At 30.7% G+C, this 144179-nt stretch overlaps 7 protein-coding genes and 1 long non-coding RNA gene across 16 annotated transcripts in view; 2 read left to right on the forward strand and 6 right to left on the reverse strand.

Annotated features, from left to right (window-relative positions):
* The first annotated feature begins 34067 nt into the window (after positions 1-34067).
* On the forward strand, positions 34068-49250 carry LOC130673200 (uncharacterized protein MAL13P1.304-like). Of its 7 annotated transcripts, XR_008990853.1 has the most exons (10): positions 34070-37128; positions 38188-38435; positions 38535-38712; positions 41224-41495; positions 41575-41990; positions 43155-43266; positions 45360-45542; positions 46587-46829; positions 48770-49008; positions 49092-49250. XR_008990853.1 is itself a non-coding variant. In XM_057478147.1 (9 exons), the coding sequence occupies exons 1-9, from the start codon at positions 34386-34388 to the stop codon at positions 48848-48850; spliced, it is 4476 nt and encodes a 1491-aa protein (XP_057334130.1). In that variant the 5' UTR covers positions 34070-34385; the 3' UTR covers positions 48851-49247. The 7 variants fall into 7 exon arrangements, 6 of the variants coding, with proteins under 6 accessions (XP_057334132.1, XP_057334131.1, XP_057334133.1 ...); XM_057478147.1 differs by having other exon boundaries at positions 48770-49247; XM_057478149.1 differs by lacking the exons at positions 46587-46829; positions 48770-49008; positions 49092-49250 and adding an exon at positions 45616-45910 and having other exon boundaries at positions 34068-37128.
* Positions 49251-52905: 3655 nt separating this feature from the next.
* Positions 52906-106156, forward strand: LOC130673648 (protein qui-1). Its single transcript, XM_057478756.1, has 11 exons — positions 52906-53047; positions 84702-85501; positions 91525-91604; positions 92218-92340; positions 95140-95282; positions 96085-96242; positions 97203-98917; positions 99001-99259; positions 99823-101736; positions 102859-103125; positions 103202-106156. Exons 2-11 carry the CDS (start codon positions 85393-85395, stop codon positions 103213-103215), a joined length of 4782 nt encoding a protein of 1593 aa, XP_057334739.1. The 5' UTR covers positions 52906-53047; positions 84702-85392; the 3' UTR covers positions 103216-106156.
* Positions 106157-106197: 41 nt separating this feature from the next.
* Positions 106198-109341, reverse strand: LOC130673650 (bifunctional 3'-phosphoadenosine 5'-phosphosulfate synthase 2-like). Its single transcript, XM_057478760.1, has 2 exons — positions 109219-109341; positions 106198-107489 (listed from the first exon to the last, which is right to left on the reverse strand). The coding sequence occupies exons 1-2, from the start codon at positions 109249-109251 to the stop codon at positions 106851-106853; spliced, it is 672 nt and encodes a 223-aa protein (XP_057334743.1). The 5' UTR covers positions 109252-109341; the 3' UTR covers positions 106198-106850.
* Positions 109342-109353: 12 nt separating this feature from the next.
* Positions 109354-119069, reverse strand: LOC130673649 (ATP-binding cassette sub-family C member 4-like). 2 transcript variants are annotated; one of them, XM_057478758.1, is made up of 15 exons: positions 118696-119069; positions 118448-118558; positions 116217-116733; positions 114814-115005; positions 114446-114754; positions 113902-114378; positions 113514-113819; positions 113235-113441; positions 112661-113168; positions 111412-111642; positions 111090-111326; positions 110741-111003; positions 110224-110663; positions 110009-110138; positions 109354-109927 (listed from the first exon to the last, which is right to left on the reverse strand). In XM_057478758.1, the coding sequence occupies exons 1-15, from the start codon at positions 118770-118772 to the stop codon at positions 109721-109723; spliced, it is 4212 nt and encodes a 1403-aa protein (XP_057334741.1). In that variant the 5' UTR covers positions 118773-119069; the 3' UTR covers positions 109354-109720. The 2 variants fall into 2 exon arrangements, with proteins under 2 accessions (XP_057334741.1, XP_057334742.1); XM_057478759.1 differs by lacking the exons at positions 116217-116733; positions 118696-119069 and having other exon boundaries at positions 109356-109927; positions 118448-118554.
* Positions 119070-123478: 4409 nt separating this feature from the next.
* On the reverse strand, positions 123479-128853 carry LOC130673316 (ATP-binding cassette sub-family C member 4-like). Its single transcript, XM_057478289.1, has 13 exons — positions 128549-128853; positions 128270-128461; positions 127215-127523; positions 126854-127150; positions 126674-126775; positions 126286-126591; positions 125975-126217; positions 125391-125898; positions 125084-125314; positions 124517-125007; positions 124000-124439; positions 123785-123914; positions 123479-123703 (listed from the first exon to the last, which is right to left on the reverse strand). Exons 1-13 carry the CDS (start codon positions 128825-128827, stop codon positions 123479-123481), a joined length of 3753 nt encoding a protein of 1250 aa, XP_057334272.1. The 5' UTR covers positions 128828-128853.
* A 50-nt stretch (positions 128854-128903) lies between these two features.
* Positions 128904-129403, reverse strand: LOC130673651 (uncharacterized). The gene is made up of 3 exons (XR_008990922.1): positions 129321-129403; positions 129143-129253; positions 128904-129059 (listed from the first exon to the last, which is right to left on the reverse strand). It is a non-coding gene; the product is annotated as an uncharacterized LOC130673651 (long non-coding RNA).
* An 810-nt stretch (positions 129404-130213) lies between these two features.
* LOC130673653 (ATP-binding cassette sub-family C member 4-like) lies at positions 130214-140522 on the reverse strand. Of its 2 annotated transcripts, none has more exons than XM_057478763.1 (15): positions 140325-140522; positions 140139-140249; positions 138462-138972; positions 136909-137100; positions 136542-136850; positions 135993-136469; positions 135605-135910; positions 135317-135526; positions 134743-135250; positions 132804-133034; positions 131764-132000; positions 131414-131676; positions 130897-131336; positions 130681-130810; positions 130214-130599 (listed from the first exon to the last, which is right to left on the reverse strand). In XM_057478763.1, exons 1-15 carry the CDS (start codon positions 140378-140380, stop codon positions 130465-130467), a joined length of 4116 nt encoding a protein of 1371 aa, XP_057334746.1. In that variant the 5' UTR covers positions 140381-140522; the 3' UTR covers positions 130214-130464. The 2 variants fall into 2 exon arrangements, with proteins under 2 accessions (XP_057334746.1, XP_057334745.1); XM_057478762.1 differs by having other exon boundaries at positions 140313-140522.
* A 1192-nt stretch (positions 140523-141714) lies between these two features.
* Positions 141715-144179, reverse strand: part of LOC130673652 (ATP-binding cassette sub-family C member 4-like) — a 6270-nt gene continuing 3805 nt past the window's right edge. The window contains exons 9-15 of the mRNA XM_057478761.1: positions 144030-144179; positions 143722-143952; positions 143405-143641; positions 143074-143336; positions 142557-142996; positions 142341-142470; positions 141715-142259 (exon numbers count right to left, since the gene is read on the reverse strand). The exon at positions 144030-144179 is cut by the window's right edge and continues 358 nt beyond it. Of these exons, the coding sequence (XP_057334744.1) occupies positions 142035-142259; positions 142341-142470; positions 142557-142996; positions 143074-143336; positions 143405-143641; positions 143722-143952; positions 144030-144179 (1676 nt within the window). The 3' untranslated portion in view covers positions 141715-142034. The remainder of the gene's footprint in view (positions 142260-142340; positions 142471-142556; positions 142997-143073; positions 143337-143404; positions 143642-143721; positions 143953-144029) is intronic.

Consider the following 144179-nt stretch of genomic DNA (forward strand, 5'->3'; position numbering starts at 1 on the left):
TAACGAAACTCTCTTCCCAAGAAAATAGACCATTCATAGAAAGTCTGGACCCATTCGTTTAGGGGCCGTTCATAAATACGTCACGCGAGATTTTACCTTTTTAGGGCCCCTTCTTTCCTTCGTCTCGCTGTGTCACTTTTTCCGCGATCCTTCTATCAACATTCCGTCAAAAACAATAGACCCCCCCTCCCATTATGACGGAAATATATACATAAAAATATTTATACATTTACAACTATGAAACAAACAATGACTTTCTATCGTTACAAAAAAATAAAATTTTTAAAAACCGAGAGAAAAATTTGCAAAATTGTTTAATGAGCTGCGAACGTCACGTTTTCTTAGACCCCTCGACCCCCCTTATTATATCTTGTCACAGTAAGCGACGCCCCCTTCTCCCCCATAAGTGCGAACGTATTTTATGAACAGCTCCTATTCTGATCCAAAAAAAATTTCTTTTTGACTCAAATTATATCAATTTCTTCCAAGAAGTATTTCTGATATTCATGGACGATGGAAATGGTCATCCTAGCAGACGATTTCTAGCTGGGGACAGTCCCCCAAAAAAATCGATCGAAAATCCATAGAAACACATAACGCAAAAAAAGGTCAATATGCAGTAGGACTCAGTGCACAGTAAGAAATGCATGGCGTTCAACACCATGCTGGTATGGTCTCAAAACAGATACTAAAATAGTATGTGAAATATTCCAAGACAGTATTGTAACAAGTCCCAGAAGTATGGTGTTATTTACTATACTGTATAGTGCTGGAGCTATTGTATTGCTCACACGTATGCATAGCAGTCATGGCGAAATAGCATGGCCCTGAGACCCATACTACAATGCCGAGGGCACAATGCTACTAGTTTTTCCCGCCATAATTTCTGGCGTGTCAATCAATGTACACTATCGTATTACCACTAAAACTATATAGATGTCGTTAGACTAGGTTTATCAGCCAGAAGCATTGTGGATACGGCAACGCAGTATGGGCCTGACGGCCATACTGACATTGCGGCGTCCGCGGCAACTATTGCCAATGTTACTATTCCCGCAATGGTCGAACCATCTATACATACAATTTTATAACCTATAAAAATCTTCAATACCACACAGTATGGCGTTCACGCCCATACCAGGCGGTGACCACTTCTGCCCCCCACCATGCCCAATTTTGTCAGAGTTAGCCGAGTTTAAATAGTGAATTTGACAACGAATTTTCCTAAAATTGATTCCGCTGATTTGGTAACTTTGTGGATATCAACGATTAGTATAAATAACTATAAAAACTCTAAAAATTGTAAGACAGCGCTTTTAAGTTGGTATGGAAAAACTGAGTCGGCTGACAAAATTGAGTCCCATACAAAAGCATTGAGTGATCACCGCCTGGCCCATACTGGCATAGTATATCCGCAAAATATTTCTTACCGTGTGATAATCACTATTTAATTTTTAGAGAGGATATAACTATACTTTATTAAGCTATAATGGACATGTATGAATTTTGAATGATATTAAATTCTTAATCCCATTCGACTAAAGTATTCCAGTGGATATAACTCTTGTATAAATAAACTAAACTAAATAACATAAATAACCCACGAGATGGTCACGCGGATAGGCATTTAACTTTAGCAGGCTGTTAGGTCAGATATCTTCATGCCGCAGGCGATGTTTTCTTTTCATTTGTAGTAAATTTATCGGCTGGCGAGTGCTCACTGGCATTTACCACATCCACGTTTCGGGAAATGCAAGTATGGTGAAAAAATAAATAAATAAACAACCATAAACGAGCAAGTGAAAGAGAAAGACCGGCTGCAGAGCAGGACGCAGAGATAAAAAAAATAAGTAGTACACGGAAAAGTGTTTGAAAGGTGGGGAAAAGAAACGGAAGCTGCTGAGAAAAAGCTTATTCGAAAAGAAGAGAAGCAATAAAGAATAAAGAGCAACTGGATACGGGTGCATGTCTTGTACTCTGTTTCCCTTTTGTTTCAACCACTCATTTATTTATTGTCTTTTTTTTTATTTATTTTGTACTGTTTTTAGCTTCTTTTTCCTCGTCTAGCACTCACGGATGTTTCTAGTAAACCGCAAATCCCCAATTTTCGTGAAAGTCGAACCGATGAGTGGTGAAATAAAATAAAATAAGAAGATTGCTATTTTATATCCAATCCGATCTTTTTATATTTTACGATTTTTTTTTTAATTACGCTATACATTAAAAAAATTGACACAAACATATGGGAAAATAACTTTTTCGATCTTTTCATTGCCATTAAACGGCTTAAAATATTATTGGACATTATTTAAAGTCTTGTCTTCAGAGTCATGAAATAATTCTACTACCCAAATATATGTTATGGAATATCGAAACACTTTAATTTGAACAACCCGGGTCAGAAATAAAACTTGATTTGATTTGGTTGATTTGGTTTATAAAGTCGAAATTTCGAGCCGTTTTTTACAAAACAAACTCGACTTTTTTTACGGATATATTAAATACATTGAGTTTTCGCCTTGGTTTAGAGTTAACTGGCTTACTTAGTCACGATTTAAAATAAAAAAGTTAAAATCAAGTCACAATTGACTTGGTCTAGACTTATTCGACTTAAATTATAAGGCGAAAAGATCAAAACTAAGTTGAAACGCGAAAAACACATCGAAAAATACTGCTAAGGTGAAGCCTTATCAAGTTTTATTTTTGACCCGGATGGCAACTATGAGATTTATCTTGATCTTTTTAGATCTTCTGTACATCAACGTGGATCTTAATGATTTTTTTCCGGGTGTAGGCTAATGATTAGTGGTTTCTGACCAATTTCCACACTTCGACGCCTTAATTTTAGTCAAGATCGTCGTCTAAGAAATTTTATAGAAAATCTAGACTCAGGGCTCGGTGCTGGGAAAAAAATTTTTTTCCTTCATTTCTATGTGCTGTCGTTGATCCATACTTACATATACACATACCGACATCTCTCTGAAAATGTCAGAATAGCATCCTAAGACCTCCAAACATCGAAATCTGCTTAAAACTCGGTTTTTTTAAATCGGGGTGAAACCAATAATACCCGAATTTTTCGAAAATCAAGTTTTATTTTTCACTCGGGTAGGGGCTTTTTTTCGAGATCGATGAAGACTCGTCATAATTCACGGAAATTTTTGAAAATCTGCGGTGATCTCTGTGGCCCTAATAAGAAAACTTTCAATTTAAGTAGATCTGCATAAATCTGAATAGATCTCCATTGATGTTATCATGAAATCTTGGAAGATCTAACGAGATCATTTAAGATCTTTAGATCCAAATTATTTTTTCCCGGGTATATTTGAAATTAACATCTCATTTATTCGCAAAGCAAAAGCTCTTAGATGTCACTTTCGTACTTTGAAAAATATCAATAACTTTTTGTTCCTTATTTGGGTTTATTAGTAACAGTTCAGCAATTTTGTGGTCTACCTGATTAAATAAATCGAATTGTTTGGTCTAGACATCGTTTGAGTTAATGTAAAGACTATTTCAAATATGTTTTTTTTGTACTATCGTCAATGTTTCATTGATTTGCTGAATCGTGTAATTTAATTAAAAAAAAAATAACTGACAAAAAACCAAAGCATCGAATGTCGACGAGAAATAAGTAAAAACAAAACGGCGAACAACGAAGGACAATAACGAAAACAAAGATGCCGGGTTAAAAAAATAAAAATTGTGAGATCCGACGAGCATGTCGTGTCGCATAATAACACTTGCCCCTGGGTTTTCTTCGTAGCATTTACCTCCGGAAACAATTTTCTAACCAATGACTAGACTGTTTCCATAGGACGACGATATTACTTTTTCTTAGTATCGATCGTAGTGAGGCAAGTGATGCGTGTCTTCAATGTTGAGTAAAGACAGCTGTCTTTTTTAATGTTTTCTTTGATTTTCATCTTTAGTAATTTTTATTTTCAAATTACATCATACTACTGGATCGTAAAATTTATAACTCTCATAAATTAACTGATAAAAAATAGAGACGGGAAAAAAAATATAAAAATGTTATTTTATGATATTATATTAAACTTATTCATTGAAAATAAAATTCCTTATCTTATTATTATTATTCAAGATAAAACTGTTTCACTAGACTTTGAAGTAATTCAAGAGGATTACCCCGGGGTCATTCACAATATAGCCAGCAGGTTCGTTAATATAATTTTGTAAATTCCTCTATCAAACAAAGACGCTTAGATTTAATTGCGCTGGTACTTGCTAGAGATATAAGGGCATGACTTGTTTACAGAAATAATATTATTTAACCGTATTACAAATATTTATTCAGCTCCAATAAATTTTAAAGTCAGAAGAAAAAAATATATGAATATTTGTAAAAAAAATATAAATATAAATTTTAACTCAGTCCACAGCTCGAGTGCTCATATATTAGTAGGAACTGGGACAAAATAAAACTATTTAACAAAAAAATAAACTATTTTTTTTTTATGTTTATCTACAGTCACTAGAAAAAATATGGGGGAAGTTGATCACCAAATAGTGCGACCATTTTAGAATTTTTAACAAAACAAAATTTTTTTGTGTTCACTAAAATTTGAAAAAGAATAATCGTGATGTTTGTGTGAAGAATAATAAAAAAATTAGAATTCGGCGAAAAAATTCAAAACAATCGTGTTCAATAAATTAAATATCAATATTCGAGTCACAGCTGATAGTTATAAAATATTTATTGTAAAAATTTACCAAAAAATCGAATGAAAAAAAACTTTTTTTTTTGTTCATTTTACCCCGTCAAATTTTTTGCCGATTTTTAATAGAAGATAATAAACACGAAATGATTATTTTTAGTCAAAATTTCGAAAATGTCGCACTGACCATTTCACCCCATATTTTTTTCAAGACTAGATAAACATAAAGAATAAAAAATTTATTTTATTTTCTACACATTTATATCTAGTCTCTAGAAAAAATATGGGGGGAGTTGATCACCAAATAGTGCGACCATTTTAGAATTTTTAACAAAATAAAATTTTTTTGTGTTTACTAAAATTTGAAAAAGTATAATAGTGATGTTTGTGTGAAGAATAAAAAAAAATTAGAATTCGACGAAAAAATTCAAAACAATTGTGTTCAATAAATTAAATATCAATATTCGAGTCACAGCTGATAGTTATGAAATATATGGGGTAAGTTGGTGATCAGTCGTGCGGCCATTTTAGAATTTTTACCAAAAAAAAATTTTCGTTATTATAACAATTAAATATTTATTTTTAAAATTTCATGATTTTTTTTTTTTTTAAATTCCTTTTACCCCGTCAGCTCTTTGCCGATTTGTTGTAAAATAATTTAAATAATTGCTACGAAATAATTTTTTCTCGCCGAAATTTCGAAGTGGTCTTATTTGTTCGGCTGACCGACTCATCTCATTTTTTCGGGAGACTGCAGACAAACATTTACAAAAAAAATAAATAATTTTTTTAAATCTGTCTTTTTTTGCTCCTAATTAATTAATTATTGCAGTAAAATTTTTTTCTATTGAAATATATGTTTACTTCTCAATCCACGAAACCTCTCGGGCCATAAAAAGCATTAATTAATTAATTAAAATCCCTTCTATTAGGTCAGTATATTTGTACTATAAATTGATAATATTAATCTACTAAATTTTCTCCCTACAATATGGGTAATAATCCACAAATTTTTCGTATTTATAATACAAGTTATAAAATGATCAACAAGGAAGTCTCGTTTAAGCCATCAATCTGCCACATTGGAGACACCCATCGAATGATATAGGGTATACTATACGGTTTGTGTTTGTACACGCGGTTTCAAGCCTCTATGGTACCGTTAAATAACCAATAAAGTTGCCGGCACCAGTACCAGCCATAATTCATATGCAAATATACGAGTTTAATGTATAGCAGCAGTGTGCCATATATAGTACACTACAGTACAGTATAGCTGGGGATACTGTGTGATGCTCAACGCCTAGGGAAAAGGTATTCAGTTCGAGGAAACAACAGTTATACCCCTGGTGAATCGTTTCCACGGACTCAAATAAAAAAATAATATAAATGTATGAACCTCGACACGTGTTTTTATTTTATTGTATATTTTTCAATTGATTGCATCAGATAGTGGAAAAAAAAAAGTTTGGAAAATTCAAAACTGCACGTCTAATAACGCTCGTTTAATTTTGAAGTGAAAATAAATTGTATTGCTGAATCATCGAGTAAAATTAAAAAGCAATTTTTTGCTGCTATCACGTCACTGTTTTTTTTTTTTCCTTTGATGGCTAACGGCCCTTCAGTGCCATGTGCCAATTCACGTCACGGTTTATGTCAACATTTTGTGTCAAAGAAGTATAAAGAAATTAAAAAAGAGGTGTACACAAAAGCCGTCCAGGTGCAGCACCCGTAAAAGGCCCATAACAGAAAACATTTATGCATATAGAAAAATACCACGCATGTGCACTTGTTAAGACGAATGCCCATATATATTTAGAGTGGAAAGTAAAGAAAATGCGATTTAATTTTTCATTAATTATAATTAAACGACACAAAGTTGAATAGCAAATCCTTCTAGGGTAAAACGAGTCTTTAAAAAAAAAACAAAAGAGTTAAATAATGGGTTTTTTTTCGAGATATCGAGTTTTCAAGCTACAAAATTTTTTTACTGCTTGACGGAAAAATTTTTTAGTTTATTTTAATGATTATCTCATTTCTCTTGCACTAAATTAGTTTTTGAAGCTTGCAGAAATAATCTCTATTGCATTATCTGTATAATGGCGCATAATTTAAGATGGTTCTGTGTACTAATAAGACGATAATAACAGAAAGAGTTGTAGAACGTAGTCGAAAAAATTTTTATTTAACGCAGGCTTTATATGTACCTGAAGATCGGAACGTTTTTCGAACAACGAAAATGAAAAAAATTGATGAAATTTGACTGCTTAAGGGGTAGTTTCGGAGGTAAGGGTTGGCTTAAGATTTTCGGTTGACATATTAGCATCTACTTGTGAAACATTTCAGAAATCTAGTCATCCAGTAGATTTTTTACTTTCCAAATTTTTTTTTTCGTCGGGCGAAAAACGTTACGATCTTCAGGTACATCACTTTATGACGCCTGCGTTGCGAACCCTAAACGGCTGTTTACCAACCGGTGCAAAGAAGTTGAGTAAAATCAAAATAGATGTCCTCGACTTTCACCGGCGTTGTGAAAAGTGAGTGGTGAAATGACATTTCACCATGCGTCTCAAGATTTTTAACTGAGCTCCATCTATTAAACATCGTAAGAACTCGTTGAACGACTTAGTTTTTCGTCAAAATCCATGTTGAACGGCTAGTACACTAAATATGGTTACTTCAATTTATCATATGGGAAGTGGGTTATACCACGTGGTTGTGTTGTATTTATTTTGTTAATAAATATTGAAATTAATAATTAAAACATCCGAGTAAATTTTAAATCAATTAAATATGAATTCTGAATTTTAAAGCCGATGTTTGTTGTAATTTTGTGGGTGCACCATGTTGCTAAACAGCCCCAGACTTCGCTTCGTAGATTGTCATTAATCGCGTAAATCAGGCAATCGTTGAATAAAATATAGTGCATAGTAGGACACTCAGATAGTCTTTGCCTGGCAAGCGCAATGTTTTCAGCACGTGTGCTGAAAACATTGCCCTCGCCACATAAAGACTATCTTAGTATCCTAACTATGCAATATACTATTTTGATAGTAAAACGCTCTCTAATATTATTATTAACTATTATTATGATCAATTTAATTCGCGCGCTTTCGCACAATCGCGATAGCTAATTAGCGAGATATTTTTAGGTGGTCAAGTTAATGAGGACGTATAACACCCGATAGGGCTAATTTACAATGGTATATGATACAAATCAAAGCTTGATAGTATATCTCTCTTCAAAGACATGAAGTACGAGTATAGTGTAGAGTCGATAGAGAAATCCTTTCGTTATCACGAATAGCAAACTGATCCTACCTCTGATCCTACCGTCAGACAACCAGACCCATAACTCTTAGTGCCTGCCTACCAGTTGGCTGCTCTCCATAAACAGATATATATATAGATATATAGATATACGGTATCGTTGTATAGTAATACAACTATAGAACTTTAGTAGTATTGTAGAAGAGCCTTGGCTCCAGCTTCAGTGTCGAGAAATACCCCACGGGTTATAGAATAAACAAATAGGGATTTACATGAGCTATTTTCAACTTGCGTATATATTTTGTGGATAAATGCTAAATGGGTATATAAGAAAAACAGATAGTTTATTTTAAATTTATTTCTTCTGTTATTTATTGGAAATAAATTAACTCTTTAATAAATAATTAGGGGATGGTGAGGCAAAATAAGACACCTCGTTTTCTATATAATGGGGAAAAATGAGACAGAATTTTAACAAAAAAAAATTTTGTAAATGATTATATTTAGTCACTAGAAAAAATATGGGATAAGTTGGTCAGCCCAACTAGTATGATCATTTCGAAATTCTGAGCAAAAAAGAATTTAGTTCTTATTATTGTCACTGAAACTAGCCATTATCCTGAAGCAGACAATTAGTAGACAATTAAAAATATTCAAATTTTGTTTTTGACGATTTAATTAAAAAAAAAAAAAAATCTAAAAAAATGCATATGTAGAAAATTTAAAAAAACTGTAAGTGCGATTTTTTAAATATTTTTTTTTAGCCAACGTCTAATGATTTTTGGATTTATTCAAAAAACGATGAATTTTTATCAAAAATTATTCCGAAAAAATTGCATCTATAGTTTTTTTAATTTTCTACATGTGCATATTTTTAGTTGTTTTTTTTTTTTAATTAAATTGTTGAAAAAAAGATTCAACAGTTGTTAATTATCTGCTAAATTCAGGATCTTTTTTTATTATCTCAATTATCTTTTGACAATTCGGCAAAAAAGTTGACGGGGACAAAATGAACTTTAAGAAATTTTCTTTTTTTATTCAATTTTTTGGTAAGTTCTCAAAATAAATGTTCTTTGACTGTCAGCTATGACTTGAATATTTATATTTAATTTATTGACCATAATTGTTTTTAATTTTCCCACAAAATTTAAAAGTCGTTTTCTATTTTTTATACGAGCATTTCTGTCATACTTTTTGTAATTTTAGTAAATAGGGAAAATATTTTTTGGTAAAAATTCTAAAATTGTCGCGATGTTCGGTGACCAACTTAACCCATACTTTATCTAGAGACTACATATAAATATATACAATAAAAATTTTTATCACATTTTGCCAACGTCACCTCTACGGTTTGAAAACTCCACAAATTCATTTTCGGAGAGTGCGCGATAACGACTATCGTGTATCTACAAAAGGAACGATGCGTGTTAATGTTTCAGTGTTGATTATTTTTTACTAAATCAACACATTCTACGTTATGAAAAATTGGGAGTGAATTCGGAGTGATGTAGATTTTATTTCTACCCGCATTCACTCCGATTCGGAATTTCAATATTAAATTAAACTTCTCTTCGGACTGAATTTTATTCCAAGGAGATTAAATGAATAAACCGTCACCTGCCCTGCATTCACTCCGTATTTACTCCACGTTCACTCCGCAAATTTTTTACAGTGTACTGTTACTGAAAATTGTAGATCGATTTACTATTCGAATACTTAATAAGTAACGAAATTAAAAAATGAATAAAATATTTGAATTAAAAAAAATTTTCACCTGAATTAACTCATACATTAAAATTTATTAGCACAAGCTTTTGTTGAGATTAAAAGCTAAAACTTAAGCGAAATTTTAAAAAATGATTTGAGACCGGAAAGCATAAAAATTAAAAAAGGGCTATAAAAAAAACCACTTGAGTACATTCTCCTCTTCTCTTCATTTTCTCTCATTCCACTTTCACACATATATATTCTCCAGTTCTTGTTCACTCCAATGAGTTGGCGTGTGCCATTCGTCATTGCTTCCTTCATCCACACTACCTTCTATCGCTACAACTCCCCATACCCTTTCCCTGTTTCTCTTTCTCATACACACTTGAGTAATTTCAATCTGTACGTTAATCCTCCCATGAGAACAAAAGTTAGATATAATTATTTGAGAAAAAAAAAACACTTGTCCTAAATTAATTTCACAGTAAATTAAATAAATGTTTTGAAATCGATGATAATGTTTCAGTGACATGTCTGACTAAACATTTATCTTAACTACTTCGTAAGTTTACACTGCAATATAAACAGATTCAATCTGTACAAAGAAAATCACCTAATTATGTATTTATTTACTTGGTTAAATTATAGGATTTATTTATGTAATTAATCGATAATAATTAAAGGGTCGAGTAGATTCTGGATAATTTGAAATCATATTTCTGTAGGGGAGGGAGGGGCAAAACGGGGTAAAAGAAAATATCAAGTTTTCGAGGACTCAAATACGCAAAATCTTTTTTTTTAGTGATATTCAAAGTAAATAGAAAAAATTTTCAGTTACCGTAAAAAAAAAAATTTTTTTCATTTTTGCGGGCAAAATGGGGTATCCCCTAAAAAGGTAAAAAAAAAAAAATTCTGAATTTTAAATGAATTTCATTAAGTTGAATTTTTTTGTAAGTAATTTACATGAAGAAAAATTATGTTTTACATGATTTTGGATGCAAAGGAAAAAAAAAAATTTTAATAGTTTTTATCATAAAACAAAAATCATTAATATTTTTTAACTGACAATCGATTTTTGAAAAAGTTTAAAAAAAAAAATTCAAAATAATGCTCAATTATATTTACAAAAGTGATTTTGGAATATTTCAAAAATAAAATTTTTGGGGTTCCCCCTTTTGCCCACATTACCTCGTTTACCCCCCCCCCCCCACCGGAGAAGAAGAAAAATGGAGAATTCCCAAAATTTTATAAAAACTTTTGTTTTTAAAAAATTTCAAAATTCGAAAAATTTAATATTGTAAACAAAATAATCTGAAGCTAATTACTTACGGTTCTCAACGCAAATGTGGGGTAAGTTGGTCAGCCGAAACAACGCAGTGACTTTCGAATTTTTATTTAAAAAAAGAATTTATTATTTTTTTTAGCCAGTATAAAAAAAATAAAACAACTGTTTAAATTTTTCGTGCTTGAGCCATAGAAAAATTACGAAATGAACAAACTGAATGAATTTAATCTGAAATAAACGGCATTAAAAATGGTCTGCAAGGCTTGAAATATATTTAACGGACTCACGAATCCCTTAGATGTACGAGAAGCTGTACAATAGACGATCCAACGACGGTGTACGACGTTTTACCCAACTTGGATAATTTATGCATCGCGTAGTCGGTGGTACCGGCGACACGAATGAATTTCAGCGTAAGTTTAAACGCTTTCCCAGTTGTTGTAGCTCGAGCAGTAGCAGAAGCAGTAGCAGTAGCAGTAGTACCAGCAGTAGTAGTGAAGGTATAAGTAGTCAAACGAATAGTTAGGAGTTAAGTTAGACAGATGCTCCAGGTTAAGGCACGCGAAGTTACTCGAAATGTACTTTAGTTTACTGAAAATTTGTTAAACGTTTTTTTTTATCAGCGATTCAAATTGTTTTTTAGGTCGGTTTCTTTAATATTCAAATGAATCCTTACGCACGAATTTATCGAGTCGATATCTCGATCTGATTTTAACATAAATAAAATTAGTCAACTCGGTTGGAAATTTCGGTTATTTGAAATTTTCCGACTGAAGGAAAATTAACTTTTATTTATAAACTCAGAAATGTTTATGGACATTTAAATTTATAAATATATAGAAGGCTGGGTCACGATGGCCCCCCTAAGCCGGTAATTATTTTTTGTAGCTTTCGAGCATCAGGTACAATTCGTTTTGATCTATCTCAATCAAATTAATTATAATTTTACTATAATTGAAAATAATTTTTTCCAAAAAATGATAAAAACATTTTTTTAAAACTTTATTGGGTAGATTTCTTTAGAAATCGGACTATTGCAATAGGTCTCATGATCGAATTATCAAATAATTTCGCCACCATATATCTTATTCTACCTGGTAGAGTAAAAAAAAAAACCTTCCACTCAAAAGTTTATATATATACGATATAACGCGCTTTGTCATCACGATAGCGCCCGCAATTCTTAACGGATCTTAATGAAATTTTATACACTTATTTATTGGACGATTACCTTGATCAAGTTCGAAGATGAGCCCAATCGGTCGATTGGTTTGGAAGTTGTAGGTGTTTGCAATTTTTTTTTATTTTCATGAGAATGAATTTTCTGGCTTTATCCTTAAACAACTTTTAAACTGAAAATGATAACTCAATCCTGTAAAAAATATCTCAAAATTTGGACGATTAGCTTTAATTTTCACTGTAATACTTGATTTTTTTAAACATCTTTTCTAACAATTTGATGATATCGAAAATTTCACAAAAAATAAAAAAAGCTTATTTTTGCAGCTTAGTCTTCTAATAACTTTTAAATGATAAGACATAACCTATTTCTTGAAATTCATGTTTAAGCTTACAAAATAAGTATTAATTACACTATTGTAGCTTTATTGTATTTACATATAAATCTACCTTTCCATTCCGGGTAAGGCCGGATGGCTGTTTTTTTTTTTTTTTTTTTTTTTTTTTTTGATGATTCATGATTTGTTAAAAATCTGTTAAAGTTTTTTTTTATTGTAAAAGTTGAATTTCTCAAATACGGGGGAATCTAAATCTACGGTCTATAGGCGACTACGTACCTGATGCTGCATAAATAAACTATTGGATTGATATTTTCAGAATACTGTAGCTTGAATTTCTCAAATTATGTTTTTTTTATATTTTTTAAGTGATTCGAACATTCATAGGGGTGACATGTCTCATAAACAGGACAAAATTAGAACCACTTGATTTCCGTGAGAAAGGTCAAGCTGCCGCATTTCCAATTATAGGTTGATATTGTCTCTAATAATTGAAGTGTTTCGAACAATAATAGGGCAGTCAAATGCCGTGATGATGCCGCGTTATCGATTATAAAGTAAATTGTTTTTTTTTTCAATGCTTTTTTGGGAGTCTATATCGTGTTCTAGGTATTTCGCATCGCTTTGCAACTCAGTAAATATATCAAACTCATGAATATATGAGGATAATGAAAAAAACTCGTTTGTTTTTTGACAAATTTTTGAGTGGATCCCTCGTGCCTCATTGGTCCGTTGTAGCCCAGTTTCCCCTACTATTGATGTCAAATGCGATATAATATCATACAGCCGGTATTATATATATATACATATATACAGTTATATTTTTTCAATGCATTTATTCTTGCAAAAATGCAACATAATAGATTAAATATCAAAATGAAAGTTTCATTTTTCCAGTCGAGTACTCGGAAAATCACTGAGTCAACGGTTATTCAGGCCAAGTAGATGGTCGTAGTAGGAGTAGTCAGGACCTAAGTGACGTTAAATTGAATTTTCTTTGCTGTTTATTTTTTACTCGAAATTATAATTTGTTTTTTAAATTTTTTCGATACTTATCAGACCTTTCTTCTCATTTATTTATAATTAAATTTCAATAAAAACTAGACATTGAAGTGGAAAAACATTAAGAAGCCACGGAGTTAGCGAATAGTTATAGTAATTTTATTATTTTTAGTTCATACATATCTTTTTACAAAAATTGTTAAATATTTCAAGAGATTGATAAGTTAATTATGTTTTTACAGCAAAAAAATAATATCGTTAACAGGAAAGAAATTAATTAATTTTATAATGACGTTAATTATAGTTATTATGGCCATTTTAAATCATATTTTTTATTATTATTATTGTCATTATTTGTAAGTAAATGTTGTAAAGAATAATTACAAGCACATTATTGAGTTAAATGGCTTTACTAAAACCACCGGGTATTCCAATCAATTATCACATCCTCGTTTGACATTATGCTACACTACACACTACATATATTATTTATCGATCGTGCCACCTACTGTTGAACATGCTCTTATAAATAATTATAATTCATGCATAAATAATGAAAAAAAAAAAATATCTAACGAAATATTTAACAAATTATTTTATATACAGTATAAACATAATTCAATTTAATTGATATTATCGTAATTCTGAATTTATCAGAAATAAAAATATAAAAAATACACGGAAAAAAGAGCAGTTGAAAAATTACAGTTTCGTATAGTAGTAAAGCGCTCCGAGTCTGAAACTGTAAAAATGACATTTTTTATCAGTAAATTTTACAGAAATAACAAATATTACAGTTTCAAACTCGATATTGTTGATTTAAACTGTTAAATTTGCTGCTTAAAATTGTATTAATTTTATTACTATAACAAATTTCTAAAATTACAGTTTAAGTTTTAATGTTTAAAGATTTTTGCCCCGAAAGCCTTTTTTACTGTAGAAACTGTAATTTTTCAACTGCTCTTTTTTCCGCGCAGGGGAGAGGGGGCCCAAAATTCCAAATTACTTTTTAGTAATAAAAAATTTTTTTTCTAAGTGCTGATAAATAGTATGGAGTAAGTTGGTGACTGAGAAGTGTGACCATTTTAGAATTTTGATAAAAAAAATTTTAGGTCTACAGAAATTTAATTTTTCAAAAAATTATATTGCGTTACTTCTAGCAGATCTACCCTCTAATAATGAATTAGTGAAATTAACTGCAAATCAATGGATAGTCACTATTTCTCCAGCTATAAGTATACCACTAATTCAACCAGTGGTATACTTATAGCTGGTTCCCAGTGAATATTCACTAATTCGAAGTGAATTTTACTGATCCATTCTTAGAGAGTACGATTCAGGTAGATTTCATAGTTGCCAGGGATTTTCTTTAGGAGATCTACGAAAATTTGAGAAAATTGACGAAAGTCGTCGGAGATCTTCGGCGAGCTCTGTAGCCCTAAGAAAAATTGGTGTTTATAATCTGTATAAATTTGAATGGATCTCTGTTGATATTAATGAGAAGTCTGAGTGTTGAGAAATCTTCTAAGATCACCGTAGGTCGAAAATTATCGAAAATTCGAGATCATTGAAGATCTTCAGAGATCACCATAGGAATAAAACCATTGGTGACCTCCCGAAATTATCAGAGATTTTTTGAGATCTATTCCAAATTTCAGATCTACGTACAGATCTACATGGATCTAGATTATTTTTTCTCGGGTAATAGTAATGCTTGTATCGAAATTAGAAAACAATTTTTAAAATCTATGGTAGAATTCAAAATAATCATGTTAAATAAACTAAAAATTAATATTCAAGTCATGCACCTATTACAGTTTTCAGTGCAAAAACAAGGTCCTTGCATATAAAACTTCGAGTCTTGTTTTTTGAAACTGTAATAATTGAGACTACTTCTTTTAGTAAAGTGACTACAACTATAGATACCAAATTTCACAGTTTTCATGTAATTCGAACTCATGAAACGATAATAATTACAACACCTTGTAGTTTTTACAGTTTCGAAGTAGAGAGACTTTACTGATATTTAAAACTGTAATTTTTTCACTATTATTTTTTCCGTGTAGCTGATAATTATTGAATATTTATTTTTAAAATTTATATAAAAGTCATTTTATCCCCGTCACTTTTTTCCGAATTGTGATAATAGTATATTGCATAGTTAGGATACTAAGATAATCTTTGTGAGGCGAGGGCAATGTTTTCAGCACGAGTCGTAGAGTTACATACACGGGCCGAAAGCCCGTGTACGTGGCCTGAGACGTGTGCTGAAATCATTGCGCTTGCCAGACAAAGACTATCTGAGTGTCCTACTATGCACTATATTTTATTCAACAATTGCCTGATTTACGCGATTAATGACAATCTGCGAAGCGAAGTCTGTGGCTGTTTAGCGACACGGTGCGCCCACAAAATTACAACAAACCATCGGCTTTAAAATTCAGAATTCATATTTAATTAGTTTAAAATTTACTCGGATGTTTTAATTATTAATTTCAATATTTATTAACAAAATAAATACAACAAAACCACGCGGGATAACCCACTCTCCATATGATGAATCGAAGAAACCATATTTAATGTACTAGCTGTTCAATATGGATTTTGACAAAAAACTTTAAGTCGTTCAACGAGTTCTTACGATGTTTAATAGATAGAGCTCAGTTAAAAATCTTGAGACGCGTGGTGAAATGTCATTTCACCACTCACTTTTCACAACGCCGGTGAAAGTCGAGGACATCTATTTTGATTTTACTCAACTTCTTTGCGCCGGTCGGTAAACAGCCGTTTAGGGTTCGCAACGCAGACGTCATAAAGCGCGCAAATCAGGCCTGCGTTGAATGAAATAATTTAGACAATAAACACGAAATAATTTTTTCTTTTGGTCAAAATTTAAAAATAGTTTATTCTCTTAAAGTGAACCAGTGAAATTCCACTGATTCAACCAGTGAACGTCGCGCTCACTGGTTTCAACCAGTGAACTAAAAATATGTAAGCGCGCGGGTACAGCAACATTCTGTACATGAGTATTTTAAGTGTTTTATTGTGTCAATAAATAAGTAATATTTATTGATTGTCTTCATGTAATATTTCAACTAACTTTTATATAACAATAATAATTATATGATACAATTTTTTACAGAGTCTAAAAATAAATAACTTTGGAGTAATTTCAATAGCTTGGAGCTAACCTCAAAAATGAATGACATAATTTTAAAATTAAACAATATAAAAAGCCCATTGAAAATGGAAACAAATTAAATTTTTATAAATCCTAATAAATATTATTTATTTTATTACTAAATAATTTTTAATTAAATATAATTGTTATTAAGACTCTTTTAGTTCTTTTTGTTTTTAAATAAACGTTTATAATAAAATAAAATTGATCTAACATATTGTGTTTATATTTATGTAGTACACCGGTGTATCACTAGTTCAACCAATGAATTTCACTGGTTCAATCAGTAAGTTTCACTGGTTCAATCAGTGAGCCAAGCGATTATCTTAGTTCACTGGTTGAATCAGTGAATTTCACTGATTGAACCAGTGATCGCTCGATTCACTGGTTGAACCAGTGGATTTCACTAGTGAATCAGTGAAATTTCACTGGTTCATTTTAAGAGAGTACTATTCGAGCTGACCAATTCACCCTATATGTTTTTTAACTGTACATAAACATTTCCCAAGAAAAAAATTTTTTTTTTATTAAAAGTAGTGACTCATTTCCCCCTATTTCCCACTATATATTCAAATAAAAATTAACTTCAGAATACTTCCATTAATTTTATTTTGTTTCTGACATATTTACAAACTTTATTATTTTTACTACATCGTAACTTTTAACCAGTGTAATTAATTGGTTTTTTTACAAAGTGGTTATTTCCGCGCTTTATTAAGCTTACATTTTATTGGTTATACGGTTGGTTAGTAGAACAAAGAAAAGGATAATAAAAAAAAACTCAACCAACGCAAAATATCGTTGAGAAGTTAAAGCTTTTGCGATGGGATTTTATTCAAGTTGTATGAGTTTAAAAAAAAAAACCAATAGAGAGGAATAGTAGTAGAGAGAAATAAAGAGTAGACTGGTGATGAAGGAGGGTGGGAGAAAGCCAACGAAAGTGTAAAAAAAAATGTGTATAGTGCCTTGGAATGAGTAAAGGGGGTAAGCAATAGACTTGGTAAACGGGACGTTCGAGGAGTTTCCGGTTAGAAAGCCCCAGTAGAGTTAAAGTTGAAAGAGTCTACTGACCACTGGGATTTTTCTCGCTTCAAGTAATTTTGCTGAGCGTACAAGAACTCGCTGGTTATATATCATATATATGACCGTTTAGTTTATATATATTATAAAAACGATTTTTTCCAACGTTTTTCATTCCATGAACAAATATATACTTTATTCTTTACAATTATAGGTGTTAGGGAACAAATTTACATATTTTTTGTGTATGAACAAATTTCAGTACAAGACATTAAATAAAGTAATTAACACATTAAGTAAAAGAAAAATTATCTTAATGAACTCTTGAAAATTTTTTGAGTTTTTAATTTAGGGTACTTCTGAATGTAAATACATTATATTGTAGGTGAGGGGGGGGGGATGTATGACTTCAAAAATTTTGGAAATACAGAATTCAAAAAATTCAAAAATCCACGTAGGGTGAAACAGATATATACGAACAATGAATAATTTTTTGTTGTCAAGATATTCAAAAAAATTACAGTATCCATTAGAGTGAAGAGCAATCGAAAGTTTTTTCAATTCAGTTTCACTTATTCTCATAAGCCGGATACTCATGAAAGCATATTGCCGATCCGGCTATGGTTTACATATTGCATTCTCTTAATAATTGGATTGGAAATCGATCAAATGGCAATTTGGATTGTTTGAAGGACTTGGCGATGAAAAACCTTTTTGTATTTTATACAATATCATACTATTATGATCATCTTCAGTTTTTTTATCATCTCCAATATCACAGTAACATTCGAAAGCTCAAATCCGTTAAAATAAATTCTGATATTTCAGTCTCCGTCTAAATTTATATAATATATAGAGAGATGCAAATTGAGCTTTAACTTGGACATTTTGTTTCTTTCGTCGATCGTAAAGGTAATAATCCTGCTATTCACAGAATTCATTTTATTTAACAATGTCGGAAATAATATTATAGTTTGGAAAACCTATAAATAAGTCAAAATAAAATCAATTTGCCAGAATTTTGATTTTTCTTTTTCAAGGCGGTCATCAATAATCGCTAACTGCAACATAAATAATCAGCTGCACGGAGAAAAAAGAACAGTAACCATTACTGCGCAGAACAGTAATCCAGTCAATTGAATAAATATAAGTATAGTAAAATATGCTTTCACTATGCCTAATCTTTCGCCCAAACACGCTCATTGACTGGATTACTGTTCTGCGCAGCAATGGTTACTGTTCTTTTTTTCTCCGTGTGCAGCAAGCGATTATTTTTTTCCGTGTAGAGGACACTACACTGTAAAAAAACCGGGGTAAGTCCAGGCGGTGTACACGGAAAAAAAATTCGACGAAAAATTCCAATATTACTATCGTAATCCTGGACTATACTTTTATTATCTGTAACTTTCAAATATATGATACGAAAATTTACAGTTTGTAAAAGATTTTTTACTATTCACTATCGTAATTTTATTAAGAGTTTGTTGTATAAAATTCAATAAGAAATATTACAATGTTACTATCGTAAATAGTAAAAGAATAAAAAATGAGATTTAATTATAATATTTATTCTTTTATTCTTCCTCTTAATTTACAGTGCTGCCTCTATGTTTTTACAATACAAGTCACAAAAATTACGATAGTTGAATTGTAAATTTTTTGAAATGGTATAGTATATGCCATCTGAAGCGTTTCCGTATGAAAGATAAATGTCACAATACCATGATGTGATGCTTGTGTGAGTATATATACATATATATACAAATGATGACATCTACTTTGTGTGTATTATTTGTGGTTCAACTATATATCTACAGTGTAGTGCAGAAATAGAGGTTATTTTTCATGACGTTTTTTGGACAATTGTAAATAAGAAATTTAAAAAAAAACTGTGCTTTCTTCATTACAAACCTACATAGATTATGGAATATAATAATTTGGCGGTGTAAGTATAATTATTACTATTCAATTTTTATTAAACTGGATATTCTGTGGGTATATCGTTCGTTTTAAAATTATTTATCTGGACATGAAGTTTATTTTTATAAAAATTTTAGTAGTATTATGGTCATAGGATAAATGATTCTAAAAGAATGAAAATTTCTTTTTTCTGATAAATTCAATTCTTCTAATTTTGTTACAGGATATTCTTCATTTGTCGACCATGAATAATTTACCCGGCTTTGCGAGAGGTAAAACATTTCAATAACCTCAAATTATGGACATTTAACGTTTCTATATGATACTGAAGTTAGCAGACGCCTAATAATTTTTGGATTTTTTTTTAAATGATAAATTATAAAAAAAAAGTATTCGAAAAAATTGCGCCTATGGTTTTTTTAATTTTCTACATGTGCGTATTTTGAATACAAAGAAATGAGTTATTTATTCAAAAGGAAAAAATTATAATACTTTCGGAATCTGATGTGAAATTATAACTGATAAAGTTGAGTTAATTAATAATAAATTTTATATGTACCAAAAAAATATATTTGAAAAATTATTAAATAAATGTTTTTTATTACTACTTCAACATGTTTTATTTTTATTTCGAGATTGTATTTTCCTTCTCAATTTAACTGTTAAAAAAAAAAAAAATTCCAAATGATAAATTTTTCTTTTATATTAATTATAAGTTCTACTTTCTTAAGAAAATATATTTTACTCCATTGACTTCTAATTATTATTTTATATTTAAAGAAATTCTACATTACCGACTCATTCATTTTACGATAGTTGTATTAGAATTTATGTCAACGCAACTTGTATAATTTACTCTATAGTATCTGATTTTTTCTTTCAGGTAGTAGTATAAATTATAAAATAAAAATTACGATAGTCTATTGTAAAAATTATTATTGAAAACTTATAGTCCAGCGTTACAATACTATATAATGAAAATTACGATAGTTAAATCGTAAAAAATCCGTGAATTTTTTTTCCGTGTAGGTGTTAAAATTTTCGGTATTAAATTTCAATACCGAAAGCGGTGTTAAAATAGCACCGCCGCCGGTGTAAATATTCTTTACCGGTGTTAATAGTATATTACACATCTAGGGAAGTAAAGCAAGAACTGTCTCACACGGAGAAAAAAATATTGTTCCTCGAACGATCTAAGTTATAGCAACTCGTAGATCGTTACCACAACAATATGTATACTTATGGTAACAATACCGTACATTGTAAAAAATCACCGCGGTAAGTCCAAACGGTGTAGGTGTTAAAATTATCGGTGTTAAATTTACCCCCGAAAGCGGTGTGAAAATAACGACGCCACTGGTGTGAATATTCTGTACCGGTATTAAAATAACGCCGCCGCCGGTGTAGATATTCTTTACCGGTGTTAAAATATTTTATTTTGTGAATATTTTTACTTATTCGATCACTATACTTGTTAATAAATGATATTTTTTATTAATTTTCATAAAGAACTGACATTTTTTGTGTTTTACAATTTTTAAAGTTAATACTCTAAGCGGACGCAATTTACCCCGCTTTTACACCGGTATTACTCCGCTTTTACACCGGTTACCCCGCTTTTACACCGGTTACCCTGATTTAACACCGGTGAATTACTCCTCCTACACCGGTGTAATTTTATTTTAACACCGGGCGGAGTTAAAACGAGTCCATTTTTAACACCGCTCTTTTTACAGTGTATCGTTCCTGTAACTATCTATTAGATAGCTGTGAGCCCTATACGACTTTCCGTAGTCGCCACCTCACACGGCACCACCTAACCTATTTAAACATCCATTTTCGCGTCTGTTTTGTGTGGTGACACGACCGATGATCCGAGGACAATTGGTCCGCGACAATTAATCCGCGACAATTGATCCTTGCGATGATTGATCCGTCGATAAAATGCGTGTAACATGAAAAATTACGCCCTTTTCTCACTAATTTGTGTGTGAGTATATTTTTTATGTTACACGCACACAAAATTAATTTGGATCATTTGTTACGTAACCATTTTGTGTATCGGGTATAATTGTTGTAAGCAGACGCTTAATAAATAAATTATTTTATTTAATCAAAATTATTCATTTATCATTTATTTATTAATGATAAAGATTTTTAAACGTCTCATATCATTTGCAACGCACGTGAAGTCAGTTAGGGCTCAGAACGATACGGTATAGGTCTCAGAGCTATCTACCGTATTGTTGTCAGAACGATACAGTAGATCGTTGCAGTAACAATCTAGTAGGTAACTTTTTCGTATTGTTACTGTAACTATACAGTATACACGGAAAAAAATGATTGTCAATAATTGTAATTCAACTTCTAATTATTTATGTTATGTTCAATAACTAATGTCGTTTTAATCAGTAAAATTATGATTTTAATGTTTAAACTGCTATAATTAACAGTTAATCGTTGAAATATACTGCTTGAATATTTAAAATTACTACTTAAACCTTAAAGAACTACAAGACACTTGTCAAAAAAATGCATCTGTTATTAATTTCTTACGTTCTACTCCATAATATTTACTGAGATTCGGTCTAGGCGCGCTGTTGACGAGAATCTCAGTAATATTTACTAATATGTTTTTTCCGTGTACTTCTCAGAACAATATTGCACACCTCAAGCGCGAAAGCGCTAGGGGTACTTTACTGACGGTTCTTCCTCGTTGATTTTTTTCTCCGTGCAGATCACATGTAATTGTTGGCCGAGGCGAAGCCGACTGTACACTGTAAAAAGAGCGGTGTTAAAAATGGACTCATTTTAACTCCGCCCGGTGTTAAAATAAAATTACACCGGTGTAGGAGGAGTAATACACCGGTGTTAAAGTGGGGTAACCGGTGTAAAAGCGGAGTAAAACCGGTGTAAAAGCGGGGTAACCGGTGTAAAAGCGGAGTAAATTGCGTCCGCTTGGAGTATTAACTTTAAAGATTATAAAACACAAAAAATGTCACTTCTTTATGAAAATTAATAAAAAATATCATTTATCAACAAGTATAGTGATCGAGTAAGTAAAAATATTCACAAAATAAAATATTTTAACGCCGGTAAAGAATATCTACACCGGTGGCGGCGTTATTTTAACACAGGTCTAGAATATTTACACCGGTGGCGGCGTTACTTTAACACCGGTATAGAATATTTACACCGGTAGCGGCGTTATTTTCACACCGCTTTCGGGGGTAATTTTAACACCGATAATTTTAACACCTACACCGCTTGGACTTACCCCGGTGATTTTTTACAGTGTATCACTACAGTTAAACAGTATTTCTATTAATTAATTAAATTATTGGTGATCGAAATGGTGGCCTTAAAATTGTGCAATTTTTAATTAAATTACGTATAACATAAACAATTATTTAAATAAGTCTATAGCAAAATTGAAATTTCCTCTAGATAATATTCATTAAATTTTGATATTTTTTTATGTGTAATAAATTTTTTTTTTCTAATTTCTATACGTGGAATTTTTGTACACCGATTTAACACCGCTATATCACACCGCCTGCACTGTTGCTACTTCATTTTAATACCGCGTGGTGTTAAATTGAGTCAATTTTTAACACCGCTCTTTTTACAGTGTGGTGGGCAAACTGACAGCTTGGTTTCCGCTAAATTACCATAAAAAACATACATTAAGTGTCTCTTTAACTTCCAAAACTTATATTTCACAAACATAATTACTAATCATACAAAAGTCTAAAATCATCTCTAAACATTTTACTGACAGGTGGCATTATTTTTTATTTCTTATCAAAAGATAGCTATTAATGATAATATAAATGAAATATATATATTTATAGCATACGATGTTCAACATCATTAGGCTTATCACTTGTTGCTACGGAAGCAAAATAATTTTTAACGCCAATCACAAATTTTATTGGAGACTAAATTTTTCTTTGTTCGTTTTAAGTTTAAAACACATTCGATTATTTGAAATTGTTATTGACAAAAAAAAAATATCGACATTATTCTAATCCATATTCTCGATCTAGCATTCCATCGATGGTTTTTTTATGACACTCAGAAAATATTAAATAAAGACAGGAAATAAAAAAAATATTGATCAATTATTTATTAATTAATATATATTTTGCTTCTAAAAAAACTTATAATCATTAGAGTAATAAATTCTTAAATAATTTAATAGCATAATATAATATTTTGAAATATTACTAATTATCACAATTTTTTAATAATTTAATTAAATTTTACATTAATGTATTACACATTTATATTTATTAAAATATATTTACAATGATTTAAAAATAACTATTAAATCAATATATCACATCCTACAATATATGATTTACATTAAAAATAATTCCATTGTTTGGATGTTGATATTTGACATCCCGCCGAGCGCTTGATCAGTCCTATAAATAATTATATAAATAAATTAATAAAATTTTAATAGATTGATATTAAATTAAAATTTTTATTAATTAGAATGGTATTTATTTTAAATTAACGAATAATGATCTAATTGTTCGAGGAAAAATACCGCGATAATATAAAAGCAGAAACGGAAATTCTATCAGAACTTTCTATAAGATTTAGAAACGTTTATAGTTCGGAATGTGCAAATTTTGATTACGATTGATATATTTTAGTAAAAGTTTTCTTCTTTGATTAAGAAAAAGAAACGGGTGAAAAAATTGGATTTGATTGTAATCTGATGTACATTTTTTTGAACTCATTCATCTATTTTTGAACCTTTATACTATTTCTAGTCTTTACCCTGATAAAAAATTATTCCATTTTCCCCGGAAGAAAATAATTGAGATCTACGTTGATCTGCCGTAGGTCTACGGACATTTGATTTTTCCAAAACTTAGATTTTCGTTACTTCTAGCAGATCTACACAGATCGATATAGATTTCAAAGTTACTACGGCATTTTTTCAAAAGTTGTCCGAAAATTTTTGGAAATTCACAAAAATCCTCGGAGATCTCCGCTGAGCTCTGTGGCCCTAATGAGAAAAATCGATCTTTATGGGTCGATCTGCGTAGATTTGCATAAGTCTACATAGATCTTCATTAATACTGTTGTGAAATCTTGGAAGATCTGGTGAGATAAAAAAAGATATTTTTAAATCACCATAGATCTGAAATTATCAAAGATTTGAGATCATAGGAGATCTTTAGAAATAACCAAAAATTTAAAATCACTGACGATCTGCCAAAATCATCAAAGATTTTTAGATCTACGTTGCTCTACAGTAGATCTATGGAGATCTGATTTTTTCAAAAATTAGGTCTACATTACTTCTAGCAGATCTGTGGAGATCAAGATAGATTTCTTAATTTCATAGTTACTAGGGCTTTTTTCCAAGAGATCTATGAAGATTTGTGGAAAATCATGAAAACCATCGGCTGAACCTATATATATAATGCCAATATTTATTTTAGTCTAACTCTTTCTCATTTTTCTAAATAAAATAATTTTATCGACTTCGGGTATATTCCACTACTTTTTATTGCTGACTTATCACCTGTCCATTAATTAGTCTCTTGTAACCCGTACTAAACAAACGACCTGTTTTTTTGTCGTTCATTAATAGTACACTAAAAATATAATTCAACTATTTATAGCCAGTTACCGTCGTTAAGTAATGTTTTTATCACTACACGACAATTATTATTTTAATAAATTCCAATTTTTTTTTATCATTTTAATTTTGGAATTATTAGCTAGTTTTAACATTATCATACATTAATTTGGCTAAATTATTTACATGATTCAATATATAACATTAAAATGATCATATATGCTATCAAGTATTTTTTAACTTATCACACTTTTTCAAAATTTCGCGGCAGAATTTCTACTCATCACTGAAATATGACATCGGACTACAAATACGATTTTTCCATTTTTCCAGAGGAAGTATAAATGAGCATCTAATAGAATCAACGACAATATTTTATAATAAATTTTTTCTATTTTTATTTTGAAAGCTTATCGACAGCGAGCATGAAAAAAAAATTAAGCAATTCCATAAATTCTATTAAATATATTAATTAATAATTTATTTACCTGATTAATTGGCTACGATCAGGGACAGTAATCTAGTAAATCATAAATCGAGCATACATGCTCACAGCATTCTTCCGCAATACCACTATAAACAGATTTTTTTTTTGATGTATTATCAACCATTGAAGAATCAATGATGATTGCTGATTCACATACTTGTAGGAGAAAATCTGATAATCTTCTACCGCACAATTGAATATTAGAAAAAGAGATTATTGGAGTCATCTCAATTACTGAGATGGCAACCATCAAAGTTATCAAAATATAATAATACTTATTAACACCAAACATTATCACATAAAATAATGTTAATTTATAAATTTACAAATTATAATTATTATATATATATTAATATTATTTGAATGAACTTTCGGAGTTACTCAAAAATATTGAGCGACACGCGTGTAGTTCCTGAGTGACCGAAAGCTTAAGATCTCGAGTGTTCGATCAGTTCATTATGAAGTATAGAATTATACTGGTGTTATTTGGATCATTACAGATAGTTATATCTTTATCAAATAATAACGTATTTTTTGGGAATTTTATTGCCTGTTCGAATTTTATAGATAACAATTATCTTGCAGTAAAAAAATATTTTTTCGATACTATTTCATTATGTTCAACAAAAAAAATTTTTGAATGCTAATAAATCGTACAGCAGTTAATTAATATTTTAATGCAACTTATTAGAACTGATAGTACGCTACGTTATTAAGTAGAACCCGTTTTTTAAACTTCCCGCTAAGAAAATCGATGATTTTAGAAAAATTCGGGAAGTTATTGTTTCCATCCCGATTTTCGAAAATCGAGTTTTCATCAGATGTCGACGTTTTGCGGTCCTAGGAAGCTATTCTGACTATTTTCAGAGGATGTCCAAGTGTCTGTGTGTATGTCTGTGTGAATGTATGTGTGTGTGTAAACCTTTCATAACTTTTGAACTAATTAACCGATTTTGATGGTTAAGGCGGCAATCGAAAGATCTTGTTGGCCATCAACTTTTCTAAAACTTGCAGATCATTTGATCAAGTAGACTCGAAAATATTGGTGAATTACGAAAAAAAAATTATGCTTTTTTAGTTTTTTATTGATTTCTCAGAAACGACTTGAACGATTGTCTCCAAAATCTAATTAGCTCTAGAACTTAATAAAACACGTCGATTGCCGCCTCAACCATCATTCGTTCGCGAGATATCGTGGGAAAAAGAAATGCTAAAAAACGGTTTTTCTCGAAAACAATGAAATACAAAAGTATTTTCGAGCACGAAGAGCCCGAAAATGTATTCACAACAATATTTTCGGGCTCAAGGAGCTCGAAAACAGCGGGGAGTTTCAGGGCTGGCCCGCAGCGTCAACCGATAGACAGATTTTTTCAGACCAGATAACATTGAGGTCCGCGAAGTTCAAATTAGTTGGGTTTCTGTGGTAATTTCTAACCACATGAGATTTGCAATCCAAGATGGAATGCTATATACTACCTTGCGAGGCAAGTGGTGTAACAAGACCATTTCAGACGAGGGTGAAGTTGACTGCCTGAGGGCTGACATTACCCGAAATCTGAAATGTTCTTTTATCTCGTGTTACGCACTATATTTTTTATATTACTTGCTTAAATATTGTGACGTTTCAATGTCTGGAATCAGCCGAAACAGCCTAATTTCTGACTGATAGCGCAGACAAAATAATCCTGTATTTTAAACATGAAAATTTAAGTAATTTAACAGAGAAAATAATGTCTTTTTATTAATTAATAATTATTTTTATTAGGACTCATAAAGTCATGTGGGACAAGTATGCGCACACTTGCACCACATGACACTATTATTAAAAAAATTTCCAATATACAACTGTCAGCTCGAATAGTTACTAGAATGTCTTGAATATTTAGAGGTTGGTAACAAACAAATATTATTCTGACAAGAATGTAGTAATCAAGTCAGAAACCAATTAACTTTTTCTCCAGGGAAAAAGCTAATCCGTTTCCGGTTTCTAAATCTTATTAATCTGAAATTGGTTTATTTCAACTGGCAAAACAGGCATTAAAACTCGCAGTTTCAACGTAGGAAATATGATAAACAGTATATTACACACCAAGGAGGGAAAGTAGGACATTCTGCGTACCCGAGTCGAAGGTGAAAGTAGCAAATCCGCGAAATGAGTCCTCAGACCTTCTTCTGTGGTGTGTATACTATTTTTCACCAGATCTGTATCTGAAAGTTTAATTTTTTGTTTCTGTTTGCGAAAAGAATGGCGCTGGTGCTAATTTTTGTAATTTGCCTTCTTACAAAAAAAGTACGACTTTATTCCCGCCACAAAGGGCAGAAATTTAAACTTTCGGCTCAGGTATAGTGAAAAGTAATTATTCGACTAGTTGAACTTGATAATTTGAGACAAATTCGAACTTTTTCATGCTTAAGTGATAGCCGATAGGCCCGGACAGCTCAACTAGTAGAACACTCGGCGCGTAACCAACGTGGTCTGGGTTCGATTCCCAGTTCGGACAATCCGATTACTTTTCTCAACTTATCTATAAACTGTCCATAGTAATGGTTCCTTTCTTATCTTTCCCAATCCCCTCCTATCTTAATCCTCCTTCTTTAATCCGATAATGTTGGAACGCTATATTCCCGTGTGTGTGTGGCATGCACACATACTTTTCTGCTTTACAGCATTATTCAATGTACTTTTTAATAAATCCCCTGTTTTCAGTATTGAAATTCCCAAATTTACAAGTTCGATTAATCGAGCATGTTAAAATTTCTCCGTTTTCCACCGAACATTAAAATTTTATTTATATTAACTATCACGTGAGCGTAGGATGTGTTCACTCTTGGATTTTCCATTTTTTTTTAATGTAATTAAATAATCAAACATAGATTGACATTTTTTTAGGAATTTCACTATTACAAATGTAGTTTAAGTACCTTATATTTATGTATGTAAAAATTCAACAATTATTTATAAGACGGTATATACTATTTAGTTTTAAATCTAATTATATTAAACAAACAATTAAATATACATAAATCAACAGTTGAAAGACTTATTACATAATAATCTCAATTATCGAATATATTTTTCCATAAGTTACAGTTTTATTTACTCAGGCATTAAAAATATCAATAAAATTTTCAATTTATTTTTTTCGACCGATTAATGAAAAAATATTATTATCTAAAATGCATACATTATATGTACATATGTATTTATGTATACATGCATTATATGTATAGATATAAATTATTTATTTCAATTATATTATGTAAAACTAGTTTTTTTAATTTCTTAACAAATTTTTTTTTTCAAGATCTATCGAATTTTTGTTTTTAAATGTCAAAAATACACTGACAAATTGAAAAAATAATAAATCTTATATCTACATAATTACTTCTATAACTATACAATTATGATAGATTTTTGGAAAAGATTTTTGAACGGGTATAATTTTGAAGTATAGAAATTTTGGCCAAATACGTGAAAAAAAAATCTGAAAAACAGTTGACCCTACGGACAAGCCCCATAACCTCGATGTTTTTGAGCTCGAGCTCAAATATATGTGGTCGATCCATGCTCAAGCTCTTTGAGCTCGAAAACACTTTTAAATACCGTAGTGTTTTGAGCCCTCCGAGCTCCAAAAAAGTGACGTTTCATTTTAACCTCAGAGAATTCGAAAAACTGAAAATAATCAGTAAGGATCGTTTTTTGAAGTTTTGCTTACGATTATGTTTGATAAATTTAATGTTTTTGGACAGAAATGTATAGAAATAATTAAGATTAACAATCACGTTAATACATGAAGCATCCGGGAAAAATGATGACAATTGTTGTTTATTAAAAATTTCATTGCCGATATCTTTTGAACTAACAGACCGATTTTAACGTTTAAGCTGGTATTCGACGCAGTTTTTTAGCCTCTGTCACTGAAAATTTATTGGATGTATTCAATGAAATTTATAAGTTTATAGAGTTTTAGAGTTAATTAGATTTTAGGATCAATTCAAGGAGTAAGTTAGAAGCTATTAGAAAAAAACATGTTTTGAAAAATTTTATTTTTCAAATAATTTCAAACATACTGTATTGATCAAGCTTAATTTTGGACGGATTTTAGAAATTAATAAGCCGCTTCGAATGTAATCCCAACGAACTAAATCAGTTAATCCGTTCAAAAGTTTTTGACTATTTACATATATACGTACACACATACATACACTCGGAAACCGTTTCGAAATTAGTAAAGATGGCTTTCTAGGTTCTCAAAACGTCGAGATATGTTGAAAACTCGGTTTTCGAAAATCGGACTGAAACCAATAACTTCCCATTTTTTGAACATTTTCTATTTTCTGAATGGGAAGTTGAAAAGTTTTTATATTGAGATAATTGTTATATGTATGAATGTGTAATTGATAATTATCAATGAAATTTTTTTATAATGCTTCATATATTTAGATATATAAAATAGCTATTTTGAAATAAACATGTAATTTAATGTCTGCACTATCTTTAAAGCGCGTTTGATAAAATGAACTAATTACTTAGAATAAAAAAAAATAACTTTATACATTTATCGTTATACTGATACTTCTTTTGATAATCGCCAACTAATGATGTATAAATCGTAGTGTTTCTTGATATTAAATTAATTAATTGCATTTAATGACTGGTTTTTAACACATTATAAAACGTGTCCAACGAGAAAAAAAGTTCGATAAATCCATTGAAATCTTATCTAATTATTATCATTATTACTACGAATTTAGTCGAGCCCACCCGGAAAAAAATTTATCTATGACAATGTACGGCAGATCGTCGAAAATCGAGGTAGATCTCACAGTTGCCAGGTTTTTTTTTTCAGTTCAACGAAAATTTCTGGAAATTCGTAGAAATCGTCGAAGATCTCTGACCTCTGATCCTTAAAAAAAAAAATTGATATTTATAACTTGTCGATCTAAATTGATCTCCATAAATCTCAATAGATCTCTATTGATGTTGTTGGAAAATCTTGAAAGATCTAGTGACATCTTTTAAGATCACCATAGATTTAGAATCATTGAAAATTCGAGTTTTCTGGAGATCTTTATAAAGACCTCTATAGAGATCACCATAAATTCAAATTTTTTTTGCAACTCATGGTAAGACAGCATGTCTCTGATTGGTTAAAAATGACACTACAAAGAATAAATATCGCGAAGAATGTCCACATTGTTCGTGAAAAATATGACAAACGTACACTTTTTACATATATGTAGATATACTATTTATTAGTCATTAAACGTCTCGACTTAGGACAACAGAAAGTCCCAGACTATAGAAAATCGTCTTACTGTATTTAAATATAATGTACAATTCACTATATAAACTTTGACTCGAAACTCTAGTTATTTTTTGCTGAGTATCAATATTTTGAAAACAATAAAAATAATTTTAAATTATTATAAAAGTCAATTAAATTATGTTTAATTGTTACTATTATTATTTAACAATCTTTCCCATCAGAAATAATACAGGAATTAATTTTATATTAATAAGATTGAATATTATTTTAGGTTAATTAAAAGATTAAATTTAATGTAGTGTCCTTTTTTACCAATCAGAGACATTCTTTCTTACCATTCGATGCAAAAACTATTGTAACGGATTGAGTCGGAAGGGCTTTCGATACTCGTGTGTTGGCAACACTCGCCTAACCGCTCGTGAACCAATCACACTCGTTGTCGAAAGCACCTTTCACTCAATGCATTAATATACTATTTATCCGATTAATCACAGAATCAGAGAAAAAAAAATTCGTTCAAAATTGATTTTCAAAGATATTTTTGAATTTCTATATAATATTATGAGCAAATTGAAGTATAAATAACGCTCAATATACATTTTTTCTATTATATCTAGATTGTAATAAAAATAAAATTTATATCCCTTAGGAAAAAAAAAAAAAAACAAAAACAAAAAAAAGGTTCAAGAAATCGATTTTTTTTTTGTAATAAAGTGCATAAAATACCCATGAGAGAATACGAAGCAGACATGATACTTTTTATGAGATTTTTTTTCAGTGAACAATCTAAAACTGTCTCGAAAGAAAACCGTTATTTTTATTTAACTTTTTTTTTTTTTTCTATACATATTTTTTATTTTCCTTTAATTTTTTACTTCATTCTGCAGATTTTTATTATTAACTTTTATTCACTGTTTCAGCATAAAGTCTTTATTATGAATAGAGATTTTTTTTCAGTCCTTACGAAATAAAAAAAAAACCGTCGAGTTAGCTGAGTGTTAAGTGATTCATAATTAGGTGCAATGAGGTGACAATTAAAAAAATTAAATATACTCTTTAGACACTGTTCTAGTATATAGGAGACATTTTATCATTATAGAGTAGACCGGGGCATGACGGACCACTTTTAAGAATTGAAAAAAGTTTCTTGTTTTATAATCTATTTTTTGTTGGTTTTAATTACATTCTGTATTTTAATGCCAATTACATTAATCGAATTTCTGAAGATGTATCAATTTTTTTGTACGAGAAAATTTTTTTTTCCGAGGCACGATCTCTTCGAGAAAAATGAAAAAAAAAAAAACAAAAAAATTTTCTGCTGATTTTTGAGGTAGCCCATTTTACCCTGACAAATTTGCTTTACTCAGAAATTCATAATTAATACTAAATAATTACGGAATTTGCCAAAAAATTGTCTGTTTTTTTTTTATTTCTTAACACATTATCTAAAGTAATTTGTAAAAAGTTTTATCGGTAATAACTTTTTAATAAAAATTGAATCGCATTTTGTTGGTGCGCAATTGAATCTACGCAGAAATAATTCAATAAAAAATTTATTTATATATTTTATTCTAATCATTAAATGTGCTTATCTATATGTCTCGCTTAGTAAATTGTTTTTTTTTTTTTTTTTTTTTTTTTTTTTTCGATACATAAATCTGAATATCGTTAACTCGAACAATTGATGTTTTTGCAAATACTTTAAAGTGATGCTGGATGCTCTGTTTTCAAACTGCAATATTTACTTTTCTGAGTAAGCAACCGAGATACTAGTGGCATCTCGAAGTAAATACAAGAATAATTTACCTAAGTTACTTCATAAACTAGTTGCTCTCAAGATATTTACTCTATACATTTTTTCAATGTTTCACCTCGAAATAAAAAGGTTTTTATTTACTATCGATCTTACATGTTTAATTTTATTTTTAATGCACATGAATAATTTGAATTGATAAGTTTACTTCTGTACAATGGGCACATATAATTTTATATGATTATATATAATTATATATGTAAAACATACAATCGGATGGGAATCATATACGAACACATGTGACATATATGATCATTGATCGTATATGATTTTTTATGATCACATATGTAAACCATATACAATTGTATGTGAATCAGATATGAGCACATAGAAGTCATATATAATCATTGATCATATAGAGCCATATATGTGAAACCTATACAATCATTTATAAATGTGGCATCACATATGATTCATATATAATCATATATGACTATAAATTGCCATATGTGACCATGCATGTGAACCATATAATTATATGTGAATCGGATATGAGCACATGGAACTCATATATAATCATTAATCATATATAAACATGAATTATTCATATATGACCATATATGTGATCCATATACAATTATATGTAAATATGGCGTCACATGTAATTATGTATGACTATAAATTGCCATATATAACCATGTATGTGAACCATATACAATGATATCTTAATCAGATATGAGCACATGGGGCTCATATATAATCATTGGTAATATATGAATGTAAATTATTCATATAAGACCATATATATGAACCCTATACAATCATATGTAAATATGGCATCACATACGATTCATATGTAATCATATTGACCATAAATTTCCATACATAATCATGCATGTTATCAGATATTAGCACATGTGACTCATATATAATCATTAATTATATATGAACATAATTTATTCATATGTGACCATATATGTGAACCATATACAATCATATGTAAATATTATATCACATACGGTTTATACATAGTCATATATTATTTTTTATCGCGTTCAACATCATATATTTTAAAAATCAAAATAATAACACATTTATTAATCATATTTTTAAAAATTGTTCTGTAGTTGGAGTATCAGCTTTATTAGGAAATTACTTTTATTTAATAATTTTTTGTCAAATTTAAATATCAATTTTTTAAAATTAATAAATAAATATATGTATATAAATATATACATATATATAAACACGTGTGGTTTCTTCTTACATCGTTTTAAAGTAAGTCGAACATTAAAATAACTTAACGGGGTATGAGGAAAGGGGACATCTAATAATAAAGTCTCCAACAAACTCGACTAACTCTCTGGTATCTTTGTCGTGACTTCAGTATAAACCCTCGTACATTGAAAAAACTATCATATATTTTATTTAATTAATAACTACTCTATATTATTAAATTATAAGTAATTAATTAAAATTTTGAATAAACAAAAATAAATTTAAACTTAACAATAAAATTATTTTCCAAGCAATATAAAAGATAAATAAAATATTAAACTTATTATAAAATAATTAAAAAAGTTTAAAAAAGTGTTTCTATATAAAGATCAATCCAAAAAGGATAAAACAGCCGTCAGTAGATGATGGTGGGGTGGTCTAAGGAAAGTAGGAACAAAGAATAACGAGAGGATGGTAGAACATAGTGAATCAGGTTGTGAAGAAGCACAAAGTGTTAAAAATCAACAAGATGTTGCTAATTTATCTAGAGCTTCAAACCATAATAATAATTACAATAACGAAACAATAAAAAATTCAAATCGTTTCTCATTATTCAAGTGGTTCAAACCGAAAACTAATGAAAAAATAGAATCACATGATTTGAGTGCTTGTTCCAGTACATCAAGTGTCGATACACTGTACAGTACCACAACAGTACGTAGTTTTGCATTTCATTCCGGTTCAAAAAATAAAAATGTCGAAACAGTGACTCTCGATTTACTTAAACATAATAATAAAGATTTGGGACCTTTTGGATCTGGTGCTTCGAAAATAATTCATAAAAATAATAATGATCAATTAGATCCGTCTTTAGATGTCACACGGACGTTACCATCTCACGTTTTGTCTCAAAAACGTGATATAACAACACGCTATTCACTGCAAACTTGTTCAACAAATTTTGGTTCTTGTGACAATATCACTCAAGCTCACAATTTAATTGACAATAATTATTCTTTGAACAAAAACTATGTAAGAAAAAGATTACATGTGAAAGGTAAAAGACGTGCACCTCAACCCCCAAGACCGAAAAGTGTATGTAATCATATAAGCAATAGTGCTGAAAGACGTAAACGTCAAGCACCAAAACCACCAGGTTGGAATAAAATAGATCTGATGGACAAAAAAAATTTTGGAAAAGATAATCATACAAATCATAAATGTAGTGGTCAAATTGGTGCCAGACAAGAAATAATGATGAATGAAGAAGTTAATTATGACAAAAAGTACCAGCAAAATCAATCATCAATAAGCAATGACACCCTGGTATTACGCGGCGGTGTTTTGGTGGCAAAGAAAGAAAATCTGTTGAACAAAACAACAAGTCCGATAAAAATAACAGCAACACCGAAACCCTGGTACAAACGCAGTGTATTTGAGACAAAAAAAACTGATAAAGACAGCAGTAGTTTTGATGACAGTGATCCATTGACAACAAAAATAAATTTTTTTTATCGTGATAAAACCGAAATTAAAGATGATAAGCGCAAAGATAAAGATAAAGATACTAAAAGAAAATCGGGGTTGTGTATATTGACAAATATAAGTGAATTGGACAAAGAAGCTGCGGCAATCGTTCAAGAAGAACAAGCTAAGACACGTGCTGCGATACGCCAACAGCAATTTAATGGATCGGATAACATTGATAAATATAATGACAATCAAGAAGAAATAGTTCAAGATATTGTTACATCTTCTATTGAAAATTCACCTAAACGTGGAACACGTGCTTTGATTTCGAAGTTCAATGCCATTGGAAATATAACCAAAGTTACCGTTAATTCAAATTTTTTTAATAAAAATTTGCCGTCACCAAAATTTGATCGTAATTGGAATTCCGCAGGATCATCTGCGAATAAAGATCGCGTTGAACCACCAGATTTATCACGTTATTTCCCAGATAAAAATAAAACTAAAAACACCCAAAGTGCTATCAATGCTTCTCGTACGTCATTTTTACAGAGTACGCTAACGGACAATACTTCGGATAAAAAATTAACGGAACCGCATAAATTAATAAATGATGTCACTAATAGATTAACTGCATTGCAAAGTATCGTTGCGACAAATTCATCAAAAGAAAGTACAATGAGGACTCACAGTCCTGTTTTTTACCGTCGTGATAAAAAAGTTTTAGATGAACAAATAATTGATTACAAAAGTTCACCAAAAGTTTATCGCGCTCATGATAAAACCAACAGTAAAGATATACAAAATGAATTTAGTGATTTGTTTAAAGAAATAGATCGCCAATTAAATTTTGATATTAAAAATGAAGAATTGCACGTAAAGAAGACAAATGATTCAAATAATTCAGCCGCATCAAAAGTAAGCAAAGTTTTAGATATTTTAGTCGAAGCTGAAGGAATTAAAAATAAAACGGATGGTGATCATAAGAGATTTGATAAAAATAGTAAAGCCGTTACGAATGTATGTGATGACAAAGTTACTGATTTAAAGGAAATGCTTAAAGAAATGAAACATTCGCTACCTAAGCGGCCTAAGGCAAAAAATAAAACCAGAGAATTTATCAAAAATTCGGAGACGAAAAATTTTTGTGATTCAATTGTTATTTCAAATCCGCCGGTTATACAAATCGGTCCTTCGACATCAACATCAACGTCAGTGTCGTTGACGTCGTCATCATTATCATCATTTGGAAATAAAGATGAGAGAAAACAAGAAACGGACAAAGGCAAAGTATCGTCGAGTGTTCAAACTTGTGGTAATTTACGGAGGGTAACTAATAATTCAGTATTAACTGCGGTACCATCGACCTCACAACAATGGAAAGATGATGTTATTTATCGCACAAATGGTAGATCATCGAAAAATAGGGGATTAGTTAAAAATAGATTTCAATTAATGCGTCCGCGGGAATTTGCGGCTATCGAAGCTATTAAAACAATGAAAATAACTAATCAATCAAATAATGAAGATGATGATAATAATACGTATGCTAATGTTATGGAACAATCGCTTTACGCAAATGCTTTGGTATTACCGTCGAGAAATCATCAGATTATTTCTAATAGTAGAATAATTATTGATGGTAATGATAGGGATGATTTTATAAAAAGAAAAGATAAAATTCCAGTACCTGATTTAACAAGTGATAATAATAAATATCCAGTGGAATTTTTGAAGGCCTCTGGTAAGTTCATTGTACGTTTTTAAAGTGATTCACAGTCTACGGTCTATTTATAATATTTATGAATCAGTTTCTTTAGCTTCTTAGCGTTACTTATAATCATTTTTGTTACTGTTTGTGGTTTTAATTTTAACGGAATAATATTTTCAGATTTGATACTATTTTTTTGAAAGGGTGCAAATAATTTCTACTTATTAATTGTTTTTATCGAATTTTATATTGTTATGAAATTGAAATGTTAATCTGATGATTAGAAAATTAAAATCATTAGCCAGATTCGGGATTTTATCAGATTGAGAATTTGAATCAGCTTTTAAATCGTTTGTCAGGTTTAATATTTTTATAAGATTTTGCGTCATTTGTCAGACTTAGAATTATTCGTCAGATTTAAAGCCATTCGTCAGATTTGAAATTTTGATTAGATTTATAATATTTATCAGATTTTTAATCATTCATCGGATTCAAAATTTTTATCAGATTTCACGTCATCTGACAGATTTAGGATTATCCGTTAGATTTAGAATTTTAATTAGATTTATAATTTTTATCAGATTTTTAATCATTCATCGGATTTAAAATTTTTATCAGATTTCGCGTCATCTGTCACATTTAAAATTATTCGTCAGATTTAAAGTCATTTGTCAGATTTATAATTTTGACTAGATTTATAATTTTTATCAGATTTTTAATCATTCATCGAATTTAAAATTTTTATCAGATTTCGCGTCATCTGTCACATTTAAAATTATTCGTCAGATTTAGAGCCATTCGTCAGATTTGGAATACTGAATAGATATCGAATTTTTATCAAATTTTGAATCATTCAACAAATTTTACATTATCGTTAAATTTGGAACTATACGTCAGATTTAAAAATTTTATCATATTTTATTGTTCTCCGTCAGAATTAAACTTATTCATCAGATTTGAGGTCATTGGATAGATTCAGAGTCTTATTAAATTTCTAATTATTTGTCAGATTAAATTTTTCCGTTAGATTTAGAATTTTCAACAGATTCTTCATTTCTCGTCAGATTTTGAACTTCAGATATTTTTTTTTAGGAAGTAAAGATAATGAAGAAGAAATGACGCAAAACATGAATACCTTGGCTGTGAATCGTTTATTAAAAAAATTAGAAGGTGCAATAGCATCAGGTAATCACCAAAAAGCCGCTGGATTTGCCAAAGAATTAGCGCATCTTAAAATCCAGTGTTCAGTAGTAAGACAACGACCTAAAATAGACGATTTATTAAACGTCGACATGTACATCGAAGATAGATTAGCCCACCAAGGACCAATACCACTTCAGGTAATTGAATAACACAAAAAAAAAAGAAGTAGATCTTGAAATAAAGTTCCGTTATGCAAAATTAAACTTATAATTTATTCATTTTTTATCGACTCGTAGCTTCCGATAAGCATGACGGTAAGACAATTGAAAGTTAAAATTTTCAATGAGTTTGAAATACCAGCAAATGTACAGAGATGGATTATTGGAAAAACTTTAGCAGAAAACGACGACGCAACGCTTGAGGATCTTAAAGCTATTGAAGGAACTCCTGTTTTCCTTTATCTCGTCGCTCCAGGTAATTAATCATTTATTTATTTTTTTTTTCATGATTTTTTTTTTATATATATTAGCGTCGTTTTTCTAAAGGATAGTTTTGAATTTTTGTCATTCCACCCTCGAGAACTCTTCCAAATAATGGAAAGACAATTCTTGTAAATGTTAAGCTCTCAATTTTAATATTAACCCGACCCCCAAGATGACGGAAGTTTGAGGAGAGAAAACACAAATTTTTAAAAAAAGAATTTTGATATTTTATAACTATGGTAATAATCGACAAAAAAATTTCAATTTGGCTCAAATCTAGGTACTTCTATATGATGTTTGAACGGGTGCAGTGAGAAATTTTTTTGACCGATATTGCACACCTCGAACGCGAAGCGCAGAGGTAGTGCTCTACTGTCGCCAAATGTCAAAGCAGGGTTGTCGTCAATCCGACTTTGTCTTATTTCTATACACGAGAGTATTTTATATTATAGTGTATGTTAATTCTAAAGTCAATTTTTCAATTGAAATTTCATATTATTCACATCAATGTTGTGGTTATGTGTCTAGTATATTTAAAAAAATGCTCATTCTTGGTTATTATAAAAAAAAAAAATTGTTGATAAATATGTAATTTTTAACATTTGAGCTCAGGGGATGTCATTAAACGTTGGCAAGAAATAAAAAATAATTGCACATATCTAAGTATCCTTATTTCCTGTCAATCATAATTACACTGGAAAAAATCGGGCGTGAATTCAGAGTGATTATGGATTTTATTTACATCCGAATTTACTCCAGGACTCGGAGTTCCAGATTTCTAAAAAAATCACTCGGCATACAGTGTAAATAAGGAGTTAGTTTTTCCAGCTGAGTTATTTCGGAGTGTTCTGGATTTTATTTAAATCAGCATTAATGCGAATGTTCGCTCTGATTTTGAGTTTTAGTACTAAAATAAACTCTCTTTAGAAGTTAATTTCACTTCGAAGCGGAGTTCCAAAAGTATAATCAACTCCCCTTTGGAGTAAATTTGACTCCGCATTCACTCCGGATTTAATCCGCGTTCACTCCGCAAACTTTTTAGTGTAGATACATGAATATAATTTTTTTTCCTATTTTTTTGGACTTTGTCTACAATTGAAGAAAAATTTAGTCATTTTTGCTTTTTAATTGAGTTTTGTTTTAAATTTTAGAGACTATTGAATGTATCTATCATTTTTTGTTTTTACAATTATCAATTGAAGACTTTTTTTTATCAGTTCTATTAGTGAAATAGTTCTACTAGGGGTCGGTTAAAATGAAATTGAAGAGCTCAAAATTCACTGGATTTTTTTTTTTTAATTATTTAGAAGAGTTTTGGAGGGTGAGCTGATGAAAATTCTAAAATTACCTTTGAAAGGACCACCCTAATATATATATATATATTAGGGTGATTCAAAAAACAAACAAATTTTTTTTTTTTCTTCCAAACAGGTTCAAAAGTTTTGCTTAGATGAAAAAAGACGCTTGTGAAAATTAGAGCTCTTAATATTAATATTAACATTGTCCGCATTGCACTTTTCTATTTCCCATAAGAATAACATGGAAAAATTTTTTTTTACGTCTTCTGATTTTTATATGTAGCTGACGATGCGTCATAGGAATAATTGGCAGGCCTATTTTTGTAGGGAATTAAATGCTCTACAAAAAAAGATTCTTATTATTTTTTGCGGAATCTATTTGTTCAGAAGTTATTTGAGGTCGAAGTCGAATTCATATTAAATTTTGAGTTTTTCTTACTTTTCCGGCGAAACCATCAGACCTATTACAAAATATCATGTGACCTTTTTTGTAGACAATTTTATTTCCTAGAAGTTATACCAAATAAAGTTTTTTTGAATTCCGCATTGTTTTCTAGTTATTTTCATTTTAATGTCATGCTCTTAAAATCGATCAGAAGAGTATTTTTTTTATGAGCATGACATTAAAATGAAAATAACTAGAAAACAATGCGGAATTCAAAAAAACTTTATTTAGTATAACTTCTAAGAAATAAAATTGTCTACAAAAAAGGTCCTATGATATTTTGTAATAGGTCTGATAGTTTCGCCGGAAAAGTAAGAAAAACTCAAAATTTAATATGAATTCGACTTCAACCTCAAATAACTTTTGAACAAATAGATTCCGCAAAAAATAATAAGAATCTTTTTTTGTAGAGCATTTAATTCCCTACAAAAATATGCCTGCCAATTATTCCTATGACGCATCGTTAGCTACATATAAAAATCAGAAGACTTAAAAAAAATTTTTTCCATGTTATTCTTATGAGAAATAGAAAAGTGCAATGCGGACAATGTTAATATTAATATTAAGAGCTCTAATTTTCACGGGCGTCTTTTTTTATCTCAACGAAACTTTTGAACCTGTTTGGAAGAAAAAAAAAATTTGTTTGTTTTCTGAATCACCCTAATATATATATATATATATATATTTAATTTTGCGAAATATTTGACGATTATTGAGTTAACGAGCATGATTTTAAAATTGATGGTTAATAAATTTTTAGATTTACAGATCGCTGACATAAATAATAAACAATTTAATAAGGTATTGGATCAAAATCATTTAACTGAACGACTACTGACCATTAATAATAATAATGACGATAGTGATAATGATAAAAATAAACACAAGAAAAAAACAAACCAATTAGACAAAGAAAAAAAAGATGATTACCAAATTAATTTGACGGATGAAAAAAATAAGCAAAAATATTTACCGAAATCAGTTGATCCAGTAAAAAAAAGTTCATTAATTTTCAATGTCAAAAAATCTGAGGTAATCTTGCGTTCATAAATTAAATTCATGTTCAATTTTAATTATCAGTTATTGATAAATTAATATTTTAAATATGTAGGCGGTAGATGATGATGATGATGATGATGATGATGATGATCAAGGGAAAAAAATTGAAAATTTTTTAGAAATTAATAAGAAAATAGAATTAAAAAATATGAACAAAGTTTGTTTAGTAAACAAACAAGTGGAGGAGGGTCTGGAAGAGGGTAAAATTATTTTTGATAATCAAATTATTGAAGGGGCTGCAGCTTTACCAAAGAATAATAATAATGATAATCACGATAATAATAATAATGATAATAATAATAATAATCATAATAATAATAATAGAATGGAACAGTACACGCAATTGATGATGCTTGAAAATTGTGAAATTGTTTTAAATGTTGAGCCTATCGAGTGCCCGATTTGTTTTGTTGTTTATGATCCACTTGAAGGTGTAGTACTCAGAGACTGTTTACATTCATTTTGCAGGTATAATATATTCATATAAATCTACATATACTAATACTTATTTTTTAAATTAGATGTATAATGATAGGGCCACCGTAATATTATTTGAATTTGTAAATTTTAATCGTATCTCAATACACTTAAGCTTTTTGATGCGGGACAATAATTTTTATAGGAAAGTGGGGCAAAATGAGACTCCATTTAAAAAAAAAAATTTTTTTTGGTTAATATTTGTAAATAGTCTCTGAAAAAATATAGGCTGCGGTGGTCACGAAGTAGTGAGACCATTTTAGAATTTTGACCAAAAAAAAAATAAATAAATAAATAAAAAGAAGGGAAGGGGGGGGGGGGAATTAAAAATGCTCAGAGACTTTTCCGAAAGATGACCTGAGATATATTAATGTGAAGGTTCTGGGACCATAAAGTTTTCTTTGCTTCAATATTCTTTATTATTTTATACTGGAAAAACTCTAAGAGTATCGCGGAATGGTAATCCAGCTAAAAAAAAATTATATTAATTATATATAATTGCATACAATTCTATAAAATTTATATATATAATTATTATGTATGTATGTTTTTATGTAAAATTATAAATAATTACACTGGGTCATTTTTTATATGCAATTACATATTATTATATTTAATTATATATGGATTATATATAATTACACATGAATTGCATATAATGATATATAACCGTATATAATTATATATATTTATAATTTTTTTTACCCGGGAATCAAGAGATAGAATAAAAAAATGATAAACTGCTCGATTAAAAGAGATCCCAGAGATATATAAGTGTCAAAATTTCGAAATGGTCGGACTATTTAGGGTGATCAACTCACCCCATAATTGTAAAAAAATCTTTTGTTAAAAATTAGTGTTTCATTTTGCTCCGTTCCTCCAATAAATTTCTATATTGATTAGTATTAAAAAATGATTGAATTCTAACAAATATAATTTAAAAAAACATCTCAATTTTATCTCGACAGGCGGATGTCATTTTTTATATTTATACTCTTATAAATATATATATTTTCCCCTTACCTTTATTTTATCACCGCACTGTCATGTATGTTTAATTTAAATTTATATTTTGCCTGCTGAATTATATTTAAACTATAATTATTATAACCATTATTTTTATTGGTTTATATTTATATATATTTTATATCTTAGGGGATGTATTGAAAACACAATTAAATATTGCAATGAAGCGGAAGTAAAATGTCCATATCGAGACTCTGAATATACCTGCGAATCAACGCTGCAGGAGCGTGAGATAAAAGCTGTAATAAATATATTTTTTTTTCATATGACTAAAAAAAAAGTATATAAATAAAAATAAGGGTGAATAGAGGTGCTGTTTTGCTCCAGCTGGGTTATCAATTTTTTATTTTTATTTTATCAATAATGATGATAATAATAATCAAATGCCGGCTATTGACTCAATTTTTTTTTTGTTAATTAAAAATATTTGCAATTTTTTTTTTTTTTTTTAACAGCAACATAAATTTTCACAGATTTTTAATTTATCGCTCGTGTAAACAAATTACAAAACTTTTTATGTTTTTATCACAACTTTTTTTTTTTAATATTTATATAAAAAAATTTTACTTCGTTTATATTTACGGCGACAATAAGTAAATGTATAAAATATTTGTACAACAATATTTGTACAACAATATGTAAAATATTTGTTCGTTATTATTCATAAAATAAAAATTAGTCAATCAAATATTCATCGAAAATGTAAAGTAACTTGATAATTAAACAATTCAACGCGACCAAAATGAGAGACAAAAATAAAAAATTATACAAGTTCATAATAATGAAATCGTTAATTACCTAGAGGTAAATTTAACAGACGTCGTAATTATCATGAGTAATTTATCGCGTGCCAAATGCCAAAAGGGCGTATAAAAGTTATACGCCCTTTTGGCTTTGAAGAACCAAAAGGGCGTATAATTTTTTTGTTTTTGGTGCCAATCGGTTTGTAAACATGTTCTAAGCCTCAAAATAAAAAAAAAATTTTCCAAAGCCAAAAGGGCGTATATCTTTAGATACAAAGATACAAAGATCTAAAGATATACGCCCTTTTGGCGATAGTACGTCAAAAATTTTTTTTCTGCAGATCTTTACGTTTCGAGCGTTTCTAAAAAGAATGACAAAAGAAATTTTTTTATACGCCCTTGGGGCATGGAACCCTATCTAACTGCTGTCATACGCCCTTTTGGCATTTGGCACGCGTTATGTTTTAAACTAAATTTTCACTTGCGAACAAATAAATATGCTGGGAAAATAAAATTTCTGTTTATGTGGATTTACACAGATCTAAAATTTTTAATAGATCTCAAAAGATCTCCGGTAATTTCAGAAGATCGTCGATGATTTCAGATTTACGGTCATCTTAAACAGTCACTGATCTCACCAGATTTTCCGAGATTTCTCAATCACACTAATGGAGATCTATTTAGATTCATGAAGATCTATAAGTTATGAGATCAACTTTTCTCATTAGGGCTACAAAAGTCGCCCGAGATCTCCGACGATTTTCGTGAATTTTCTCAAATCGTAGATCTTTTGAAAAAATAAGCCCTGGCAACTATAAGATCTATAGATCTTTATAGATCTGCTAGAAGTAACGTAGACCTAATTGTTGGAAAATCAAATCTCTGTAGATCTACTATAGATCAGCATAGATTTAAATTATTTTTTCCCGGGTATCGTTCTTAAATAATTAAAAAAAAATCATAATTAGAAATTAATTTATTTATTTACTTAAATTTTCTCGTTTAATTTAAAATTCCACTTTATTAAAAGATTAACTTGTTGGGCAAAACAATCACCGAGGTAAGATGGCCACCTCAAAATTTTAAGCAAAGATTATTTTTTTAATTCATGTTACACACAAAATTTGCCCAAAAATTTTTAGTGAAAATTTTCATGAAGAAAATTAATAAAACAGTTCCAAAGTACTAAAAAAAATTTTTTTGATCAAAATTTTGAGCTGATCATCTTGTTCTACGTTTCTCCATACATTCTATTATTTATTTAAGCCATAAAAAAATTTGTGAACAAGATCATGGATTAATTTTTTTACTGTCACGATAATAATATTGACAGTCAAATTTTTTTTTTAACTTTTATACACAGAAACAACAGATTTTTCGCGCAAGAAAAATTTTTCATTATAAAATGAAGACTAAAAAGTTTTTGTTTGGCTCCAGAAAATTTTAATTTTCAATTCATGATGCAAAAAATTTCTTAGGGCAAATAAAAATTTCGTCGGGGCGAGTCAAAATTTTTTGCGCCAAGAAATCCTTTTTTTCTGTGTACAAAAAAAATTCTTAATTGTCATATTATTGGTTTTTATATTTTCAGCTGGTGAATCCGCAAATTTATGAACAACATTTAGCTAAATCAGTAGCGCAAGCTGAAAATAATGCCGGACATAATGCATTTCATTGTAAGACACCCGATTGTCCGGGCTGGTGTATTTATGACGATAATGTTAATAACTTTTTATGCCCCGTGTGCAATAAAAATAATTGCTTAACATGTCGGGTAATTAAAAAACAAAAAATTAAATAATATTGACACATAAAGTTCTCCTAATTACTTTAATTTGATGACACAGTCTAACTCCATTATCTCGGACAGTTAATTTACGGAGGAGCGGAAATTTCTTGGAATTTTCGAGTTAACGGATGCCCCTTCTCTCTTGAAAAGTAAACTACAACGCATGCGCTCTTACATCTATATGAATGATGCGTATATAAACATATAGTCGTATATACTGCGTATATAAAAAATATAGACAGACCCATACAAATATATAGCATCGGGTGGGAGACAGCGTCACTCGTAATGGGGGTTAAGATTCAGGGGAAGTTTTGAGATAATAGAATCCGAGTTAATGGAGTTCAGCTGTAGGGGAGAGTGGGGCAGAGCGGCCCCCCTAAGCCAATCATTATTTTTTGTGGCTTTCAACCATAAGATCACTTTACTTTTGTCCTATTTCGAACAAATTTATGGACATTTGGCCAAAATTCTGAAAAATTTTTTTTTTTTTTGTGGGGCAGATCGGCCCCCCTTCAAAAAGTGATAAAAAAATTTTTTTTTTCGTTTTTTTTTTTTTTAATTGTTTTCATCATTAAGAATGTCTTTCTTTCTCTTGACAACTATTTATGGTTTTATATTACTCGAAAAAAATTTTTTAAAGCGTAAAAAATCGTTCACTCTCGATTACCTTCATTACTAATTGTTATTTAATAAAAAAAAAATCAATTCTATAATTTTACTTTATTTCAAAAATTTATCAACTAAAAAAAAATTTAATTTTTATAAATTTTTAGTGACCAAATTTGCCTCTTACATAAAGAAACGGCCGAAAAATATGAAAAAATAATTTTTTCGGAAGTTTCGGCTGGTCCATTTTGCCCCAAATGTCATGCGTAGGGGTACAAATGCGCAAACATATCGGATTTATAGTAATTAGTCGAAAAAAAAAAAATTTTTTTTTTGGTCAAAATTTCAGGGGGGCCGCTCTGCCCCACCCTCCCCTACTAAAAATTGAATGATAGTAATAATAAATAATTAATTTTGCAGGTAATCCATGAAGGTAAAAATTGTTTTGAATACCAAGATGACGTAAGAATATCAAAAGAAAGTGATCAAGAATCAAAACGTACGGCAGCAATGTTAGCTGAAATGTTGAGACGTGGCGAAGCAATGGCATGTCCAACTTGTGATGTTGTATTGATGAAAAAAATGGGATGCGATTGGCTCAGATGTTCAATGTGTAAAACTGAAATTTGTTGGGTTACTAAAGGACCACGTTGGGGACCTGGTGTAATTATAAATTTATTATTTATTATTGACTTATTATGGGTGTGATAATTCAAACTAATGAATAATTCGGAAAATTCGAATTCTTTGTAAATTTTTTAATTTTTCGTTTTAATTTTCGAATCATTAGAAATATTCGGATTATTTATAAGTTTTCAAATTATTTGGAAAATTCAAATTAGTCGAAAAATTTGAATTACTCGTAAATTTTCGAATCAATTTAAAAATTCCAAGTATTCGTTACACTGTAAAAATTTTTTGGAGTGAACGCGGATTGTTTATTTACTTAATCTCCTTGTAGTGAAATTTACTCCAAAGGGGAGTTTATTTTAACATTAAAACTCAGAATCAGAGTGAAAGCGGATTTAAATAAAATTCAGATGACTCCGCTGAAAAGACAAACTTTCCATTTACTCCGTATGCAGAATGATTTTTTAAAAAAACTCCGAAACTTTAAGGGAATTCGGATTTAAATAAAATCCGGAATCTCTCTGAATTCACTTCCGATTTTTTAGTGTAATTTTCGAAAAATTGGAAAAATTTAAATTATTCACAAATTTTTTTATAATTTATCACGTGCAAAATAAAAATTTGATTTCCGAATTTCTAACCAAGTACACAGAGTTAATCGAATAATGTGAAAATTTAATGTACTTGAAGATCAGAACGTTTTTTGCGGAATGAAATAAAAAAAAAGAAATGAAAAGTAAAATATCTACACGGAAAGAATTTTTTGATAAAAATTACTCTGTAATTTCGAGTAATCCTGGGCCGATGCAAAAAATTGATATTTTTTGTTTAAATATTAACGTTGCTAGACTATGTTTTACTCTACTACTGAGTAATTTTTTAAATGTCTGATATTGAATCGATTATTGTGAATATCTCATCTTAATCTATTAATTTTTACTCCATGCGATTAATTTTTACTCCCCAACATACCATTCTTTTAAACCCATTATATTTTTGATGAAAAACTGCTCATAACTCAAATAAATTTTCTTATATATGGAAGTAATTTTTACTCTAAACTGCAGAGTAATATTTCAGTAATCTCCGTTAATCTTCGGTTAATATCGGCTTCAATTAAATGTCTTTTATTTTGCTCGCGACAACTTACATGTTACGCACACAAACGTAGGCTTGGAAAAAAAGATGATCTCTGTATCTCTCTATAACTTAATATTTATTTCAAAATTAAAAAAAAATTTGTATCTTTTCTTATTCAACACAATAAGAGTAATCTTTTTTTTATTATTTTTCAAAATATTTATTTTAAGTCATATTCTAAAGCAATTAGATGATTTTTAGATTTTTAATGAAAATTTCAGCCTATCAATTGTAATTTTTATTGTAATTCAATATAAATTTTATAAATTGAATCATCAACTTTTTTATCATAACCTATGAGTAAAAATTGAATTAGAGAGAATTTATTTAGACAGCCGCTAGGTGTAATATTTACTCGTGATTGTGAGTAAAAATTAATCTGATTGATTTTTACTCACTGAAAGAGTAAAATTTCGTAATTCGAAAGTAAAAAGTCGTAATGGCCCAAGGTTACTCGATTCAGAGTCATTTTTAGAATAAATAACATGGCAATATTCATACGGAAATTCTTTCCGTGTACTGGATCTAGATTTCGGAAATGTTTCGCACGTCATCTGAAAATGACAGGCCACCACCAACTCCCCCTAAATTCGCCTTTAGACCCAAATTTCTTGAATTATTTTCATTTTCGTTGCGTGAAAAACGTTCCGATCTTCAGGTACATTAAATTTACGAAGAATTCGAAAACTGACAAATATTTGGAATTATTTACTTCGATTTGATTTGAACACACTTATAATCTATAGTATTAAGAGTAAACACTCAACACTTCTCTTTCTACTTCCTTCTTGTCTCCATAATTAATTTTAACAAATTTACTTGTGATCTTAAAGGGCAATGGTGATACATCAGGAGGATGTCGATGTGGACAAAACGGAATAAAATGTCATCCTTGCTGCAATTACTGTCATTAAATAATTTATTATTTATTTTTTACTTACAAAGTTATCATTTTTCACTATAATTTTATTTACATTAAATATTTATACAATTTTAACACCACTTATTATACATATATTATATAAGTCAATCAATGATGTCAATAATACACATGTAAGAAATTCAGGAAAAAGTTAAGTAACTTAATAATAACTAGACTAATTTTTTTTATCATTACTTTATAATAAAGTAAAATAAATTTTTTAATTATTCTAGTGGGCGTTGTATGAAAATAAATAATTGACAAGAAAATTAATTTCGTTATATTTATTTTCATTGATGTTTATTAAGTACCGAAAATTGATGCAGATGTACTGTACTTGTTCAGGCCAGTAATAAAATCCACTCATGTCCATCACCCACTGTACGCAATGCGATTAAAACATTCGTATTTAGACCAACAAGTTTCTATTTTTAATTTCAATTTTTTATTTTGTAATCAACTTTTAATTTTCCGCGCCTTTTTTAAAAACATTTTCTACAGTAAATTACTCATAACTGATCTAAAAATTGCCGTCCGTTTGACGTAAATTCGAATTTTTTGTGTGATTGACCCAAAAGATCGAGACATCTGTCGTTGCAAGTAGACGTCAGTTTGTCAGCAATAAGTTGACGTCAGTTAACATTTGAGTAAAAGTCGATTTTCGGCGATTTTTTTTACCACTGAGTGTAATCTATAATTAGGAGATGACGTCAGAATATTTACATACCTGCAGATGTAAGATTGACTGTCGGCAGGTAGCAAATTTCTATTTTTCATATTTGCTAGCCATCTGAAGTCTATTTGAGCTTCCAACTAACCCGAAACTAGGCCGAATTTTTTTATATCATTTGAGAATAGAAGAAGTCAATAACGACCCTGATAGCCGGGCTGTCTAGATAGAAAGTTGATGTCAATTAGTTGTTATCAAGTTGATGACAACTTCAACCTTTTCAACTGTTGACTACAAGTTGACGGTAACTTTCTGGGAATTGAAGGCAACTGACCGTTAACTGATGATCCTTGACTTCAACATTCTCAGAAAGTTGGCGTCCAGTTGTCAACTTATGGAAGTGCCAACTTCGCGTTCAACTTGGTAACAAGATGCAGCAGTCGGTTGTCTCTAACTTCCGTCAGCCCTGATGGCAAGACTTTCTGATCAGAAATTTGATGACAATTACTTGTAACCAAGTTGATGACAACTTGTCGACAACTTTCAGCTTTTGCAACTGATGACAAGTTGTTACCAACTTTCCCAGAAAATTGGCAACAATCGACTGCCGCAACCTGTCACCAACTTTCTGAGAAAATTGAAGGCAACTTTTCGTCAATTAATGGAATGTCAACTTGGCAACAAGTTGCAGCAGTAAGTTGTCGCTAACTTTCTATCAGCTTGGTTATTAAGGGACTATTGATAAGATACGTCTTATCTAAAGTCGGTACTTCAGAATTTCTAATGTATTTAGTGATGTTACCATCTGGCTCTACCTATTCGAGCATTGGACACTTGATGAAGAAACTAGTTTAACATCTGTACGAAGCTAAGCTCATTGTTCATAAGAGGGAAATTTATAATGAAGCTTTTTACATCCATAGAAAATGATGGAATATTGCTGCATTCATCAGGAAAAGGCAGTGTGAGGTCTACTGAAACATTGTTTATTATCCATTGCATATAAATAGATCTACTGTATCAAGAAGCTATTCCGTCGGCGCGGAAGAAATTGGACAGGGTATTTAATCCTCTCTGTCTCATTGCATTAACGCTTCGACCGTAACAGGGACCAGTTGAAACAGCAAAGTCAATATCGCACTGGGAGTTGGGACAAAAGGTAATTCCGGGAGTAAACATAGCAAACCAACCAGATTTGAATGTTGACATTCAGACACTGGGAAAACTAGCGAACCAAATACGTTTCAATTCTGATGATTTAATAGATTTTGCCCCAATCAACCGGAGAGCAGTGATATGATCTGTCGTCACCCGGAAGAAATGATCGTCGACGCGTCTAAGGAAGAGTTTGTCAAACAAAGTGCTGACAGGCTGAATCACCTTCACTTTGTCAAAACGTCAGAAGTAAAATTGAATACAAGAAAGATCGACAAGCTCTAATGATCTGACTGGACTCACTCTACATTGATCCGGCCTGGAAAAATTTTTATGCTTTCGTGTCCTACTGGAATTTATTGTATTCGGGAAGTTGAGAGATTGCGTATATTGAGTAAGTAGACGTTAATTTAATAACTAAAACTAATTGAGAGTCTGATGATAGAACGATATCTTCACTTTGGATACTTTAGAATTTTTTAGAGTAATATTTATTACCTCTGTAAATAAAATTATTTATAATAATATACTTAGACACGAAAACGCTGGTTTTTCAAAATCAAAAACAAATAAATATATATCAGGATATATATTAAAAGCATAGCTGACATTACTTTATCATCTTAGTAATGATTGCATTACATTGCAAAGTATGCAGCGGCGCACATATTTATTTTGATGATGTACAGCTGCATAGCTGCATTGCAATGTGATGTACTCATCATTAGTCTAGTAAAGTAATGTCTGCTATGCATTTGAAATCACATAAGAAATATTTACTTGCAATTATTCTCCATGTGCTCGTAAAAAAAATCATAGTTGTCACAGAAAAAAACTTTTCGCGCAGGAAAAAAATTCTATCTCGATTACAGATCTATTTCATTGAAAAATTCGATTTCCCATTTAAACACAGGAAATTTTTTTTGTAAACTTTGAATTCTTCTGACTCGTCAACAGATCAATAGATCGAATGAACTGATACATATTTTTGTAGGAAATTGAAAGCTCTACTAACAACTTATCTTACATTTTTTTGATAAATATACCCGTTCATAAGTTTTTTGAAGTATAATGAACTTTGATATATTTTTGACTTTTTTGGCGAAACTATTAGACTTGTAATCAAATTTCGTAGGACCTTTTTTGAAGATCATTTGATCTCTGACGAATTATCTTCTAAAAATTTTTCGAAATTCCGACACACTTTTTAGTTATTTGCATTTAAACATCAGTTTCTTTACAAAAAATCGTGTTCTGATTTTGATTGATTGTAAAAATAAAAACTGCAGATTTTTTTACTTAAAGTTTTCTATCTTTGATTATTAAATCAATGAAAAAAATTAATGTATTCATTCAAAAGACATTCACGCATTGATATTATTTACTTCAGCTAAAAAATATTTTTTGAATAACGACAACATTTTTATCAAAGTTCCGTCAAATATATTTATATGAAGGGATATACATACACTCAGAAAATTAAATAATATTCACTACTATCTAGTTATGGTAAAATTTCTATCATCAATCCGATAGTAGTAAATATTTTCTAGATGATTGTATAAATCATCTAGATTGTAAATTTTACCATATTTATAATAATTGTTACAATCCTGTATGTCAACTAGAGTTAATTATTAGTATTATTCTAAACAGTTATATTTATAATCCAGATGGTAACAGTTACCATCAGAAATCATAATTGTTACCATCCTAATAGTAACTGTTACGAAATTTATTGCAGAAGTTATCATCCAATAATTATTAATTCTATTAAAAAACATTATAACACTAACTATTTTTGCATTGAAAAATATTCCAATAATTCTAGATGATTGGAATTAAAAATTTAGCATAATAAACACAATTACTTAATTTTCTGAGTGTAGTGTTCGTCTCAAATTGAACAGAATAATTCGTAAGCTTCCGAAGATAAAATTTTTATCTGCCTTGTGATAACTTACAAAAAATTTATTACTCTAGTTGACGAATAATTGAGATTTTCAAAATAATTCAAAACTTTGTGAATTAATCGATTGGAATTTCAAATCGAATATTACTGTAACATCCGACACGAATAATTTCCTAAGTTAGAATTATCCGAACACCCTAAATGTCTCTATACATAAGAAGGGATGAAAATAAAATATATATACATTTCAAATGCGCATGCGTTAGAATAGAGACGCGGTTTGATTTTGTTGTCAGTAGCTCCTGATACGGGCTCAGACAAAGTCATAACGATTCCTTACAATTATTTAAGTACGATTTTAAAAATTTAACAAAAAATTTATCGTAAATAATATTTTAATAGTGTTACATTTCGTTAAAAAATTTAAATCGACAAACTCAATCACACAAAATGTAAGTTGTATTTATCAAAATAATTTTTCTGATATTGTTATCATCAATTTATTATTATCATTTATTTAATTTACACAATAACTTTTTTTATTTTTTTTTCCTTTCAAATATTGAATACTAGATAGTGACGAAAACAATTTTATTCACGACTATTTTAGACAATTGATTCTGTTAACAATTAATCAGAGGGTAAATTATTACGAATGTATTTAATCAATAGTTTTCTTATGGACCAATTACTAAATAAGACAATTGATATCAATAAACTATTGTTTTGTTCGAATAACATTTTTTTTTTCTTGTAACAATTAAAAAGTTTACATGGAGAATAAAAATATTGTTGGTAAAAAGTAATTTATTTTGATCTAAAACATTGGAATTCAAATTTACATTGGGTTATTCTGATTAAATTTATTCGTTGAATTATAAACCTTGAGTACTTAAGAGGTAAAAAAAACTTAGAGATAAAATAAAACGAAAAGTTTCGAGGGTTTGAACTTCTGGATAAACTTATATAGCGCCTTGTAAAAAGCGTAAAGTGTCACTTATGTGGCACATCAATTCAAATTTTGTTAAATAGCTTTAGCATGGTCATTTATAAATCCCAAAGTGCTTTTATTTATAGTCATTGATTTTTGTTTAGACAAAAATTTTGAAAAAATTTCTCACAGTAGTTTTCAATATTTGTACGGAAAAAAGAATAGTGGAAAAATTAAATATTATATGATACTGAAGTTAGCCGACGTCTAATAATTTTTGGATTTTGTTTTAGACAGTAAATTATAAAAAAAAAAAATTTGAAAAAATTGCACCTGTAGTTTTTTAAATTTTCTACAAGCGCATAATTTTTTTTTTTTCTAATTGATTTATTCAAAAAAAAAAAAATCCAAAAATTTTTAGTTGTCTATTAACTTCAGGAACATCATATTGTAGTATTCCGAACTTATAAATTAATATCACTTATACTACAATGATAAAACACTCAAGCTAGAAATAATAACACCACAATTAACAGCAGTAAAAGAAAGGCAAGAGAGATATAGTTTATTAAATACAAGATGTACGCTGTTATGCTGTCAAATTATGACTGACTGACTCTAGTCGCGCTTCTATAAAATAAGAGAAGAAGGCATTTGTTTTCTAATTATTCAAATGTTTTAAAAGATCAGTTTCACATTCGTTACAATATATATCCAAGATTTCGGCTGCCCAATTTCAAAACACAGTAGCTGACAAAAATAAAATTTTTGAAATATGCATTGAATCATGTTCACAAAACTCCAGTGGAACTAAAAATACTAAAAAATCGATTTTGAAAAATTTTTTAGACGTAAGTTGAACGTTCTTAACGTTTTAAACGTGAATTGAACGTTTTGAAAGTAAATTGAACGATTTTTTTGTATCTTGGTTCGTAAAAAATTGGTAATTTCATGAGTTATGATTTTAGTTTAATGATAACATTAATTAATTTATTTCAATATTTGTAATGACAATTTTCATAACCTTGATATCATAATATGTGAAAAGATATAATAGTGTTAAAGATAGAAGTATGAAACTGAAAAAAATTTTTTTTCAAAATACGAATTTTTTATTTAAGAGCCAGAAAAGCGGACGACAAAATTTTAGGGAATTGGCGTGATTATAATCCAGGAGTACAAAATCGATGAAAAAAATTTTGTGGTATGCTTATGTTTTCTTATTGTAAGTCTAAATAGGTTTTAGTTACGTTTTCGATTTATGATACTCCAATCTACGTTTTGAATAAGTTAAAAGCTGTCAAATTGAGTTTTTAATGTCCAAAACGTTCAATTTACGTTTAAAACGTTAAGAATGTTCAATTTACGTCTAATATTTTGTCCGGGTGGGCAACCGATTTATTGCAGTTTCGAATCCCGGCATAGTCCCTCTGCTTAGAAATTCAAAATTACATTATTTCTGAGACCTAGCAATTATTACAGTTTCATATAAAATTTTTTCAGTCCTTAATAGCGAAAAGGTTTTCAACCTTTAAATTTTGAGTAAAAATTACATCTTACATTTTTCAAGACATGGTTTTTTATTTAACTGAGCTTACATTCTAAAAAATTGAAATTACTATTTCATATAAGTAGCGTTTTACTCGAGCAACAGAGTTTAAAAATTACAGCTTGAGATGTGATAATTCACAAAATATTTATCATTCTCGAAAATTAGTAGCACACACTGTAAATTTAATTGACTAATAAAAGAATACATTTATTCTCGTACAACGAAAATTACATTACCAATAAATGGAAATTTTTACAGCTTCTTATATTAACTATAAACTTTTCTATTAAGAACAGTTGAAAAATAACAAGTAATTGAATTTCCAAGTTTTATTCAATTAAAAAATACATCAGAAACTGTAAAACTTTGTATCTATAATTGTAATTACTCTATTACAAATAGTCTCAATTTTTACAGTGCAAACTATATTACTTGAAGTTTTTTATACTTGGGCTCTGTTTTTGCACTAAAAAATGTCATTCTTCTACTGCTCTATTTTCCGTGTGAGAATAATAAATCATATATATGCACATACATGGAGCATGTATGAAAGTTGGCCATATATAATTCATTTTTGACGAGTATCTAAACTTTTAAGGGTTAGAGGCACATCATTTTTTTTCACTTTATTTTATTCTTAGTAGGGGAGACCGGGGCAAGACGGCCCACCTAAGCCGGTTATTATTATTTGTGGCTTTTAACCATCAAGTCGATTTACTCTTGTCCAACTTGAACTCAATTCACCAAAATTTTGGTGAAGCTCCTGAAAAAAAATTTTTTTTTTTTGGGGCAAGACGGCCCCCTCCGAAAAAAAATGAAAAAAAAATTTTTTTTTTTTAATTGTAAAAAAATTTCCCACGTAACAAATGTTTATATTTTTTCGATACGTACATTTGTGAATATTGTGAGGATTAATTTATAATACACTTAAATTAAATTTAATACCTCAAAAAGTATTTTTCTTCCATTTTAATAGTTAATGTTGTTAATTCTATAAATATATTATTCATAATGTTATATATAATAATTATAATTGTTTTGTTGGGTTCTATAACCAATTATATGAACAAATTATAAGTTATTTAATAAAAAATAACAATTGATTAATAATTATTTTTCTATTGAATAAAAAATTGATTATTGGTTTTTTTAACTTTTTCAAATGCTCTATTTTAATCCAAATCCATATAATTAACCAAAAAATGATATTTCTATTAAATTAATCATGACTAGGTTATAATACTATGAAATACATTTTCTTTTAGAATTTTTGAGTGGTTCATTTTGCCCCAAGTTTCACGTATCGGGCTAAAAATGAGTAAATAATCTAAATTTGTGATAATCAAAAGAAAACAAGAAAAAAACATTTTTGGTTAATTTTTGAGGTGGGCCTTCTTGCCCCAGGTGGGCCGTCTTGCCCCGGTCTCCCCTACAATATAATCACAAAAAAATGATTTAAAAAATTTAGCAACTTTTGAAAAATCGTAAATAAGAACTTATCCGTAGAAATTAATCATATATTGCTATATTCAAAAATCGGCCATAAATGTTCATATATGACTCATATGGTTAGTACATGACACATATGGTTCATATCCCGTACAAAAAAAGTATATATCCGGGATATATACGGGCAAAACTGAATATATGTCTCATATATGCGGCATATATCCAGATTTGCCCGAATATATACGGATATATACTTTTTCCGTGCGGGATATTACACATATATGACTCATATCGTTCATACATGACACATAAGGTTCATAACCCTGATTAAGAAGTCTAATTTGAAATGATTTGAAAAATCTAAATTATTTCATATTGTTTCATATCATAAATGATTCAATTTAATTTGAAATGATTCGAGCGTTTAAATCATTTCAAATAATTTTAAACCATAAAACAATAGTTCGTCATTTTTTAATTCAATATGATTTAAAATGATTCATTCCAAAATTTATATTCGAATGCAAAATAATTTAGACAATTTGGAATGATTCAAAATGATTAAGTGTTACGTAATCTCAAATTATTCCAAATTAGATTTCTTAATCAGGGAAATGACACATTTATGATTCATATATAAATTATAATGAAGCATTTATGATTCATATATGGAACGAGTCCGACTCATTTTCATATATGCTTCATATATAAATATATGTGATTCATTTATCTCGAGTAGAAATGAAAAATTTGGAAAAATTAGAAACCGTTTTAATTTAAACACACGATTACATATATATATAAAGATGACTAAATTCGTATATATTATCAGTATGTAGTTAAATTTTTTCTTATAACAACGAGGTAATAATTAATAAATATACAATGTAATTCAAAATTGATGTATATTTAATTAATTTAGTATTTATCCTCGGGCATTCAGGTAATGACAGCGGATCTCTAGTAGATCTGTGCGCATAATAGCAATAGGGCTGACACAAAAACCAACATCAAATTCGTTTGGATTATTATAATTGTTATATTTATATACTCTACGGATTATTGAATGATTATTTATCAACGAGAAATATCAACAAACTATTCAATTTAAATTCATTTGTAATACCTGAGCCAAATTGATAATTTTATTTTTAAAAAACGCGAGTTTCCAACGCGAAAATATTTCAGTTGAATTTTTAATATTCGTAAAATAATTAAAAGAAAATATATGTTGAGTAAGTTTATGATTAACAATGGAAGTTCATTAAACAAAATTTAGTGATGCGTAAATTTATGATAAGAATTTATGTGTAATGAAGTGAAAAGATGGTTCCTTCTGATAGCCGGTTAAGTTTTCATACATTTAGATACTTTGTTTACATTCCGGTATTTGTCACTTTTTTTTTCTTTAATTATTAAAAAATTCAGAATTACGTCATATAGAAAATTGTACAAAATATAACATATCGTCGCTTTCAGTGCATTCATTAAAAGAATTTCAGTTCAGTTTTCGTTAAAAATTTTTTGAAGTTCCTGATCAACTTAAAGTTCAAAACTGTCTCAAATTTGCAAGTTGACTTTTGAAAGTTTTTTTGGATTATTTTTGGAACGACTTTTTTTTATATCGGTATTATTTATATTTACCACTTTTACTGCAAAATTAAAACTTATATTAGAAGTTCCAAAAAAACAAATTTGTCTATCTTTCGATTGATAACAAAAAAAAAATTTGCTGTAGAATTTATGAATTACAATTACTTGTAAAAACGAAAAATTTCCCTAAAAAAAAATCGCGATTTCGAATCGCAATCAAATAATTGAACTGTCAATTTAAAAAAAGTCATCGGATTTTTTTGCATATTCGTGAATTGTCTTTGTCATATATGTCCTCGATGTCCATAAACTTTTTTTTTGTGAAAAGGTCTAGTACGCTCGCAGTTACGCTGTAATCACTAGCTCTGTAGAAAAAAATTAAAAAAAAAATCCAAATTACTCCCAGCTTCCAGGGTTTAATTTATCTCTTTTTTTATTTTCATTTATTTACTTTTTTTTTCTCTTGATCGCTTTTAACGTTTTGTTTCTCTTTTCACAACGTACGCCTATTCACTGTATTGATTAAACGAGTCAATGCTTAATTAGAGACAATAAATTATCCTATAATTACTGTTTCTGTAGAATCAGACCAAGAAAAATTAAGGCAGTAATTTATTTTTATTAATTTAAAGAAAAAATAATTTTTCATGTACTCAATATTAATATTCCGTAAACTGCCGATCATTATATTTTTAAAATATGTAACATTATATGATGAATTATGACAAAGAAAAAAAAACTTTTTTGTGGTACTAACTCGATCTTTGTTGTCATCAAAGAACGCATAATTTTGTGTTATTCATGAATTTTTTTTAACACTTAAGCCCTTGCATATTCATCAGGTCTTTACATATGGAAATTTTGTATCATATATGTATAGTATAACGATGCATTGAATTTCTGTGATGAATATGTTAAAAAAATTAATAATGGTAACAGTAAAAAAATGTATGGGAATGGAATTTTTCAACTAAATTGATTATGGAATTTAATAGTTTCAATTTCTTTTAATTTTATGAAAGAAAAAAAATTTATGAAAGAAAAAAATATTTTCAATTAATCATTCACTTGTTCGAATTAATCATACTGTCGCAAGATAAAATTTGAATTTTTTCTTTCTATTGTTTTCAAGAAAATTGTAAGAAGAGTCCAGTTGAAAGTGATAGCCACTGTGACGGCCGAAAAAATGAGTGATTTACGGGAATTTTTTTGACCGGGAGAATTAAGGAATATCACGGAGAAAAAAGAACAGTAACCATTACTGCGCAGAACAGTAATCCAGTCAATTGAATAAATATAAGTATAGTAAAATATGCTTTACTATACCTAATATTTCGCCCAAACATGTTCACTGACTGGATTACTGTTCTGCGCAGCAATGGTTACTGTTTTTTTTTCTCCGTGTAGGGGTCGAGTTTTTTTATTTTATTAAGTGTATATTCAGTGTAGTTTTTGTAAATTTTTATTAACAAATATTAAATAATTAAAAATTTAACAGCGTTGCTGTCGAGCCTTAAGAAAATTCCCCCTCGGTTGATACGATTTCTCGAAAACGGGTTTTCGGAAATAAAAAAAGAAAAATATGATCTGTATGAATATAGTTATCTTTGTATGTAGCCGAATTTTGTATTATTTTTATTTTTCAAAAAATGACAACCGATTGAAAATTTTTCATGTTTTCGTCTTTTTTTTTTCGTATTCAAGCAGTCTTAAAAAATAGTAAAAATCAAAATGAAAAAAATCGGCTAAACTTAATCTTAACTATTGCAAAGACGAACAAAACAAAAAAAAATTGAAAATCGGTTTAAAATTCCTCGAGGTTACCTGACCGTTGATCCAAAGACGATTGATCCTCGACATTTGATCCTCGACAATTGATCCTTGCGACGATTGATCCGCCGACAAAATATACTCACAAAGATATAAATGTGAAAAATTACGGCCTTTTTTCACTAATTTTGTGTGCGTGTAACATAAAAAATATACTCACACACAAATTTTTCACATTTATATGTGTGTGAGTATATTTTATCGGCGGATCAATCGTCGCAAGGATCAATTGTCGGAGACCAATTGTCGGGGATCAGTTGTCTTTGGGTCATCGGTCGTGTCACCTTCCTCGAGTTATCGATGCAACTAAAATCGTCCCTACGAAATTTTGGGACTTTGCCCGACTACAATCATTCCACCCCTGATAGGGCGAAATCCCAAACTTTCATCAGGACGACTATAGTTTAAAAAAAAGTCATTTTGAGTAAAACGCGTTTAAAGTTTTTAGTTCATTTCTCTTACTGTAAAATCATGTATCTTCTAAAATATTTATACTTACATTAATAACTGTAACTTAGTCAATTCTCGAAATTTGACTCAAAGTTTTCTACACATATTTTCGAATGTATAAACTTTAAATAAAAACAAAACAAAAAATTACACTTAATTTTTCAGTTTTACTGTTTCAATTTTTTTTTTTTCTACAATAAGAAATTTCGAAAAGTGTTAATACTAAAAGGAAAAAAGAATAGTTTTTTTTTTTAGGGGTAACTCAGATAAATTCAACTGACTGATGTTTAGAATCACATTGAGGTTAACCCAACCCAATTCACTGACAAATATCTTTAGCCTTAAAGGTTTTTTATTAACAGTCTCGAAAGCTATAAAGTGCCTTGTTCTAAAGTTATCAATAAAAGAAAATCCGTTTTTGCCTTAAAAAATTCCGTCTGACAATATATATCTGAAATAAGCCTTGAAATCTCGATAGCGCACGTTACTTTCAATGGATCGCAATGAAATCTTATTCACTGATTCCTTGGGCACATATATCTTAATAAAATTCAAAGATAAACAAGATCGGTCAACTAGTTTAGAAATAGTGACCATTTTTTTTTCTTATCTCAGAAAATTGAATTCCATAAATTTACTTCGAAATACCTTAAAGCTACAGACAAACTTTAAAAAATTTATCGCTCTTTTAATACCGAAAAAAAAATGAGTACATAGTTGTTACCTTTTTTTGGCGCCCATTTGCTTTTCAATTTTTACGCTCTTGCGAAAAAAAAGTCTATACAAGTAATTGAAATACTGAATTCACTAAAAGAATTTTTTTTCCAAGAGGCTGTAGCCTGTCTATAAACAGACATTGATACTTAAATTTTCAATCCAAGTAATAGCATAGCTCTTATTTTTTTTATTTTTTATGAAAGCGTCAATTCTAGACAAATCAATTGAGTTAATCAGACAAAGAAAATAAGAAAGATTTATCGAATTTAGTAGCATTATTTTCGTTTCCTAAGGGTATTGATTTATCAACATTCTCATAACAAGTGTGCTATTCTATCTCATCTAAGTGTGTTTTTTCCTTGAAATACACTTGCTTGGATAGTCTCCACACATTTGTTGTGTTTTCATTCAAGCCGATGTATTTACCAAATATGTAAATCGTTTGTTTTTAGACAAAACGTAAAAAGAGTTCAGGGAAAATGAAATATTCAATGTTTTTTTTTACCGCAATTTATTACTTCCGTTAACCATCAAAAATAGAAACTTTTGTCTTACCGATTTGTCTGTAACTATTTATCGTACGATTGACGCTAGTGGCGGCTAGGGTTCGAATCCTGGTTTGGGCTTTCTCGCCTCGAAAAAAAAAGAAGGGGGGGGGGGATTAGCCACAGGGAAATCACCAATAAGATAACCAACTATACCGGCTGGATGTTCTGAGGTTAGTGATGTGAGTCTGACCAATCAGGTCGTTTTTGACCGCACGTCATGGTCACAAGACCGTCAGCGGACCGTTCATAAAATGATGGACCGTCACAATTGTGGTGATATCTTACAAACGTTTTTGTAAGAAATTTTCTTAAAAAAACGACGAGATAAGAAAAATAAATTTTTCAATCATTTAAAAAAAAAAGATTACGTCCAATCATCTAGTTGGTTGTGACTGACAAAATTCTCGACTAAACGTTAATTTGTAACCAAAAATTTAATGACGGTCACAAGTCATCTAGATGTTACTGACCAAATGTGTGACAAAAAATTTTTTGACAGTTCGAATTGACGGACTCTGACCGATAAATTTTTGACAATCATTATGCATTTGAATAGGCACGTAATTTAGGATCGTCGGTCACAAACCGTCAGCGGACTGTCTTGTGACCGAAACTCAAAATGACGGTCAATCTGTATCACTATCTGAGGCTTCGAGTATCGTTGGGATTAAACTATTGCAGTCCTCCTCCGAAGGGGGGAACTGTTACAGACGAGTGCCTCAAAAAAAATTTTTTGAAAATATCTATCATACATGTATGCATATGCATATGCACATGAGTTAAGCTTAACCGAATTCCGATATTACAAATTATTATTCAATTCACGACGTGCTTATATTCATGTAATTCTAATAATTGAAACCACTTGTTCGACAATTATTATTCCTTTTGAAAAATTTCACCAGCAGCTGGTTGGGATTTATTAATAACGCATTTTTTACTCAACACATTTATACTAATAATTCTGACACCCACAAAATATATGATTTTTAATCCTTGTTATACATTACACATATATGTTTAATACCATACAGTTTACACACGTCCGGGAATAGTTTGGCTCGTAAATCTATACAGCTTCGGCTCGACAAGGAAAAATATGATTAATAGTGGATTTTATTGAACATTTTTTCTACTTCTCATACATTTATTATTATATACCGCATTTAATGCCTATAAATCCATTACATAAATTTTATCAAATTATTTCATATATATAATATATATGAACAATTAGATATTTTTGTAATCTTTTCCAAGTATTTTTTGTCATTTAAATTAAGTTTCTACCACGAGAAAAAAAAATTTATTTATTAAAGGAAAAAGTCAGATCCCCGTAAACCTGCTGTCGATCATCGTAGATCTAATTATTTTTTTCCCGAGTTGAGAAAAGTCAAATAAAATTTACAATGATAATGGTAAAAAAAAGTAACTTTATATTCAAGTTTGGGATAGAAAACAATAAGACAATATTTATTGTTTTTGTTTTTTTGTATTTTGTCTTTTGTGTTCAAGTAGTTTATTTGTTGTCTCTATCTTTTACTTAAGGTTATTTATCCTTTTCGTTGTTACTTTTTTTTTTATACTTCACCCTTAACCGTAATGGTGACCTTCAACTTGTCAGTGAGGAGCCTAAGGCGAAATTCCTTTTATACGGGTATGGGTGTGGCTCAATCTCTATTTAGAATTGGAAGCATATATGTCGAGAATAATAATACAACTGAGAAATAGTATCCGTACAAAAAATCAACGATCACGTTTAAATGTAAAGCCGATTTTTTTTTTTATTTATTTACTTTCAATAACTTCAAGTGCTTTTGCTTTCATTAAATTCGCTTATATTTATTTATGAATTTTTATTTGAAAAAAAATTCAATAACATTCGTAGTCGATAAATATTCAATTTTCAGAGGAATTAAAACTGCTTCTATTTTATATAACATGAAATTTTTTCTATTTTTTCTAAAGAATGTAAATAATGAAAATTTTCAACGTAAAATATGTATGTGAGCGAGTAAAGTGAAATGAGACACCATTTTTCAACGGAAAAAATTTTTTTAAAGTTAATTTTACCCTTAAGTAAGTTTTTTTTTTTTTTTTTTTTTATAAAGAACTGAGATAATAAACAGAAGTTCATTTTTTTAAGTCAAGTTCCGAAATGGTCGCACTATTTAGGGTGACTTTCACCCCAAATTTTTTTCTAGACTGTAAGTAAGCATTTACAAGAAAAACTTTTTTACTTAAAAGTGATGTCTCATTCGGACCCACTATCCCTTATAAGTCCATCAAAACTCATAATTTTCGCATCTGCCGTCGATTTTAAATTCCCTGATTAAACAACTGAATTAAAAATTTTAATTCTGTCAAATTCTGCAGAACAGAATCTAACTGAATTGAAAATTTGAATTTGAATCAAACAGAATAAAACCGATTTAGAAATTTCAAATTCGTTTTAATTCAGTTTAATTCGGATTCAGAACCAGAAATTGAAGAATTATTTTCGAATTAATCAGAATGAAACCGAATAGAATTATTAAAATTCGGACAAATTCTGGTTTTCCTGCCGAATTAGACAGAATTCACCTTTAAGTTAGGTACTGAATTAACAGAATTTATCTGAATTAAATGGAATTAAAAATTTAATTCTGTTTAATTCGATCGAATTTAATTGTTTAATTAGAGTTTCTACCAATTTGACAACTTATTTTATTTTATACAATTCAAGTCCCTGATGAAAAGAAACGATTCGAAACGATTTGCAATGTTAAATGCCCATAAGAAGGCTGATTCAAAAGTATTCAAAAGCATTAAAAGGTATTAAAATTTTTTCTTTCTAATCGTTTTAAATGGATTCTTTTAATAACGGGTACGAAACATAAGTGTGCTTTGCTCTAACCAATAAACTTTTGACTGACGATGGCGCTTTATTTTATTTCCGCAATTTATAACCTCCATTCCAATAGAATAACCAGTATTACTATCTATTAAACAATTCTAATCAACAAGTGACATTATTTTATGTCAATTAACTTTAGAAAAAAGTTAATATAACTTTTAATTACTTTGCTCCGTGCAAATATATCTACGTGTGTTTTTAGTCACCATAACTTTCGCTACGCAATAAATCAACTTGATTCTTTTGGCAATACCTCGAAATGGATTCTAATGCAGCCGGCTTTGAATGAATAGATCCATTTCTATATAATTAATTCAAACAAAATTGTGATAAATAAATTAACGGTTACTGACGTACTAATAGGTTAATTACATAGGTTATATCCATATATATATAGTCTCGTAACCAAACATATGCAGCGCTCCAGCTGTATGTCGATCAAAACAATTAAAATTAAATGTAGATGACATTAATAGTAATGTTCTGTGGACAATATCCTTATGCATGAATAGAAACTGGATGAAAATGTAATGCATTAGAATTTGTATTCAAAAAGGAATAATGGAGACAGGTACTCTTGTATTAGCATGTAAATAATTTAGTGGGAGCTCATGTTTCATGTTAACATACGTGTCATACATCGGATTAATTAGTGATTTTAATACTAAATGAGTATGTTAAAAATAATCGATATATAAAGGGAAAAGGTGAACGAAACGGACCAGCCCAAAAATTTGGAATACATTTTTTTTTATCCAAAATTGTCTTTAGCTGTCATATATGACTTTTTTCATCACTTTAGTACAATTTTGAGCATCCCATTTTTTTTTAAAAGAATTTTTTTTTATTGCTTTTCAGGAATTTTTTAGTACACGGAAAAAAATGAACTGTATAAATGGAGAAACGACAAGTAATGTAATGATAGTGATCAGCAAATACTATTATTCTAATTAGTAACTCTTTCATTCATAATAAAAATGTAAATAACTATAGGATAACTATTAAAATTTATTGTCTATGCAGAAAAAATTGATATCAGAACTTAAAAAATCGTACACGGACATAAAAAACAGTAATTTTTCCTACGTTGCATAGTAAATTTTCCTATGTTGCATAGTAAATGTCCTTATGATACATATTAAATGTCCCTCTGATACATAGAGATTCCTATGTTGCATAGTAAATGTCCCTCTGGTACATGGTAAATTTTCCTATGTTGCATAGTAAATGTCCCTCTGATACATAGTAAATTTTCCTACGTTGCATAGTACATTTTCCTACGTTGCATAGTACATTTCCCTATGTTGCATAGTAAGTTTTCTTATGTTGCATAGTAAATGCCCCTCTGATACATGGTAAATTTTCCTATGTTGCATAGTAAATGTCCCTATGATAAATAGTAGATGTCCCTCTGATACATAGTAAATTTTCCTATGTTCCATAGTAAAAGTCCCTATAATATATAGTAAATTTTTCTTTGCGAACATAGGAAATATTACTATGCAACATAGGAAAATGACCTGTTTTTTTTTCTCCGTGTAATTTAAACATTAAAAATTTATGACACGTAACATAAAATTTATTGTTTGGCATGTTAAAATTTCCTAAATTGATACTATGGTTGAGGGTTATAATTTCGAACGCTAATTTTTAAAGATTCTTTTTTTCTGTGTAGATTCAAAATGTTGTCGGCCACAAAAATACATACTATTTATTCTTTGCTATATTCAAATTTTATATAAGTTATTTATCTTCAATTACTGTTTTTCTTTTGGTATCTTTACGCTGTAAAAAATTAGGAGTGAATACAAAGAGATTACGGATTTTATTTAAATCCGAGTTCATTCCGTCACTTGGAATTCCATAATTTAAAAAAATAATTATTCCACATACGGAGTAAATAATACGGAGTTTGTTTTTCCAGAGGTGATTTCGGAGTGGTTTGAATTTTATTTAAATCCGCATAAACTCCGACTCAGTTTTAATATTAAAATAAACTTCCCTTCGGAGTGAATATCATCCACTCCGCATTCACTTCGGCTTTCATCCGCGTTCACTCGGCAAATTTTTTACAGAGTACTTACTAACAGTATTGCAACTCTCTTTTTTCACTCGGATTAGATAAAAAAAATTTTATCAGTCATTTTTTTCAAACATAAAAAAAGGCTTTTATTTTTTTCGGGTTGGTCCGTTTTTCCCGCCCAGGAAAAAAAAATTTTTTTATGGCAACAGGAAATTTGGTTTAATTACTTCAAATGGAATTAAAAAAAAAATACGTTTAATTCGAATCTCATTCACTCTAAAAGAAAAAAAATTTGATGTACTTTAAAACATAATTATATACATACTCATAAGTAACATTTGTGTTAAGGTTGAATATCCTAAAAGCTGTAAGTACTTTAGGGCGCGTTGCTATACTTGATACATTCCATCTGAAAGGCATAACTGAATAATACAACGATCGAATATTCACTTCCAGAGTTTCTGCTTTACGCTCGATTCTCTACTCTCTTTATAAGAGCCAGGTTAGTCGGTGAACTTTTGACCCAGCTGCGCCTGTCTCTTGTAAAACGACCTTTTGCGCACTATTACGAGCTTAGTACCTCAAAATTATTACCCTTATAAAAATTTTACATGAGTAATTTCTTCATCTTCTTTTTTTTTGCTAACGATACTTAATCTTTGTGTTATAAGCTTTTTTTTTTCTTTGCTCTTTAAACTCTTACACCGAAATATAAACTTAACACCTAGTACTTTTATTTTATATTACTTTGTTGTTTCAATATGTTTCTTATTAACTTTATCTTACCTTGATACTAAGCTAATAATTAAAAAAAAAATTGATGTGCTATTTATAAAGTGTGATTCCGAAGAGAATACTTAATGAATGTGATCGATGATAAGGCTATTAATACTACCGGATATCGATAAGGGACGACGGGATACTTCGAAAGTTTAACTTTCGTGGTAGTAAAAGTTTTGCGTGAAAAAAAATATTTCAAAAAAATTTTTAACTTCCCGCTAAGAAAATTGACAATTTTTTTCGCCCCGATTTTCAAAAATCGAGTTTTCATCAGATGTCGACGTTTGATTGTCCTGGGAAGCTATTCTGATATTTTCAGAGAGATCCCTATTAAAAAAATCCATGTGGGATCGCATCGAGATCCATTAGAATTCATATAGAAAAGCATGGATTTGTATAAAAATCCATGCAGGAAACCATGGGTTCCCCGATTCCCATATTGGAAATCTACATAGGAAACTGTGGGTACGTGGATTCTTATGTAGAAACCCCTCCTAGGAAATTGTAGGTATCTGGATTCCCATATAGAAACTTGGATATATGAATTCCTCTGTGGGAAATTCATATAGGAATCTGGGTTTCTATATATGAAATTTCTGAAAATTAATGCAAGTATATACAGTATATATATATATATATATTAGGGTGAGCCAAAAAAACCATACTATCGAATTTATGTCTTAAAAAGGACCTATGTACCGAGAAAAAAATTTTCCCATTGGGCAAAATTCATAGCTCAATTTTAAAAAGTTTCGGTAGCCATTTGAAATTTCCCATTTAAATAACATGCAAAAAAATATTTTTTGATTAAAAATATTATAATTTTTGAACCGTGTGAGATAAAAATTCGGCTCTAGAAAATTCTTGTATGGCATTAAATTTCTTTAAAAAGTCCTGGGAGTCGAATTTGTAAGCTTGATATTTCGTATACTAACAGACCATCATAGTCTGGAGTAAACAGAATCATACAAATTTAAGGCTTTGTTATTAAAAATATCAATACTACGAGAAAATTTGTTCTACATGTAGTGCAATGAAATCACTAACAATATCCACGTTGTAACAAATAATATTTTGTTGTCCATCACAATAAAAGAAAAGTATTTGGAACATCCAAATAAAGCTTTAAATTTGTATGATTCTGTTTACTCTAGACTTTGATAGCCTGTTAGTATACGAAATATCAAGTTTACAAATTTGACTCCCAAGACTTTCTTTTAAGAAATTTAATACCCTACAAGAATATTCTAGAGCCGAATTTTTGTCTCACATGGATCAAAAGTTATAATAATTTTAATCAAAAAAGATTTTTTTGCATGTTATTTAAATGGGAAATTTCAAATGGCTGCCGACACCTTTTAAAATTGAGCTAAAAATTTTGCCCAAAGGGAGAATTTTTTTCTCGATATATAGGTCCTTTTTAAGACGTAAATTCGATAGGTTGGTTTTTTTGGCTCACCCTAAGATATATATACAATTTACTTTTTAGATTCTACGTCGTATTCTAAATTCAAAATTTATTATTTATGGGCCGTCTTTAATTATCATCATTGGGCCATTCTAGTAGACTATGTTCGACCGATGATAGTTCGCCATGGCTGGGCCATAATATTTGTCAATACTCGGTCGATGATAGTTTGCCATGGCTGGGCGCAAATTAGATTCCAGCCGTTACCCGTTGAACGACCTATCTTGGTTGCCATTACTGTGCCAGGCTAGTATGCTTGGCACCCAATCATGGTCCGTTAGTTGGCCATTCATAAAACCCTGCACGGGATATTAATCTATGCTGGATTCCATATAGATTTTTTGATAAAGATGTCTGTGCGTGCGTGTCTGTGATTGTGTGGATATAAATTTCTTTTGTTTTTCTCGAATATTCTGAAAACCGATCGATCAATTTCAACATCTGATCAGCTTTAGAAATTTCAAGTAAAAAAAAAGCTTCTATAGTTTTTATAAAAAAAAAAGATCGTAAATAACAGGCATTCTTGAACAGTTTTTATAAAATAATAAATTAAATTTTAGTTCCATACTGTCTGGATATAATAATTAATAAGTTTTTTTTTAGTATTTATTTTTTTTTTGACTACCGGCGCACATTAGTCTTTGGCAACAGAAAACTTTACTGAAGCTTTTCTCCTCTATATTTTATTTAGTAATCCTTTGAGTGTCAGAAGCACAAGCATGTGAGATAAAAAATTCTGGTGCAAAGTATTGTCCTAATGAACTTGTTACTGATACATACTAGAGGTAAAGAGTATATTTTTTATTTTGGATTTTTTAATACCCTCGAGTCCATTAAAAGATGAAGTTTTTAAATTTAACTTGAAATTGAAATTTAGTATTCGTATTTTTGAAAATTTTAAATAGCCGATGATTTTTTTTATTCAGTATCCCAGAATTTAATGAGTCTAAAAATAGCTATTAATATTGTTAATTAAAAATTACAAAAACGAAGTATAAATACGGGAAAAAATTGTATTCATTACATTAATTAATATTTTTTTTTTTTTTTACTTAAATAAAATTTTTCAATGGGCTTAGTTGGACATAAATAGTCACGTGAAATCTACAGTTTTTAATTTAAACGTGAGAGCTGAAGAAATAATTTTTTATGGACATAAATTATGATCACGATAGATCATTACTTTCATAATATCGATCACTAAAAACACTTTCGCAGATTAAATTCAAAATTATCTTAAGTACGAGTATAAAAAGCCTGCACTGTATAAAAAAACCGTGTGTCCATACGATTTCGGTGTTGAATTGACCCTTAGAAACTGTTCAAATAACACGGGTAGCGGTGTTAAAAAAAAAATTAGTCATATTATTGAAGTATTAGAAGTCGAATTGTATTTCAAATTAATAAAAAATTGTTTACTGCTTCAAGAAGTAATGACACGATATATTTATCAATTGATGGAGAAATTAAAAAAATATTTCTCCACACTAACATGTTAAAGTTGTATCAAATATGGGAAAGATTGTGATGATTCAAGTTTTTTTGAAAAGTAAATCAGCGAGAGAAATAAAATAAGAAATAATCAATGATTAATTTATCATCTTTAGATTATTTTCTCGTGAAAAACATCAGAGTTTTTATAAAAATAATTATTACATTGGTCTTAAATATTTAATTTGATAAGTGATGAAAAATTACTGGAATGTTTTCAGTTTAATAAAAGTGACATTGCTTATTTTGTAGGGAACAAAATTTTTTTTATCTCAATTAACGATAATTTCGTAATTTTAATAAAACAATATTAAAATTTTTTTTCGATTTGTGGATCTTAAAACACATCCCTGATTCAGAAATCTAATTTGGATTATTCAATCCATGCTAAAGTGTATATCTATATATAGTTAATTTTGCCAACGTTAAATTGTTTCGGATCGTGTTTGAATTATTTCAAATTAGATTTCTGAATCAGGGATACTCACACCCATATACTCCGAAGTTAATTTACTCCGCATGCACACCGTTTTTACACTAGGATAACACCGCACCTGTGTTAAAATAAGTCTATTGAAACACTGCTTTTTTTGTAGTATGGTACGCCATCAATGTTGACCTATCATTACTAAATGCTAATGAAATTCCTACCTTTCGGGATAACAATAATTTAGATGAATTTTCACAGACCTTGAGAGCAAAAATTTACTATAACGCCCGCTGGAATAACTACTTTTGCGATAACAGTTTTTGTTCAAGGTGATGGTTAAAAATGTCTAACTCGTCTGATCAAATTAATGTATTTAAATTTATTCCCATGTGATAAATATCAATTTGGTGACTATGTCATTTGAATAAATAATTTATTTAATTTTAAAATGAAATAATAGTTCAACTGAGCATTTAAAAAATAATGAGTAATTAAAATACGTAAATTATTACAAAAAAGCTTTGAAATTTTTTTTTATTGTTAAAGTTATGGAATATTGGGTCATAAACGTTAATAACTGTAATACTAAGCTCAATTTAACGATGATTGCTGAGTATTTATCAAATTATTTGTTTAGTTTTGGAAAAATTCGTCGTTTGTTTCAAGTGTTTTAATTAGCGAGGAGCTTTTGATTTAAAATTATCCCCGTTGTTGTAGATATTTGGTGGCTAAACCGAACAGAAACGTAATGTAAGGAACAAGTTGAGGTTTCCCGAAAATTATCGTTAGTCACCCACCGGTTACTATGTGACTTAGGGTAAAAACAGCTTCTGATCTGATAGTTTGATATAAATAACATTTAATTATACTACGAAATAATGGTTACCAATTAATTTGTATCAAGGGTAAAAAGTAATTGTTCGATTAGAACATACGACATTTAGATTAAATATTTCCTACATGTCGTCAGAAATAAATATAGCAACGTAATATATTTATATATTAGGGCAGTATTTTTTTTTCGAACCAAAGTGGACTAGACAATGGAAGAAGAAAATAGTAATTTATTATCCAACTGAGATGTCTCTGGACTATTTTTATTAAGGTAATTTTCAGTAGAAAATATTATCTGTCTTGGTGAAGTCAAATTTAATCATGCTCCTGAGTTCAGTGTTGTTTGATGAAACAAAGTTATAAAAATAAACTTTAAATTAATTCTTGAATTCTCACAACACAGTATACATACATAAGACTATAAATATCAAAGTTATTAAATTATATGTAAGGGTAAAATGATCGTGTGCTGGATCCCTGGGTAAATTAAACTCTTTATGGAAATAAGTGAAACTTTATCCCGAGTGAGCTAAACTTTAACATAAACATAATTTGATACCAAACATAGGGGAGGACAGGCAAAACAAGATCGGGTGGGCAAAACGGACCACTCAAAAAATTTGGTAAAATTTTTTTTTTTCAAAATTGTTTTTAAATGTTTTTGAGTGACCCTGAATTTTTTTTTTATCAATTTTTCAACAGGCTTAATATTTATCTTCAATAATTTTTTTTTTTCGGCATCTTGATTTACTAACAGTATTGCGAATCCATTTTTCCTCTTAAATTAGATATAAACAATTTTGTTATAGTCATTTTTTTAAACAAAAATAAAAATTTTTTTACTTTTTCCGAGGCTGGTCCGATTTTACCGCCCGGAAAAAACATTTTCAAACAGACGTAAAAAAAAATCGCCGTATCCAGATTTTTTACAGTAAATATAATAGCTGTCCTGATAAAATAATAATGAATAATTGTCGACTCGGGCCTGATTAAAATGTCTAAATAAATATATATGAGTTGATGTTGTATACAAAAGTTTTATCATGATTTCCTTCAAGGACCGAGTCTTTTGTATTTTATTGATCAATTTCAATGCTCCTTGTTCGGATGATAACGGAATTTCCACTGAATTCAATATATATTTATATATATCATTTTTTGTACTTAACAATTTTTAATATAAATTTAACTGAATCTTAACAAAAAAAAAAATCATGTAGAAAAAAATAATCAAATGTACCCTCGTCCTTTAGAGGTAAAATTTGTAAATGACAATATCCCTTTACAAAAATTTTATGTTGGTTTTTAAAGTAGGTGCATGATGATAAGACAATTTATAAAAATATGGCATCATCAAATGTCGAACAATTTTTTTTTGGTAAAGTTTAATCTCTGACACATAAAGTTCTCAAACACTTCTAAGTCAAGATTATAAAGCACTTATGCTAACATATAGTGTCGTATAATAGGCATTAACGTCGAAATTATTTATGGAAAAATTAAAATATCCACTGCTCTACGATAATTATTCTTGAATTACCATATCACGAAGTTGGAAATTACTTTGACACGAGTATTTAATTCGTTTACTTAAACGGAGAAAAAAAAATGGGTTGCGAACTACCGTTAGTTCACTTAAACGAAACGTTTTCACACAAATAATCGTCGTCGTTGAGCCAACGGTAACTGTGATCACAGGACTAAATTTATTTCGCAGCAGATATTTTTTTCTCAGTGTGATATTAATTTTAAAATATCGATAAAGTATAAAACGATAATATCAGAAGATATAAAAAAAGTGGAGAAAAAGGAGACAACATTTTTTAATAAAAAATTTTTTTGTAAATATTCATACATAGTCTCTAAAAAGTATGGGGCAAGTTGGTCATTGAGTAGTGCGACCATTACAGAATTTTTGCAACAAAACTTTTCCGTGTTTACTAAAATTGAAAATAGTAAAATAGCAATGCGTGAATATAAAATAGAAAATTTTTTTTTAAAGTTCATTTCATCCAGAGCCAGCTTTTTTGTGGATTGTAATAAAATAACTTAGAAAATAAACACAAAATAATTTTTTTTCGATCGAAATTTCGAAATCCTCGTACTGTTTGCAGAGAACAACTCATCCTAAATTTTTTGTAGAGGTTGTAGATAACGATATACAAAAAGAAATTTCATTGTTAAAAAGTGCATAAAAAAATTTGAAAAAAATCAACACAGAGAAAATATTTTACTGTAGAATCGATTCAAGTTTTATAAATTGCTACTTTTCAATAGCTCGAGCTTTGCAATAAATTTTTTATTTTTGTTCGGAATACGATCAACGATCACTTTGAAGTAGGTTACTCGATATCAAAGATACTGTGATAAGCTATATATGTATGTACATATATATACATATATTTTCTTCTCTTGATGTCATATAAAAGAATAAAAAAACTGATTGAAGCTCGATAGTAAAGTGTCTTACTGATAAATTACTTTATATTTAACTCAATATCAAATATACTGTAATTGTGTTTCGTGTCATGGTTACATTGAGTATCAGCCAGTGGTCAATCTTGTAGAAAGTCCCACGAAGCTGTGCATTAGTTAAATTTCCTAAGAGAATTACGTTATGTGTTTCTATCAGACAAAGTTCAAGTTACTGTTTAATTTAATTTGAGATAATTTAATTTCAGTATATATTTAAACTTTTTGTGGTCGGACATGTCTATTAGGAAAGTGGAATCAATAAAACGTTAATTTATTAAACTTATGTATTATTAATTACGCTTTTATATTTTTCATTCATTTATTTTTTATTTTTATTTAATAATTAATTAATTTATCATACAGCAATTGATTCATGTTATATGAAATATCACCTTGTGGAATAATCGCCTATGAATAGTTGAAAGCACTTGAAATTATCGTAACAATCGCTCTTTGATCAGCACTGATAATGATGAAAGCCACAGGTTTAATGATTGGATAATTTTTTTTTATTTACTTAAATAAATCCGTGGCACTCAATACATGCTACTTTACATATTTTAAATAAGTTACAAATACTCATTATTTCACTCCGCAGCGATTTATTTTATTATTCTTAAGAATAATCCCCCCCCCCCATTTAGCGTAAACTTTATTTCGAGAAGATTAAATTAATAAAAAATAATCCGTTCCGCATTTAATCCGTACTCACACCACGTGATATTAGCATTGAATCAACACTGTACACATTTCGCATACGCTCCGCATGAAATCAGCGCTCAATCCACACTATACTCACATTCCGCATACGCTCCGCATTTACACAGAACTATTAGGAATTCACTCCGTGAAAATTGACACCTGATCCGCACCAGATTCACGTTCCGCATAGAATCCACATTTACTCAGGGCTAATACGCATTTATTTTGCGTGAAATCGACGTCCGATCCACACCAGGTCCACGTTCCGCATACGCTCCGCATAAAATCCACATTCATTCAGGACAAATACGCATTCACTCCGCATGAAATCAGCGCCCAATCCACACTATACTCACATTCCGCTTACGCTCCGCATTTACTCAGAACTAGTAGGAATTTACTCCGTGATAATTGACACCTGATCTGCACCAGATTCACGTTCCGCATACGCTCCGCATAAAATCTACATTCATTCAGGACAAATACGCATTCACTCCGCATGAAATCAGCGCCCAATTCACACTGTACTCACATTCCGCATACGCTTCGCATTTACTCAGGACTAATAGGAATTCCCTCTGTGTGAAATCGACACCCGATCCGCACCAGATTCACGCCCCACATAAAATCCGTATAGAATCCACATTTACTCAGGGCTAATACGCATTTACTTTACGAAGAATCGACGTTAAATCCGCACCAGGTCTACGATCCGCATAAAATCCACATTCAGTCAGGACTAATACGCATTCATTTCGCATGAAATGAGCGTCTAATCTACAATCTATAAGCGTTCCGCAGTAAATCCGCCCTCGGTCCGCAGATTATTTAAAACCTCGCGTTCAAATTTTTAGTAGTTTGACATATTTTACTATTTTTGTTGAATACAGAATACACTATTGTGATTATACGATCAATCAAACTGATAAGATTAGAATGGTATCAGTGTTAAAGTTCTTTGTTGAAGTTAAATAGATTGTCGAGATGGTGATGATAATAGTCGGTGATTTAACTGAGACATTTAGTGGTAATTTCTCAGCTACTTGCTGACCACTTGATAGTGGATTCGTGGTCTTGATAATTGCGGTCGATATAGTGATTGTTAGAGGATTTAGTGGTGATTGATCTACCCTGATATCTCACGTGATCACAATACGTGCAAACTTGCTATAAACATTTCATTTAAATTTATTTCACGCTTATTCTCACTTACTATAATTAGTAACACACTAATTTTATTTAAATCTTAATTTTTCCATGGGTTTCAATAAATTTTCGGCCAAAAAAAATTTTTAACACGATGACTAAAATAACTATTGACCAAAATAGACGAATAAAAATAAATAATAAGTGAAATTGAATATATGTCGATATATTATATAACTTATGAGCTTAATAGAAGTTAGGTAAATAATTTTAACTTTCTGGTCACGTAATACTTTTAAAAGTCTTCGACTCAAAGATGTTATAACACGTTTAAATTCGTTTTCTAACCTCGTAACTTCTTATTACTTATGTTATAGATGGCTCAATAGTCCCAGAGGGATTTAAAAAATTACTTCTTATTTTCTTATATTTTTACTTTGATCTCACAAGAGTAATATCGATGCTGGTAAATTATTATGTCACTATTTTATCGTAATTTCTTGTATTTCATGTCAATTATTTGTATTTTGTTTTACAAAAAGATCAAGTACGAAGAAAAATAATTTAAATCTGCAGTAGATCTACGGAGATCGAAATAAATCTCTATTGATGTTATTGAGAAATATCGGAAGATCTACACTCTAAAACTAAGTGTGTAGTCAAAATTAACACACTTGCCAAATAACATTGAAACGCCATAAGCAAGCTATAGATATTTAACACACCGTGAAACGTGTTTTAAGTAACTACAAAAAACTTAGCTTTGCTTATAGCCTTAAGGGGTGAAGGCTAAATCGTGAAAAAAACGCTTTTTTGTACGGATTTTTTTAGGCGTATGGATTGAGCTAATTTATTGCAACCTTTTGAACATTATTAAGTATAGATTCAACGACGTTAAGTAATTTTTTTATGCAAAAGTATCCGCAAACAAGCCGCTGACGGAGCTTTTCCCAGAACGTCTTTTAAAATAGACGATTTGCGGTGAGCACTGTATCTCAACTGGAAATTATTTAAAATAAAAAACCACTGAAATTTAGTCAAAGCATTATTAAATCCTCCCCCCAACGTTCTCTGATTATTTTTTTTTTCATTGTATACCTGCACTTCCTTTCCGACCGCCCGCAGCTATCGAAGCTACAGTTTTCAAGAAGACCAACTAGTTAATAACTTCGAGAGTTTTGCTCTGATCTACTTAAAATTTGGAGACTATTCTTCAAATGTGTAGCTATAAAGAAACCAAAAAAAAAATCTGATTTTTAGCCCTTACCCCCTTTAACCCCCCCCTCTTAAGCATGGAACACATTTAATGTGTGTTAAAATAATGCACTTGTAACACACTTGGTTTTAGAGTGTGGAAAAATAAGTAGATGTTTCTGAAAGTCACCACAGATTGAAAATCTTTGATCAAAGATCTTTGATCTTCGTCGACGATCTGCCAAAATCATCTTAGATCTTCTGAGATCCATCACAAATTTAAAATCTATATTGCTCTACAGTAGATCTCCATTAGGTCTGCGGTACTTCAAGCAGATCTATGGAGATTAAGATAGATCTTATAGTTGCCAGGGTTTTTTTTTCAAAAGATCTATGAAAATTTGTAAAAAATTCACGAAAATCGTCGGAGATCTCCGACGACCTTTATAGTGCCAACAAGAAAAATTGATGTTTATAATTTGATCTGGTCAAATCTGCATAGATCTAAATAGCTATTTATTGATGATACTGTGAAATCTTGGAAGATCTAGCAAAATTAGTAAATTTATTTTTTTTAAATCACCATAGATCTAAAAATGTTGACGATCTGCCAAAATCACCAGAAATCTTCTAAGATCCATCTTAAAATCGAGATCTACGTAGATCTATAGTAGATCTAGGGAGATTTGATTTTTCTAAAAATTGGGTCTACGTTACTTCTAGCAGATCTTCGGAGATCAAGAAAGATCTTATAGTTGCCAGGGTTTTTTTTTCACGAGATCTACGCAGATTTGAGGTAGTTCACGGAAATCGTTGGAGATCGGCGATCTTTAACCAATGAGAAAAATTGATGCTTATAACTCGTCGATCTGCGTAGATCACCTTAGATCTGATAAGATTGCCATAAAATTAAATTCACTGACGATCTGCTGAAATCATTAAAAATCTTCTGAGATCTACTATAAATTTTAGATCTATGTCGATCTTAATAATTTTTGTGGGAGAATGTCAGTAAATTCAATAAAATTTTAATATAAATTGAAATACATTTTTCATAAATTTATGGTAAGCGAATATATAAATATATAAATGATAAAAAACGGTAAGAGAACAATTTATAAATATAAATTTTTTTCTAAAAAGAAAAGTATAAAGAGGACAAATAAAATCTGTTGAAAAATTTTTTACTTAAAAATTGTGATTTACTGATGTTTTATGTATTTTTTATAAAAATCCGCTAGCGAGTACATACATTTTTATGAACGTCATCACACTGATATTACACAGCAGAGAAAACTTTTTCCGTTGCCTTTTTTTTTATTTTTTATTATACCCTTCTTCAGTAATATTTTTAATTTTTCTTTTATTCATTTTATTTTTTAATTGGAATTGCTGAATAGCAATCGAGAAATAAAGTTTTTATTTAAAACTTTTAACGAGTTTTTTATGCTGACTCTATTTATAATTAGTGTTATTATTTTATTATAATGCACACTATGTATGTTTAGTTTAATATGCGGGTTAATAGTTTTCGTTATTATTTATTATTAATTATTATTATATTATAATGCGAAGATTGTCGGTGCCGATAATATATAATATGGTAATGCTTGATATAAAGGCTAGATTGGATAAACTTTTAATAGCGACGCTAGAAATTATTAATAGAGTAAATGAGGCCAACAATATTTTTTAATAAAATATTATAAATTATCGTACAAATTACCGTGTTTACATTATAACTTGAATCTAAAGTTTAATTATAAAGAATTATCACTAGGCTCTGTCAGGTCAGTGGAAAAACTCTAGGCATGATACCAAAACGTTCTGGGTTCGAATCCCAGCTTGGGTCATTCGATTATTTTCTCAATTTAATTACAATTTGCTCATTCGAAAAATATCTTTCTCATACATCTACCCCCCCCCCCGTTCTATTTACAAAACTCGAAAAATTCTACCTTATCCACTTGAGCTTTTCATGATATTACGACAGTTATATATATATTTGTACACGTATAAATTATTCTTATTTGAATTGCTATGGTGTCATAGTAGTGCCGGGCTATGTTGGCCCCCTGTCGGAAAAAGAAATAAACACATGCCGAAATTACTATGGCCGTAGTAAAATTAACGATTATATCACAAATTACTGTAACCATTGTAAATTTTACTATGGTCACAGTAATTTCTGCATGTGTTCATTTCAATTTCCGATAGGTGGCCACAACATGGTCCGGCATTACTATGACACCATAGCATTTCGAACAAGAGCAGTTCCTCAGAATAAAATTTTAAAAGGATAAGTCTTCCGTAACGATAATTGATTGTATTGATGACAATACTTAAGTAAGAAAAAAAAATTTATATTAATTCCGTACAAAACGATAGAATATTATAAAGTTAATAACACACAACTACAACAGCATTGATTAACAATAGACTACTCTATTTTGATTAGAAAAAAAAAGAAAAAAATTTCGTTTCATTCTTTTTACTATCAATACAAACATTCATATACATTTGCTTCTTCATTCACATAATATATATGGATATATGTATGTTTACATTTATAAGCTAACATATATCGAGTACAGTATAATTACATACAAAACATCCATTTCATTTGCACATATATATATCATGCATTTTGAAAGGTACAAAAATTCCGTCTGCACATTTAAACGTATGTATGTATATACATATATATATATATATATATATATATATATATATATATATATATATATATAACCTATTATACATCTGTATAACCTATTTTCTGTCGTCACGTCGTGTTTCCTATCGATCCATATGCTGTGTATTTTCGGTTCAAACTTCAGTTTTAAATATAATATTTATTTTTGTGTTTTCTCCACTTTAATCTCTATTTTTTTTTTTTTTTTTTTTGACTATTTATAAAACAATTCGAAACATTATATTTGCCAATTAATGTTGATTTAACGTTTTATTAAACTTAATTGTTGTCGGAGTAAATAAAACAAGTTTTTTCAAATTAATAAGAAAAAAAAAGAATTATATTTTGAAAAAGAAACTTATTAACTTCTAAACACAGAAAGCTATCGTGTATCAAGCTGATGGACAACAAGGAGCTTTTTTGTACTTTTTTTTTTGCTCTGCATGATAGAATACAAGAGATAAGAGTTAGAAAAAAAAGTAATGAAGAAAGAAAAAAAATGACAGAAGCACTTATCTACGCAAAAGCATTAGATTTCTCGTTACTTAGCCGTCACGTCGCAGTAAATTCACGGGAACTATATTTTTCTATCTTGTGTAACAGACAACTGCCGGTTTTTTCACCAGAGTGAAAAAATTTATGCTATTATATAAGAATTTTATTCCGTTTTGTTATTTTTATAATTTGTTTTCTTATCTTCTATTATTTCAATTTGCCATTTTTTTTTTTTTTTTATATGAGAGCTAGTCAATAAGAATCAATTTACCAAACTTTTATTTTTTAAATGACGCAGCGTATTTTAAATTGATGGAAATTTTTTTTTACTTCTGCTTCACTTAAAAGGTATTGGAGCAGAGTGACAAATGACTCTATTGTTTAATATTGATAAATTTACTTTTAATTTTTATGTTATCAATCATTTTTGTGGAAATTAATATAAAAATTGTGAAGAATAAAAGTAATTTATGAGTTTATTGATTTTATTTTTTTTTAGCTTTCAGTTCAAACGGTGATATTAAGAAAAATTAATGAAAAAATAGGGGATGTGAATATTGTTCGAATAAAATATTACTGCTCTATAAAAAGTCGGGAGTGAATTCGGAGTGAATATGGATTTTATTTACATCTGAAGTTTAACAAAAATCACTCCGCATAAAGAGTAAAAAAGGAGTTTGTTTTTCCAGCGGAGTGATTTTGAAGTGATCTGAATTTTATTTAAATCGGAATTCACTCCGATTTGGAGTTTTACTATTAAAATAAACTTCCTTTAGAAGTTAATTTCACTTCGAACCGAAGATTTAAAATTATACACTGTAAAACGAGCGGTGTTAAAAATCGACTCGTTTTGACTCCGCCCGGTGTAAAAATGAACTTACACCGGTGTACGAGGAGTAATACAGCGGTGTTAAAAATACCGGTGTAAAAGCGGAGTAAAACCGGTGTGAAAGCTGGGTAACAGGTGTAAAAGTGAGTAATGCCGGTGTAAACGCGGAGTAAATTGCATCCGCTTGGAGTATTAACTTTAAAGATTATAAAACACAAAAAATGCCAGTTCTTTATGAAAATTAATAAAAAATATCATTTATTAACAAGTATAGTGATCGAGTAAGTAAAAATATTCACAAAGTCAAATATTTTAACACCGGTCTAGAATATTTACACCGGTGGCGGCGTTATTTTCACACCGCTTTCGGGGGTAAATTTAACACCGATAATTTTAACACCTACACTGCTTAGATTTACCCCGGTGATTTTTTACAGTGTAATAAATTTCCCTCTGGAATGAATTTTACTTCAAGTGCATTAAATGCACTGTAAAAAATCGGGAGTTAATTCGGATTTCATTTCAATCCAAATTCACTCCGTCACTCGGAGTTCCGGAGTTAAAAAAAAAATCACTCCGCATTCGGAAGTAAACAGGAACTTTTTTATGGGCAGAGTGATTTTGAAGTGACGCGGATTATATTTCAATCCGCATTCACTCCGGTCCGGAGTTTTAATATTTAAATAAATTTATTTTTAATAGACACAGCTGTTAATTAGACACAATTATTTCAATAAATAATTGATTCAGATATCAATAATCAAGCTTAAAATATTGAGTTTTTAATTTATAAAATGGTTTAGTAACTCACTAAATTATAATTTTATATATATAATATATAGTGGAAGTATTAAATTATTGAATAGCTACAGTGGCATAGGTTTGACGGGAATATTTGATATTTCAGTACAAATTGAAATGTTATCTCGTGGTATGGTCGATGTAAATCATACGACAGTTTGTGACTCAGTGGATTTATATTTGTAAAAGTTTTACTATCAGCTGCTTATAATTTTTAAAAATCATTTCCCGTGAATATATGGAAAGGGAGCTTGTAATTATTTCCGTACTCAATATAAATGTCAAAATATCATAGACCTAAGCTCACTATTAGTAATTTTTTTTATAATTAATATTTTCCTTAACACCCTGGTTGAATTTTCCCTGAAAAACTCAGTTCTAAAGTTCTAAAGACTTTTTCAGAGAAAAGTCCGAAAAATTTCCCCCAAGGCACACCTTCGGAGTGAAATTCACTCCGAAAAAATTAAATAAATAAAAAATCAACCACTCCGCGTTCACTCCGCAAATTTTTTACAGTGGATACTAAATATGAATAATTCGGAAAATTAAAATTTTTCGTTAATTTTTGAATTATTTGTAAATTTTCGCCTTATTTGATTGGAATTCAAATGTTCGATTCGAAGTTCGAACATTAAATTTTCATCTATAAAATGGACTAATTACGAAATATTAATTATCGTAATTTACGAATAATTCAGAATTTCCGAATAATTAAAAAAAAAAAAAAAACACTTTTTATCCATCGTCTTAACAGAAAAATCATGAAAATATTATTTTATTATTTTCTTTATTTTTCAATAAATAAATGTCATAAATTTAATATAAATTATTAGCCAGCACAGGAAATTAATAAAACGTTCCACTTTTTACCAAAGCGGAAGCCAGATGTCAATAAAATATATATTTACTCAAACATAGAAAAATGAATAAATATGAAATAAGTAATTTTTATTAAAAAAATGTTGACCTTCATTTGAATATTTGTCAAATTTCCTTGGCCTGATCTACAATTCAGATGAAATGAAAATATTTAATTGACAAAGTTTACTGAAAATAAAAAACTTAAATAATAAGAGAAGCTAGAACTCAAACAAAAGCATAAATTATAAATTCATAAGGATTATTATTGTAATTATAATCACAAGGTTTTACTCAGAATAAATTTACGGATTTATCTGTAATGTATTAAGTCCACTGGCAATATTGATCATCTACGTAGATAAGTTTACACATCACACATCTCTCGTACATATATATATATATATATATATAGATATATCCTATTCATACATATTTAGTAGAAGGTTGAACAAATTCAATAAATCGATAGAACAGAAGGGGTAAGCCAAAGCCCAAACTATTAGCACACTAAAAGGCGAGACAACCCAGACATTCTATAATACACGTTATCAATTTTATTGATCCTTCATTATCCGGAATTTCAAATTGTCTGTTATAATGTCAAAAGAGAAGCTTAATCAAGTCAAATACAATAGGGCTGCCTTAATTAAATTCTGTGGGATTTATATGGATGTAGTCCACGTATCTTTTGGATCATAATTTATATCAAGATCTGAATTAAATAAGACAGGTTTTGAGAAAAAATTTTATGTCAAGTCTTTGATATCTGAATTAATTGCTGAGAAGTAGAACAAATATTTTTTGAGAAGCAGAGGTCAAATGGACCATGATTGTAAAAAAATTTGGGAATGGAGCTTACGCAATTTATGAAGTAAAATTTTTTTTTTTCAAATCGTTCTATTACATGGCGCATTGAAAAAAAAGATCATGAACATGATGGAAACTTGTGTAATTTTTTGCATTCGAAAGTTAAAAAAATAAATTTCTCGTTTTTAATTAAAATTGTTTTAGTGTTCTGATATTTTTTTGGAAAACTAGAAAAGAAACAGCCAGGAAAAAATTTTATAACATAATTTTGGATTTTTCATGGGCAAAAATAATTTGAATCCCACAAATAATTACCAGAATTTTAAATTACTCACACTGATCAACTTGCCTCCCTCCTTTTTTTGGACCGTAACTAAACATTTCTAAACAAAAAAAAATTTCAGTCTCATTTTACCCCAAGCACAAAAATATATGATGGGCAAAAAAAGAGATCTCAAAAACTTGATAATTATTATTTTTTTTTTTAAATCGCTTCAATATTATCCTTCTATTATATTGCAACTGACGTTTTTTACTGGACTCACTTTCAAAAAATTTTATTACATTAAATATTTTTTTTTTTTATTTTGATTTTATGGAGGAGGTGGGGGGAGGGGCATGTATATTTTTAATGATAATTAATCTCAATATTAGCGGCTGAGCTAGCCGTTCGGCACGCGCGAGGCTCGGGCGATCACCGAAGTTAAGTAACATCGAGCATGGTTACTATTTGGCTGGGTGACCGCTTAGCCACGCGTTGGGCTCGACGAAGGTCTCTGATCGTTAGAGGCGGGATGAAGAGCCAGTGATCGGTAAAATGGAAATTTTATCGACCACTGGAGCTTCACCCAAAACCGAAACTGTACTGGCTAGGTTTTCTCTGTGGTTTTCCTAGCCACTGCACCTCCATTTGCACAAGGGAGGTAGCAGGGCATCACCGTAATGATGCAGTACAGTCATAAGCACAAGTCGGGCCACAGCCGCGAATATTAAAAAGAGGCGAGAAAAGGGAGAATTTAAATGTAAAGTCTTGTGAAACACGATGAGTGATACAAGTAAAATTAAAATTATTAATTATTAATCTCAATATTATATTTTTTATGTTACAGATTCAATTAAATGGAGATAAAAATTGAAGTAGAGCCTGACGTAGCTCAATATTCAGCTACGTCAAGGCACAATTAATAATTAAATTTAATAAATTTTTTTAAAATCTTATAACACAATCGTTAACTTGAACCATTTCCAAAATTTATTTAAATGCGATAACATAAATGTTGAAAGTCAAAACAATCATATTTTTTTTTTAACTAAGAAACGCACAGTATTTATAAGCATTTAATTACGAAGACAATCTTTACCAAAGCTACCTAATTAAAGTAAGATGAGTTTTTTTTTCTTGAATAATCAATTACCGAGGCCAATATTTATAAAAATGATTATATAGATGTATACTAATATAGAAAAGTTACATTGTTGACTGTCTGTTGTATTAACATATTCACATTTGAATATTCATTAATGTATATTTTATTGTTGTAATAAAATAATCACGTTTATTTGAATATTAATAATAGTTACTATTGTTATTGTGAATTAATACAACTCGTAATTAAATGATCTTGATATAAATATTTTTTTATTTAAAGTTTTTAAAATAAAAAAAACGAGATTTTAAAAATATAATATAAGTTTTTAATGGGTATGAATAATTTGAAGAAAGTTACATAATTAATATATAACGAGAGTTTAAAAATATAAGTACATAAATAGAGTATTGATAAAGTAGAGTAAGTTAAGATGAATCTTGAAGTGGAATTAATAGCGGGAGTTGTCAAGGGTGGACCACCTCCAGCACATTTACCGGCCCCACGACTTATCAAGATATTTATTGCTGGGGAACGTGATGGTAAGTTTTTTTTTCTTTTCTATTTATCACTGAGACAACTTTTGAGTATACATGTATATATCTTAGGGTGATTCATTTCCGGTAATTTTTTTTTACTCACTAAGCAAAATATTGCTGTATATGTTGCAATAAAAATTCCCTCAAAATTTCAGCCGAAAAGTAAATATGTGAATTTTTACCGCATGCACATTGTAAAATATACTACTCGATAGCACGTAAATAAAGTGCAATTTTTACTAACAACATAGTAAAAATTTACACTGAAAAAAAGATTTATTTGAGCCAAAAATATGGTATATTTGGATATGGCCAAATAAATATTTAATTGTGAGAAAGATATAATATATTTGAGTAGTTTAATTGCGTGAAATAAGTGATTTATTTGTGGTAAAGAAATGATACAATTGCTACAAATAAATAAGAGCTTCAAATATATGTATAGTATCGCCAAATTTTAGGTTGTTTGCCACAAATTTAATATCTTTACCACAAATATATCAATAACTTACCACAAATAAATTATACATTTCCGTCAAATTATAAAATTATTTGAATCAACTATCATATTTTGTTGTACCAAATATATTTTCGTGGACGTAGATCATTAGCGTGATAGAGCTTTACTTTAGTAATATCGATCATTAAGAACACCTTCATTAATTAAATTCAAAATTACTTCAAATTCGAGTAAGTCTGATACGTCATAATTGTTGACCTATCATTACTAAATGCTAATTAAATTCCACCCTTTCGGGATAATAATAATTGAGATGAATTTTCATAGACCTTGAGAACAAAAATTTACTATAGCGCCCGCTGGAATAACTACTTTTGCGATAACAGTTTTTGTTCAAGGTGATGGTTAAAAATGTCTAACTCATCTGATCAAATTAATGTATTTAAATTTATTCCCATGTGATAAATATCAATTTCGTGACTATGTCATTTGAATAAATAATTTATTTAATTTTAAAATGAAATAATAGTTCAACCGAGCATTTAAAAAATAATGAGTAATTAAAATACGTAAATTATTACAAAAAAGCTTTGAAATTTTTTTTTATTGTTAAAGTTATGAAATATTTGGTCATAAACGATAATAACTGTAATACTAAGCTCAATTTAACGATAATTGCTGAGTATTTATCAAATTATTTGTTTAGTTTTGGAAAAATTCGTCATTTGTTTCAAGTGTTTTAATTAGAGAGGAGCTTTTGATTTAAAATTACCCGCGTTGTTGTAGATATTTGGTGGCTAAACCGAACAGAAATGTAATGTAAGGAACAAGTTGAGGTTTCCCGAAAATTATCCTTAGTCACCCACTGGTTACTATGTGACTTAGGGTAAAAACAGCTTCTGATCCGATAGTTTGATATAAATAACATTTAATTATACTACGAAATAATGGTTACCAATTAATTTGTATCAAGGGTAAAAAGTAATTGTTCGAATAGAACATACGACATTTAGATTAAATATTTCCTACATATCGTCAGAAATAAAAATAGCAACGTAATATATTTATATAAAAGAGCAGTATTTTTTTTTAACCAAAGAAGACTAGACAGTAGACGAAAAAAGTAATTTTTTATCTAACGATAAAATATCTGAGGACTTCTTTGAATCGTAGAGTAATTTTTCACATGAAAAATTTTCTGCGCTGATAAAAAAGTATTCGATACACGAAAAAGTCAATGAATAAATGTAGACAGCGACAAGTGTGCTGATGAATAATGAGGTAGATACAGTTTTTTTGCCCTATAACTAGGTGAATTTATAATAAAACGAACCGATTAGCATATTTCATATATATTACTTTATATACTCCATTATTATAATAGTAATAATAATCATAATAATACAATTTTTTTATGCAAATAAAAAAGTAACAAGTATAAAATTGAACGACTGAGTCAAATAAAAGCAATCTACATTTCTTTTGCAGGTTCACTTTATTTTCAATCAATAGCTTTGATATATATATATATATATATATATATATATATATTTATGATAATGGGAATAATAATTATTGAACGAATCGTTGTCGAGTTACTGTAATTGAGTTTGACATTCTGTCAATTAATAATAATTTATATACATACATATATGTTTAAATTTTAATTTTATAGTTGCAGTAAAAGTTTAAATTTTAATTTGACAAAAAACTGAATTTTGATTTTTCTTTTTGCTCGAAAAATATGAAAGCATTTTTTTGGTTCAAGAAAATTTTTGAACCGAGTATAATTTAATGAATAAAAAATTCTCCCATGTAATAATTTTTTTTTTATAATAAAAATTTTGTGCATCGACTCCTGTGTATTTTAAAATTTCACTAAACCGTCCAATTATAGTACTTTTATACAAGTAAACGAACTCTATATATATATATATATATATCAAATGGAATGTAAATATTTGTATTACATAAATTTACTGCTCTGTAAATAGTAGATTACAATAAGAAAAAAAAATATTCCTCATTATATTCTCTGCACCATATTAAAACTGAAATATATAATCTGTCATTAAAACTTTGGGAAAATTATAAAAAATTTATTTTTAAACTGGAAAAGTTTCCAAAACTTTTTTAATTATCTTCAAAATTCATTCGAGTTCACTTTCTCTTCTTGCGAAAATATTAAATGTTCGTAACTTAAGTTCATTAAGTCTGTAATTTATCAAAAAATGAATATTATATTACAACATTGATTATATTACGAAGCCTGTGTTTTATTTAAAAAATATAGTTTATACTATTTTCATAAGGCACTGAACTACTTGAATAATCGTTTTTCTAGCTTACTTGAAAGAAAAATATTTCATTTAAATCCTCATTCCACAGTTTATGATTTAATAACAGCTGAATCTGTTATTTTACGAGCAGTTAAAAAAGTATATGTAGTTTTGTTTTTTAAATAAACTCTACAACTGAATAATTACCATAATAACTCCGTTAATCTGTATAAAGTATGAGTTTGAGTTTACAGATTATTTATTTTATTTTTTTTAAATTAAGGGAGAGAAAACGATGGCTTATTTTTTTATAAATCGTATTTTTGGTGTCAATATTTTTTTTTATTTTATATTGAGAGTCTTAGAAATATCGGGGAGTGATAATCAGTAGGCAGAAGAAAAAAAAAATTGACCGATCGACGTACAGACGAGATACCCTGGGACTTTTCCTTTACTCTCCCTTTTTTTTCGAGTTCATTTTAACCCAAGTCAGTTTTTTTGCCGCTTCATAATAAAATAGCTGAGATAACAAACACGAAAATAAATTTTTTCGAGCAAAATTTCGAAACGGTCGTCCTATTTTGAGTAACCAATTTACCCCAAATTTGCTAGGGACTGTAAATAAATATTTATAACAAAAAAAAAAAACTAAAAAATGATAGAGCCTTTGGGCCAATTCCAAAACTTTCCGCTGTTTTCGAGCTCAAAAAACGGCAGGATCAAAATTACGTAATTTCGCTAAAAAAACGTAATTTTTGTCCGACGATACCTTCGGAATAAATCAACCAATGTGCACGTGCTTTCGGCAATCGAAGAAGCTTGTTGAGACTTAGTTTTGATCAAAGTTAAAAACAAATTGGATGAGTGATTTAAAAGTTATGCAACAAGAACTTGAAAAGAAATTGTTTTTGATTTTTTGTATAACTTGTAAACTACTCGACTGATCGACTCCAGAATCGAGTTAGTTCTAAGTTTTGACGAGCCCTTTCGATTGCCACCAAAAATATTCAAATCGGTTCATTTGTTCCAAAAATATCGTCGGACAATAAAAGTTTACACACAGTTAAAAATTGTGTGTTCTTGTGTATAAAAATTCATTGGTTAAAAATTTTGTGTCAATTATTTGACGCCATCAAGTGTAAATTGAACTAAATTTGAATGTGTTATCTGATCTCAACAAGTTTTAAACCTGTGTTATTGTTTGACACAAGTATAATGTGTTAAATTAACACAAAAAATTGAGTGGATCGTTTGGGACATGTGATTTGTGTTAAATTTAACACAATTTAAATTTTTCAACTGTGCATCCATACACACACACACACACACACACACACACACGGACGGACAGGCGTCCATCCGGAAATAGTCAGAATAGCTTCATAATGCCTCAAAATGTCGGGATCTGATGATAACTCGATTTTTGAAGATCGGACCGAAATTAGTAACTTCCCTTTTTTGAAAATTTTTAATTGTCATAGCGAAAAGTTAAAAAGTAGAGTTCCATTTTGACCTACTTTTCTATATGCATATGTATATGTATATATATTAGAGTGATCCAAAAAATAACAAACTTTTTTTTTTTTCTTCCAAACAGGTTCAAAAGTTTCATTTAGATAAAAAAAGACGCCTGTGAAAATTAGAGCTCTTAATATTAACATTAAGAGGTTCCTCATCGCACTTTTCTATTTCCCATAAGAATAACATGGGAAAAATTTTTTTTACGTCTTCTGATTTTTATAAGTAGCTAACGATGCGTCATAGGAATAAATGGCAGGCATATTTTTGTAGGGAATTGAATGCTCTACAAAAAAAGATTCCTATCATTTTTTGAGGAATCTATTTGTTCAAAAGTTATTTGAGGTTGAAGTCGAATTCATATTAAATTTTGAGATTTTCTACTTTTCCGGTGAAACTATCAGACTTATTACAAAATATCATCAGACCTTTTTTGTAGACAATTTTATTCCCTAAAAGTTATTTTTAATAAAGTTTTTTCGAATTCCGCATTGCTTTCTAGTTATTTTTATTTTAATGTCAAGCTCTTAAAATCGATCAGAAGACTATTTTTTTATGAGCATCACATTAAAATAAAAATAACTAGAAAACAATGCGGAATTCGAAAAAACTTTATTCGAAATAACTTTTAGGGAATAAAATTGTCTACAAAAAAGGTCCAATGGTATTTTGTAATAAGTCTGATAGTTTCGCCGGAAAAGTAGAAAATCTCAAAATTTAATATGAATTCGTCTTCAACCTCAAATAACTTTTAAACAAATAGATTCCTCAAAAAATGATAGGAATCTTTTTTTGTAGAGCATTCAATTCCCTACAAAAATATGCCTGCCAATTATTCCTATGACGCATCGTTAGCTACTTATAAAAATCAGAAGACGTAAAAAAAATTTTTCCCATGTTATTCTTATGGAAAATAGAAAAGTGCGATGAGGAACCTCTTAATGTTAATATTAAGAGCTCTAATTTTCACAGGCGTCTTTTTTTATCTAAATGAAACTTTTGAACCTGTTTGGAAGAAAAAAAAAAAAATTTGTTATTTTTTGGATCACCCTAATATATATACACGAGATTGTTTTTTAATTTTTAATTTAGTGAAGATCTTAATAAATCTAAACAATTATTTTTCTTCGTTAAAATAATTTAATTACTACGGTTTCATGATTCCTGAGAAATTGTTTATTAAGTAACATAATAATTTAATAAAAATATGACCCTAGAAACACTATACAATGCAATTAATATAGATCATAAGTTTAAGGAAACTAAAGTTCTCGTAGCAACTGAAGTTTAGATTAATCTCTGAAATACTAGAAACGTTAATCAAGCGCTGGACTTCATTATTCAATGTAAATCACACCAACTTGTGCCACTTAACCTTATGCATATATATATATATATATATATATATATATATATATATATATATACCCACACATATGTATATATATATATTTAAGTGCGGTAAAATCCGATGTAATTTCGTATTTTAATTGTCGTTGCCATACTTCAGTATTTTTTTTTTTTCCGGGACTATTTTTCCGCTTAACAATGAAATAGAGGTCAACGATTTACTTAATTGGAATATTCATAAGGATTAAGTGGAATAAATAAACAAACAAGTCAAAATAAAAATAATGAAAAAAAAAATTATTTTTTAAAAATATTAATCAATATTTGTGGTTATATCGCATTACAAAGTCGTTAAAAAAAATTATTATTATTATTTTTTTTTTTCTGACGTATTAATGATGTTCTCATATATTTTTTAGAATTTCCTGAAGAACGGAAGCAACTACTGGAATCGATTGGACCAGAACTTCAATCTATTTACGATGACATGGGAATTGAAGTATGCTTTGATACTTTTTCTTTATTCTTATATATATATATATATATATATATATATATATATATATATATATATATATATATATATATATATATATATATATATATATATATATATATATATATATATATATATATATATATATATATATATATATATATATATATATATATTTTTATATTTCACATTTTAAATCTTTTCGAGCATACACTTTCATCCTCGTGAAATTCGAGAATAAAAATTCCATTACTCTGTATTTAGGTCACCGATGCTGTCAAATCTTTGAGACAAAAAATTTTATTCTTATGCTTAAAAATATAAATCGCATAAAATGTTATGTTTTCACTTTGATAATTTACGTTACTATTTTTTAGAAAATCTTCATTTTCATATTTTTTACATTTATAAATAAACACATTTCAAATTCATATTTTTGAAAATAAAAATAATTATTATCATTTATTGTTCTGCGAACAAAAAGTGAATTCATTAAATTTTTTTTTGTTAATTTTCAATAGAAACGAATTTTTCGCGCTCGAAAAAATTTAATATTAAATTTATTTTCATAGAACTAAGTACTGAAAACTTATTAAATTTGTAATTTATCTGGTAGGTATTATTGGTCGATATGCAATTTGGTACGAGTAGAAATCCTGATAACGATCCGTACTTAGCTGAATTATTTCTTGAAGAGATCAGAGCATCGTTCCGCCACTCACGCGGATGTTTCCTACTTGTAAGTTTATTGAACTAAAACAAAAGTAATAAACTATTTATAATTAAATTATAATTTTTTTTTCATCGATCGCAAAATAATCAGCGAACTTTTTTTTTTCATTTAAAAAAAAAAATCTTTCAGTTGAATTAAAAATCCTGATTAAAAATTGAAATTTTCTGAGGTCACTCAAATTTTAAATTCATTGAAAAGTCAAATTATTATTTTTCTAAATTTCGTTTTGTTACAAAAAAATGCAAGTAAATAATTTCTGGAAAATTTCATTTCAATTGATCTTTTAAAGTTCACTAAAAAAATTCGCGTGATCTTTAAATATTAAAGTTAAAGTTTTTACAATTTCTTTTTTCACTATCAGCTTACATGGTTGTCTACCAGACTAGAATACGAGATAAAAGAAAATCAATATAAAGATATATCGCATTACAATTCCAAAGGAACTTATAATTTTATATGACCTTTTGGCTTTTAGAAGCTTTCCAAAGTCAAAACCCGCATGAAAAAAACTTATACTCTGAAATTATATCAGATAATATAATATTTATTATATTATAGTATAATTTAGAATATAAATAATCATATATTTAAAAATAACTATTTTTTTGCCGTTTTCAATATAAAATTTTATATTTTAAAAGTATATCAATATAATATATAATTTTATATTTTGGCATATATTATCATTATAAAAACTCCATATAATATTAGATTATATAAAAAAAATATATGTCATTATATGGTATCAATTTATAGGTTTATATATATTATGATTTTATAATTCAAATTATATTATTAACAGTATAATATAATATATAATGCTCGTATATAAGCTTGTATATATTAAAAGATATACATGACACTTTTGTGGCTTCGAAAAATTTTCAGTTCCATGAATGCTCTTTCGGTATCCTCTAAAACTTATTTTATTTTGAGTAATTATTTTTTTACATTAAAAATTAATCATATAAATTAAAATTTATAGTCATAACGACTCTCTCTACAAACTTCCTTTCAAGTTCGATCTACATACTTAATTCACTCGAATAAAATATATTCTCATTGATACTCACAATCATCGTCAAACTGAAAGTCTTTATTTTTCATATTTTATTTTATATTTTTAGATATATAATGTATTATATAATACAATATACAATTCAATATCTTGAGATTCTCCAACGTCAATTATATAAAAAAATATATTTAACAATATAATATTTAATATATAAAACAATATATTCTATTATATATCATTCCAATATATGTAAATTTATAATGAATTTTATAAGTTAAAAATTATATTTTATAATTATATTACATATTATGAAAATATGTATATATTTTTTTATAATTTAAATTATAAATCAAAGTATAACTTTGAATTTATATAAATATTATATTTTATTATACATACATTTTTGCCGTTTTATAAAATTATATATTTACGGTATATTTTTTTATATATAATCAAAATATATGTTATTTTCATGCGGGAAGAGCGTATATTTTTATTTTTATTGCGAACCACTTTCTTGGATTTATTTTAAAGCTAAAAATTGAAAAATGGTATATTACACACCTAGGGCAGTAGAGTAAGAAATGTCTCAGATCACATGTAATTGTTGGCCGAGGCGAAACCGAGGTCTACATTCAACAAACATGTGATCTGAGACATTTCTTATTTTACTGCCCTAGGTGTGTAATATACTATTTCTTCTCGACGAAAGCGGAAAGCGGCAACTTCGTTTTGCACAGCGGGACGAAAGTTGACGCGTTCCGTCCGGAGACAAGAAATAGTATATTACATACCAAGGGAGGAAAGTAGGACATTCTAACCCGCGTGTATAATTGCCTATACCCGAACCGAAGCCGAGTTCTATCTTCCTCCGTGGTGTGCATACGATTTTTTACCAGACCTGCACCTGAAAGTTCAAATTTTCGCCTCTATTTGTGGAAAAAATAGTCCATGCGCTAATTTTTATCATTTGTTTTCTTATACAAGAGAAGAGCGACGTCCTTCACGCGATTCAGGGCAGAAATTTAAACTTTTGATGCGGGTATGATGAAAAAATTTTAATTATCAGGTGCAAGTCTGGTGAAAAATCGTATATTCCCCTTCGGCTCGAGTAGGCAATTATACACGTTAGTTAAGATGTCCTACTATCCTTCCTTGGTGTGTAATATACTATTTTCTTTATATATAAGTCTTCGAAATATATGATACTGAAACTAGCCGACGTCTAATAACGTCTTGGATTTTTGTAAAAACGATAAATTTGAAAAAAGTATACTTCAGAAAATTGCACATATAGTTTTTTTTCATTTTCTACAAGTGTATATTTTTATTTTTTTTTAAATCAAATGTTGAAAAAAAATCCGAAAATTGTTGACTGTCTGCCAACTTCAGGATCATTTAAAACGTTGAGTAGTATAAAAAAAATTATAAGCCCTTTGACTTTAGAAAGCTTCTTAAAACTATTAGGGCGTATAAAATTATGCACCTTTAAAATTAGTAGCGTGATATTACCGGTAGCTTTAATATTTATATCAAAAAGTTGCTTAAAAATGTCCCGAAATTCTACTCGATAATTTATCAAAATCCTGAGCGATTTAAAAAAAATTCTGCATATTTCTAAAAAATTTCTGTACTGCGTAAAATTTAAAACTTTTCAAATGAGATTAAAAAAAAGTAGATTTTTTGCTCTCATATGATGTAACAAAAAAAAGTTATATAAGTAACAAAAAAAGTTTAACTTGAGCTTTAATAATACAGATTAACTTTTTTTCGTTAACTTTTTATAGCTTCTAGTGGGTACGGATTATAGTACTGGTTGGATTCCAACGAAATTTAAAGAGGAAATTTTTCGTACTCTCGTTACGAATTCACCCGAGCTTAATGACTATTACGAGTACAAAGAGCATTGTTATGTTTTAAAGGCCACCAGGTGAGACCTATTCATTATTATAGTGCTTTAAATTTTATTACCTTTCTTTTTGGCATTTTATATTTTTTTCATGATCTTATTATCTGAAATTAGCGTAACACAAAATACTTAAGTAGATATTTACTTGTCGTTTATTTGCAACCTCAAATAAAAATTAATTTTTATCATAATTATTGTTGCTCGACATCAAGAATATTGTTCATTTTACCCCAGTTAATATTTTACTTTTTGACTAAATTATTTTGCCATCAAATACTTGCCGCATTTTGAATCTTTATACTTTTAAACCTGGGTCACTTGGAGACCGACTGCTTGGGACTAAAGATAATTTCAACTAAAAAAAAAATTTACACTTTTCAATCTTTATATATCTTTAAAAAAAAGCCCTGGTAAATATGAAATCTACTTAGATCTCCGTAGATCTGCTAGAAGTGATTTAGATCTAATTTTAGAAAAATCAGATCTCCTTTTAGATCCAAATAATTTTTTCTCAGGTCAATAAAAAAATATCGCAGTAATGAAAAAAAAAAAAAAAAAAAAATTGTTCTCTGGATTTAAAAATGTAAGGATTAAATTTATCAATTTATTACTTATAAACTGTCGGAAGAACTTTTGTTCCTGACTTAAGTACTCGATAGCTACTTAATTTAAAACTCGATCCATCACATAAAATCATGATCCACTCAATCACTCATCTTATAATTTTTTCCAAGCTATTCTTAAACTTACCCAATAAGAAAAAAGATTGTGCAAGCTAAAATAAAAAAAAAACAATAAAGCGTGGTCTTTTCTAATCTTTCAGAGAGGAAACAGTTAAAGATGATTGGCAAACAAAAGGAAAGCGGCTTTCAGAAATTCTTAAAGCTGCTGCCGAATCAGCATTAATAAACGATCCAAACAATATTGATTTACAGTACGTGTTAAAATCAACATCCGAGCGTCAATTAGATTATGGATTAAGTAAGCTCATTACCTATTCAGCTTAAAATTATAAATTTTATTTATTACACTGTAAAAAAACCGGGGTAAGTCCAGGTAGTGCAGGGGTTAAAATTTTTAGGGTTAAATTTTAACACCGTAAGCGGTGTTAAAATAACACCGCGGCCGGTGTAAATATTTTTTACCGGTGTTAAAATATTTTTCGGTGTAGAAAAAATTTTACTTTGCGAATATTTTTACTTACTCGATCACTAAATTACGTATAACATAAATAATTATTTATATAAGTACATAGCAAAATTTAAATTTCCTCCAGAAAATATTCATTAAATTTTGATACTTTTTTTTTCATGATACCAGCATCGAAACTTAAAGTTTCAGTGTCTTTACAGCCAGTCGAAACAAGCTAATTTCAAGCCGATACTGCAAACAACTACTAGTGAATTCGTAATTTGCAAATAGTGGGCAAAAACATTCGTGTTTCTTCCCAAGGGAAACAACACCATTGTTTCTGCCCGGTGTTAGTTATATTTTATGTTCATTTTCAGCTTTATTACTCTTATTTGTTTGCTTGTCACTTCAGTTTACTCATTTCATTTTTAAGTGATAGTTTTAATTAACGGAATGAAATTACTAAAAAATGAGTGAAAATATTATTTTTGTGACAGGCACTTGAAATGTACGACATTTAGCGCCTATAGCCGGTAGCTGAATATATTAGATAAGATACAGCTGGTAAAAGATACCTAATCGTTCTAATAGTGACGTTGATGACGTTGATGAAATTAATAGTGACGTTGATGACGTCACTATTAATTTCGATACGGGGAATATTTTTTTACACCGATTTAACACCGCCTACGCTTATGTTATTTCATTTTAACCCCGCATGGTGTTGAATTGATTCCATTTTTAACACCACTTTTTTTACAGTGTATTACTTAAAGCCAACTATAAAAATTAACAAATATACTTTCATAGATTTAGATAACGAAGGAAATGGAATAATTAGTATTATTCGTAACTGGACTAATAAAGGTCCATTATCATCACCAGCATGTCAAAAGCTCAAAACAAAATTACATTCTCATTTACCTAAGGGCAATGTTTTAAATTTCGATGTTAATTATAATGACTCTGGTATTATTGATCCCGACATAAATAGTCACGATAATTATTTGACAAAACTACGTACCCAAGTATTGGACAGAATCCAAAGCTTAGTAAATGCATCCGTAGAATCCGCTCCAGAAATAAAAAGCCGTAAAAAAATGGTTCAAGAAATTTACGCGGAAAGTCTTGCTCATCAATCATTATTACGCGAAATAGAAGATTTATCTGAAAACGACGATATCGTGCAACGAGTCAAAGAACTTTTACAAATGGGTATGACCCAAAAACATGGTCCTATTATAATACGAGGTAATCGTTGTACAGGAAAGTCTTCAATATTGTCAACAATTTACAAAAAAGTAGATAATTGGTTCATTAACAAAACAACGATGAAAATAGTACGTTTGTGTACAGCAACACCTAAATCGGCCTATAATTTAGAATTATTAAGATTGTTGTGTCAGCATATTGGTTTTATAACCGGTAACAATGATGGCAATTTACCCCGGGATGCGTCTTTTCATCCATTGTATTTAAATAATTGGTTCAATGAAATAATACGTGGGATCGAAGAAAAACCATCTGATGGTAACGACAACCAATTGATTATTTTGATCGACGATATCAGTCGTCTCCATCCTTTGGAGACAGATATTGTGACTGCGTTGTCATGGCTACCATTGCAATTACCACCGGGGTTGCATTTTGTTATAACAACGCAATTGCCATTGGAATTGTTAAAATTGACACCATTGCAAAAAGAGAGATTCAAAAGTACGGATATACTTATCGAGTTACCGGAAACACGCAATCGGATTCCGAATATCGAAAGTGAATTCGATAATTTGGAGAGACTTATCGGTAATAAAGCAGCTAATCGTATTGGTTCGTTGTTAGCTTGTACGGAATATGGGCTATCGGAAACAGAATTACTTGAATTAATAATGCCTACAACAGATGATAGCCCATTGTTATTAGCGTCAGGTCAATTTAATTTTTCAACTTGGTGTTTGGTCCGCAGAAACTTCGATAATCTATTGAGAGTAAGAGTTATGAGCGGAAGGCTACTGTTTTCATGGCGTTGGATTACGCAAGATATTGCGCGTAAACGTTATCTACCAACGCAATTTGTATCACGGCCTTGTCATGCTGAATTAGCGGGACTGTTTTTTTCAGAAGATTGTGAAGACAGTGAACGCTCACCAGTTAATGAACAAGATTCTGATACACCACCAAATAAAGAAACCCCTTTTCAAAGCTTACCACAATCACAAGACATAACTTATACTTTGAGGCATGTTGAAGAAGCATGGCTTCATTTATTACGAGCTGGAGATGCTGAGAAAATAAAAAAGTTTTCTGTTTGCGCTTTTGATTTTTTGTTGGCCGCCGTTCAGATGATAAGCGTTAGTTATTTACGCTGCGTTCTGGAACATGCGAGACGTTATTTGCTGGAACGGGATTTGGAACTGGTTTATTATACGATCAGAAACTCGAGTGATGCTTTGACAAGAGATCCGCTGCAATTAGGCGCCCAATTGATATCTTGGCTCAGGCCCGTTGTGGGCGATGGTGGTGACTTGGTACGATTTCGCTTTGATTATTGCTCCTATTTGTTTGCCTTTGATGATGATAATGAATAATTTCTGATGGTTTTCTTCGATAGGTTAATTCAGGGGATCAAGTCAGCAGGATGATCACTGCAGCAATGGCTTGGTGTGACGGTTACGCAGCACCACTGTTGGTACCACTTAATGGTTGGCTACAGTCGCCTTTGCCGCTGCAAATAAAAACGCTGACTTGCCCTCAAAATGTTAAGTTTGTGGAACCTGCACCAACAGGGCAACATGTTATTATTGTCCCTGATCAAGGAGATGCTCAACTATGGCATGTTATGTCCGGCCAACTTGTTCATACATTCAAAGGTAAGTTTACTTTTATAACCCTGGCGGATCCGAATAACGGTAACTTACCTAATTTGGAAGAATTTTGGTATTTCACCGCGACTTTGCGGTAACATTGCGGTATATCACCGCAAACCTGCAGGTTTACTATAAACTTACAGCATTTTACCGTAAAGTGAAGTATTTCACAGTGTTACGGTAAAAATACCACAAATTACGGTAAATTACCGCATGGAAAGATTGGAACCCAACTGGTTACTGTTCTGCACCCGACTCAGTACGGCGCTGGAAGAAAATGCTCGGTTCTGGTGTACCGTCACACTGATTACTGTGCGGAACCTGACTGAGTAATATGCGCACACGACTCAGTCAGGTCCCGCACAGTCATCACTGTCATGCTGCACCACAACCGAGCGTTTTCTTCCAGCACCGTACTGAGTCGGTTGCAGAACAGTAACCAGTCAGGTTCTTACCTTTCTGTGCGTAAATTGCAGTAAAATACGGTAATTTACCGTAGTTCGGATCCGCTATGGAAATTTCAATGACAATAATATAGAAATTTTGATCGTCTGATATCAATTTAGGCCACTCGAATCCAATTTCCTGCATCGCTGTCACCCAGCAATCACAATATCTGCTGACCGGTTCTGAAGATACATCGATAATAGTCTGGGATATGAAAGAATTGACACTAAAGCGACGTATCTGTGAGCATATTGCCCCAGTATTGACAGTAACCCCGGCTCTTAACAATTCAGTGATTGTAAGCGGAGGTGAAGATTCGCGTATCATCGCAACGAGTCTCCTAACTGGTGAAGTCTTGATGAAAGTCGACCATCACCGCGGACCCGTGACAACTGTAAAAATAGATACCGCTGGTGATGTATTGATATCCGGATCAGCAGACGCAACTGTCTGTTTATGGTCACTTGAAAATTTTCAATTACTCAATAGCATAACGTTACCCTCACCCGTGGCAATGCTCGATGTATCAATAGATTCAGTATTTTTACTAGCCGTCTGCGAAGATAACAAACTATACTTACGTTCACTGGCTACTGGTACTGAGATTCATTCACTCAGAGGACATCAAGGCCCAGTAAAAAGTTTGTCGTTAGCAAAAGACTGCCGACGAGCAGTAGCTGGCGGTGTTGATGGCCACGTATCAATTTTTGATATGCACAGCGGAAAATTAATAAAACCATTGTCGACAAATTCATCAGCCGACGTATCATTCGTCAAAGTAACTGACAAAGACGATTTCCTTATAACAGCAAGTGGCAATCGCGTTACATTCTGGAGTTTCCGTGGTGATGAAAATAACAATTTCAAATCATTAGGATCTAAATCTGGCAAACACGAATCACTACAACCGCATACATCGGCAATATCATGCTTGGATATATCACGCGATGGTGCGACTGCAGTAACAGGTGGCACTGATTCCCTAGTCAATTTATGGCAATTGAACACACATGAGCTTATTATGACGCTGGAGGGACACATTGCAAGTGTTACGTGCGTTGCATTTTCAGCCTCGGGGTTGTTTGTTGCCTCGGGATCAGAAGATAAAACAGTACGTGTTTGGGGATTAACACTGGGCTTAGTTGTCGCAACATTTCGGCATATGGCTCCAGTTACTGCAGTGATTGCTATGCTGGATGGTAGACGAGTCGTTAGTTCTGATCGCGGTGGCACCATTAGAGTCTGGGCAGCCGACACTGGTACACTGATACAATCGGTATGCGGACCGGGTCGTTGTTTCGCAGTAACATCGGATATGAGATACGCAATCTGTGGTACGGGTGACAATCAATTGCGTATACTGAGTTTGGGTGCTGGTCCAGAGGAAAAACATCAAATTTCACACTCACAGGATATTACGTGTTTAGTCGTAACACCTGACTCGCAGTCGCTGATCACTGGATCACGCGATATGAGTCTCAAAGTTTGGCAATTGGCTGGGGGCAAATTGTCCCAGGTACTAGTAGGTCATACTGATCACGTGACGTGCGTCGCAGTTGCTGTTACTGACAAAAGTATCGTTGTTTCGGGATCGCGTGACGCTAATTTGATTGTCTGGGACATAAACACGGGAGCAGACTTGCATACTCTTATTGGACATCTTGGTTATGTCACTTGCGTCCGTTTATCTGGTGACGGGACTCTGGCTGTAAGCGGAAGTGAAGATAAAAGTTTGTTTATTTGGGACACCAAGAAGGGAATTGCATTGAGCTCAATTGTTCTTCATGTTACTATACTAGGAGTCGAAATGTCAACCGATTGTTCACGAATGGGAATTCATCTACTGGAACAAAGTCGCATGCCTATACTTTGTTTACACAACACACCTGCTCAATATGTTAAGTTACCGTCTTATGTTGCGCCTCGGGATTTACGACCGCCTGGGCCTAAACGACCTGCCAGGAGATTGTTGAAGAAAGAAGTTTCATTGGATACTTACACATGGCAAAGGAAATATGGTCATTTGACATCAGGTAATTTTATTTAAAATTTGTTAGTTTTCTTTTGTAGACTGAGGTTAGTTTGCTAATGATGAAATTATGCGTGCGCATATTAACCCGTGTTTTGCACAACTCTATTGCAAAACAATGAGATGTGTTCGGCTGACGTTTACTAGATCCCACCTGATTCACTCACGTAAAAATTATATTTACACATATTCAAATATTCTCAACTAGAACAAAATTCGTACCGTTTGAAAGATGTTATTAATGAATAAAACGAACACAGTGTTAAGTCGTTTTTTTTTGTACATAATTATTGAAAAAAAAAAAACCTCCGTCACGTGATATAGTTTCAACAATACTGTCATCTAGAAAAATTCTAGCGTCAAGTCCGAGCGTCAAATTGTAGCGTCAACGATGCTGCCAGTTTAAATAAGTGTCGAAAGAAGTAATCAGAATCGAAATGAATTTTTATAGTTTTATCTCTTCCCGTTTTGACGCTAGAATTTTTCTCGATGGCAGTATTGTCGAAACTATACCATATAACCGACCTTAACGCTCAAAACCAGCGTTGAGCGTCAGTATGACATTGCACCATTAGATGGTTTGGCCATGATCACGGGGTTTTGTTCTGGTATATATATGTATATTATAAGGCCTTGGGCGAACCCAATCGAGTCGAATTCATATACGAATCAAATTCACGCCTCAACCAAATCAAATTCATTTTTTAAAATCAGATCGAATTAATGGATCGGCGACGGGACGAATCTCAGTGCCGAAAGACCTCACACTCTTAGTGTGAAAAATTCTTCCGGCAATCGCTGGGATTCGAACCCACGCCCGGCCAGTGATCAAGTTCGAAAGTTTTTTTTTAATACTTTCTTGCATATAAGAGCGCCATCTATTTATAACTTTTTGCCCATAAGAAAAAAATATATATCCGGATATATCCGGGAAAATTTGGAATATGTTACATGTATGCAACATTTATATAAATATATGTCTCATATATGCAGATTTGCCCGGATATATCCGGATATATATTTTTTTCGTAGGGGGAATGAGCAACTGAGTTATGCACGTTTGGATTTTTCAATTTTTTTTTTAATTTATATTATTAGTATAAGTTTGATGATTTGTTTGATGCAGGAATAATGGTCGCTGCTGTCGAAGACAGATTGAAACGACGTTTCAGTGTTAGCGCGTCAATGGAAGAAATAAGCAAAGCTGGTTTAGCAAATTCACAATCAAGTCTCGGACGTGAGCAAGCTGCATTAGCACAATCACAACACTTTGATCAACTTGAGGCATTATGGAATAAACAATCGCCACCTCCAAAACCACGTGGATTTGGACGTACATTATCTAAACAGAGCTCGCTTCAAGGAACCCGAATATCGGATTCTGATGAAGAAGGTTAATAATCATTGTTTTTTTTTTTGTATTAACTAAATATTGTTATTTATTATAATAAGAATGAATTTTATTACAGATGTACCAGATTAAATATCGCTGAGATAAGTATAAAGTTTATGAAACTTATGGTAAATTATAATGAAAAAAGTAAATCCCTCTCTATCTAAATATATATATTTTTGACTGAACTATTATTAAATTACAATATATATATTATTTTTTCAATATAATAAATAACTTAATATTAAGTATTTTATTTCAACGAAATAATTTTTTTTAAATAATTGTTTTTTTTATTGTTGATATTTATTTATAATTTAATGAAATCCAAATCTCTAGTCAGTATAATCAAATGTTATAGACAAATGCAAATGATATACATATATATGTATATGATATATATATGAAAGATATAAAATTATAATTTAAGTAAAATATCATACTTGTGTTAAGTAATTATTAAGTATTATTATATGGGTTAATTCTAAGATCTCATTAAAAAAATAGATTACCCGGAAGAATAGTTAAATATAATCATATATGTTCAGATATTCAGAAATGATAAAATATATGTCCATTTACGATCAAATGTGTTCATTAATGATCTGAGATGATCACATATGAGTCCCTTTATAATCAGATATGATCATAAGTGGTCACCCTTAGTAATGGATGATCAGATAGAAGTACATTTATAATCATATGTGATCAGAAATTATCATATGGATCGAATTTGATCACATATTAGTTAATATATGATCAGATATGATCATAAATGGACATGTAAACACTGATTGGCACTCATATGTGATCAGAGATGATCATATATAATCATGCATGTATATATATGATCAGATATGATAATGCAAGGTCATATTTAATCGCCAATTAGTTCACATATGATCAGATATGATCATAAATGGACATGTAGGGTCTTGGGTGATCAGATACGATTACATTGACACTCATATATGATCATATATAATCATTCATGATTATGTATGGTCATAGATGATACGATACGAATACATTGGTAATCATATATGATCAAAAGTGATCATTCAAGGTAATATTTGATCACAAAATAGTTCAAATATGACCAGATGTGATCATAAATGGACACGTAGACACTGATTGACACTCATTTGTGATCAGAGATAATCATATATAATCATGCGAGATCATATATGGTCATGGCTAATAAGATATGATCATCTCTAATCATATGTGATCAGATATGATCATACAAGGTCATATTTGATCGCAAATTAGTTCACATATCATCTTATATGATCATAAATGGACATGAAGGGTCATGGTTGATCAGATACGAATACATTGACACTCATATATGATCAGAGATGATGATATATAATCATGCATGATCATGTATGATCATAGATGATACGATACGAGTACATTTGTAATCATATATGATCAAAAGTCATCATACAAGGGCATATTTGATCACATAACAGTTAAAATATGATCAGATATTATCATAAATGGACATTTAGAGTCATGATTAATTAGATACGAGTACATTTATGATCAGATATGAGCTTACATATGATCACGTATGACAACATATAAAATCATATACGATATATGTTTAAATATTCAGGTTCCTGGCTAAAATTTCTACCAGTAATACAAAAAAAAATAATTAATGAAAAAATTACGCTGCAAATAATATACAAAGATTTATATTATATTATCTTCCATAATATATTTATATAAAATAAACCTTTCAATATGAACTAAAAAAATGCTTAAAAGTAAAACAATGAAATAATTTATTACAATAATTTTTTAATTATAAAAAAATCAAAGTTCCAATCTATTAAAACACTTCCATTTCTTATTATTAATTATTTAGTAATTATTACCTAGTCAATAAACTAAATTATAAAATTATTTTTATTTATCTGTAAGCAAAGTATTATGAGTGTATTATTTACAATTATAGTGAAATCAATGAATCGTACAAATTGTTATCTATATAGTTGATGTTACAAACCTTCCAAATAATGAATAAACAGAAAGTAAATATATGACGACATAAAATAATATATATTCTCCAAAAAAAATAAAAAATAGATACAAATGTATAGTTTTAATAAATTACAATTATTTTCGTCGTTATATATATGTATGAGAACAATAAAAAAAACGTTATCTTTATGATTAAAATAATATAATATAAATAATAAAAATAAAAATGTCACAAATATAAAAGTTTAAAAATCTGTCCTTGTTATAAAATAAAACCTGTGTTGTAAAAAAATAATTAATAACATTCAATGTTATAAATTAAACTTTTTTTTAGCTCCTTCAAATATGTGCTCCTAAAAGTATTTGTTTAAAATAATAAAAGAATAAAAAAGATTTAAAATAAAAAATTTATTATTTCAAATTATCAATTGAACAATAATTGATAATTGAACTTTCAAATAAAATATCAAAAATTTATTTATCTATTTATTCATTTATGGCCCAACAGCTTACGCCAATAACAGGATCAGATAGATAATAGTATTAAAAATACAAATCTATAATAATTACAATCTGGTAACAGACGTAAAAATTTCAATACAAAAAAATACTTTTTACAATTTCATAAAACAAAATTCCAAACAAAACAAAAATTAAATGAATATTGTCATGGTTTAAAAATTATTAATTTTTTTTTACTATTAATGACGAATTAAAATTTAATAAACTTAAAAACTTTTAACCCCGTATGCAGATTTGTTTTGGATTACAGGTCATTGATCTTCATAAGCTCAGTGATTATCAACCACTGCTTAAATAATACCTTTTTGGGAGCTATTTCCTCGATACAATCGAAGTCCATTAGCTCTGACAGTTATTCTACGCAGAAGCGGAAATTTCTTGGAATTTCCGAGTTAACGGATACCCCTTCTCCCTTAAACAGTAAATAATACGCATGCGCTGTTACTCCTACATGAATGATGACATATAAATATACGCAGGCACATAAGAACATATAGCATCGGGTAGGAGACAGCGTAGCTCGTAGTGGGGGGTCAAGATTCAGGGGAAGTCCCGAGATAATGGAATCCGAGTTAATGGAGTTCGATGGTATCTCGGAATTTTCCCTTAATCTTGACCCCCACTACCAGCTACGCTGTCTACTATCCGATGCTATATGTTCTTATGTGCCTGCGTATATTTGTGTGTCTTCATTCATGTAGATGTAACAGCGCATGCGTATAGTTCACTTTTTAAAGGAGAAGGGGCATCCGTTAACTCGGAAATTCCAAAAAATTTCCGCTCTTTTATAGGCTAACTATCCGAGTTAATGGAATTCAACTGTAGTAAGATTCCTAGATACAAATTTTATGACACTAACTTTTGTTGGACGATCTACTCACTCTGATCCTTGACCCGTTTTATTAAAACTAATCTATTGTTTAATATTCATAAATTGTTATATTTTTTGTTGTTGTTTATTAAAAGAATAAATCATTTCTAATGTCAACTTTGCATTAAGCAGTTTTTGTATTTCAGCATAAAAATAGACCGAAAAAAAATTTGAATCTACAAATTTTTATGTCAAAATTAAAAAATTAGTAAATGTGAATTTTGCTGTTTGTAATTTTTTTCACAGCCTAAAATTTATGTATTTTTTAATTTTATACTTCTAGTTAAAATTTATAATCCAGTAGCTCAAAAAACGTTTTTAATATCCCTAGTGTTGATTAATTTTGTTTCCGTAATGTCGGCAAAATTTTTTTGTCCTCAAGAAATTTAATTAAAGTTGTTGTTGATTGCTCTAGTGTTTGTTTTTCGGTATCTAAAACTAAATCAGGATTATTTGGTACCTGATAGTCTTGACCAATTCCCGTAAAACTATTAATTGTACCATCACGTGCTTTTTTGTAAAGTCCTTTAACGTCACGGGATTCGCAAACATCCAAAGATGCATTTATAAATATTTCAAAAAATTTTAATCCGACCTCCTGATGAAGTTTACGTGCCAGAAAACGATCATCACTAAAAGGTGATACAAAACTACAAATAGTTATATGACCACTGTCGGCGAATAATTTAGCGACTTCAGCAGATCTTCGTATATTTTCTTTCCGATCTTCTTTGCTGAAGTTTAAATTTTTATTGATTCCGGATCTCATATTATCGCCATCCAAACAATAAGCGGGAATACCGTTTTTTATTAAATAATTTTCTAGGTTAAATGCAATGGATGTTTTTCCAGCCCCAGAGAGTCCCGTTAGCCATAACGTGCAACCGCGGAATCCATCAAATTTACCAAATATTTTACCGCGCATTTCTCGGGATACAATTTTATTTTGTACTGTTACATTATTTGATCGATTAATCTGGAAAAATAAATTTAACATTAAATTAAAACGTAAGTTAAGGGCATTCTCAGACAGTGCCTCCCAATTTTTAAAAATATGCAATGACTCAACTGTCATAACCGTATTAAAATATTATTAATTAGGGGAAGGGGGGGCAAAAGGGGGTAGGGTAGGTAAAACGGGGTACCCCCAAAATTTGATAAAAAAAAATTTTATATTTTAAATGGTTTTTAAACATTCCAAAATCACTTCTGTAAATATAATTAAGCGTTACTTTGAATTTTTTTGGATAAACTTTTTCAAAAATCAATTGTCAGTTGAAAAATATTAATGACGTTTGTTTTATGATAAAAACTATTAAAAGTTTTGTTTCTTCTTTTGTATCCAATTAACATGTAAAATATAATTTTTCTTCATGTAAATTACTTTAAAAAAAATCCAACTTAATCGAATTCGTTTAAAATCCAGAATTTTTTTTTTTTACCTCTTTTAGGGGGTACCCCATTTTGCCCGCAAGAATGAAAAATTTTTTTTTTCAACGGTAACTGAAAATTTGTTCTATTTACTTTGAATATCATTAAAAAATAAAAGATTTAGCGTATTTGAGTCCTCGAAAATTTGGTATTTCCTTAAGTACCCCCTTTTGCCCCTCCCTCCCCTAATTGAAAAAAAATTAAAACCTTAATTGAAAAAAGGACAACGTAGTCGTAATTTCGTTGAGATATAGAATTTAAAAAAAAAATTACTTACAATTGATATCAATTGGGAGTTAAACGAAATTTGTTGAATAAATTTTAGCCAACAAAATTTAAAGATTCGAATTAAAAATTGACATGACGATTTTACTAAAATTAATTTAACGATTTTTGTTTAACTTCTAATTGATATGAAGTGTAAATAATTTTTTAAAAATCTATATATCGGCGAAATTACGACTACGTTGTCTTTTTTTCAATTAATGCTTTAATTTTTTTTTAATTAATTGATAAAAATTTGATACACTTATGACAGTTGAAAGTCATTGAAAATTTTTAAAAAGTGGAGGGCACTGTCTGAGAATGGCCTCAAGTTCTCAAAATAAGTGATTTATTTGTGGTAAAGAAAGGATCCAATTGCTGCAAATAAAGGTTAGTTATTGTGGTCCCAGTAAGAGAATAGACCTCGGAAATCGTCCCCACTACCGAACGTTTATAAACTGCGCATGCGTACAGAAAAGTGGGAGAACATTTAGCACATAAAACATCCAGAGTGGAAGTAAAAACTGACGACATCCGAAGTCCAATCTCTTGTTGGGATGACAATAGGCCATGAGCTTAAGTATCGCCAAAATTTCCGTTATTCGTCACAAATTTAATATCTTTACTACAAATATATCATTTACTTACCACAAATAAATGATATATTTCAGTAAAATTATAAAACTATTTAAAACAACTGTCATATTTAGTTGTACCAAATACATTTATTTGTCATTAAGAAATATTTTTAAAAAAGCCACAAATAAATTGATTTATTTGGGACCAATATTCCATTTTTTAGTGCAAGTGTACTCTCTCAAAATGAATCAGTAAAAAGCGTTCCAATCAGTGAATATTTACTGCATAAATAGCCCCAAGTATATCACTGATTAAATTTTTTAGCGGGAAGTTCAAAATGATTTAAAAAAAGAATCATTTTTTTAAAACTTTACTTGATATTGTCTCGATAGAGCCATGCAATAATTATTTAAATTATTTAATTACTTTACCTGATTATCATCGTCTTGCAAATAAACTCCCATTATTAATTAAAGTTTATAGTTAAAAATTATTTATTTGAATACTTAATAGAAAAGTTAATAAGTTAATGCGAATAATATTTTTATGAAACGGACAGCATGAGAGCACAGAGGAAACTGTTGAATGGGTAATAATATATGTAAGTATACATGACGATGTTGAATCACGAGAAAGTTAAAAGAAAGTTGTGTTTATTATATATCTATACATGTTGCAGTTATTTCACGCATGATGCAAATAACTTTATTATTAAATCATATCTTGTATTACTTTTACTTGAAAATTTACAGAATACTGACATTTATTATTTTTTTATATTAATAAAACTTACACTTATAAAAAATATGAGTATTTTTGGCAGGGGAATATTTATTGATTAAAAAATATGTTTCCTCATTCTTTGTTTTGTAAAATACCTAAGGGAAATGATGGCCATGAGGTAGTGAGTGATTCACTAGTTTATTGATTTTACTAAAATCTTGTAATAGACGAGGAATCATTTGTAGAAGTATTGTTATCCGGGGAATGGGTATCCCTAAATTGGGATGGTTCTTTTTGATGTAATCCTATCACTTCATTGATTATTTTGGCAGCCATTGTTGGTCCGGTTTGTTGAACCATTTTAGCGAATATACTATCTGGTTTTTTCAACAGTAGTTCGTAGGGGGTGTCGAACTCCTGTTGGGTAAATGACATTTGATAATTTAGCCTCGATTAGTAAATAAATAATAATTAAATGGGATTTGAGAAATGACTTACCGCAACGGAACCATCGTCCATAACTAGAACTCTGTCGCTGTTTATGATCGTATTTAATCGGTGAGCTATTGTTATAACGGTGCAGTCTGCGAATTTAGACCGAATTGCTCGCTGAATTAATGCATCAGTTCTGTCATACAAAAAAATAACAATCATGATAAATTATACAGTTTGCCGGAAATCCCTGTCACTAACAGCAAAAAGTTTATACGTACTGAGAATCGATATTGGCGGTGGCTTCATCGAGAACAAGAATACGATTGTTTCTTAACAGAGCTCGGGCGAGACAAATAAGTTGACGTTGACCGACACTGAAATTGGTTCCACCCTCGGTGACCCATTGATCGAGGGCCAAATCACTCAATTCAACTTCTCTCAAAGCATCCCAAATGTCTTTGTCGGTGTACTTGTCGAAGGGATCGAGATTATACCGCAAAGTTTCAGAAAATAAAACAGGCTCTTGTGGAATAATCGATATACTTGCTCGTAAGTCTTGAAGACCAATAGTTTTCGTGTCAATGTCATCAATTATTATTTGCCCCTGGAGTCCATCATCTACAAGTCGGAAGAGGGCTGATATCAATGAAGACTTTCCAGCACCAGTTCTTCCGACAACTCCCACTTTCCAGCCCGGCTCTATCATCAGGTCAATATTCTGGTTAACAATAAAAGTATCTTATGAACACACTATCAATTTCTAGTATAAATAAAGAAAAGTAGTCATTTTCATACCTTCAAAACAGGAGGATCACCTTCTTTGTAAGAGAGGTACACATTTTTCCACTGCATCCGTCCTTTTGACGGCCAGTTTGTTGGCAACGGCTTCGACGACTCTATTGGACCCTCTTTTGGTAGATCAGTATACTGAATAATTCTTTCAACTGCCGTCATTTGCGATTGTACTTCCGTAGCTTGCTTTACTCCATATTGTAGCATACCCGTCAATGATAATGACTGAGATATCGCTAAGCCAACTGACGCTCCAAAAGTGTTCTCTGACAAAATTTTCAAGTTCAATCTCCACATTGACCGCCCTCAACACAATCATATCATTATATGAACGTAAAATACAAATTCTTACCAGGGTCGATCAGGATCAATGAAAAACTTAAAATAGCAATAAAAATACTAGTAATCAAGTCGATACTAAAACCATACGCTGATCCAGTTCCTATCAATAAATACCATGCTCCGGAATTAATATCTTGGTATTCATCGAACTTATTGCGTAACATAACTTCGACATCTTTACCCCGACTGCGGATTGTCGACAAGCCATTCAACGTTGTATTGACATGTGTGTACACAGGACTCTTTGCTGTAAGCCATTAAGCCGATCATGCAAAATTACAATTATTATTACATACAACTTGTCACAATAAATATATGCAGAACATTCTTACTTGTTCCCTCCAATCGCTTGGCATCCTGAGCAGTGATCAGGTAGTAAACAGTCACTAAATAAAACACGAAACCCGCAATCACAGTAAGAATGATCATCCAGGGATTGACAATAATGATATTGATGATAGTGCCAACACAATCAAAAAGTATCAGAAAGGCTTGAAGCATAAATGGCAGAAGCAATTCATCCATTGCGCCAACGTCTTTCGAGAATCTGTTCAATAGTCTACCTAAGATTGAATATAATCCAAAATAACTTTGATTTTATCTGTGAGCAAGTATAGTCAATGTTTTCCCTATCAAAAAAATCCATATGGGAATCTAGTCTAGATTCCTATGTGAGTTCCCACATGGCGTTTTCGGATGGATTCCCATATAGTTTTCTATAGGAATATTAATCTGTTGTTTTATTTATATACCCGCGTCAATAGACGATAGACAGAAATTTGACACTCCGGATTCTATAGAAATTACTTATATAGAAGCCCAGATTCCGATAAAAATTTCCCACAGAGAAATCCATACATCCAAGTTCCGATATGGGAATTCAGGTGCTTAGTTCCCTATGTGAGTTTTCTACATGAGGATCTAGGTGCCCAATTCCCTATGAGAAGTTCGTACATAGGAATCCAGTTACCCATAGTTTTCTATGTGAATTTTTCATATGGGAACCCAGATACCCATGGTTTCTTACGTGGAATCTTACATAAAATCATACACTTCTATGTTAATTCCTATGAATTCTTACATAAACCCATACTTTTCTTTATGGATTCCTACACTGAAAAAAATAATCGCTAGCTGCTAGTGATTATTTTCTGTAGCAGCTAGCGATTAAAAATCGTTAGCTGCAAGCGATTTTTTCGCTAGCCGCTAGCGTTTTTTTCGTTAGTAGGCAGCAATTAGAAATAGCTAGCCGGAAGCGATTTTTTCGCTAGCTGCTAACGATTTTTTCGCTCTCACACTGACTCAAAAGTACACCGTGCTAGCTACTAGCAAAAAATCGTTAGCAGCTAGCGAAAAAATCACTTCCGGCTGGCTGTTTTAATCGCTGCCTGCTAACGAAAAAACGCTAGCGGCTAGAGAAAAAATCGCTTCCAGTAAGCGATATTTAATCGCTACTTGCTAGCGAAAATATCGCTAGCTGCTAAAGGAAATAATTGCTAGCAGCTAGCGATTATTTTTTTCGGTGTATGCAATCCCACATGAATTCTTTTGATAGGGTCTATATCATTGGATGATAGTTACCAGAAGGGTTTGTATTGAAGAAGTACATGGTCGCTTGGAGAATATTAGTGAACATTAGATTATGGAGCTTTCGTGCTGCTCTCATCCCAATGAATATAAGACAGTGGCACCTTAATATCGATAGCACAATGAAAACGATCAGCAGTGCCACATAAATGTAGATCGCAGTTGCGGCAGGCAGCAGCCCGTCACTGTCGAGAAACTTAGAGAATACTGTGTTATTCACGAAGGCCTTTGATTCATCCCCAAAGTTGTGGCATACACTGCCCGTGGCATGAATGCAAGGCCTGAATGTTTCCAATGCAGTCCAGTAAGTCATCCACTGGTCGACACCAATAGACGCAGCTTGGGTTACAATAAATATTACGACAAGCAGAATGACGCCAATGATTCCACCACCTTCTCGAAAATAACGAAAGTAAACCTCTTTGGAAATGAACCCTGTGCCTAAAACTTCATCGGGAATTTCATTTTTTGAATCAGCGTCTTCATACTTTTCAATTGCAGTCTGTAGGATAAATTGCATTGGCATTAATGAGACTTAATAGGAAAATATTTATTGAAAATTACTGACAGATCGGTGACTGTCTTGAGATCGAATAGAAACTTGAGACTCTCTTCTGGCCTCTCGAATGAAAGGACTCTTTTTTTGGGCACTTGGAATAACGTCCACTTCTTCAGTTGCGTTCTTTTTATCAGTATTCAAACTGTTGAGCATATTTATGAATTCCGAATTAGACTCAGCCAAAGCATCAAAAGTTCCATGATGCTTTATAGTTCCCTAATGAACAAAGAAAATTTAGCAAGGGCTATTAGTGTCTTTACAATTGGTATTATGTGGATAAATAGTTACGCGTTCCAGCTCGACAATAGTGTCAGCTTGTTTGAGATAATTTAGCTGATGAGTAACGAGAATCCGTGTTTTGCCTTTCAAATAGCCAAGAATGCAATCCTGGAAGAGACGTCGAGCGACACGCGCATCTACGGCACTGAGGGGATCATCTAGTAGGTATAAGTCTGCTGGTCTGTAAATTGCCCTGGCCAAATTTACTCTCGCTCGTTGACCACCAGACAGTGAAGCTCCGCGTTCTCCAACGATTGTCATGTCACCATTGGGCAGTTGTTTAAAGTCTCGCAGTAATGAACAAACTTTCGTTACCTACAATCATCATTAACAATCACCATAAAGACAATGATCAACAATCATACTGAAAAAAACAAAGAAATTATTTGTAACCAACTTCTTCATAACGCGTTTTGTCATAATCCAGCCCAAAGAGGATATTCTCTCTCACAGTTCCCGTAAATAGCCACGGATCTTGACTTGCATACGATATTTTCATCTCTGGATTGTCCTGTATAAATCCAGATTTAGATCTGGCATCAGCTGACTCTCCACGAGGGAACTGAAAGAGCCCAACTGTTCCCGCACCAACTGGCAGCTCCTGCAGCAGCAAATTAAGCAAAGAACTTTTTCCCGAACCAACTGGACCTACAAGAGTACAAAGTTCTCCGCCGTTGATCTTCAGCGTCACGTCACAAAGTGTCGGAGGTAACTGCCCAAATTTCCAATTGGCTGAAACCTTATTCAGTTCAACAACTACTGCTTCAGGAATGGATTTTTTCTCTTTCTCAACATCAACTTCCGACATCTTAGACCCATTGACATCTAAACAAGCTTTCGTACTCTCAGTAACTTCTTCAAGCAGCAAGAATTCCTGTGATAATTCAAATTTCATGCAATTCAATATTATATAGAAGGTATACAGTGATCACGATTTATACCTGAATCCTCTTAATAGCGACAATTGATTGAATTAGTATAATTATCGCCATCGGATAACAAAGCGCCATATGTATTTGGAGATTATTGTAATAAACAGCAATTTGAAACGTAACCCGCGGATCTAACAAATTCCCATCATACATAAATGTCACCAGCGTTGCAAAAACCATTATCTTCTGACTAATTCCCGATAAAATTGAATACATCCCCCTTACATTATTCGAACGGTGTATTTGTTTTATTTCATTCAGCCGAGTTAGTGTGACAATTTTGTTGAAAGGTTTTTCCCACGCATACATTTTGACTACCTGTTAAATTGAAAATTCAATTACCATAAGTCTTCATCTACTGAATATCATCATTGTACCTGAATACCAGCAATCAATTCACTCATTAGTTGGACACGTCTATCAGTCAATTTGGCCGTTAAATTTCTAAGCTTTCCAGTGATTTTTCCAACATAGCTTTGCATTGGAATTGTTATTATGAACAACACTCCATACCCAACGAGTGTATAAATTCCAATATTACGCCAAATTATATATCCGACCACAAAAATCTGGTAATGATTCAAAAATATTTTCCCTTAATTCAAATGTGAAAAATGAATCATATATTGCCAAATATGAAAATTAGCCGTCTATGCAACATATATGATCTATATTATTATTAAATGAAGTACGAAATGACGTATGGATCAATTATCGGTGGATGAATTACCGCTCGGACTAATTGTCGTTAGGATCAATTGTCCACGGATCATTTGTCGCTGGGATCAATTGTCAGGTAATCGATCTATATATGAAGCATACAAGCCGAATTTTTATATATTTTCCGTATATGGATCAGATATCGCGTGCCAAATGCCAAAAGGGCGTATTACAGCAGTTAGATAGGGTTCCATGCCAAAAGGGCGTATAAAAAAAGTTTTTTTTTCCATTCTTTTTAGAATCGCTTGAAACGTAAAGATCTGCAGAAAATAGTAGTTTATCTATCGAGTGCGATCGTGTTTAAGATGCGAGTGTGATGATTAGTGCCCGAGCCGAAGGCGAGGGTACCAACACACGAGCAGTCCAGTTTTTTGTGACAGATATTTGAAATTTACTACATTTAGTGCCTATAAATGGCAGGTTATAAATCCGCGTTTATTTATTTGGTAAGATTGTTTTGAGTATTTGTTGAAAATTAGAGAGAAGGCGGTAAGTGGACGAATTAAAATGATGATAATATTTGTCACAAGATGGTTCGTTAAGTTATTTCAATATTTTTTGGTCGTTTGCTATCGCACATGTAACCAAAAAATATTTTTTGATCCGATGATGATGCCACTATTAGAACGATTAGGTATCTTTTTTACCAGCTGTATCTTATCTAATATTTTTAGCTGCCGGCCAATGTAATTAAAATAATCATCAACTTTAATTTCTAATCAACTAGGAAATTCCCAAATAATTAATAATTATAAGCTAGAGATAATAAAGTTCAATATTCGTTCTTATATTCAACGCCATGCGGAGCGTATGGTGGAGAGCTAGTATTTGAGACATACGCCCTTTTGGCTTTGGAAATTTTTTTTTTATTTTTAGGCTTAGAACATGTTTACAAAACGATTGGCACCAAAAAAAAAAGTTATACGCCCTTTTGGTTCTTCAAAGCCAAAAGGGCGTATAATTTTCATACGCCCTTTCGGCATTTGGCACGCGATATAATTTATTGTTCATAAGCAGTTACAACATTTTAATGCCTAAGGCTAAATTACGCTGGACTTACTTGGAGGGGCGTTATCCAAAGAAAATTGATAAACAATGGAAGCAAATCGAAACGGCTGACATCATTACTAAGAAGATTTATCACCTGACCAGCTGGAGTTTTATCCAATGCAGGTTTACTTAATTTCAAACTTTTTCGATAAATCAACGAGCAGCAGGCAACTCGGAATCTCATTCCTATTATAAGACTATAGTAATTAAGTTGATGCATTGTAAATGTCAGTAACAGCGCAACACTGGTCAGTGCACCAGCATAACCGAGTGCTGAATTTTTAGTTGTTGAATTATTATTATTAACATCGAAATACTGTATTATCCAGTTTTGAATTATTGGTTGTAAGTTAAACAAAATAACATTTAGTATCATTTGAAATATACCAAATATTAAAAGTTGCAGACCAAATGACCTGAGAATCGCTCGTAGTAAACTTGGTTTAGATTGGTTACTACTAAGTTCATCATTTTTTTTGTCATTACTATCATTGTTTTCCAGTTTCTTCAATTCCTTATTCCATTCTCTAGAGTAAAATCATTACTTCTTATTAATCCTATAATAAAATTTAGATGAAATATATGTGGAGCCAAACTATTCGTAACGCGATTGGTCGAAAGCAAAAAAATATATGCAAACGACACAAGAATATATATTAAAATAAATATATGAAAAACGACACGCGCGCGCGAAACACGTACGCTAGTTTTACATAAATAACATGATGTTCGCTCTTTTCGCGCCTCGTACAACGAGAACGACATAGTTCCGCAAGTTTAAAATTTCGGAAAAATACCTACTATGAACTATAGACACTTATAAAAAATGCTAACTATTAACATCATGCGACAGGGAATGATTACCATATTGTATGTGATAATTATTATCATGCTTTTATGTTAACTGTTCGTTTCTTGGATAGTAATATTTTCTATTGCTAATAGTAATACACTGTAAAAAGAGAGGTGTTAAAAATGGACTCATTTTAACACTGCGTACGGTTAATATTAAATTATACCGGTGTAGGCGGTGCTAAAATACCGGTGTTAAATCGGTGTAAAAAAAATTCCACGTATAGAAATTAAAAAAAAATCTGTCTATCGGTTGACCCTGCCAGCCCCACAACTTCCCGCTGTTTACGAGCTCCTTGAACTCGAAAACGTTGTTGTGAATACATTTTCGAGATCTTCGAGCTTTCATCGGAACTTTCATTCTTTAGCAATTTCGCTGCAACTCTGACTTAACATTGATGAATAGTAGACATATTGGTTGTGAATTGCTGCGGACCGTTTCTACAGATTTTCGTAAGTTTTTAAAAAGAATTTTAAGCAAGACTCGATAAAATTTTTGGCAAGTATACTTATGCAAGTCATTTTCTTCAACTCTTGTTCAGATCCACCGTGAGAAACTTGCTTAAGACAATGCTTCTAGCGTATGAAGCCTAGAGGAAAATTGATCATATACGAAGCATATATGGATCACACATGAAGTATGTATGAAAATTGGCGATATATGAAGCATATATTTATTATATTTGCTCTATATATGTCATCTATAGATCATAAACGCTCCAGATTTTGACCATATATAGAGTATCGATTAAAATTGGCCACATACAAACCATATATTAATAACATATATGAAGCACATATGGATCATATTTTTGTTTGTTTTTTTTTATATATGATCATGTATGCTCTAAATTTCAATCGTATATGAAGTATAGATGAAAATTGGCCATATGTGCGGCATATATGAATCATATTTGCTCTATATATCGAATTTATGAATCATATATACCCACATCTATGGTAAATTTTCATATATGATTTCTTTTTTACGTGACAATCACCTGTCATACGAATTTATATTGCATTGGAAATGATTAAGTACTGTTATGATATATTAACTCACAATTAAAATACATCATATTTATTAAATGTAGTAACAAAATCTAAAAAACTGCTTTTACTCTTCCGTCCCCTTAAATTTGGTACGTAATTTAAGTACAACCCCTCAGTATTACAGACAATCTAACAATCGGAACAGGAAATTTATTTTTTTAAATTAAGAGTCTTTTAAGATGTCTATGCAAAGTATTTAAATTAAATATTTTAAGTTTATTTGCTCGAAATTATGACTAAAACTAAATTAAAAAAGGGGGTGTTGAATTCACTCAGCGAGCAAAAAAAAATGAATACCATTAAATAATAATCATAGAAGAGAATAAAAATAAATACCGTTCCAAATTGTCTGTCAGTGTCTCCGATTTATCAGAAGCTAACGGAGTGTAAAGATCATCTGCCGTAATTCCATCTCGGGCTCCTTTCTTAAATAATGTAATAGTCCACCTATCGACAGAACATTAAGCAGTAATAAATAAAACAACTCGAGAATATATATATATATATATATATATATATATATATATATATATATATATATATATATATATATATATATATATACGTAATACTATATCACAAACCAAAAAAATAAACGGCTGATGAGATTAGCCTTCTCAATAGGATTTCTTATCAACTGTTTCACTGTAATTTTTTCCATGTCTGCAATCCTCGAGCCGACTGTCAGCTCAATGATTTACTTTTATCTGTACTTAAAAATAAGTCACTCACTTATTTCACGCGATCCTCATCACTGACTTTATTGCCGACAATTAAAGACTTTTAACTTCCTCTACAAACTCTTATATATTTAAAAAAACCATATTTAGAATTTCATAATATCTAAGAAATACTTGATTAGCATAACCGGTCAATGTAATACTCGAGTTGAAAATTATAAAATTAAGGTCTAAAAATATTATTCGGCATTGACGATGGAATGTCTAAACAAAGACTGACGAAAGATTCATCTATTATAATTTATTAAGCTTTAGAATTATCATGCAAATAAATCCTATTGTAAAACGGTATCTTGATAGATACAACGACTAATAAAAAATATTTTATTGCGTCAATTGAAGTAAAATCAAGTTAATGCTAGTGTGACTGTAAATATAACAAATTGAGATACGCTAGATGATTGTGTAATAGCTGAATAGGTTTGAAGAATTTCATTCATTAAATTTAATTGTTTGATTTATTAGAGCCAATAATACATATATATTAGTATATTTATTTAAAGTTGTTGAGTATTGGTAATTTAAAAACTATTGTAGCCAATAATTTATTTCTAATAAAACGATATCGTTAGAAATAATTAATCGCAAGAAATAAATTTAGAGGTTTTAATAATTATGCGGTTATATATGAGTATTTTTTAAGTGAAAGACGAGCTAGATAATTTACAATGATTATAACACGGAGAAAAATTTTCGCTCTAAACCTACCAATTTTTAGTTTGTTATTAGTTTCAAAATATAAATATTTGTTAAAACATTTATATTTGTTTTGATCGGTATATGGAGAGAATTTTATGGTAAAAGTTACCATCAAGTTATAGTACAATTTTTAAACTGAATTATATGATTGATAATGTCAATTAAATTATTAAATAAACAACCTAAATGGTAGTATCTACCATCTATATGGTAAAGTTTACAATTATTTATGATAACCAGAAATTATAACTGTTATTATCTTAAATAATTACTACTATTATAAAAAATCGTAATTCTTAATAACCTGATAGTAATGGTTACTATCAGCCTAAATAATGATGACCATCTAAGCTAATAAAAAATTAATATGTAAACGTTACAGTCTGACGCTTGTCTATGTGTAATTTGTTTAACTAGGGAAGTGATTAATTTCACACACACACACACACACACACACACACACACACACACACACACACACACACACACACACACACACACACACACACACACACACACACACACACACACACACACACATACACATACACACACACACACACACACACACACATACCTACTCACGTACACATGCACGCACGGGTGCGAACACATGTGCATACACACGGGTGCGCACACTCGCTCGCACACATGCACACACACGCGCACACTTACCCGCGCACACACACCTGCGCGAACACATGTACACACGCACGTACACATGTACACACATGCGAGCGCATTCGTGTACACACGCATTCTTAGTTAAGAATTTTTACAACTTTGAATGGTAGGAGTTACCATCTTCTATTGTAACAATTATAATTTTTAATAATTACAATTAGCATCTTCGATAGTAACTGTTTCCATCATCAATTGTAACTGTTATCATTTTCAATTGTAATACTGATCATTATAACCACTGAAAAATGTTATTACCATCTAAGATAGTTAAAATTAAAATTTTTGTATTGTAGGTACAATAATTAATTTTTCTCCATGTACTTGTAATTTGATAGTAATTAAAAGGCACATCCGATCTTATTCGATGTAAAAATATTTATTGATAATATTTCGATGGTTCCATGCACCAGCATCTTCAGACCAAATCTATAATGTTTTACAATTTATAATATGTTTTACAATAGTAATTTTTTAATTCGTAGTATTAAGTTGCTAATTTTAATTATTCTACTTACATTTCTAGATCGAAAGAAAAATATTATTTTTCATAACTATTTTATATAAATTGAACATATATTTTTTTGAACATATAGGGGAGGGTGGGGCAGAGCGGCCCCCCTAAGCCAATTATTATTTTTTGTGGCTTTCAACCATACGATCACTTTACTTTTGTCCTATTTCGAACAAATTTATGGACATTTTGCCAAAATTCTGAAAAAATTTTTTTTTTTTTTGTGGGGCAGAGCGGCCCCCCTTCAAAAAGTGATAAAAAAAATTTTTTTTTTCGTTTTTTTTTTTTTTAAATTGTTTTCATCATTAAGAATGTATTTCTTTCTGTTGACAACTATTTTTGGTTTTATATTACTCGAAAAAAATTTTTTAAAGCGTAAAAAATCGTTCACTCTCGATTACCTTAAATACTAATTGTTATTTAATAAAAAAAAAAATCAATTCTATAATTTTACTTTATTTCAAAAATTTATCAACTAAAAAAAAAATTTAATTTTTATAAATTTTTAGTGACCAAATTTGCCTCTTACATAGAGAAACGGCCGAAAAATATGAAAAAATAATTTTTTCGGAAGTTTCGGCTGGTCCATTTTGCCCCAGGTGTTATGCGTAGGGCTAGAAATGTGGAATTATAATCATTTTTTTTTTATTTGACGATAAAAATATGAAAAAATCACTTTTTCAAAATTTTGGGCTTGTCCATTTTGCCCCAAATGTCATGCGCAGGGGTAAAAATGCGCAAACATATCGGATTTATAGTAATTAGTCGAAAAAAAAAAAATTTTTTTTTTGGTCAAAATTTCAGGGGGGCCGCTCTGCCCCATGGGGGCCGCTCTGCCCCACCCTCCCCTATTAACAATAATCTGTTAAATTTTTTAAAAGATTATTAAAATACATTTTTTGTATTTCAGACTTTAAGATGTTAATTTAATTTAATTGATGAACATACCCTGATTAGAAAATACAATTCGTGAGGATTAAAACTGTTTTAATCGTTTTGAATCCTCATGAATCCTCAATTGATGATTAAAGAAGATTAAAAACGATTAAACGTTTAATCACTTTGAATCGTTTTTAATCTTCGTCTAGGACCAGAAATTGCTGTATATTATTTTTTCGATCAAAGACGATTCATGAGGATTAAAAATGTGTAATCCTCATGAATCGTTTTTGATCGTAAAATAATATTGCAATTTCTGGTTGCGAATGAAGATTAAAAACGACTCATGAGGATTTGAAATTTTTAATCCTCATAAATCGTTTTTAATCGTAAAATAATCGATCATTATTTGAGGATTAGAGACGATTAAATGTAAAAAACCATGAGGATTATGACAATTAAAAACGGTTAATGAGGATTAAATTTTAAATCGTTTTGAATCCTCACGAATCGTATTTTCTAATCAGGGTACCTTAATGGTTTTAATATTTAATTATTACATTATATTAACAAATTTTTTCTTTTTAATCATTTAAAATTTTTTTTTTTGAATTTTTTCAAATGCTATAATTTAATTATACCAATTTTGTTGTACCATTTTTTTGTTATGCTGTCGACCAAACTTGAAAGACGAAGTAAAGCATCAAAAAAATTATTATGCTCATACGAAAAATTATTATGCTGTATCACAATACTTACTACGCGCGAAAAACTTATCGATAAGCTCTAATTACAGTTACTTTCATACATTATAAATTATAATAATTGTGATGCGGCATAGTAATTTTTTGCTTCATTTCCTGTTTCAAGTTTGGGCGATAGCATAATAAAAATTTGTAGGTTTCGAGCCAACATTTTTCTCCGTGAATATACACTGGAAAAAAAGTATTTTTTCCAGTAAATATTAAGTTCTGGTAGCAATGCCGGTATTTTTGTGGTAAAAATACTAAAGTTTATTTTACAGAACAATATGTATACTACCGTAACAGAACTCGGTATTATTGAAGGCATAATACCGCGATTAAAAAAAAATAAACTTAACCTTACTTTGAAATGCGGGGATTTGGGTAGATAAAATTTTTTATTATAAAAGGTGTATTATTAACTATTGAGAATAAATATAAATAAATATGAATAAATTATTGAATAATTATAAAAAAAATAATGCACGCTTTATTTTAATATTTTTTGACACTTGCACTGTTATTTCTGTCTTACTAACATGAGGTGAAAATGCGAGAAACAAAAAAAAGGTATAGGAGAAGTATGTAAGCCAGTGCTGCCAGTTCGTAGGATATTTATATTTTTACCCCTTCCGTAGTGAAATACCATGGAGTCTAATGCCAGGAGGGGGTAAAAATATCCGACGATCTGGCCACACTGATGTAAGTGCTGGAGACACCACTGCATTTACATTTAGTCTCACAATAAAACTCGGTATTGCTGTGAGAATTATACCAGGTATTTTGCAGTACGAATACGTTCACTTACTATAGGGAAACTGGATAGATAATACTTTAGATTCCGAGAGGAAGAATACTTCTTTTTCAGTATACTTGCGTATAAATTTAAATTTTAATTACTTACAAAGAGAATGATTGTACAGAAATAGTAATTTAAGTTGTAAAAAGTACATTTAGTAAATTTGTACAACACCTATTGAATGAAAGATGATTTTTTTTTTTAATACTTAAATAGGTAAAGAAATAAAAATGAATAAATAAATATCTACATTCAATTATCGAAAGAAATATCTAAAATTCATGTGAATATTAGATATTTTTGTGAATGATTCTAAAGGTTTGTATCGTAGGACGATGACACATGACTGGGAGAATTTATATGTAAAAGAGTAGGACCGTCTTTTTCAACTGATGTAAGTGTATCTGTTTGCTGTGGATGCAATTTCATCACTTCCTGTATTATTTTAGCTGCCATTGTTGGGCCGGTCTGTTCCACCATTGTTGCGAAGATACTATCTGGTTTTTTCACCAGTAGTTCGTAGGGGGTGTCGAACTCCTGTTGGGTAAATGACATTTGATAATTTAGCCTCGATTAATAAATAAATAATAATGAAATGGGACTTGAGAAATGACTTACCGCAACGCAACCATCGTCCATAACTAGAACTCTGTCGCTGTTTATGATCGTATTTAATCGGTGAGCTATTGTTATAACGGTGCAGTCTGCGAATTTAGACCGGATCGCTCGCTGAATTAATTCATCAGTTCTGTCATACAAAAAAATAACAATCATGATGAATTATACAGTTTGCCGGAAATCCCTGTCACTAACAGCAAAAAGTTAATACGTACTGAGAATCGATATTGGCGGTGGCTTCATCGAGAACGAGAATACGATTGTTTCTTAACAGAGCTCGGGCGAGACAAATAAGTTGACGTTGACCGACGCTGAAATTGGTTCCACCCTCGGTGACCCATTGATCGAGGACCAAATCACTCAATTCAACTTCTCTCAAAGCATCCCAAATGTCTTTGTCGGTGTACTTGTCGAAGGGATCGAGATTATACCGCAAAGTTTCAGAAAATAAAACAGGCTCTTGTGGAATAATCGATATACTTGATCGTAAGTCTTGAAGACCAATAGTTTTTGTGTCAACGTCATCAATTATTATTTGCCCCTGGAGTCCATCGTCTACAAGTCGGAAGAGGGCTGATATCAAAGAAGACTTTCCAGCACCAGTTCTTCCGACAACTCCCACTTTCCAGCCCGGCTCTATCATCAGGTCAATATTCTGATTAACAATAAAAGTATCTTATGAACACACTATCAATTTCTAGTATAAAAAAGGAAAAGTAGTCATTTTCATACCTTCAAAATAGGAGGATCACCTTCTTTGTAAGAGAGGTAGACATTTTTCCACTGCATCCGTCCCTCTGACGGCCAGTTTGCTGGCAACGGCTTCGACGACTCTATTGGACCTTCTTTTGGTAGATTAGTATACTGAATAATTCTCTCAACTGCTGTCATTTGCGACTGTACTTTGGTAGCTTGTTTCACTCCATGTTGGAGCATACCCGTTAATAATAAAGACTGAGATATTGCTAAGCCAGCAGATGCTCCATCAACATTAAAAATAATCAACAGAAAACTTAAGACAGCGATGAAAAAACAAGCCATCAAATCAATACTCAGCCCAAAGGCCGACCCAGTTGCTATCATTAAATACCAAGCTTTCGTATGATCATCTTGATACCGGTCAAAGTTTTTGCGTAACATGATTTTCTCGGCATTGTCTCTGCTTCTAATTGTCGGCAAACCATCGAAAGTTGTGGACACATGACTGAAAACTCGGCTTTTCACTATAAAAGATATTCGACATTTTATTGATAGTTTTTGTAACTTTCTAATAAAAAATGCATGGTAACTTTATTTTACCCGTGCTCTCTAGTCGTTTTACATCTTGAGCCGTTTTCAGGTAAAAACTAATCGAAAAACGATATAAAATCCCTATGATCAAAGCAAGTATCATCATCCATGGATTGACTATAATTATATTTATAAGCGTCCCTACAACAGATGAAAGAATAATCGTGGCTTGCATAATATCTGGCAGAAGACTATCATCCATCGTTCCAACATCTTTTGAAAATCTGTTTAATAATCGACCTACAACAGTCATAATATTGTATTTTTCTGAAATTTAGTGAGATTGAGAAGCAATCTCTTCAAGACAAAAAGTTACCTGAAGGATTTGTATTGAAGAAGTACATCGTCGCTCTGAGAACATTGGCGAACATGAGATTGTGAAGTCGGCGCGCAGCTCTCATTCCAACCAGGATAAGGAAATAACACCTTGACATCGATAGTGTGACAAAAGTGATAAGAAGTGTCAAGTAGATGTAGACTGCCGTGTTCGTGGGTAACAAACCGTCAGCATCGAGAAGCGGAGCGAATATTGTGTTATTGACGAGGGACTTGGATTCATGTTCAGCGCCCTGGCAAAAACCGCCTGAGGAATGAATACAAGGCCTGAATGTTTCTAATGTTGTCCAGTAAGTCATCCACTGGTCGACACCAATAGAGGCAGTTGTTGTTACAATGAACATAAAAGCAAGCAGAGTGACGCCGATGATTCCACCACCTTCTCGGAAATATCTAAAGTAAATCTCTTTAGAAATGAATCCCGTGCCCATAACTTCATCGGGAAGTGCGTTATTTGCATTTGAGTCCTCGAAGTTTTTATTGTTCATCTGCAAAAAAGAATTGCTACATTATAAATGTCACAGATTAAAAACTATAGGTATTATGTGTAGTAAAAATTCTGACCAACTTGCAACTATCTTGTGATTTGATAGAAACTTGGGACATTCTTGCTTTAAGTCGACGAAAGAAATCGTTATTTCCTGAGGCGTATTCTATTGCAGAGGCTGGAGGACTCATGTCATCATCATGTTCAGTAATTGAATTGGGTTCTCTGTTTTTGTTCTCTTTCGACGCATTAACCATGTTGTTAAAAGTAGGGCTTACGGTTGTTAGAGTATTAAAAGCATCTTGATGTATAATCGATCCCTAAAAAAACAGTACGACCTGGTTGTCATTTGTTATTACGTAATGCCAAGAAAAACTTCGATACTTACGCATTCGAGAACCGCAATTGTGTCAACTTGCTCAAGATAATCGAATTGATGTGTAACGAGAATCCGCGTTTTGCCTTTCAAATAGCCAAGAATACAATCCTGGAAGAGACGTCGAGCGACACGCGCGTCTACAGCACTGAGGGGATCATCTAGTAGGTATAAGTCTGCTGGTCTGTAAATTGCTCTGGCCAAATTTACTCTCGCTCGTTGACCACCAGACAGTGAAGCTCCGCGTTCTCCAACGATTGTCATGTCACCATTGGGAAGTTGTATAAAGTCTCGCAGCAATGAACAAACTTTCGTTACCTACAATCATCATTAACAATCACTATAGAGACAATGATCAACAAACATACTTGAAAAAACAAAGAAATTATTTGTAACCAACTTCGTCATAACGCGCTTTGTCATAATCCAGCCCGAAGAGAATATTCTCTCTCACAGTTCCCGTAAAAAACCAGGGATCTTGACTTGCATACGATATTTTCATCTCTGGATTGTCCTGTATAAATCCAGATTTAGATCTGGCATCAGCTGACTCTCCACGAGGGAACTGAAAGAGCCCAACTGTTCCCGCACCAACTGGCAGCTCCTGCAGCAGCAAATTAAGCAAAGAACTTTTGCCCGAACCAACTGGACCTACAAGAGTACAAAGTTCTCCGCCGTTGATCTTCAGAGTCACGTCACAAAGTGTCGGAGGTAACTGCCCAAATTTCCAATTGGCTGAAACCTTATTTAGTTCAACAACTACTGCTCCAGGAATAGATTTCTTCTCTTTCTCAACATCAACTTTCGACATCTTAGACCCATTGACATCTAAACAAGCTTTCGTACTCTCAGTAACTTCTTCAAGTAGCAAAAATTCCTGTAATTAATGATATTAAGTCACTTCAAAATAGTAATAATTATATTTTATTCATAATAAGTACCTCAATTCTCCGGACTGCAATAATAGTTTGTATTGATAAAAGTATAGACATAGGAAAAAGAATGGTCATAAGAACTTGCAAGGTATTGTAGTAAATCGGAATCTGAAAAACGATCCTTGTCGGTAATTGATTTCCATTCAAAATAAATATCGCAACGGTTGTAAACGTCATTATTTTTTGAGTCAATTCCCATAAATTTGAATACAATCCTTTAATATTATTTGATCGAACGATTTGTTTTATTTCTTCCGCCCTGGCTTGCAGGGCCATTTCTTCAAATGGTTTTTCCCATACGTACATTTTTATGACCTTCAAAAAAGTATAGTAAGCATATTAAATCAAGAAACACAAAACATGTAATTTATCTAGATAATGTACTTTGATATCCTATTACAATTTAACTCAATATACTCTGAGAGAAAAAAAATCTTTTCGAATCACTGTATATTCTTACCACAAGAAATTATGCTTTTAAAAACTTTCAATCTAACATATTTTTGGTACAAAAATTTGAAGATTTCATTAACAACAATTTTCTTGATCGAAGAAACCAAAGTTTAATTCAATAAATTTTGATCTTTTTTTCGCAGTAGTGTAAATAAATTTTGATTTTCTTCTCTCAAGAAAATGATTCTTCACCTTATAAATGAAATGAATCCTTTTCCGGTCGACCTTGAATCCCTACTCTTAATTTGAATCGTACGTCGTATTCTTAAAATGAGAGAGCTATAGTCTGTTTTCTAGAGAGAGGGCCTGAAAAATGGTAGAAGAGGGCGCTTGCCTACACTACCACAACTTAACTTTCACTCATACAGCCTTACAACGGACTTTAATTGGATCCATCCCCACATGACTCAAACCTAGACTCACCGATACCCCGAGCCGGGAAAGGGTTAATAATGCACTGATTTATATCGATCTATTACTCGAAAAACTATTGTTTTTACAAAAGATTATTTCTCTCAGTGTAAATCTAATTTGTTCGCTATTTAGATCAACATCGATCTATTTCGTCTATCTCGATCCAATCAGATTTCGTCTAATGAAGTACTTACTTGTATACCAGAAATTATTTTACTTATAAGTTGAACACGTCGATCAGTTAATTTTGCAGTAGAATTTCTTAGTTTTCCCGTCACCGCTCCAATGTAGCCTTGCATTGGAATAGTTATTAGAAATAATACTCCGTACCCGACTAGTGTGTAAATTCCAATACTGCGCCAAATGATGTAACCAATCACAATAATCTAGTAGTACCAAAAAACACAATTCGGGTTAAAATTGAAATTTGAATACTCTTGCAATTGATCTATCGAAAGAAAAGTCGATCATACCTGAAGCGGCGTAATCCATAGATAGTTAAAAAAAACAGGCAGTAAATCGAAACGATTGACATCATTACTAAGAAGATTTACCACCTGACCAACTGGCGTTTGATCTAGTGCCGGTTTACTTAATTTCAAACTCTTCCTGTAAATTAACGAACAACAGGCAACTCTTATTCTCATTCCCAATATCTGACCGAAAAAATGCGTGTGCTGCATAATAAATATACTACTAAGGGTTACAGTAATAAGAGCTGCAGCCCAACTCAGTACTTCTTTTTGGGTCATTGAATTGTCATTTTCAAAATATTCTATTAATTTGCTTAGAATGAATGGTTGCAAATTAAATAGAATAACTTGTTCGATAACTTGAAATACTCCAATAATCGCATATTTAACCCAAAATGTCTTAATAATTGCGCGAAGCAAACTCGGTTTTGGTGATTTCGCTTTACGATTATCGACACTACTCTGATTATTTTCATTGACCTTCAATTTCTTTAGCTCATCACCCCATGCCCTGCAGTAAAACCATTTATTATTATTTATAAAATCTATAAATTTTGATAAACTATAACTATAATATATAATTAATATATATACCGTTCCAAATTGTCTGTCAGTGTCTCCGATTTATCAGAAGCTAACGTAGTATAAAGATCATCAGCCGTAATTCCATTTCGTGCTCCTTTTTTAAATAACCCCAGTGTCCACCTGAGGAAATTTTAATCAGCAATAAAAAATAAATTACCTCAAACAATAAATAATATATAACACAAACCAAAAAAATAATCGGCTGAGAGGATTGGCCTTTTCAATGGGATTTCTTCTCAACTTTTCCTCAGTTATTTTCTCCGCCATATCATTCAGGACTTTTTTACATTCAGCCCAATTTTCGCACTGTATTTTATAATTAAGACTGTAAATAAGTTTATAATTTGTACACTTCTTCGAATATTTTATCGTGCAAAATTTACACTGTAGAAAATCGGAGTGAATTCGAAGTGATTACGAATTTTATTTCAATCCAAATCACTTCGATTCGAAGTTTCAATATTTAAATAAATTCCCGTTAAGAGTAAATTTAACTCCGAGGAAATTCAATAAATAAAAAGTCTTCCATTCCGCATTCACTATGCATTCACTCCGAAAATTTTTTACAGTGTAACAGTCACAATATTAACTTACTTCAGTTCTATTCGAAATCACTACTGTGCTACAACTCTACTGTAAGTTTGCTTACGTGAGAATTTGACATGCTTCTAAAATAAAAAATTTCGGTACGTGAATATCCAAGTAGGATCGAGGGTGTAATGACGTCAATGATTTTCTCAATTACGGAGATAGTATTGTCAGTAAAACTATTATTTTGAAATTATAAAAAAAGTATTCCATAGACATCATTGTTTTTAATTATGAAATGTACTTTGACTTGTGATACTTTGTATACTTACCGTTGTTATCAATAATTAATTACTCTTAATTACTACGTACGTCATTCAATACGTAACTTTACAGTAAATTTATTTCAGACGTAAGAGATTAATTTTATATTATGAATTATGAGAAAATAAATGGACATTAATTTTTTTAAATAGTTTTTATTTAATAGAATGATTATTTATCATATTTTTGAATAAACAATAATCACATGAATGTATAATTGCTATGGTGATTAATTTATGATGAAAGCGTGTTATGGTCATGGTAAAATATATTATTTTGAGAAGTACAGAAGAAAAAAAATTGATTCTCTGCAGCTAAAGCTCAAAAGGTTAATTGTGGAATTTAATTCCACTAATTCGTTAAAAGAATACTGTACAAAAAAAGAAAAATAATTAATTATTCGTTGAAGATTGCTCTCCGATTAACTGGCGTGAATGAATCTTGTAGAATCCACGATTGTGTAGATTCGAAATGTATAACTATGCTGATTTTAACTGTAGTTCTATCACTTCTTGTATTATTTTAGCGGCCATCGTTGGACCAGTCTGTTCCACCATTTTTGCGAAGGCACTATCTGGTTTTTTCATCAGTAGTTCGTAGGGGGTGTCAAACTCCTGTTGGGTAAATGACATTTGATAATTTAGCCTCGATTAGTAAATAAATAATAATGAAATGGGACTTGAGAAATAACTCACCGCAACACAACCACCGTCCATAACTAGAACTCTGTCGCTGTTTATGATCGTATTCAATCGGTGAGCTATTGTTATAACGGTGCAGTTTGCGAATTTAGACCGGATCGCTTGCTGAATTAATTCATCAGTTCTGTCATACAAAAAAATAACAATCATAATAAATTATACATTTTGCCGGAAATCCCTGTCACTAACAGCAAAAGAGTTTATACGTACCGAGAATCGATATTGGCGGTGGCTTCATCGAGAACAAGAATACGATTGTTTCTTAACAGAGCTCGGGCGAGACAAATAAGTTGACGTTGACCGACACTGAAATTGGTTCCACCCTCGGTGACCCATTGATCGAGGACCAAATCACTCAATTCAACTTCTCTCAAAGCATCCCAAATGTCTTTGTCGGTGTACTTGTCGAAGGGATCGAGATTATACCGCAAAGTTTCAGAAAATAAAACAGGCTCTTGTGGAATTATCGATATACTTGATCGTAAGTCTTGAAGACCAATAGTTTTTGTGTCAACGTCATCAATTATTATTTGCCCCTGGAGTCCATCGTCTACAAGTCGGAAGAGGGCTGATACCAAAGACGACTTTCCAGCACCAGTTCTTCCGACAACTCCCACTTTCCAGCCCGGCTCTATCATCAGGTCAATATTCTGGTTAACAATAAAAGTATCTTATGAACACACTATCAATTTCTAGTATAAAAAAGGAAAAGTAGTCATTTTCATACCTTCAAAACAGGAGGATCACCTTCTTTGTAAGAGAGGTACACATTTTTCCACTGCATCCGTCCCTCTGACGGCCAGTTTTCTGGCAACGGCTTCGGCGACTCTATTGGACCCTCTTTTGGTAGATCAGTATACTGAATAATTCTTTCAACTGCCGTCATTTGTGACTGTACTTCCATGGCTTGCTTTATACCCCATTGCAACATATTTGTCAATGTCAATGACTGAGATATCGCCAAACCTATAGACGCTCCATAACTGTTGTCTATAAACATACCAAATTTTCTATAACCGAATCACTTCTCTCTTCTTACAACCGAATTCTCCCATAATAGTATCAACATATCATTACCAGGATTAATTAAGATCAATGAAAAACATAAAATGGCAATAAAAATACACGCAATTATATCGATACTGAAACCATACGCTGATCCAGTTCCTATCAACAAATACCATGCCCCAGAATTAATATCTTGGTATTCATCGAATTCATTTCGTAGCATCCTTTGCACTTCTTTGCCACGACTCCGAATTGTCGTTAAACCATTGAACGTAGTGTTTACTTGTGTATAGATAGGACTTTTAGCTGCAAAACATTCAATTCATACAATAGATCTTTACGCCCCAATGATTACTAAGAAATACACAAATCTCTGGTGGATCCGAATTACGGTAATTTACCGCACTTACGGTATTTTACCAAAAAATACCGTATTCTTTTTATTTTTACAGTTTTTTCAGTACAATATTTCACTTTACGGTAAAATACCACAGGTTTGTCGTAATTTTTCGGTAAATTAACGTGAACTACCGTAATTCTGCCGTAAAATACCCTCCATGGAAAAAAATATGCGCCGCAACAGGACAAAATCCTTGAAAAAAATTAAGTCCGGGAAAAAATTCCACTTTTAAAATTAAAATTTGAATTTTTTTCATAATTTGAATTTTTTTTTAATTTTGAAATATTACTTTACTCCCTGGCGGAAATTTTTCGGACTTTTCTCTGAAAAACTCTGAAAAAGTCTTCAGAACTTTAGAACTGAGTTTTTCAGGAAAAATTCCGAAAAATTTCCACCAGGACTGACAAAAAAATTGGTACGTAAAACTTGTTCCTTATTTTATCTATTTCACAGAAAAAAATCCTGTTGCTGCAGCAGGATTTTATCCCTTTGCTCTCACAGAATTTGTCCTGTTGGTTCCACAGGACTGCGTCCTGTTGCAGCGCCTAATTTTTCTTTTTCGTGTATGTTCACGGTAAAATGCTGTATTTTTACCGTAGAATACCGGATTTTCCGTCTAATACTGTAATTTTTCCGAATACCGCAAATTACCGTAATTTGGATCTGCGAGGGATGCGTACATAAAAAGTGAATTATGTATATTTCGTACTTGTTCCTTCGATTCGTTTGGCATCTTGAGCTGTTACTAGATAACATATTGTTACGAAATAAAAAACTACACCAGCAACTACCGTCAGTATTATCATCCAGGGATTAACTATAATGATATTGACTAGAGTCCCTGCTGAGTTAAAAAGTATCAATGAAGCTTGAAGCATTAATGGCAGAAGTAGCTCATCCATTGCACCAACGTCTTTTGAAAATCTATTCAATAATCGACCTAAAATAAATTATTTTCATACTCATATTTGTTTGGTTTATAAAATTAGTTTATTTGAAACACATTAGATTTTTTTCAAGGACTTAGGGTCAATAGTCAAGTTAAAAATAAGCAAATGATTTGTGGTCATTGTTTTAGCTGTTTAATCAGCAATAATGTAGAAGAGCCTCTTGAGAGATTAAATATATTTAATGATAACATTGAGAGATACAGACTCGAGGGAAACCTTGTCAGCTTATATTGTCTTGATTATTTATTAACTGATACCAATGACCGACAAGATTGTGATAGTGATTTTGTATCTATAGATTGGACTGGAAAAAGTTTGAAGTTTCTATATATAACTCGAGGACAAGTGAATCATGATTAATGTCCAAATAACGAAAAATTCATGAATAATTATCTAGTACTAAATGAAAATAGGGAATTATTAACGAAAAATTTAAGTTTTGAAATGCTGTAACCTTCGATTAAATCAATTGCTAAAATTGCAATCTGATTACGTTAAAAATGGATAATATATGACCATATATGAAAATTGGCCATACGTGATCCATATGTGATTCATGCATGTCCATATATTGAGCATATATAATTTATATATGGTGAAAATATGGTCCATATATGCCCTCCCTATCCAAAAGTTCCCAGAGAATCTACTCAAATGTCTTAAAAACTATGAAGAAACCAATGCACTATAGGAATACTTTCTATAATTATGGGAATGAAACTCATAACGTTATAGGAATGGTTCCTATAATTATAGGAATGGTCCCTATAATTTATAGGAATTCTTTCTACAATATTATGAGAATTATTTCCATAACATATAGGAACTATCCCCATAAATTATAGGAACCATTCCCATAACACTATAGGAATGGTTTCTATACACTGTAAAAAATCACCGGGGTAAGTCCAAGCGGTGTAGGTGTTAAAATTATCGGTGTTAAATTTACCCCCGAAAGCGGTGTAAAAATAACCCCGCTACTGGTGTAAATATTCTGTACCGGTGTTGAAATAACGCCGCCACCGGTGTAAATATTCTAGACCGGTGTTAAAATAACGCCGCCGCCGGTGTAGATATTCTTTACGGGTGTTAAAATATTTTATTTTGTGAATATTTTTACTTACTCGATCACTATACTTGTTAATAAATGATATTCTTTATTAATTTTCATAAAGAACTGACATTTTTTGTGTTTTATAATCTTTAAAGTTAATACTCCAAGCCGACGTAATTTACCCCGCTTTTACACCGGCATTACTCCGCTTTTATACTTCTTACCCCGCTTTTACACCGGTTACCCCACTTTAACACCGGTATTTTTAACACCGGTGTATTACTCCTCCTACACCGGTGTAATTTTATTTTAACACCGGGCGGAGTTAAAATGAGTCCATTTTTAACACCGCTTTTTTTACAGTGTAATAGTATGAAAACTATTCCCATAATATTATAGGAATAGTTCCCATACCATTATGAAAATGGTTCCCATAATATTATGGGATTGGTTCGCATTTTGATATAGGAACTATTTCCATACTATTATGGAAATGGTTCCCATAATGGTATAGCAAAACTTCCCATAATTTTCTTTCCGTGTAATGGTAAATGACAATCGAGGTTCCTTGTTTATTTTTAATAGGGTGAGCATATATGATTTATTTTTTACAGAATTAGCCGAAGTTATGTAAGACAGTTTACCAGAAGGATTTGTACTGAAAAAGTACATGGTTGCTTGAAGAATGTTGGCCAGCATGAGATCATGGAGCTTACGCGCAGCTCTCATTCCAACCAGGATAAGGAAATAGCACCTTGACATTGATAGTGCGACAAAAGTGATAAGAAGTGTCAAGTAGATGTAGACTGCCGTGTTCGCGGATAACAAACCGTCAGCATCGAGAAAAGGAGCGAATATTGTGCTATTGACGAGGGAATTGGATTCATGTTCAGCGCCCTGGCAAAAACCGCCTGAGGAATGAATACACGGTCTGAGTGATTCCAATGTTGTCCAATAAGTCATCCACTGGTCGACACCAATGCCTGCGACTTGGGTGACAATAAATAAAATTAATAGTAGAATGACGCCAATTATTCCTGCTCCTTTCTGGAAGAAGCGGTAGTAAATTTCTTTAGAAATGAACCCCGTGCCTATAACTTCGTCGGGGATAGTAGTTTTTACATCTGTGTCGAGGTACTCTCCATTTATTGTCTATAAAATAGATAGATGGAGATTATTATAAACTACAGAGTTAATTATTGAAATAAAATAACTCACAGATTCATGACTGATTTCAGTTTTTAAGGAAATTGTAGATACTTGGTTAGCGTCTTTGAGGAAAATTTTTCTCTTATGGGTATTTTGAAGGACTTCAGTTGCATCAGTTGAAGCTTTTTTATCATTACAATTTATATTTCTAAGCGTACTTATAAATTCCGAATCCGATTTGGCTAAAGTATTGAAAGCACCGTGATGTGTAATAGTGCCCTGATAAAATACCAAGATGTGTGATTAGATAGTGATTTTTTGTAAATCATAACTATGGTTGTACAGTGAAATATTTACGCGCTCCATAATTGCAATAGTGTCTGCTTGCTTTAGATAATTAAACTGATGTGTAACGAGAATCCGCGTTTTGTCTTTCAAATAGCCAAGAATACAATCCTGGAAGAGACGTCGAGCGACACGCGCATCTACGGCACTGAGGGGATCATCTAGTAGGTATAAGTCTGCTGGTCTGTAAATTGCCCTGGCCAAATTTACTCTCGCTCGTTGACCACCAGACAATGAAGCTCCGCGTTCTCCAACGATTGTCATGTCACCATTGGGCAGTTGTTTAAAGTCTCGCAGTAATGAACAAACTTTCGTTACCTACAATCATCATTAACAATCACTATAGAGACAATGATCAACAAACATACTTGAAAAAACAAATAAATTATTTGTAACCAACTTCTTCATAACGCGTTTTGTCATAATCCAGCCCAAAGAGGATATTCTCTCTCACAGTTCCCGTAAAAAGCCAGGGATCTTGACTTGCATACGATATTTTCATCTCTGGATTGTCCTGTATAAATCCAGATTTAGATCTGGTATCAGCTGACTCTTCACGAGGGAACTGAAAGAGCCCAACTGTTCCCGCGCCAACTAGCAGCTCCTGCAGCAGCAAATTAAGCAAAGAACTTTTGCCCGAACCAACTGGACCTACAAGAGTACAAAGTTCTCCGCCGTTAATCTTCAGCGTTGCGTCATAAAGTGTCGGAGGTAACTGTCCAAATTTCCAATTGGCCGAAACCTTATTCAGTTCAACAACTACAGCCCTAGGAGTAGATTTTTTCTCTGTTCCATCATTAACTTCCGATATCTTACACTCTTTGAGAATCAAAAGTGCTTTAGTATTTTCTTTAACTTCCTCTAACCGCAAAAACTCCTACAACAATCAAATCACAAGTATACAACCATGTCATTTCTAATGTACAAACAAGAAGCCATATATCAATACTTCAATCCTTTTAACCGTAACCATGGTCTGACCAATCAGAACGATCGCTACGGGGTAGATGTCTGCCATATGTAATTGAAGGGTGTTGAAATAAATAGCGATTTGAAAAGTAATCTGTGGATCTATTACATTTCCGCTGTACATCAAAACCACCAGTGTTAGGAAAACCATCATCTTTTGGCTAATCCCTGAGAATATTGTAGACAATACTTGTAAATTATTTGAGCAATGTATTTTTCTTATTTCATTAAATCTTATTTGCTTGACTATTTTATTGAACGGCATTTCCCATGCATACATTTTTATCACCTAGAATAGATGATCAGGATTACTATCAATATTTATTTACGGAATATCTCTATCATACCTGAATTCCTGCTATTAATTCACTCATAAACTGCACACGTCGATCGGTTAATTTAGCAGTCAAATTTCTAAGTTTTCCTGTTCTTACTCCAACATAGCACTGCATTGGAATAGTCATCAATAATAACACTCCGTAGCCAATCAGAGTATAAACTCCAATACTTCGCCAAATGAGGTATCCGATCACAATAACCTGATTTATACAGGATCAAAACTCTATTATTTTTTATTACTTATTGCTTATACGCTGTAAAAAATTTCGAGTCTGCAGTGTGGCATGAATAAGTTACAACCATGGTGTAAAAATTTTTAACACTGCTGGTGTGAAAGTTACACGAAGCACGGTGTTAAATTTTGGACCGTGTGAATTGAACGTTTACATCACCAACGATGTAAATGTATAAGTTTTTTGACTTAGTTGACTTGCTTTCCCACATGGAAAAGCTATATATTGTTAAAAATATATAAAAAAATATATGGTGAGTATGTGATAAATATATGGCGGCTAAAATATATATATTCATGAATATATGTTTTTTACATGTATTGGATTATACATTTTGAACAATATATTTCTTTTTATATAATGTTTTATATTTCTATATATATATATATATATATATATATATATATATATATATATATATATATATATATATTATTTCATACAATGCTCAATATATTTTTGTCATTTATGGATAGCATATATGTAATTTATAAAGTATAATATAATAAAATTTATATACATTTTGACTCATATAATTAGTGATATATTGTCTGTATATAATTGATCATACATGGAAGAACTTATATGTTTAAATCTATGGTTTGCGATGTATTGAAGTTATATTTTTTCAATATATTAAAAATTATATTTTTCTTGATATATTGAAAATTATAGTCTTTATATACCTATATTTTTTGAGAAGCTGCCCGATAGCATAGAAATGAAAATTACAAACTAAAATGCATGGTTTTTATTACGTAACATACCATAGTATGAAAAATATATGGAGTACCATATATTTTGCAATATACTGGAAAATTTATATAAAAAATATACATCATACTGTATATTAATAAATATACTACTTCTAATACAATATATCAATATGTAATAAAATATACCAAGGTATATATGCTAAACCTACATTAAAAAATTTATATTCATAAATATATCATTAATACGTATATTAATACGGCAAAAATATATATATTATTTTATATATTGTGCAATATATCACATTATAATATTCATATATTTTAAAGTATATTTTTCCACATATAAACTTTTTTCATGCGGGTTTGATTTAATTAACTTGATTTTGGCTGCACTCAATTTTTAACTTCAATATGAATTTTTTAACTTGAAAATTTAAGTAAACTAAAGTTAAATGTACGGCTTGACAGTTCACACCAAGAAAATTTCGCACCGTCAATTCTCACCGAGCAAACCGTGTAAAGTCCTCGGAGACGATTTTTACACCAAAAATTTTTTACAGCGTAACAAATGATGAATTTATTAATTTCACTTGGACAGAACAGTAGAATTACCTGAAGCGGTGATATCCATAGATAATTAATATATACCATAACAGAATCAAAGCGATTGACATCATTACTGAGAAGATTTATTACTTGACCAACTGGAGTTTCATCCAAAGCTGGTTTACTTAATTTCAAACTTTTTCGATAAATTAACGAACAACAGGCAACTCTTACTCTCATTCCTAACATTCGACTCAAAAATATATATTGTTGTGTTATACATATCATTGCAAAAGTTAAGATGGCAAGTATCGTGGCATATATCAGCGCATTATTTTGAGACGTCTCGTTATTTTTATTTTCAAAGAAATCAATTATCCAGTTCTGAATAATCGGTTGTAAATTTGTTAAAATAACATTCATGAACATTTGAAGTAGCCCAATGATCAGAGATTCAAGCCAAAATGTTTTGATAATCGCGCGTAGTAAGCTAGGTTTCAGGGACTTATTACCACACCCGTTATTATTCTCACTCCGTTCGTTAGTTTCAGATTTTTTAAGTTCATCAGCCCAAGCTCTGTAGGATCAGTAATCGTCATATTTGTAAATACCCCTGGCGGATCTCAATTACGGTATTTTACATAAAATTACTGTAGAGTGCCACAATTTACGGTAAATCTCGTAATTCAAAAAAAGTTACGATAACGTAACGTAAATTATGAAATTTTACCGTAAAATTCGGTATTTAGAAAAAGTACGGTAACGTCTTGTAAAGATACAGTATTATGCAGTTGCGGAAAATTTTTTTTACCATAAAATACAGTGTTCCTAGTAAAAATGATTCGATGAGCGAGCTAGCGTTTCGCTAAAATTGACGCTAACGGCAGATGACAAACGAGGCCGTAGTTTATTTTTACTAGGGATGTAACCACAAATATGGTAAAGTATTGTAATCTCAGGTAAAAGAATTAGATCTACTTGGGTCTGCAGTAGATCTGCGGAGATCTGATTTTTTCAGAAATAAAATCTACGTTACTTTTAGCAAGTCTATGGAGATCAAGATAGATCTACGTAGATCTACTACTGTAGATTTACTTAGATCTATAGTTGTGGTTCTACAGTATTAGATCTACTACTGTTGATTTACAATAGTAGAATTACATAGATCTACATTAGTAAATCTACAATAGTAGGTTTATACAGATCTACAGTAGTAGATCTAAAATAGTAGAACTGCAAAGATCTATAGTTGTAGTTCTACAGTATTAGATTTACTACTGTCGATCTACAATAGTAGAACTGAAAAGATCTACAGTAGTAGATCTACGATAGTAGAACTGCAAAGATCTATAGTTGTAGATCTACAGCATTAGATTTACTACTGTCGATCTACAATTGTAGAATAACATAGATCTACAGTAACAGACCTACAATAGTAGAACTGCAAAGATCTATATTTGTAGATCTACAGTATTAGATTTACTACTGTCGATCTAAAATAGTAGAATTACATGGATTTATAGTTGTAGATCTACAGTATTAGATCTACTACTATAGATTTACAGTATTAGGTCTACTACTGTTCTACTTCTGGAGTAAATCTACATAGATCGCTAGTAGCAGATCTAGATAGATCTAAATTATTTTTTCTCGGGATTTACCATAGAATACCATAATATACCGAAAACTACCGTAAATAAAGATCCGCTAGGGCACAAAAAAAAATAATGAGAAGAATTGTACCTTTCTAAATAGTCAGTCAAAGATTTTGATTTATCCGAAGCTAACGGCGGGAAAAGATCATTTATTGTAATCCCATGTCGCGATCCTTTTTTAAACAATTTCACTGTCCACCTATCAATAAACCATTCATTAAAACACATTAACATTATGAATAAACAATAATTATAAACAAACCAAAAAAATAACCGGCTAATAGAGCTCGCCTTTTCAAGAGGATTTTGTCTTGACTTTTCAGTTGTCATTTTTTTTCTTTTTTAATGATCGTCTCTCACAATAATTAATCATTAATCATTAATCAACAACACAACTGTCCACTCGATCACTTTTATTTTCATGTCATCATCTTCACTTGTGTTAATTTTTTTTAATAAGAGCCCGTATATAGTTATCAAGCTTTAATTTGTGTCATAAAAAATCTACAATTCTCTTATATAGAACCAACACACGTAATTCAGAGTGTACACATTCGAGATTGAAAATGATTATGAATACGGTTCGGTGAACCGTTAATGTAGAATGATTTATAACAGCGAAAAAGTAATATATGGTTTTAAAAAAGTTTAAACAGACAGTGCGTAAATATTATTAAAGCATTTAGCAAATATTTTTTGGAGATATTCTAAATGCTTCTTAATATTATAAGTATTTTCAGAACTTCATTACGTTGAGGACAAATATTTTCTTTACAATCGTCTTATTAAATTTTTTTGATAATTTAAATAACCCAAGTTTTGGCCGTGGTTCAGTTTCAGATTTTTGGCAAATGTTGAAAATTTAAATTACAGATTTTTTCAGGGGATAAAAAACTGTTGTATACGAGTTATAAATATGATCAATTAAATGATGATCATCCAATACGGATATGGCAAAATAAATAATTGCTATGAGCCGACTATCTATTTATCGAATATATTTATTTAAAGTTTTCACTGAATAGGTTCTATCGATGATAGATATAAATTATTCGCTATGGTATCTTATGAAAGATTAGATAAAAATTATTTGATTGATCATTTATTTTTTTCATCAGTATTCTAATCAGGATATATTTAGATCATAGGGGAGAGGGGGGCAGAGTGGGCCCCTTAAGGAAAATAATTATAATATCATTCATTTTTTTTACGCTTACTTCTTTTTAGATCCTTGATACTTATTTTCACTTCATTATGCTGCGGCCATTAAAATTGAAAAATCGAAAATTAGGGGCAAAGTGGGCCCTCTAAAAAATTTCGGGTTTGATATTTTTTATTCTTTACACGTGTGATATTTGCAAATAACTATAAATCAATTGTATTTTAATAATATAAAAGTCATTTTAATAGTCTGCTGCGATATAACTTAAAAACGTAATTTTATTATCTTTAACTTTCTTAATAAATTATATTTAATGAACAGTTTTGGTGGTCTATTTTAGCCCTCATTATATAAGAAATTTCGATAAGCTTATTATTCATCCGAATATTTTGGCGTATAGAAAATTTTGAAGATTTTTTCCTACTTTACCCTCAAAATTTTAAGAGGCCTACTTTGCCCCCTTCTCCCCTATCGTAGAAGAAGGAAAAAAATTAGCTCGGATTATAATTAAGTTTTTGATCATGTAAACTTTATTTGCTGTTGATGGTTTTTTTAGGGGTTTAGGGGACTGATCAAAAGTAGAACTGGAAAAAAAAAATAGATTTATATATTTTCTAAGGAAGCCCATTTTGCGCAGATTAACATTACAGTAATGATGCTTAGAAGAAAATGAATAATTATGAAATGTAATGTTTAAAAAAATATATTCATTAAAATTTTGTACATCATTGAGAAAATTCAATGAGGTTTTTTGTATATATTAGTGATAATAAATTAAAATAATGAGGTAATAAGTAAGAAAATCTAATTTAATTCGTTTATCTAAAGTTTTGTATTATCGGACGATGACTCGTGAGTAGGTGAGTTGTTATCTGGAGGATTGGTATCGTCTACTTGAGCTGATGGAGGTATATCTGTTTTTTGTTTATGCGATTCCATCACTTCCTTTATTATTTTGGAGGTCATTGTTGGACCGGTCTGTTCCACCATTTTAGCGAATATACTATCTGGTTTTTTCACCAGTAGTTCGTAGGGGGTGTCGAACTCCTGTTGGGTAAATAACATTTGATAATTTAGCCTCGATTAGTAAATAAATAATAATGAAATGGGATTTGAGAAATGACTTACCGCAACACAACCACCGTCCATAACTAGAACTCTGTCGCTGTTTATGATCGTATTCAATCGGTGAGCTATTGTTATAACGGTGCAGTTTGCGAATTTAGACCGGATCGCTTGCTGAATTAATTCATCAGTTCTGTCATACAAAAAAATAACAATCATGATAAATTATACATTTTGCCGGAAATCCCTGTCACTAACAGCAAAAGAGTTTATACGTACCGAGAATCGATATTGGCGGTGGCTTCATCGAGAACAAGAATACGATTGTTTCTTAACAGAGCTCGGGCGAGACAAATAAGTTGACGTTGACCGACACTGAAATTGGTTCCACCCTCGGTGACCCATTGATCGAGGACCAAATCACTCAATTCAACTTCTCTCAAAGCATCCCAAATGTCTTTGTCGGTGTACTTGTCGAAGGGATCGAGATTATACCGCAAAGTTTCAGAAAATAAAACAGGCTCTTGTGGAATTATCGATATATTTGATCGTAAGTCTTGAAGACCAATAGTTTTCGTGTCAATGTCATCAATTATTATTTGTCCCTGGAGTCCATCGTCTACAAGTCGGAAGAGGGCTGATATCAAAGAAGACTTTCCAGCACCAGTTCTTCCGACAACTCCCACTTTCCAGCCCGGCTCTATCATCAGGTCAATGTTCTGGTTAACAATAAAAGTATCTTATGAACACACTATCAATTTCTAGTATAAAAAAGGAAAAGTAGTCATTTTCATACCTTCAAAACAGGAGGATCACCTTCTTTGTAAGAGAGGTAGACATTCTTCCACTGCATCCGTCCACTTGACGGCCAGTTTTCTGGCAACGGCTTCGACGACTCTATTGGACCCTCTTTTGGTAGATCAGTATACTGAATAATTCTTTCAACTGCCGTCATTTGCGATTGTACTTGAGTAGCTTGCTTCACTCCATGTTGAAGCATACCAGTCAGTGCTAATGATTGGGATATTGCCAAACCAACAGATGCTCCAAAAGTATTCTCTGTAATTCATACTGAAATTATTTATCCAACTTCAAATATAACTAATCACAAATAAGTATATTATTACCAGGATTAATAAGGATCAGTAAGAAACACAGAACCGCAATAAAAGTACATGCGATCAGATCGATACTGAATCCAAACGCAGTTCCAGATGCTATCACCAGGTACCACGCCCCGGTATGTTCGTCTTGATACCGATCAAATTCTTTACGCAGCATCACTTGTACGTCTTGGCCACGACTTCTGATTGTCGTCAGACCATTCAATGTCGTGCATACATGAGATAACACTGGACTTTTTGCTATGGATCACAAAGAATGTCTGTAGTTATTTCTAGTTACCTATCAATGATCATTCGAATAAAAATTCGTATATAGTTACCGATTCCTTCCAGTCGTTTGACATCTTGGGCAGATCTCAGATAGAATATCATTAAGAAATAGAATATAATTCCAACAATCGCGGTAAGAACTATCATCCAATAATTAACTGAAATAATATTTATCAATATACCCATGACTTCCATCAAAATTAGAAATGCTTCAATTATGAACTGTAGAAGTAAATCATCCATTGCACCAACGTCCTTTGAAAATCTGTTCAATAATCGACCTACAACAGTAATGATATTATATTTGCCTAAAAATTAAGTGGGATTGAGAAGCAATCTCTTCAAGACGAAAAGTTACCAGAAGGATTTGTATTGAAGAAGTACATTGTCGCTCTGAGAACATTGGCGAACATGAGATTGTGAAGTCGGCGCGCAGCTCTCATTCCAACAAGGATAAGGAAATAGCACCTTGACATTGATAGTGTGACAAAAGTGATAAGAAGTGTCA

Source organism: Microplitis mediator, chromosome 8, assembly GCF_029852145.1.
Source record: "Microplitis mediator isolate UGA2020A chromosome 8, iyMicMedi2.1, whole genome shotgun sequence".
In the NCBI taxonomy this organism is placed as follows: Eukaryota; Metazoa; Arthropoda; class Insecta; order Hymenoptera; family Braconidae; genus Microplitis; species Microplitis mediator.

Excerpts from the sequence above, each read along its gene's own strand:
- LOC130673200 (XM_057478147.1), top strand. The coding sequence starts at position 34,386 with ATGGTAGAACATAGTGAATCAGGTTGTGAAGAAGCACAAAGTGTTAAA. Across the intron at positions 41,496-41,574 it reads TCAATGTCAAAAAATCTGAG|GCGGTAGATGATGATGATGA; the intron begins GTAATCTTGCGT and ends TTAAATATGTAG. Across the intron at positions 45,543-46,586 it reads ATAATTGCTTAACATGTCGG|GTAATCCATGAAGGTAAAAA; the intron begins GTAATTAAAAAA and ends TTAATTTTGCAG.
- LOC130673648 (XM_057478756.1), top strand. The coding sequence starts at position 85,393 with ATGAATCTTGAAGTGGAATTAATAGCGGGAGTTGTCAAGGGTGGACCA. Across the intron at positions 98,918-99,000 it reads TGGGCGATGGTGGTGACTTG|GTTAATTCAGGGGATCAAGT; the intron begins GTACGATTTCGC and ends TTTCTTCGATAG. Across the intron at positions 99,260-99,822 it reads ACTTGTTCATACATTCAAAG|GCCACTCGAATCCAATTTCC; the intron begins GTAAGTTTACTT and ends ATATCAATTTAG.
- LOC130673650 (XM_057478760.1), bottom strand. The coding sequence starts at position 109,251 with ATGGGAGTTTATTTGCAAGACGATGATAATCAG. Across the intron at positions 107,490-109,218 it reads TGCAAGACGATGATAATCAG|ATTAATCGATCAAATAATGT; the intron begins GTAAAGTAATTA and ends TTATTTTTCCAG.
- LOC130673649 (XM_057478758.1), bottom strand. The coding sequence starts at position 118,772 with ATGGAAAAAATTACAGTGAAACAGTTGATAAGAAATCCTATTGAGAAG. Across the intron at positions 115,006-116,216 it reads TTTGGATAACGCCCCTCCAA|ATTTTTGTGGTCGGATATAT; the intron begins GTAAGTCCAGCG and ends AATCATTACCAG. Across the intron at positions 113,169-113,234 it reads CTCAAGACAGTCACCGATCT|ACTGCAATTGAAAAGTATGA; the intron begins GTCAGTAATTTT and ends TTTATCCTACAG.
- LOC130673316 (XM_057478289.1), bottom strand. The coding sequence starts at position 128,827 with ATGACCCAAAAAGAAGTACTGAGTTGGGCTGCAGCTCTTATTACTGTA. Across the intron at positions 127,151-127,214 it reads TTGCAGTCCGGAGAATTGAG|GAATTTTTGCTACTTGAAGA; the intron begins GTACTTATTATG and ends CATTAATTACAG. Across the intron at positions 123,915-123,999 it reads ACCGCCAATATCGATTCTCA|AACTGATGAATTAATTCAGC; the intron begins GTACGTATTAAC and ends TTTGTATGACAG.
- LOC130673653 (XM_057478762.1), bottom strand. The coding sequence starts at position 140,380 with ATGACAACTGAAAAGTCAAGACAAAATCCTCTTGAAAAGGCGAGCTCT. Across the intron at positions 140,250-140,312 it reads ATTAGCCGGTTATTTTTTTG|GTGGACAGTGAAATTGTTTA; the intron begins GTTTGTTTATAA and ends GTTTATTGATAG. Across the intron at positions 135,251-135,316 it reads CTGAAATCAGTCATGAATCT|ACAATAAATGGAGAGTACCT; the intron begins GTGAGTTATTTT and ends TCTATTTTATAG.